This window comes from Corella eumyota, chromosome 4 (genome assembly GCF_963082875.1).
Source record: "Corella eumyota chromosome 4, kaCorEumy4.1, whole genome shotgun sequence".
NCBI classification, from domain to species: Eukaryota; Metazoa; Chordata; class Ascidiacea; order Phlebobranchia; family Corellidae; genus Corella; species Corella eumyota.
The window spans coordinates 15,515,225-15,653,909 of record NC_137493.1 but is presented as its reverse complement, the minus strand read 5'-3'; the positions used below and the strand labels follow the sequence as shown (position 1 = coordinate 15,653,909).

General features: G+C 31.6%; 21 protein-coding genes across 25 annotated transcripts in view; 16 read left to right on the top strand and 5 right to left on the bottom strand.

The window, feature by feature from the left end:
- LOC145749938 (syntaxin-7-like) overlaps positions 1-3,662 on the top strand; it is a 5,557-nt gene extending 1,895 nt beyond the window's left edge. Inside the window, exons 4-7 of one of the 2 annotated variants that reach the window (XM_082565829.1) lie at positions 990-1,077; positions 1,543-1,615; positions 2,674-2,756; positions 2,977-3,662. In XM_082565829.1, coding sequence (XP_082421955.1) covers positions 990-1,077; positions 1,543-1,615; positions 2,674-2,756; positions 2,977-3,081 — 349 coding nt within the window. In that variant the 3' untranslated portion in view covers positions 3,082-3,662. Of the gene's footprint in view, positions 1-989; positions 1,078-1,542; positions 1,616-1,962; positions 2,036-2,673; positions 2,757-2,976 lie in introns of both variants that reach the window. The other variant, XM_082565828.1, reaches the window with a different exon arrangement.
- Positions 3,663-4,137: 475 nt separating this feature from the next.
- Positions 4,138-7,012, bottom strand: LOC145750335 (uncharacterized). 2 transcript variants are annotated; one of them, XM_082566337.1, is made up of 7 exons: positions 6,772-7,012; positions 6,483-6,614; positions 6,317-6,410; positions 6,020-6,118; positions 5,756-5,934; positions 5,225-5,329; positions 4,138-4,754 (listed from the first exon to the last, which is right to left on the bottom strand). In XM_082566337.1, exons 1-7 carry the CDS (start codon positions 6,829-6,831, stop codon positions 4,569-4,571), a joined length of 855 nt encoding a protein of 284 aa, XP_082422463.1. In that variant the 5' UTR covers positions 6,832-7,012; the 3' UTR covers positions 4,138-4,568. The 2 variants fall into 2 exon arrangements, with proteins under 2 accessions (XP_082422463.1, XP_082422464.1); XM_082566338.1 differs by having other exon boundaries at positions 5,246-5,329; positions 6,772-7,006.
- Positions 7,013-7,612: 600 nt separating this feature from the next.
- Positions 7,613-9,946, bottom strand: LOC145749415 (GDP-L-fucose synthase-like). The gene is made up of 8 exons (XM_082565177.1): positions 9,647-9,946; positions 9,355-9,469; positions 9,024-9,152; positions 8,599-8,806; positions 8,378-8,442; positions 8,123-8,269; positions 7,867-7,966; positions 7,613-7,775 (listed from the first exon to the last, which is right to left on the bottom strand). Exons 1-8 carry the CDS (start codon positions 9,784-9,786, stop codon positions 7,720-7,722), a joined length of 960 nt encoding a protein of 319 aa, XP_082421303.1. The 5' UTR covers positions 9,787-9,946; the 3' UTR covers positions 7,613-7,719.
- Positions 9,947-18,301: 8,355 nt separating this feature from the next.
- On the top strand, positions 18,302-27,736 carry LOC145750209 (uncharacterized). The gene is made up of 7 exons (XM_082566188.1): positions 18,302-18,483; positions 21,672-21,856; positions 23,001-23,093; positions 23,537-23,598; positions 24,026-24,192; positions 24,584-24,755; positions 26,131-27,736. The coding sequence occupies exons 1-7, from the start codon at positions 18,343-18,345 to the stop codon at positions 26,457-26,459; spliced, it is 1,149 nt and encodes a 382-aa protein (XP_082422314.1). The 5' UTR covers positions 18,302-18,342; the 3' UTR covers positions 26,460-27,736.
- A 664-nt stretch (positions 27,737-28,400) lies between these two features.
- On the top strand, positions 28,401-34,074 carry LOC145749614 (organic cation transporter protein-like). Its single transcript, XM_082565434.1, has 11 exons — positions 28,401-28,620; positions 28,991-29,084; positions 29,254-29,351; positions 29,545-29,648; positions 30,003-30,157; positions 30,504-30,672; positions 31,048-31,281; positions 31,645-31,859; positions 32,172-32,354; positions 33,169-33,307; positions 33,507-34,074. Exons 1-11 carry the CDS (start codon positions 28,456-28,458, stop codon positions 33,583-33,585), a joined length of 1,635 nt encoding a protein of 544 aa, XP_082421560.1. The 5' UTR covers positions 28,401-28,455; the 3' UTR covers positions 33,586-34,074.
- Positions 34,072-37,578, bottom strand: LOC145749613 (uncharacterized). The gene is made up of 2 exons (XM_082565433.1): positions 37,501-37,578; positions 34,072-37,390 (listed from the first exon to the last, which is right to left on the bottom strand). The coding sequence occupies exon 2, from the start codon at positions 37,360-37,362 to the stop codon at positions 34,498-34,500; it is 2,865 nt and encodes a 954-aa protein (XP_082421559.1). The 5' UTR covers positions 37,363-37,390; positions 37,501-37,578; the 3' UTR covers positions 34,072-34,497.
- Positions 37,579-46,750: 9,172 nt separating this feature from the next.
- Positions 46,751-50,519, bottom strand: LOC145750359 (uncharacterized). The gene is made up of 2 exons (XM_082566376.1): positions 50,424-50,519; positions 46,751-50,313 (listed from the first exon to the last, which is right to left on the bottom strand). Exon 2 carries the CDS (start codon positions 50,283-50,285, stop codon positions 47,421-47,423), a length of 2,865 nt encoding a protein of 954 aa, XP_082422502.1. The 5' UTR covers positions 50,286-50,313; positions 50,424-50,519; the 3' UTR covers positions 46,751-47,420.
- Positions 50,520-57,189: 6,670 nt separating this feature from the next.
- LOC145750277 (ras-related protein Rab-34-like) lies at positions 57,190-58,452 on the top strand. The gene has a single exon (XM_082566268.1). It carries the CDS (start codon positions 57,219-57,221, stop codon positions 58,053-58,055), a length of 837 nt encoding a protein of 278 aa, XP_082422394.1. The 5' UTR covers positions 57,190-57,218; the 3' UTR covers positions 58,056-58,452.
- A 313-nt stretch (positions 58,453-58,765) lies between these two features.
- On the top strand, positions 58,766-64,938 carry LOC145750282 (NSFL1 cofactor p47-like). Its single transcript, XM_082566275.1, has 9 exons — positions 58,766-58,905; positions 59,902-59,956; positions 60,647-60,866; positions 61,358-61,454; positions 62,016-62,174; positions 62,549-62,658; positions 62,727-62,864; positions 63,167-63,322; positions 64,404-64,938. Exons 1-9 carry the CDS (start codon positions 58,804-58,806, stop codon positions 64,564-64,566), a joined length of 1,200 nt encoding a protein of 399 aa, XP_082422401.1. The 5' UTR covers positions 58,766-58,803; the 3' UTR covers positions 64,567-64,938.
- On the bottom strand, positions 64,567-66,862 carry LOC145750283 (peptidyl-prolyl cis-trans isomerase E-like). Its single transcript, XM_082566276.1, has 10 exons — positions 66,694-66,862; positions 66,482-66,607; positions 66,296-66,339; positions 66,118-66,205; positions 65,876-66,006; positions 65,714-65,798; positions 65,510-65,598; positions 65,341-65,437; positions 65,041-65,183; positions 64,567-64,944 (listed from the first exon to the last, which is right to left on the bottom strand). The coding sequence occupies exons 1-10, from the start codon at positions 66,722-66,724 to the stop codon at positions 64,876-64,878; spliced, it is 903 nt and encodes a 300-aa protein (XP_082422402.1). The 5' UTR covers positions 66,725-66,862; the 3' UTR covers positions 64,567-64,875.
- A 479-nt stretch (positions 66,863-67,341) lies between these two features.
- LOC145750340 (gamma-tubulin complex component 4-like) lies at positions 67,342-69,429 on the top strand. The gene has a single exon (XM_082566352.1). It carries the CDS (start codon positions 67,354-67,356, stop codon positions 69,349-69,351), a length of 1,998 nt encoding a protein of 665 aa, XP_082422478.1. The 5' UTR covers positions 67,342-67,353; the 3' UTR covers positions 69,352-69,429.
- A 39-nt stretch (positions 69,430-69,468) lies between these two features.
- LOC145751496 (pre-mRNA-splicing factor SYF1-like) lies at positions 69,469-79,141 on the top strand. Its single transcript, XM_082567668.1, has 21 exons — positions 69,469-69,553; positions 69,670-69,774; positions 70,356-70,523; positions 71,180-71,377; positions 71,686-71,799; positions 72,259-72,444; positions 72,782-72,932; positions 73,599-73,736; positions 73,867-74,000; positions 74,303-74,397; positions 74,858-75,026; positions 75,312-75,425; positions 75,875-76,037; positions 76,479-76,581; positions 76,703-76,778; positions 77,184-77,318; positions 77,704-77,820; positions 78,013-78,061; positions 78,338-78,452; positions 78,829-78,935; positions 79,009-79,141. The coding sequence occupies exons 1-21, from the start codon at positions 69,530-69,532 to the stop codon at positions 79,077-79,079; spliced, it is 2,532 nt and encodes an 843-aa protein (XP_082423794.1). The 5' UTR covers positions 69,469-69,529; the 3' UTR covers positions 79,080-79,141.
- A 389-nt stretch (positions 79,142-79,530) lies between these two features.
- Positions 79,531-80,093, top strand: LOC145749459 (small ribosomal subunit protein eS12-like). The gene has a single exon (XM_082565224.1). The coding sequence runs from the start codon at positions 79,610-79,612 to the stop codon at positions 80,024-80,026; it is 417 nt and encodes a 138-aa protein (XP_082421350.1). The 5' UTR covers positions 79,531-79,609; the 3' UTR covers positions 80,027-80,093.
- Positions 80,094-80,374: 281 nt separating this feature from the next.
- Positions 80,375-81,131, top strand: LOC145750170 (prefoldin subunit 6-like). Its single transcript, XM_082566131.1, has 2 exons — positions 80,375-80,566; positions 80,925-81,131. Exons 1-2 carry the CDS (start codon positions 80,405-80,407, stop codon positions 81,129-81,131), a joined length of 369 nt encoding a protein of 122 aa, XP_082422257.1. The 5' UTR covers positions 80,375-80,404.
- Positions 81,132-81,218: 87 nt separating this feature from the next.
- On the top strand, positions 81,219-83,502 carry LOC145750169 (CDAN1-interacting nuclease 1-like). Its single transcript, XM_082566130.1, has 6 exons — positions 81,219-81,392; positions 81,504-81,585; positions 81,995-82,150; positions 82,338-82,522; positions 82,673-82,845; positions 83,244-83,502. The coding sequence occupies exons 1-6, from the start codon at positions 81,219-81,221 to the stop codon at positions 83,413-83,415; spliced, it is 942 nt and encodes a 313-aa protein (XP_082422256.1). The 3' UTR covers positions 83,416-83,502.
- Positions 83,503-83,885: 383 nt separating this feature from the next.
- On the top strand, positions 83,886-85,434 carry LOC145749811 (uncharacterized). Its single transcript, XM_082565674.1, has one exon. The coding sequence runs from the start codon at positions 83,903-83,905 to the stop codon at positions 85,319-85,321; it is 1,419 nt and encodes a 472-aa protein (XP_082421800.1). The 5' UTR covers positions 83,886-83,902; the 3' UTR covers positions 85,322-85,434.
- LOC145749812 (aprataxin-like) lies at positions 85,395-90,767 on the top strand. 2 transcript variants are annotated; one of them, XR_014283653.1, is made up of 10 exons: positions 85,395-85,643; positions 86,008-86,165; positions 86,550-86,941; positions 87,413-87,508; positions 87,583-87,659; positions 88,124-88,227; positions 88,355-88,433; positions 88,977-89,076; positions 89,287-89,352; positions 90,672-90,767. XR_014283653.1 is itself a non-coding variant. In XM_082565675.1 (8 exons), exons 1-8 carry the CDS (start codon positions 85,477-85,479, stop codon positions 89,044-89,046), a joined length of 1,143 nt encoding a protein of 380 aa, XP_082421801.1. In that variant the 5' UTR covers positions 85,395-85,476; the 3' UTR covers positions 89,047-89,133. The 2 variants fall into 2 exon arrangements, 1 of the variants encoding a protein (XP_082421801.1); XM_082565675.1 differs by lacking the exons at positions 89,287-89,352; positions 90,672-90,767 and having other exon boundaries at positions 88,977-89,133.
- Positions 90,768-93,200: 2,433 nt separating this feature from the next.
- LOC145751465 (lipoxygenase homology domain-containing protein 1-like) lies at positions 93,201-127,598 on the top strand. 2 transcript variants are annotated; one of them, XM_082567627.1, is made up of 59 exons: positions 93,201-93,665; positions 94,030-94,101; positions 94,531-94,700; positions 95,201-95,341; positions 95,591-95,705; positions 96,124-96,235; positions 96,574-96,639; positions 96,708-96,871; positions 97,319-97,458; positions 97,714-97,793; positions 98,173-98,324; positions 98,573-98,686; positions 99,665-99,785; positions 99,990-100,036; positions 100,716-100,845; positions 101,228-101,331; positions 101,799-101,972; positions 102,415-102,666; positions 103,049-103,226; positions 103,844-104,020; positions 104,198-104,302; positions 104,978-105,117; positions 105,735-105,870; positions 106,342-106,571; positions 107,896-108,068; positions 108,501-108,604; positions 108,770-108,936; positions 109,369-109,588; positions 110,145-110,299; positions 110,736-110,814; positions 110,957-111,035; positions 111,777-111,832; positions 113,294-113,332; positions 113,678-113,871; positions 114,295-114,434; positions 114,842-114,921; positions 115,003-115,148; positions 115,612-115,699; positions 116,048-116,260; positions 116,440-116,638; positions 116,719-116,894; positions 117,433-117,556; positions 118,299-118,417; positions 118,568-118,860; positions 118,930-119,151; positions 119,241-119,396; positions 119,884-120,021; positions 120,084-120,250; positions 120,580-120,727; positions 120,813-121,031; positions 122,063-122,195; positions 122,304-122,440; positions 122,823-123,007; positions 123,086-123,359; positions 123,681-123,826; positions 126,227-126,338; positions 126,472-126,678; positions 126,745-126,854; positions 126,921-127,598. In XM_082567627.1, the coding sequence occupies exons 1-59, from the start codon at positions 93,327-93,329 to the stop codon at positions 126,988-126,990; spliced, it is 8,727 nt and encodes a 2,908-aa protein (XP_082423753.1). In that variant the 5' UTR covers positions 93,201-93,326; the 3' UTR covers positions 126,991-127,598. The 2 variants fall into 2 exon arrangements, with proteins under 2 accessions (XP_082423753.1, XP_082423752.1); XM_082567626.1 differs by having other exon boundaries at positions 96,124-96,238.
- On the top strand, positions 121,067-121,524 carry LOC145751468 (large ribosomal subunit protein P2-like). Its single transcript, XM_082567629.1, has one exon. It carries the CDS (start codon positions 121,135-121,137, stop codon positions 121,465-121,467), a length of 333 nt encoding a protein of 110 aa, XP_082423755.1. The 5' UTR covers positions 121,067-121,134; the 3' UTR covers positions 121,468-121,524.
- Positions 123,852-126,192, top strand: LOC145751467 (uncharacterized). Its single transcript, XM_082567628.1, has one exon. It carries the CDS (start codon positions 124,025-124,027, stop codon positions 125,693-125,695), a length of 1,671 nt encoding a protein of 556 aa, XP_082423754.1. The 5' UTR covers positions 123,852-124,024; the 3' UTR covers positions 125,696-126,192.
- A 1,248-nt stretch (positions 127,599-128,846) lies between the features above and the next one.
- Positions 128,847-131,015, top strand: LOC145750942 (hippocalcin-like protein 4). The gene is made up of 3 exons (XM_082567012.1): positions 128,847-129,055; positions 129,204-129,372; positions 130,803-131,015. Exons 1-3 carry the CDS (start codon positions 128,847-128,849, stop codon positions 131,013-131,015), a joined length of 591 nt encoding a protein of 196 aa, XP_082423138.1.
- The last annotated feature ends 7,670 nt before the right edge of the window (positions 131,016-138,685 follow it).

Genomic DNA, 138,685 nt, shown 5'->3' with positions numbered 1-138,685 from the left:
ATTAACTATAGTAAGGCACAAATTATGCTTACCAACACAGTATGCTAACCACTCAAAAATACTGGCAAATTCGGCAAAAACAGTGATACAATAACAGTAGTGAACACTAGAAGAATAAAAAACCTAACGTTAGTCTATATGCATTAATAAGAGGTTATTTGGCATAAAAGTAGATCCATTAACAAAATTTACAAGTATCAATAAAAACATACCAGTTATTATAGTCTGATAGTATTAATAATAATGGATACTAAAAAAGATGATTATGTCCAACAATACAGCAATATTAAAATACCTGATATCCAGTCAGTAAGATCTAACAGAAAAAACAGTGTCGACCAACAGTACTACCCAAGTGAACAATCACAGTTCTAAAAGTGCGTTATAAAACATTAAAAAACACTGTTAAGATACCCCAAGACTATGTATGTTATTGGCAAGTTTTGCACGTGGTTAAAGATTATGACATATTTTAAACATTTAAAAAACAGATTAGTAACATATTTACACTACAAAGAACAAAAAATAATTACCAGAAATTCCAATCAGTCAATGAAAGATCTGCCGTGATTAACGATGAACTATTATATCAGTAAAAACTAATTTACATAAAAATTCTTCCAAATTGTAACGATTTACTATGATAACAATCAGTTCTAATGACTGTTCTAAAAAGTTATTTTACGACATGTGGTGCAATACATTGCATGAGAATATTAACCGCAATACGATTCAAAATTGAGGATAAACATATTAGCGCGTATTTAACAATAATTATTGGGCAATTATAATCTATAATATCCCAAACTGCTAAAGGCAACTCGAGACTGGGTCGGGGTAACCAATGTCACTTTATGGTTGGGTTGTCTACCTTTCCACATCGAGGATAAATAAATTAAAAAAAAAATTTTTTCGTTCTTTTGTAGGAATTAAAACTCAAATTTTGATAAAACTCCTGGTATAAAATAAAATAATTTTCTTTTATTAAGAACTATGCAAGATCAGCAACAAGCTACAGTCACTGCAGAAGAACTTCAAGAAATAGAAGAACAAGAAACAGCAATTCGACAACTTGAGGTAAAGTTAAAAACTTATTTTCATTTTGTTGTAATATTTAAAGGGCTGTCATTTTTCTATAATACCAAGTAAAGGGCTGTCATTTTTCTATAATACTAAATTGTCCTTATACCTATTCCAATATAGAGTCCAATATAGAAGTGATAATTGAAAAATGTACATTTTAAAACAAACTTTGTATTCTATAGGGTAAACATAACTTTTTTTTTAACATTTATACAAAAAATAACTACTTTAAATTTTACATATGTCCATATACAAAATTTCATCTACAGTTTTGCATATATTTTGTTTATATAAAAGGATAAAAACATTGTACATACTTAATATGGTATATATATTTTATTAGGGAATCTATTGATAATTCAGTAACAAAATTGCCTGTTTTTTATGACCTTAACACATAGTCTATTTAACTCCTAATTTATTGTTGTTACCAATACCAATATTATTCTGGTATGATAGAGTGACATTATGAATGTCAACGAAATATTTAAAGATCTTGGGACAATGGTTGAAGAACAGGGTCATCTCATAGGTAAAGTAGATCATGTGTGTATTGTATGACAAACACCATAACCCGAATGGTGTAGCACGCACCAATTTTTTTCTCTCAGTTACCACAACCACATATAGGTTAATTTTTCGTGGATGTTATTTGAAAATGTCAAATCGCGCTAATGTTAATATGTTAATATGAAGACTAAAACAAAAGGGGCATTTTTGGGGGAAGGATCCAACAATAGGGGTTAAGGATGTATGTACCTCAAAATAGTTCAAATATGTGAAAAAAGTGTTAAAATTTGTGTGATTTGACATTTAAAGTATATACCACTTACTTTGCGCATTATGTACCTGATCTTTAATAATGTAATCATTATTCAGGCTGATATTATGGACGTTAACATGATCTTTAAAGATCTTGGAACAATGGTTCATGAACAGGGAGAAATGATAGGTAAGCCCAAATAAAGAAAAAATAGAGTTCTAGTCAAAATTAGTTCAAAAATGCAAGTTTTTTTTAATATATATGTGTTATATATTTCCCTATTCTGTTAAAGAGTTAGTACATAGCTAAATTTATATTTCTGTATTTAAAAGTTTAACTAAAGGCTGCTCAATGCAAAAGGCTTAAAAACTAAATTTTTGAGCTGGCACTTTTTTATTTAAAGTCGTAAGATATGTGGTTGTGGTACGCTTGCTTGAAAACTAACTTTGCCAGTTTTAATTTTGTTTTTTGTGCAATTGCTACTTACTTTTATTAATTGGTGCATTTTTAAAGTTAAGTAAAAGTAAGCACTTCACTAATTTTGCTACTTTCTGTAGTTTCGAAGTCAAACTAATGTCTAACTTTTAAGTTAGATTTTTGTCAAAACAATGTTACTTTTATTTAAGTAGTCCTAGTTTTTTTTATTTGGTGTGCATTTTTAATTTTCCATGTAATGTGTTAATTAATTTGGTTGTCACCATTAAAAATTATTTTCTTACATAATAAATAAAATCACTTGTTAATAATATTTATAATAAAAACAATAGAATATTGCTTATGTTTTTAATATTTCTGTATAACTACAATATTTCTTTTTCTGATTGCAGATAGTATAGAAGCGAATGTAGAGCATGCAGAAGCTGATGTAGTGCAAGGTAATGTTCAACTTGTACAAGCACGAAGTAGTCAGGTAAAATAAAAACCTACAAAAATAGTCTTTTAAAATTTTTTGATAAATCTAAAAATTTTTTAGATCTAAAATTTTTTTAAAAAAAAAAAAAATCTAAAATTAAAATCTAAAATTTTTAAAATTAAAATCTAAAAAAAAAGAAAAATCTAAAATTTTTTTATTTTTTTATTTTTGATAAAGTCATAATAAAGTTTAATAACTTGACATCTATATTTTGCAGGCAAGCGCAAGAAAAAAGAAATTTATTTGTGCAATTATAGTTGTTGTTCTTATAATAATCCTAGCTCTTATAATATACTTCAGCGTCCCAAAGAACAATAATTAATAAAAAAATTTGATTTTTTTTGCTTTGCGTTTTCAAATTGTTAATCTAGATATGATAAATTCTGAAGTGCAGTAATTATAACAAGTAATGAATATCTTCTATTGGCAATCGGGACTATAAAACATCGCAATTTTTAATATAACCTAGCTAATAGTAATTTATAACTGACTTCAAATTTGGATCCAATTTATCGGATAATTCTAATAGTGGTAAAATTGTTCTTGTTTTTTTAAGTGGATGATATATATATGTATATGTGATTCCTATTATAGATTGTTATTGATTGTATTTTGTATATATCATTTTAAATTTAAATTAAAACTAAAAAAGTAAGTATTTTATTCAAATTTATATTTTTTTTTGGATATGATTTATCATTATTGGGTAAAACTTTAGTTCATTTAGTTATCTTTTATTTCTAAATATATTTATATTTGTATATTTTCTTATTATTTTCACTCAAAACTAGGTAAAATCATTTAAAAATCCGAACAAAAGTTTAAAATTAACCATCTAATATTGTTATAAATGCCTGAATTGGATTGATATAATATTAGTAAGAACGGGTAATCTTTTTCATGCAATGTTTATGTTGTATATGTATTTTTGTTGTGCAAAATTATATATATTAAAAATAACAATACTATTATCTGTGTATTCCTAATTAAAGTTAGTTTATTATACTATTATATTATAGATGAATAATCCAATAAGGAAGAAGGTAAATTGTTGAATTTTGCAATTTATCCCAACCTAATATTGGTAAAGCATTTCAGCTATTAGTTAAACTTTATTATAGTTATATCAATGTAGTTATTTGGACAATATACAAATATGTGAATTTAGAAGTACCAAAAGTTTAGTATTTAAATATTTATAATTAAAGCTTATATATTAAATGGACTTAACTTTAATCTTATTTGTATATATTAGTAATCCTTATTTCTTTAGTTTGTTTTAGATAGTGTGTTTAAATTAAGTATGTCAAAATTTTTTCCTAAAAAAAAAACATATTTTTCTTTATACAAGTAAATTAGAATAAACACAATTTTTTTTATGTATAAATAATTTATAATGTTGAACACAAGCAGATGTACAAGCTGTTACTAATAAAATAATACTCTTAATTTACACAGTGTTGTTAATTCAACTAGGTTTTAAAAGGCAAATTCTCATGAAAAGGCAATAAACACTAAGGATGGAGGACAGTACAAAGGCATTGGTACGGTAAAAATGGAAGAACGTAATAAAAAAATTGCTTATGCCACATATATAACACGTTGTCACAACAACTAATGGACGAACAGCTATTTTTAAAAGGTATTATAGTTTTGATCTGGTAGAGTTAAAAAATGCAATTTTAAAAGGTTTATAAAATAAATTTTTGCGCGAAATTAAATACAAATATACAAATGGGGCAATAACGATTTTTGCACCTTGGGTCGGAGTTTATTTCGGCCCAAAATGCATTATTTTATGGCGTAACTTTAACTCAGTGTACGATCAAATTCATTTGGCGGTATATTTCTTTCAGAAAATGTTGTAATGTCGTCTTCGAGGCTGCTAAAACTTCCTTGGTCAAAAATTGTTTTCGTCATTTCGTTTACACCTTCACCCTGACCACGGTTGACTTGTTTTGGGGCAATTGGGGGCAAAGCGGCGGCATTAAATCTCTAGTAAGTAAATTTAAATTATAATTATTTATCAAGTTATAATAATTAACTTAACAGCCTGATAGTGAAGTAACAACTACAGTCTTATGCTGATTTTTGCGTTTTTTAAAATATAATTGACATGGGATATTAAAAGAAAACAAGAAATGTTATTTAACTAGTTAAATCAAATGGGATAAGAAATATCACACTTGTCTTTGAAAAAACATGTTTGCAATACCATTAAAAAAACATTATTACTTATTTCATGCATTTTAACATCAGAATTTTATGATGTCATAAATTACAATCAAATAGAGTCATAAAATGTCAAAGCAAAACAAAAGTTGATTGACACAAGTTATAAAACCATCCCCAACAAAGTAAATACAAAAAGGGTTAGTCTTATTCTAATATTAAAGAATTCTACTATTACAGCATAGAATTTATTTAATTTAGTGTTCACATACCTTTTCACTCTTTTTACATACCTTTTCACTCTCTTTACATACCTTTTCACTCTCTAAAGTTTTTGCTAGGGTTTGGTCCCTAGCCAATTGAAGGGCTAGTTTGCTTTTCTTAATCTCTATTGATTTCTGTAAAACAAGTTTGTTTTATAAGGGTTTTATAATCATAAACTAAGTTATATTTTTATTTTAAAAGTAAAAGTCATTTGTGAACTTGAAAATTAATTTTAATTATATTTTTAGGTTAGTTTGGTGTCTATTACCAGTTATAATTTACCTTTATTTATTTTTTTATTTATTTATTTTGGTTTTTCGTGCATTAATGTCGGTAAATAATAAGATATATAATAAATATTACGACAATGCGACGGGAAAAAATGACAAAATCAATTTAATGATTTAAAACATGCCACAAATATTATTATTAACATAAAGATTTTAAGTATGTTATGGCATGGTCACCAAACCCAGTACCTTATTTCATTATTTAAAAAAAAAAAGGTAATATAGAACATTTTATACAAAATAAATTTGTTTCAATTATTTTTTACTAACATTGCGTCTTTCTTCAGCACCATTGAGTTTGTCGTCTAATTCTTGCTTCGACCTAATACGCTTCTGACTGTTCATTCTTTCAAGCCTGGCAGGGGGTTTCTTTAGTGGGGTTAAGGGGGTAAGATGGTTGGGGGCGATGCTCACTTCGAAAGCTGCTCCACCTTTTTGCAGTTTTGAACCTTCAAAAAGAAAAAACAAGTTTATTTATACATTCTAAAAAAAGTGTTAATTATTTAATTTATTTTGATTTAAAAACTGGTTAACCTTGAATTAAACCTTCTGCTTCTAATTCTTGTAGAATAAGTTTTGATCTTAATCTTTCTTTTCCAGCTCCATGAAATTGCTTTCCAACAATGGCGAAGTCTAAAAAAACATCAAGAAGAAAAAAATTTAAGGCTTTATTCTGCCACAAATTGTGAAAACAATATTCAAATGCAGTTAAGAGTGACAAAATATCTTTTTTTTATTCATCAAGGACCAAAAGCTTCCTAGGGCGATAGGCCTACTTACTAATTCCATATTTGTTATCCAAACTTTAAAATAAAATAGTTTTTTTTCTACCTGGCGTGTCGGGTCTTCCTTGATTTTCAATTCCATTCACAAGATGAGGATCAGATTGCTCTGTTATAAAACCATCTATGCTAATTCCACCATCCTAGAAAAGATACATCAAATTAAAAAAAATATAAAGTTCGAGTTTTTAAGAAAACAAAAACTAAAAGTTTACCATTTCTTGAATTCCACTGTCCCTACTTTTCGCAGAAGTAGATTTGATAACGACGGCGTTTGAATCGTTTACGATACTTTCCTCTGAGGCCAGAACTTTAATTTTCTTCTGCTTTGAAGCGCTTTTATTTCTCTAAAAACAACATTTTAAGTTGTTTATTCGGTAAGTCAAATTAAAGGGCAAAAATAAAGAATAAATATTTAAGAAAATTAAATATTGTGGGAAGTCACTAATAATCTTATTACTCAAAAATAAGAACTGTTTGTTGAATTAAAGCCAATATTCTTACCACTTCTCCATTTTGTATTTCTATTGCCTGGACAGCATCTTTAGAAGAAGCACAACCCATTTTCAACTAGTTATTTCACTAAACTTTTACTGCAGAAATGCTGCCCGTTAAACTTAATTTCAGCTCTAATAATCGTTCCAAATTCAACTTATTTTTCTTGCCTGTTTAATCTTTAAAAAAAAATTATTAATACTCAAAATTATTATCATTAATTTTTGCCTAACTAATCGTAATTTTAACCGCACGCCTTTTTTGCTTTTATTTTAAAATTTTAACAACCATTACTGATATATACATAACACTATTATACGGTAAGTACATCCTAAAAACTTTAAAACCTAATTTGAAACAAGCACGTGCGTTCCACAATCAAGGCTAAAACGACTGAGCAAAGTAATTTAGTTTCTTATGAATAAATATTGATGGGAGTTGATTTTAAGCTTGTTTGTCGCTAGGCGCGTTGCTATATTGAGAATTACTCGAGCATATATTTTAAAGTGCGTAGATTTGAGGAATAGCGTTTTTGGTTTTCCTTTTTTTTAAGATATTGAAAAAATAAAGCATAGAATACATTTAAATAGTCTCAAGTTAAATATATTTTGTAAAATGGTCTCCTTATTAATTTGTGCTGTTGCTATGCGTAGATATTAGTTTGTGTTTTCTGTATTAGCTTATGGCATTTTATAGAAAACGTTTAACAGAAAATTATTGTAATTTATGTTTAAACAATCTTGGCTTTAAAATTAAGTTTTCCTAGCATGTTATTTTCGTTTTTTGATACTTTAAACTGACCTGAACTCTAAAATCTAAACAATATAGACATGACAACATGAAATTAAAACTCTAAATTACAATAATTTTATTTTAAAAGCTAATTACTATGATTGTTCCGTAAGGTAAATACACAATGATATATATATTATAATTATTTTCCTTTTTCTTTGTTGTTTAGATTCTTGCTTTTTCATAATTGGCAGTAAACCATTCGCAAGATTCTCTGATTGCTGTAAACATACAAAAGTGATTTTAAAAATTAGCAAGTTTTAAGTGAAGTACAGTTTCAGCTAAGTAGCCTTATTTAAAGTCTAATTTTACCTTGGTCAATTGGAGTGAATTTAAAGTCAGGAAGATATTTTCGTAATTTGTCGTTGCTAGCTGTTTTCTTATACTGGCCATCCGATCTTGTGGTATCATACTAAAATAATAAAAAGTTAAGTTCTGTTGCTTAAGAAAGACTAGTTAGATAGCTAGATTAAATTTAAAAAAAGCGTTTATATTTTTTCTATGTAGCTTTAAATTAATCCGTATTGAGAAATGTGACGTCATAATTAAACCACGTTTTTAAACTTACGACTAATTTCCCGCCAAAGTCGAAGCCTTTGCAAACTAGTTCAGCAGCTTCTTTAATAGATATTTCGTCTTCTTCACCAACTGACAAAATAATTGGCTCTGTTTCTTTGTATTCTCGTAATACCCACAAGAACAGGCGGCCCAAGTCCTATTTAAAAGTTAATTTCAAGTTAAAATTATGTTAAATTGTATAGTTTTTAGTCTGGAATATAGAATTTTAATTTTTGTTGTCTAAATTGTAATATTTTCTACTTACCAGTGAGTATATAAATTGCCTCCTTGCACTGCCAGTACCCCAAACTGTTAAATCGGTGTTGTTTTCTGTAAAATAAAGTCAACTTAGTTGATATAAAAGTATCTGCTACAAACAAAGTTCTACAACACCTATTTTACTATTTTTGACCAAGTTTTGTCAATTTCAAAGAGGCTACATAAAATAACTTTAATATATCTTCTAAATTTTATTTTTCCGCTTACTTTTGCACATGTACACTTTGTGTATTAACCCTGGCATCACGTGACCTTCTTCGAGGTTAAAATTATCGAATGGCCCAAACACATTGGTAGGTACAACAGCTGTAAAATTGGTGCCATGCTGTTGGTTAAAACCCTTGTTCATAACATCTATCATTCGTTTAGCGTAGGAGTAACCGTAGTTAGAATCATGTGGGGGGCCATTGTGAATCTAAATTGATTAAAACATGGGTTATGTTATGATATCTTATTACATTTCGATTTAATTAACAAGGCAGCGCTTGCTAAAAATACTCTGCGTTTATGCTTAATTGGATATTTTAAATACCTTTGGCCTTTTTAAAAATCGATTAATATTGTTAAAAGTGTGTTATACTGAAAGACACAGATTCTATATATAGCATTAAATGTAAATGTCCGAAAATTACCATTTTTTCGTCAATTGGATAAGTTGTCTTGTTAGGGAAAATGCAAGTTGACAAACAGGAGACAACCTTCTTCACCCCAGTCTCTTGTGCTACTGATAACACGTTCTCGTTGACCGCCATATTAATCCTCTACGTAATATAAAGATGATAATAACAGCTGTACTTATACACCTTTACTTGTACACCACTTCAACCTTATTAACTACGTTTTTAACATACTTAATACGAGCTTATGATTATTTTTTATTGGATCAAGGTACTTGGAAAAACCTATCCTTTGATGTTAAGGATTATTTTTGTTTATTTAGCGACAACTTGAAGAATTACTCACAAAAAATTCCAAATTTGCTCTCATATTTCCGTAAAGGCCTCCAACTTTGGCAGCTAGATGAATAACATGAGTAGGACGATGTTTTTCGAATACAGCTCTCGTGGCAGCACGGTCTCTACGAAATGCAAAGCAAAAAACATTAATATTTATATCTCTAAAAAGTCACTGATTTCACCAATTCTAGCTATACCATCTAAAGCAGCATTAAAAGCCAAACCAATACCAAACCTATACTAATAATAAGTAGGCCAAGCCAAATATATTTATGATATATTACAATTTCTAAACTTACGTCAAGTCGGCATCTTTCGACGACAGGAAAATAAATTCTTCATCAGGTCTTGGATCTCTTTCTGCAACAGCTCGAATTCCTTGTCCAACGAGACCGGAACCTCCAGTTACTAGAATACGTTTCTTACTTTCAGTTGCCATATTTTACTTGTAAATTGTCTGAATTTCTATAACTTCTATGTAGTTCTGTGAAATAGTAGTTTAGAACTTTTTGTACTAGTTCTGTTGCGCGACTTTGTCAAATGTTAAGCTGTTAATGAAATATGCAGTTGTTTGCGCTTGCTGTTTTTACTTTAGAAAATTGTAAACGTGTCAAAGCTTTCTAAATTCTAAGAAAAAATCGGTTTTGAACCGGTTTAGTTGTTAGAATATAGCTTCGGGCGATATTTTGAAGTTCCTAGACTGGGATTGGTTACTGAAATAACATACAACAAAAACTTGATTGTTTTTTATTGTCGACGCGTTTTTTTAATATATTTACTTTTAATTATCCTTCTAATTACTAAAATACTTCAAAATTTAATTGTTTTAACTCTAATGTTTGAAATTTTGTCTAGAAATAAAATTATTTTTTTTATGAAATTAATTTAGCCGTTTCGACACATAATTATAATTACTTTCGAACGCAAATAAATATTTAATTCCATTTTACGTCATTTTAAAAGAAATTACACACATTTGAATTATTTATCGTAGTTATCATTCATTTTTAGGCCACTTTGACTTTTTATAGATTGCTAAATCAAATCTAGTTTGAGAAAATTATTTTAATAAGATTAGGACTTCAATACTTTTGAAAGGCGCTCAAAAACATATTTAATATATAATTTTGTATTCTAAAAATAAGCATTGATTGGCAATTAGCAAAACGCCATCAAAATATAATTTTCTTTGCGATTGCATCTAAATATAAATATTTTTATCAATGCAGTTTTTATTGATTAATTGTCTTTTTTGTTATTGCGACAGGTGAAATAAACACCACAAGTGGAAAGATATATTAACACGTATAGCAATATACAGTAGCTATATTTATAGAACAAGTGCTGTATACAATTTTACTACTATTTACAATAACTGGCATTTGTAATATTGTTGCAGGACTTTATTGGTTAAAATATTGAAAAGTTTTGTAATGATGAATTACTGGAGAAAGCACCGACCTTCAATATTTCCTGATCAGGATTTAAATGGTTTATCTTTATCGTTTTCAAGAAGCAAGCTGATAAGAACTTCAAGTGAAAAAAGGTACATTGATATCAGTAATTAAATGTTTTGTAAAAATATACAGCTTTTTAACTTTATATAAATATTTTTAGAGTAACATTATGTTTAACAAAGAAAAAAATTTATATATCTGTTTAATTTATTAGATTAGTAAAAATATAATTTATAAAAACGGACGAGGCATATTTTTTTTTAATTTTTATAAATAAAGTGTGTTAAAATTGCTATATTAATAGATATTATTAACGTTATGCATATGAAGATTATTTTTGCGAAAACTGATTAAGTGTGTTCAAAATATTTTGACTTAAAATCAATTTTACGTAGACCTTATAGCTTCGGTTTCAAATTTGTGAATTAATTTACGCTAAAACCAGCTGTAGTGAAATTATTTAACATTTGATTATTTGTTAATAATTAATATATTGTCACGTTATCTTTAAAACAATCTACAGTTTAAACCCTAATAAAAAATCAAATTTTAAAAATTTATTATTTTTAATAAAATTTAAAATTATGAATTCTACGAGCGGGAATTTAACCTAAAGCATAAAACTTTATAAAAATTAAGATATACTAAGAAATAAGTAAACTAAAAACCTACAACTACAAAAAAATTAATATTAACAGTTAATTACAAGCTAGAATCAAACTTGAAACCTTGAATTTATAGAAAAACATTTATAAATTATAAAAACTTTCAAAAAAAATATGTTAAAAAAAGTATTTAAAAAAAATGTAAAAAAATTTATGTTAAAATAAAAAATATTAAAAAACATTATTTTTGACAACATATATTTTTTAGGGACTTGGATTCTCATAAAGATGAAAATCACAATATCGTTTACCGCGGTATTATGGAAGCTATGTTATGCGGAACCTCGTTGGCTGGATCGAAATCGGATGGAAACTTCACCCGAGTTAAATCCCAAACTTTATGTAGTTCTTACTTGAGGAGAACAAAGTCACAAGGAAAATCTAGGATCGTGAACTCAAATAGTCTGGTAGGCACTTTTATTTATCTTTTATTTATCCTCAGTGTAAAAAGGCGGCTTTGAAAGTTTTGAAAAAAGTGTTTTAAAAAAGTATTTTGTATATATTTTTTAAACACCAAGTTTAAAGAAGTTTAAAAAATAAACCTGCAAACTGTGTCTTGAACACAACTAGTTTGGGGCATAAATATTTCGTTTTTTTTTAATTTATTTTTCGGTAGGTTTTGCACTTTATTTAATTAAAAAATAAAGTTTATTTTTATTAAACTTTGAAACAGATTTTTTAAAACAAAAGTGGGATTTTTTTAATTACAAAATGTTTTAGTAATATTTTATGGTTCTTTATTTCGGCCTTAAGTTTGGCGCTAAAAACACCTACATCGATCCCTCTTACAAATTTAAATACTTCCAATTCCAAGAATAAAGTCTTACAATGCTTACCAACAATAGATCTAAAAATATCCTTGTGTTATTTAGGATTATATCACATATTACATGAGTATTATAAGGATAATACTCATAATCTAGTTTAAGTCGTCGGGTTTTAGTTTTTATAAAATATTTTTTTCCCTCTTCGCCAAGTTTCGGTCGACTGACTGCACCCATTGAACCGTGTGAAGGTGTATTGTGCGGTGACAATAGAAAATCGCCAGCGAGAGCGATAATGGATGTCTCCACTATAACTAAACAGCTAAAAGGGCCTGAAATATTGGCTTAACAAGTGCTGTAAACTACAACGCGTTTTCAGGAAATTTTATACGAATTTCCGTGTATAATTTGTGTAATTTTGTTTAAAAATGTGTAAATATTTATATAACGTGGTTAGAATGTATTTTATATTTCAGTTGAATAAGGTATAGTCTCAGAAAGTTTTTTATTATTTTTATAAGTTTGCGTAGTCAGATAATAAAGTTTATATAGTAGAGTTTAACAATCAGGATTTTATGATGTTTATACAACAGCAAATAAAAATATATTATTCTAAATATTATTAAATATATAATTATAGCCATTTAAACAATTAAAAAAATTATATTTTTGTGTTTTAAATATTTAAAATAAAGTTATATATATTTTTGTATATTATATATAATATAAACCATATTGTGTAATTTTTATATTATAATATAAACTAATACGTAATATAAAAGTGCGTTCAAGCCATAATATCCGGTACAATGAAGTCACATAGTTACAATTTCAAATCTCTAAGGGCTTAGTAGACACAGATATTTTGTGATTTTTACATGTGTTCTAATTAATATATTCGGCCAAAATAGAAATATCGATTCGTATCTATATTGGTGTACTAACTTAGGTTGCGTGCATAACTGTATAGCAATGACATTTCGATGTTTAACATTTTACATTTGAACCCGAACTGGCGCCCTAGGCTTATGTGAAATAGGTGATTCTTAAAATTGCCCGCAGAATTACCCTTGACTGTCTAGATTTTTCAAATAGCGCATTTATTGCTTCCTTATTACTTGCATATGCTTGAAAAAGATGTGCCTTAATCGGAAGGTTGAAAGAGAAAAGCGGTATCTTTTACACTATGTTTCGGTTGTTTAGTGTAGCTAAATTTAGACTAATTTATCGGAAGTACAGCGTATAGTAGATGTAAAACCAAATACCTTAGCAGATTGCAAAAACACGTAACGGTAAATGTTGTTGTAAACATAACCTTTAACCCAGGAGTAACTTAAAATAGATCAGCTAATAGCACGGGTCGTTGTAACGACGCAATATTGGATCGAGTGGTTTTTTGTTATTTTTAAAAGCTCGACCGCATCGCGGATGTTTAAAATATAATTGATTCGGAGATAAATCATCGTTGAAAACCTTACTTCGGAAGCGATTGCGGTATAACGACCGCTGAATGATTAAAACATAGTTGTTTGTTAGCTGGCGATGTTATATTATTATGCAATATTACATTAGTACGAGATATTAATGCAGCATCAAAATGCAGTAAAAATTATGAGATTCAAAGTTTTAGAAATCCATAAATTAAGATTAAACTTGTTTTTAAATTGTAACAGACGTTTAAACCAGTTTGCTATGTTTTTACCGGTGTATTATATTTGATTAAACATATCTTATTTATCGATTTTATTTTTTGCAAATATTAAAACGTGCGAACGACCAAAAACCAGAACGCCGCCAAAAAATTGTATATTAATAAATATACACGGCGTTCCAAAAACATAAAACAATGCATATTTATTTTAATAGTTTTTGCGCACCAGTAACTATTTAAATAACGGAATAATTTATAAAATAGGTGAACCAATTTTATGGTTTTGCACATTGTTTTTATATTGTTGCAAATGGTATTATTGGTATATTTTGACATGGTTTTTAAACCCAAACGTAGAGTTGTATTGCTTTTTGCAGTAGTTATTTCTTCATACAGTTTTAAGTGCAAAGAAAAATTTGCAATTTTCTTTGAATCGTTGTCGTTCAAAATTATTCAGTTTATTTTGATTCGCGCAATTATTTGAGATTTTTTTGTGCTTTTCTAACTCAGAATCGCACGAGATTGTTGTAGCTATAAACCCAATTAACCACTACAGCACGCAATTTGTCGAATTCTATCAAAAATTTTTGAGCAAACTTGAGATATTGTCAATTGAGTTTTTAAAAAAATAAAAACTACTGATGCTTAAGTTTAGTCTTTGCAGGTAAAATTTTGTGTTTGCAAACTTAACGAAAATAATTTTTAGTTTTCAAACAATTTTTTTAATTATTTTGGATTAGGTTAGTAACTTTCCTTAGTTTTTATATAGAAAAAGATAGTAAGCAAAAAATACATATATTTATGTTTAGGTAAATTAATTTAAATAATTAGTAAAAAGAAAAAGATTTGCGACAACATAAGTTTTAAATTGTGCTTAAAAAATGGTAAAATTTATGGTATAAGACCCTAGATGAGTTCATGTATTTAGTTACCGTTAGACTGTCTGCAGTGATTATTAAATCACAGTAATCTGTTTCTATGAATAATATTAACAATCATTTATATAACATAATTATCAGTTATAGCTAAAATTCAGGCGCCATATGTTTTAAAATACAGTCTGAATATAAAATTTAAGGCAATTTTTAAATTTAAGTGTATATGGTAATATAGAGATAGTACGGTTAAATGTAATTCTATTTTTAACTTTGCGCTATATGAGAAATATATATACCGTAAAATGTGGTTAGGCGTACGATTGTTAAATTTTACAGTCTGTACTTCCTCGCTAAGGTCTGGTTTTAAAAAGAAAATGAACGTAAAAAGCAATTAATTCGATTTTAGAGCCACATTGTTGTCATAACGCCTCTTTCTATTTTTGGAACGCAAGTGTTTGTTTAGTATAGAAATCAATATTGTGTGTGTTTTAGTGTTTGGTTTAAGAGTGCCACGATAAGAAATTGGATTTCAAAAAACCAAAACAATTTTGTTTTATATTTCCTAAAAAAATCAATTTTATTGAATTGCTTAAACCAAATACAACATTACGAAATACAATTTTAATATCTTATAAAAACACAACATTTGAACTCCTTATTTTGATAGCTGAATGTAGAAAAATGTTGCAAATAATAAAAAAAACTGCATTTTTTTATGGCTGCCTATGAACGTACGTAATTAATAATAACGCAATGCTATTTTAAGGTGCTGAATTTATATTTATATATTCAAGAAAATCTATTTCCTTGTTATGTTATGTCATGTATTTAACCGTTTTCCCAAAATTGTGGTTTTTGTTACGCCGACTGTCATTTAACATTTTGTTAAACCAGAAAGGTCATTGTCATGTAAAATCATAAAATAAGTCGTGCGCATATTGTGGTAAAGAGTGTCGTTGCTTCTTTACTTTACCGAGAATTTGGTGGGATGTGTTATATTGAAAAGCCTGCTTTACTACCCTAGGCGCTTTACAGTAAGGCTACATTAAAACCAGCAATTGAATATAGTTTTGGATTTCAAGTCCCCCGACACAAAGGCTTTTTATAGTTTGTAGTAAAATGGAATTATCAGTGACCTCATTTTAAAGTGCACATTGTTAGTGCTTATATTAGCTTTGTTTTTCTATGAGTAATACCAACAGAATGGAAAATTTAGGCTAAGGAAATACGACTTGCGCTTAATAGATTGTCAGCGTTTTGGGGGAAATACAGCATGATATAAGTCAGAAATTTGCAAGATTAAATATTTTATCAATGACTGTATAATAAAGAAATAAAAGATATCTATAAAGTGTCAAAAATACTACGACAAATGTTATAAAATTGAGTATATGTTAATTAAATATGTAAAGGCCAAATTAGGATATGTCAAATAGGAGAAAAATTGTGATATATGTTAATCGAATATATTAATATAAGTTATTTAAATTTTAAAGCAATTTTGAAAATAAAGTGTCGATTTTTTTTGAAAGGGAAGCAGTTAGTTGCCTTTAAACATTATGTAAAAAAGAGTTATGTATATTTCTTTTTTGTAAACACAATTATATGTTGTATATAATTAGAAATGACGAATACCTTTTTGGGTAGGTTGAGTTATTTAAAAATATCTGACATTTATAATTGAACATTTTGTTTACTTAATAAAACTATATATTGTCTGTACAAAAGTTAATTGGTGTGTCTATTATTAGTTGAAAAATTGTACTGTTATTGTAGTAGAAGCCTTATTAATACAACATTTTTGTGGTATGTTTTTAAGTAACGTTTACGCTATTAGTTCAATTAGGGAGAATAGAACAAAAAAATGAAGTTTAAAAACCCCTTTTTTGTGTTAATATCTAATAATTGTAATGCAAAAATAGATTTAGTTGAACTTTTTATTATATAAAAGTGACATAGCTGTTGTTGTTGTTTTTTTTTAATTTAAGAAAAACTTACAAATTCCAAGGAAATGTTTATCTTAAATTTTTGACTAGTTTTTATGTTATTGAAGTGAATGTGCATTAAAATAACATAATATAAAACTAATATTGGCAATGGGTACCTAATTTTAAGCCATGTACAGTCAGTAGTATTTATTTATTTACATAAAAATCGTATAAAACCGACAGTTACGAAACAATTTAAAATTGTTTTCCTACATGCTTAGGAATGACCTCAAAAAAATTTTAGGCTAGCAAAATTTTTAAAATGCGTTTTGTTATTAGTGCGTAAATAAAAGGAAATAACAAAAAATTTTTCCAATAGGAGCAGCTTATTATAAGACTAGAATATTGTAGTAACTATATCTTAACGTTAAGCAGTATTGTAATCAAGTTTTAAGCTAAATTAGAGTATAAATTATACTATCTCAGTAGCAGCGTGCCTGACTTACTTTGTCTAACTTTTAACAATATTTTAAGATTTATTATTTCATAGAATCAGCCTTCTAGTTATGCCCGTAAATTATACAACCCACAATGTTGTAATTAGTGTTCGAAATATTGAAATGACGACCGTTTTGGCCTAAGGATATCTTACACGAACTTTAATTGAAACTTTTACAGTCAGACAAAAAAGTTACATTTGGTTGTTTTTTCAGTAGCAAGCCAAGAAGACCTCTATTTCTTTGAGCCATGAGAGTAGTGTTATTTTAAGACTTGTGCACAATTGTTAAGAAAATAAATAGCAGAGATAAAAACTTCTAGGTTTGCTATTGTGAGGGTTAGAACTATTTTTAAAATATTCCAAGTTTAAAGTCAAGATAGTAGTTGTAATATTCAAGTGGTTAAGCTTAGAGTGTGTATATATGACTCACTAAATTAGCTATAAAAAGTGCATTATTTTGTAAATAATAGCCTTACATTGTACATAAGTTTACTGGATTTGTACTTACGTATAATACAAGCCAACAAACTTAACTTCTAAATTTATTACTTAGCAAAAAAGTTAATGTTAAATTCTAAATAAAAGTGCAATCTAAATTGATTTGCAAAAGCTGTTCTGGGTTCAATTTATAACTTGTCATGCCTATGTTAGATCTATTGTGTAGTTAACAACGAAATTCACAAAAAAAACAACTATTGCCATGATTATTTGTTAAAACTAACTGTCGACATAGCTTACCTTGACCATCACTGACGTCATACCCCTTTCTGTGACGTCACTATAGGTAGTCCGCTCGCGTGACGAAATGTTAACGCGTTGATGGATTGGCAACTTCCATGGCGAGCTAGTCATTTATTTTACCGTTTAACGTCAGGTTGATTTTACAAACACGTAAACGATTGTTTGTTCTGTCGCCCAATAAGTGATTATAACACTATATTCAGTTTAAATTAGTACAGATAGGTACCACAGTACATGTAGGTAAGGTATAAAGGGTTGGTAACGCTTTGAAATGATATAATTCAGGCGATAAAGAAACTTGTTGGTTTGATTAATAGCCTATTTTTGATTCAGGCTAACTAGTGTGCTTCCCAATATTCTTTCAGGTGCTGTGTAGTGTAAACCCTAGGTTGTTTAACGTAATATAAATCATATGAATCTCAAAAAACACTCGACTGGAACTGAAATCGAATTAGAAATCTGTGGTACGCCGCACGAGACGCCAAAAATGAAGGAAAAACGAAGACCTGTGCTCGATAAGCAGACGGAATGGGAACGGTTACTTCAGTCGAACGTAAGGCCAACTAATAACTATTTGAAGTTACTTTGCCCCAACTATCGTTAATTAAACCTTTATAAACATGGCTTAATCTATTGTTGCAATACCATGCTATTAATTATCGCACTAGAACCTTTCTAAGCGCTTTATATTAATTGATTTATGCTTCAGTTAAATGATTGTTACACTTTTTTTTGCGAACTACCTTATAGTTATAGGGTTTTACATTTTTATTCGGTAAGGGTGTGCTGTTAAGACGTTTTTGAGCTATCTCTAAACGCCGGGCTCAAGGGCAAAAAGTGTGGCGTTGGTGCGGCTCGAACCCGAAACCTTTCGGCTCGTAGTCCGCTGCCATGACCCTTACACATATAAATCTATTGCTATAGTACTAATACTATTCCTGGAATTAATGTGTGCCATCTCTTTTAAAAAATTATTTAGATTTTTTGCCATTAGTTGGCGTTAAGTGTTTAATAATTGAAAAATAAACGCCGAGGTTTTTGGCATTAATATTTGTTCAGCCAACTAAATTGGTTAAAAATATTAAACTTTAGCAAAAACATTATTTTTTATTTTTTAATTAAAATTTAAATGGCTCCAACAGGAAATTGATATCAATATACAATACTACAGCAATTTACATTATTAGATAGAGCAAATAAATATAACTTAACAGCGTATTTATATTACAACTAAACCAATTCCAAAATTCAAAATTTAAAGTAATATTTTTTTTATTCATTCAATCGATATGAACTGGCCTATTAAATTCAACCAACCTTTTAGATTCCATTTGCATATATAAATTATCAGGTTATTGTAATACATAGCTAATTAGACCCCGTATAAATAATTGATTTTGTAAAGGGCCTCTGATTGCATTTGGTTTGTAATTACACATCGCAAAAACATTTCGGTAATGTCATTAGCTCCACGTTATAGTTGTCTGTATGTTATTATATCGTAAACTATAGAACATCTGTTTTTTAAATGCTTGCAAAAAAGTATGAAAATTTAAAGAAGTTATAACAGGTGCGTGATATTAAAACGTTACCAAAATTTTTTTTATAATATTTTCATACTGTTTAATTATTTTTTTTTCTTACTGTTTAATTATTCATCTTGCAACAGGAATTTAATGTTATTTAATTGGAATTCAGTGTAGCAGTCAGTTTATATTAGAGCCAGCAAAAAAAATACGAGCTATTTATAGATGTCGACTAAATATAAAATAATTGAACCCCCATGGGAAAGTGTAACAAAAAATGGTTACGTAATTTTTGTTACCAATTCGAAGCTTTATAATTGCCTGTTTTTTTCTCATATATTTCACCTGGTTTTAAAACAACAACATTGGCTTTTTATTGATTGTTTTTTTTATGAAAATTCGATGTTAATTAAGACTGAAAATTTTAATTATTTTAGGGCAATTATTTTTAAAATTAATTTATTTTTTGCGTTGATCTAAAAAAAGGTTAATATATATATTGTGTTTAATATTTTTATTTTATTGCAAAAAATGGATTTTTTAATTTAATTTTGAAAGGGCGGTAATTATAATTCACCAATGCCTATTTAATTATTATGATCGTATTGTAATTCCACAATTCCACTTAAAAAGTAACAAAGTGGTTAACACTTTTAAAACCCACTTAAAATCGGACATTTTGTTTCAAATTTTTTAAAGTTCAGATTCCGAGTATTGAGAATATACCAGAAGTCCGTGGAATTCCGGGCTATATCCCTTAAACTAGTAACTCCTTTCCTAATATCTTGAATTAAATTTGGACGTACTGACACGAGAGATATCGACATATCCACCCTTGATTCAAATTCTCCTTTGCCGCTTGCGTGAATATCGATCGGCGGTTTTTACGTACGTCAAATGTTTATGTTTCCTTTGCGCACAGTATATGTGCCGAGCTTTTAAATCAGCGACCAGTACACCAAAGTTTCTGCACTTAGAGGTTCGGTTTAATATACTAAACCCACAATGAGCCTAACCGAATCAAAACCTAAATGGAATTCTTTTGGGAAGCTATTATGTCTGGAAACTTTAAACACAATTCCAGGATGCGTTTGTGGGGAGCAGGTATTTATATAATTAACCCTTAACACAAGTAACCTGTAGTTAATGGTCTACTAGATTACAATAAATTGATTAGTTAGCTTTTGTATAGAAAAATATAGATTATTCTAGCGTCGGCCGAGTCAGAAATTATTATCGAATTTAGACAGTCTTCGACGTTTGCTGTGTCTGCTAGAGGCAGCTCTCTACCAGGTTAGACATCGAGTTATTTCGTGCAACATATGTTAGCGAGAAAAAAGTAGTTGGTTTAGAATAGAGAGGTGGTACTTGCATTTTGAATCAGCTTTATTCGCTACCCGTACAGAAAGGATTTATATTTTATTGGAAAACTTAAGAATTTGAAGAAAAATGACAAGTGAACAAATAAACGGAGTAGGTTGTTTATTATAAATCCTATATATAGCTTGTTTTTATTTATATTGTTTATTAGAAATGCTGTAGATATTTATTTATCCAGTTATATTGATTTTAAAGGATTAGGTATATTTATTATACAGCTTGAGTTAACAGTTAGAACTGTATGGTACAATGTCAATTAAAATGATAAATAAAAAGTATTAAAGCTTTTTTTAAATATAAATATCAGTAAAACTAAAGCAAATTGTATAAAAATGGCGGTTTTTGTAATTTATTAATATTCGATAAAACTGCAAAAATCAAGCAATTCTATGTCAGTGCGTTTTAATATTTTTATATGGTCGCTTTAAATTATAGATAGCATTGAAATTTATAAGTCGGCTTTATTTAATCGTTGGAGCTTTTATGAATAATTTATGCGACCTTTTTACCGACCTCATCTCCCATGCATTGTATATGAGGAGAATTAAGGTGGTTTCTCACAACTAGTATTCGAATTTTCCATTAGAAAAAACGCTTTTACCTTAAGAAAATGTCAATTATTAGCCACGTACTTATATAACCTTGAAGAAATTACGTAATTTAGCCCCAAACAGCGGCTATAAATATTATTTATTTTTTTTTTGCGTATATCGAATTTTTCCGTATCCTGCCGGATGTGGAACCGCGTAATTCGTGTCTCTCTCTTGACTTTATGACGTCATAAAAAAAATCCGATTATCCGTTTGTGACGTGTAAAATGTTGTCTGTGTTGTAGGTGTATATGGGCGACCACATGACGCGAATATGGAACAAGGACGCGCGAGGCAACGCGGAGACTGGGGCTTTGGGTTCGATCCCCACTGAAGAGGGGGTATGCGAAAGATCGCCCCAAACTGCTGGTTCAAAACAGAGTTCATTTAAAAGAACCCTCCCTGATGCTGCTCCCTGTGCCGCCTTTGCGTAAGTTAACTTAATTAAATATTTTGATTCTTAATTTTTATCCCAGATTAAGTAACATATTAACAACCGACCCCCTCCCCACCCCCCGAGTCGGACCATTTTTGTTCAAATATCCCTAGGTTAAATACATTTCGGGCAAAATCTTTAGGTGTCTAACCCCAACCCTCTTTTAACCCCTTTTTATACCTGAATAGGTGGAATGGGGTGTATTTTAAAAGTCTTTGGTTGGGTTACATATTCTAAACTTGACATTTGGTGTTTAAAGTGTCATTTATTCGTATTAAAATTTGGTAATATATATAGTCACTGTATAAAATAAGTTAAAAACAGTTTAAATGAGTAATGGCCAAGCGTTATAATATTTATTTTAAGTAATTTTAATAGTTTGTATTTTTGGTTTAACTTTTGGCAATGAGTTTTTCTTATATATTACATTATTAGGTTTGTAAATTAATATTTAAGTCTATAGATGGTCTAACTATGCATAAAAATGGCTAATTTTTATGCTTAAAATCGATGTTTATTTAAGATTAATGACTTGAGGATATATTTGTATTTTTAATCACAACGTTAAATTAACATAACCGAACTTAGGTGCAATGAAATTTGAAAATAACATTAATAAAAGTGTTTTTAAAACTTAGGTCAATATTTTTTTAATTCTGGTCCTAGCCTAGCAATTAGAATGAGCTTACTTTTGTGCTTTCGTGCACGTTTTCAGTTTTATGTATTCCCCTGCGAAATTGTTCTTTAAAATTGATTTTTAAAATCGATTGGCAAAGTAATCGTGCACTGAAATAATATTGAAATAAGGAAGATTTGAAATTAAGCTTTTTGTTGTTTAACCGTTTGTGATATTTTTAAATTGGATTTGGTTATTATATTATATTTAACTATAAAACTATGTGTGAAAATATATAAAACCATGTGTAAAAATGTATAAAACCATGTGTAAAAATATATAAAAACCATGTGTAAAAACATATATAGCCATGTGTAAAAATATATAAAACTATGTGTAAAAATGTATAATATTTTTTGTATTTTACAATTGAAATTTTAGTTAAAAAAAATTTTTGCTATTATAAAACAAATGTTTAAGTTTGTATTTTACCAATTTCATGAAAATATTTTATATTTTTAGACCCAACAGGACGAAATCAGTTTCATTAAGAAATAAACAAGCAAATGGAAAACGAAAAATCAAATCTGCAAAAGAAATTTTAATTAACTACGAGTAAGTACAAACCGATTCGTAATAACCCAAAAATAAATTGTATTTTTTGCTAATTCACTTTTAACAAAACAGCCTTTTCAATTTTACAATATTTATTTAATCGATTAGTTAATTATAGAATGGAATTGTGCTATCAGTAACCTTGTATTTCAGTCTTATAATATTTATTATTACATTTTTGTCACGAATTATTATAGAGTATAGGCACAATAAAACTAAGCCAAAATCGATAGAATTTAGACCATTATCTAATATACCAATGACTTTAACCCTATGTTATATTGTAAGCAAATAAAATTGGTTTAATTTTTGTGAATGTTTAAAGAATAAATCGATTAAACCGTTTAGATGTAAAACCTATTGGCAAAAAAGCTAATAAACTAAAAAAATTGATATGCAAAAAATATAAAATAAATAAAAATTTAATTTTTTAATTTTTTTAGTATTACCAAAGTTGATTTGGATGAATGGCAGCATTCCTTTGATGCACTTCTAAAAAGTCCAGGTAATGTATTTGCTCTTCTACATCACTATACTAGTACAATGATAAGGAAATATAAGAATGTTATAAACAACATATTGCGACACATTTCAGCATCTTATTACTAAGATATTTATGGATGTTTTCATGTACTTTTACACATGTTATTTTCTGCGGTAAGATATGATATGAAAAGCACAAGTCAATCAAAATGGCCACCATTTTTTATACTCTTATAACATTTTATATATTCTTATATAACATAAAGGGCACAAATTTAAAAAATGGTTAATTAAAAATTTTAATTATATATGGTCAATATTAAAAGATTAATAATGGTTAAAAATAACAAAGGTAACTTAGGTTTGACTGGATAGCAAAAATAACCCTATGTTTAGACTGTTAAGCCGACTTTACCCATGAAAAATTAACAAATAAATTATTTCTTTAGCTGGTCGTTATGTTTTTCGTATGTTTTTGGAATCCGAGATCGCGGATGAAAACCTTAAGTTCTGGCTTGCTTGTGAGGATTTAAAGCGCTCAACTAAGAACAAGAGGATTGAAAAACGAATTCAATATATATACGACACTTATATTAACGTTTATTCACCACATGAGGTACATTAAATATTTTAACATTTTTAAAAAGATTTTTATGATTTTTTAGAAGAATTAGATAAGAAATCGGCAGCGTGGTGTAGTGGTAAGAAAACTTGCTACACCACACATAAGGTCGTGTGTTCAATCCCCACTGAGCTCATGCTGTAGCGCCCTTGAGTAAGGCGTTATAAACGGTATGAACTCCTGCTGAGCCAGCACTTAATCAGCAGCAAAATTATCGGGCAATTATAATTTTAAAAAAATAATATGTATATTTAAAATATATATTTTACACGTTTTTAGCCATTGATTTTTTCTTCTTTTTTTTTGACTATTTAAAATCATTTATTTTTGTTTACAACACCCAAGGATCAAAATATCGACAATTTACGTTCTAATTAAATCACAGGTCAACATTGATTATAAGATGAGGGAAAATATCGTGGATCAGCTTAAATACAAGATGGATGTATCCGTTTTTACTGAAGCACAACATCAGATTTACACCCTCATGCACAGAGATTCTTATCCTAGATTTTTATCGTCTGCTATCACGGCAGAAGTTACGCAAGAAGTTTTAGGTAAGATGGTTTAAATTAAACTTGATTTTTTAAAGACGCTTAAAATAGAAATCTCTATTTACTACTTATTGGGGGTATTTCCCTTTTGGGGAAACCTTCACCCATGGGACAAATGTAGCCCTTAAAATATCACACAACCCTTTATTACTAATACCCCACCGCTTTAGAAAATATTTTCTAGTATTATTTTTTTTTAGGACACTTAAACCCTTGGCTAATTCTACCAAAAATTATTAAACCTAAGGTTACTTATAGTTCAGGCTTACCATATTAGGTCATTTACCTTTTCATGGGACAACCCAGGGTTTGTTTCAGCGGTTCAACTGCCCCAAGTAACCTTGCCCCTTTTTCACATAACTACCCCTTCCTAGACCCAGGTTTATTTTAGGCTTCTAGCATTTTTAAATATAAACAATTTAATACAACAAAGGTTACCTAGTTCTTTAAACCCTTTTAATAATGGATCCCTTTTTCGATAGTTTCCGTTTACATAAAAAACACCTTAAAAATACATCCTTTTTTAATGGTGAAAAAAATGAGCTCTTAAAGTGTATTTTTTAGGTGTAAAATAACATGTTTACCAATGCTGGCTTGTTTTTTATACCAATATTATATCTTTAACGTTTATATAAGGTTTAAAACGACGAATATACAACTGCGTGCCTTTTTAATCATTAATATTTCATGTATTCTCTTTGCTGACTGTGCAATTCAATGCTAAGACGGCTAAGGGGCTATAAAGGTGTATAACATAAAACATAGTATATTGTTTTACCGTTAGAGAAATTTTAAAGATAAGTGAAAATTCACTTTCATTGTTAAGTGGTGTTTTTTATTTTTAACAAAGGCTATACTAAACTTAAATAAAAAAGGAAAGCTGTAACCACCCTGCCTCTGCGATGGCCAGTTGTGGTTTAAAATATATCAAAACAATCTTTTTTGTGCATATCAATTTGAACGATTCAATAAACAAATTATAATAAGCTGACTACATGAAATTGCCAAATTTTATGGTTTAAAACATGTTACATTTACCTAACTTTTCCACATTCATTCATTTTTTTACACTTGTTTATCCTCGATATGAGCAGGTCGACTTTACAACTTAAACGTAGAGTAACATCAGTTACCCCGACCCAGTCTCAAAATGCTTTTGGCAACTTGAAATATTATAGATTATAATTGCCTGATAATTAAGCTGCTGGCTCAGCAGGGATTAATACCGTTTATAGCCCTTACTTAAGTGCGTTACAGCATGAGAGCAGTGGGGATCGAATCCAGGACCTCATGTAGTAAAGCCAAGTGTTCTAACCACCACATCTTGTGCACAGTATATTGTGACATGACATTAAAATCTTTTTTTTAATTAATTTAGAACGCGAACGAAATAAAATCTCCAACAAAAAAGCCGACAGTCTAAGGTCAAGTGACTTTATCATCTGCTGCTGTCGACGGCAAAACAGTATCCGCGAAACGCTAGGTGTCGTCGAAGAGCAACCTACGATTTCGACCTCGGTTGGCCCTAACGTGTCGCTCGAAGCCATTCAAGCAAAACAGCGCGGTCGACGGAGTTTATCCTCATTTTCGTCTGAGTCGTCAGTAAACGCGGAGGTTTCCAACGATCCGAATCAGAATCCGGCGGTTGTAAAATCCGCCACGGATACCACACAAATGACTGTGACCAAAGCTACCGTCGAAACATGAATAAGAGGTAGTGAAAACAACACAACTACCAACAAAAAGAGGTTTAGGACAAGGCACATAAATATGAAGCTACTACTTCTGCCCCATGTTACTATGGCTGGCCTGTAGTCCTAGGCAACCAGAGAGTTGTACCTAACATCAGTGGTTCCTACAGTAGCCTATGAGCTGTAAAATACTCATCTCTTACCCTTCACGGCCTGGACACACACTGCCAGACAGTATTATCGTTATATTTTGTCACCTTTACTATTATATTGCTATACTAGACTTCTTTAAACTTGTGCTATATAATATATGTTTCGCATAGGTTATTTATTTCTTTTGCGTTGTGTACAACCTTTTGAATATCAGGAATTTTTTACGCAGCCCTTCTAAAAAGCAATACGTTCCAGCTCATTAAAATGGCTAAACGACCATTTTTAGATAACTTTAATATTTTGACAATAATTTTGCACGCATTTTCAAAGGTTTTTTTTATTCGCTTTATTTCTTAAATGAAAATGGACTTACAGCTTAAATTAAGGTAAATTTAAAACCCAACTAACCAAATCATTGCCAGCTGCTACACCATTCGATTCACACTGTGCTATGTTGCATGAATACATTTTTATTTTCCTTAAGGGTATTTGTGAATACCTCATTTTGAAATTTCTACAACAGAATTTAGGAAAATGAATCTTAGCTTTAAAGATGTTTTTTTTTAAATTTTTGGCACATTTTTTTTAAATAATATTTTTAAAATGATACAACAGTCAATTAGTTAATACAAACTTATGTATTATTTTTTTATTGTTTCAAGCTTAGACATTCCTTTTAAAATCTTAAATTTTTCCATTTTTTGAACGTTTTGAAATGCAGTAACAGTTTGTAAGCCTGTTTATGTTTTAAATGCAATTCCGACCCAATTTTTTTCTGGTATTCAAGTATTGATAATTAATCAATTTAATAATCATTACACTTACAAAAAATATCAAAATTTATCATCACATGTCAATTTTTCATTTATTTCGGCAAATATGGTCTATTAAAATTACTATTAATTTTACTTTGGAAATTTTGTCATTTAAAAATTTGTTTTTTTTCATTTACACACCATTATATCACTTCTTCATTTTAAAATTTTTAATTTTTTTTTGCGAAATTTCTGCGAATTTCAAAACTTGGTTCTAAAATTTTTTGTCGATTTCAGTCCATTATTTCTTACGTGCAAATGCTCTTTATTCTATGTTTTTGTTTTTGTATAAATTTTGTTCGATTCGTAAAAGTTACGAAATAAATAAAAAACTTTATAGTTAAAAACTTTAGGCTTTGTACAAAAAAAAAATTTACAAAAAAAACAAAATTTTTTTAGGCTTGAAAATAAGTTAAATGACCCGAAGCACAAAAGTGCAATCTAGTACGTTTCAAACGAACGGCGCTTCGTCAAAACAACTGTTTTACTGAGTTATTTAGTTAGTTAGCGGTAAGCACTTGCTGAAATGTATCAAATTTAAAAGCACACAACAAAAAATTAGCTAGTAGGTCAACGTACAGCACGTATTCAGTAGGTCAATGTAAGGTTTTTTTTGTAGGTTAGTTAGTGTACAGCTCTTTTATTTAAAGAATTAGAAGGAATACTATTTGGTAGGATAATGCAGTTAGGTTTAAAAACAAACGCTACCTTAGCTGTTTTATTAAAAATTCTTGGTAAGTTGTTAAATTTACAACGTTTTGTATAAGCTACCTCTTATATATTGGTGGTGTTAAGTTAAAAGTGTAGCTGGGTTTAAATGAACAGGTAAGTTTAAATGAATAGTTTAAATGAATTTTTGTGAATAAATAGATTTTAAATTTTACTTCAAATTAAAGTTGTTTTTAGTTTTCAAATGAGCGTAGTTGAAGATTTGGGTATTCTGTTAAGTACACAACCTATAACTTGTTTTATATAATCCAGGTGTATTTTCAGCCATAAATGTTAAAATAAATATTCTAAAACTTAAGTTTTAAATTCTGAATCATGGAATTAAAAAAGAAGTTTGAGACGTTTGGATTTTACCAGAAGCGATTAAGTTTTATGCTTTTTCTTGCCACGGTACCAAACGCATTTTCTGGATTACAATTCATAGTAACATTATATACACCACCTCATTATTGTGCTGACAACGTTACATCTTTATATAAGGTAACTTATTAAACACTTTACATGACATAATAGAAGTTGGCAAATTGCAATCAAATTGTCTTGATTTTGTATGTAGTAGCTTGTTAGTTTGAAACTTAAACTTCAGGCAACTAAAGAATGTGTCAAAAGTTTTAAATGAAAATTGAAGTAAACGCTTTTGTAAAGCTCACTGGAATGTGATATAGTAGCATGTAGCAGTTATGCTAAGTATTTTGCTAAAGAAAGAGCTTTAAAAAGTCAGTTTTTGGTTGTGGTGTGTAGTATTTCATGTATCATAAAAAGCAGTTAAACAACTCATAAAGCTGTTACTTACCTTGTTTAATGACCTTTTGAAATCATTAAGTTACCTTTAACAATGTTATTTACATAGGATAATCATACAGCTAACAATACCATCGCTGACAATGGAGTTGAGGGCAGTTTTTACTTCATGTGCCCATCAGACGTTTTTAAAAATCAACCAAGTAAGTATTTTGTTTTTTTAAAATGACCTTAAGTAACGACAAAAACTTAAATCCCTTATAGTTTTAAGAGGATCTTTAACAATAAACGGTAAATTATAAACTATTACAACTTTAACAAAACCTAAAAACTATAAAAATTGTAAAAGTAATTGCATTTTACTGTGTCAAGGTAGCGCCTTGTCAGTAAACAGTAATAGTAATTCTACTTCACTATTTCGCTGCAACAACATCAAGTTTGAAAGCAATTACAGTACAGCAGTAACTGAAGTAAGTATTTCAAATCAAACATTTACTAATTTGTTAAACTAATCAAAAATTAAGTGCGCCATTTTTGAGTTACTAAATAGACCTGACAAAATAAAAAAAAGATGATGCGACTTAACGAATTTCGCCCAAAGATTAGGCTCTAAAATTGGTCATTTTTGCAGTAAAACAGTACTTACTTACGTTCTTTGTTTAGTTTGGTCTAGTTTGCGACAGAGCATGGATAAAACCTTCACTAGTTTTGTCCTACATGATTGGAAAAATGACTGGCGGATTTATTTCTGGTCTGCTGTCGGACAGGTAACAAGGACAATTGTTTTGCATGGATGGGTATTGTGAACAAGCATAGTTTAAAGCTTGTAATAAAATGTAATAGGCTATAACTAAGGCTCGATTTGTATTAAAAAACTTTGTTTAAACAGTTGTATTAAGTCATTTTCGAAGTATTTTCTATTAGCTTAGTTGTTTTTTAAACTGGGTTTACTACATTAGGTCCTGGGTTAGATACCTACTGCTGCCACATGCTTAAAGCGCCCTTGTCAAGACTGGGTCTGTGTAACACATGTTACTCTATGCATTGAGTGTACGTGCGCCTACACACAATAATAATAAATAAATACTTAAAAATCGTGGTCAAAATATTTCCTATTTTAGATTTGGCCGAAAAAAGATCTTTATTCTGTCGACTACGTTGCAATATTGCTTTGATTTTGCGACTGGGTTTAGCTGGAATGAAATTTCGATGGCTGTTTTTATGTTCTTTTGTGGGACTACTGCAGTTTCAAACTTTATAACTGCTACATTGCTAGGTGGGTTTTATTATTAAAACTTTTTTATATATCTTTAACCTTGTTGTGGAAAGGTCGACTTCACGACTTAAACATAGAGTAACAACTGTTAACCGGACCCAACTCGACTTGCCTTTGGTAGTTTGGTGTATTATAGATTATATATGTCTTATAATTAAGCTGCTGATTAAAAGATGGCTAAGCAGGAGTTCATACCGTTTGTACCGTCTTACTTAAGGGCGCTACAGCATGAGAGCAGTGGGGATGTAGTGTGGCAAGTGTTCTGACTACTACACTACGCTGGGGGTTGAAAGCGTAAAATTCTATCTAAAAACAACTCGTACCTTAAAACTTCTTTCATTTTTAGGGTATGAGAGTGTGGAACCACAGCAAAGAAGTTTTACGTATTTTTCAGCAGAAATGGGCTTTGCTGTTGGTCATCTAATTTTACCCTTGCTGAGCTACTGTTTTTATAATTGGAGATGGTATTTGCGATTTACTTTGCTGATATTGACTTTGTTTGTGCCTTACATCTGGTAAGTTAAAACCTAATTTTAAAATTGTAGTCTACATAATTTTGGTCTTCCTTAGGTTTAGCTTTGTTAAATATGTAAACCGGCAGCGTAGTGTAGTGGTAAGAACACTTGGGTTCACTACATGAGGTCCTGGGTTTGATCCCCACTGTTCTCATGCTATAGCGCACTTATTTAATGCACTAAAACGTTATAAACTTCTGCTAAAACAACACCTGTTAGCAGCTTATTTGTCGGGCTATTAGAATTTCCTAAACTACCCAAAGGCAATGCGAAACTGGGTCGGGTAACTCACGTTACTCTATGTTTAGGTCGTAAAGATGACCTTCACTCACTGAGGATAAATAAATCCTTAAAAAAAAATGTTTTATTATAAAGGATATTGGACGATACACCGATCTGGTTATCAGCCACGGGAAGGACAAAAGAACTCTCCAAAGTCGTGGAAAAAATAGCCAAGTTAAACAAAATAAAACAGAGTGATGTTAAAGAAATGTTGCTAAAAGACGACAGCGACAAGTTGACTGAGAATCTTTCAATTTTCTCAACATTTAAAGAAATGAAGACAGAAAAAATTCTTATATTTAGATTCCTAATTGTCAACCTTTCATGGTATGTGAAAAATTAAGTAATTTTTTTAACAAACAACGCCTTTCATATATTTAGTTTTCCTTTACATTTATTTATCCTCGATATGGGAAAGTTGACATTACGACCTAAACATAAAGTAACATTGGTTACCCCAACCCAGTCTCGAGTTGCCATTGGTGGTTTGGAATATTATATATTATAATTACCCGATAATTAAGCTGCTAATTAAGTATTGGCTCAGCAGAAGTTTATACTGTTTATAGCGTCTTACTTAAAGACAATGGGAGCAGTTGGGATTAAACCCAGAACCTCATGTAGTAAAAACTAGTGTTCTGACCACTACACTATGCTGCCGGTTATATTTATGTATTTTCAATTTTTTAGGATTATGGTCGTTATGACTTGGTATGTTATAACACTGAGTGTAAACAATCTAGCCGGTAGCCGTTTTATTAACTTGTTGATTTCGGGTATTATGGAAACGCTGGCAACATTTATTTACTATTTCGGGGTGGAAGGGTATGGGCGAAGAACGACTTTTTCTTTTCTAATGATCTTAACTGGAATTGCGATGACAATTGGAGCAGTTTTACCATCAGGTAACAACAATGGTTTCGTTTTTATGCGACTTTTTTATATTTATACAGGCAGTGTGATGTAGTGGTAAGAACACTTGTTACACCACATGAGGTCGTGTGTTTAATCTCCGCCGCTTCTATGCTGTAGCGCCCTTAAGTTAGGCAATTTAAATAGTATGAACTCCTGCTGAGCCAGCACTTAACCAGCAACACAACTTAATCAATATGGGAGTCATGGGTTTAATCCCCACCGATCTCATGCTGTAGCAGTATAGCTTTACCAAAAAAAGCAAAGAAAACTTTATAACTTCTAATTTCTACTTGTGTTTTCAGGAAGCGTAACTGCAGTACTGATTCTAACAATGGTCGTAAAGTTATGCGTTTCAATCGCTTACAACACTGCTTATGTTTATACTGGTGAATTATTTCCTACAAGTATTCGACAAACAATTGTTTCTTCAGTCGACTCTTTCTCAAGGGTGGGATCCATGATTGCTCCTTTTATCATATTTGCGGGTAAGTGTTAACTTTGCACTTTTATTATTTTATCATTGAGTCTAGTTAAGGTAGCTTAAACACGTCCCATATTCACCCTTAAACCCAGTGTTTACAGATGACTTATACATGTCCCATCTTCACCCTTGAACCCAGTGTTTACAGATGACTTATACATGTCCCATCTTCACCCTTAAACCCAGTGTTTACAGATGACTTATACATGTCCCATCTTCACCCTTGAACCCAGTGTTTACAGATAGCTTATACATGTCCCATATTCACCCTTGAACCCAGTGTTTACAGATAGCTTATACATGTCCCATATTCACCCTTAAACCCAGTGTTTACAGATGACTTATACATGTCCCATCTTCACCCTTGAACCCAGTGTTTACAGATGACTTATACATGTCCCATCTTCACCCTTAAACCCAGTGTTTACAGATGACTTATACATGTCCCATCTTCACCCTTGAACCCAGTGTTTACAGATAGCTTATACATGTCCCATATTCACCCTTGAACCCAGTGTTTACAGATAGCTTATACATGTCCCATATTCACCCTTGAACCCAGTGTTAACAAATAGCTCACATTTTTTTCTAATTTTTTTTTTTTTTTTATATTACCTTAAGGTGATAAGTTTTGTATTTTTTATTGGGTAGGGGTGTGATATTGTAACGTGTTTTGAGCTATCCGTAAACGCCGGGCTCAAGGGAATAGTGTGGCAATAGTGCGACTCAAACCCGAAACCTTTCGGGTCGTAATCCGACGCCATGACCGGTATCTCACACTATAGCTACAAAATTTAATTTGTTTTTCAATTTTGCAGGAGAATCTGGTGATACCTTGCTGCCAACAATTACAATTGCTGTTCTAAATTGCACAGCTGCAGCGTTGTACGTATTCCTTCCTGAAACAACAAATAAAAGACTTCCACAAACAACGAAGGAAGCCGCAGAAATGAAAAGGTATTTTGTAATATTTTTAAATAAATTTTCATCATGTGAATTATTTATTTTTATATTAATTTCTTTTAACAAGTTGGGCATGATATACGCATATAGGGAAATTTGTAGTTAAGAAAAAATTGTTCAAACGGTAATTAGAATATTAGGAGTTTAATTATAACTGTAATGGTTATTTTAATTTTCAACAACTATTATTCAGTGGGTTTCGACTCCCGTGTTTAAGAAAAACAAAAAACAAACCGAATCATACAATAGCAGAAGATACAGATTTATTATAACAAAAATAACTACAAAAAACTGACTTTTACATGCTTTTGAAATACGTAGGCTAATAAGCGAATAATTTAGTTTTTTTTGTATATATCTTTATCCTCGATGTGGCAAAGTCGAATGCGCGACTTAAACATAGAGTAACATCAGTTACTCTGACCCAGTCTCGAGTTGCCTGTGGCAGTTTGGGATATTATAAATTATAATTGCCCGATAATTATGCTGCTGATTAAGTGCTGGCTCAGCGGGAGTTCATACCGTTTATAGCGCCTTACTCAAGAGCGCTACAGCATGAGGTCAGCGGGGATTGAACCCACGACCTCTTGTGTGGTGTAACAAGTGTTCTTACCACTACACCACGCTGCCGGTTAGTTGTTATTATTTTTAAATATTTTACTAACAAATGCATAAGATTAAAAGCTATTTTCCTGTCTAGCATGGCGAAATATTGTAATAATAACTGACTAAAAATTACAATAAAAAAGTACTGTATTTTATTTTTATTGAAGCGCAAAAACACTATATAATATTAGGTAAAAGTTGGCAAATATAATTACATAGTTAACAAAATTATATATATACGGCTTGGTTAGTGCAGTTATCAAAATATAGGTAAGTTAACGGTTATATATAAAAGTAAAGGATTAATAAAACACATTTGTTATATGACAAGGACATTATGTAAGCATCATGTTTATTAACTATATACATACAATAGGTAAGAAAAGGGAAGTATTACAATAATTAAAACAAAAATACTTTAAATAATAAATCATATACTTAACATCAATCTTCTATTTTTACCCTATACAATAAATTTAAAAATTAGCATTTATTTAGTGCGACTAAATTAGAGGGGACTTAAAAAGGTAAACTTTATTATATTGGGCAATAGAAACTGGATTTTAAGAACTCAAGCACTAATCCAAGTCCTCATCAACCAAATCGTATTCTCCGTCCTGTTCTGCTTCTATTACTGCCTTGTCACATTTCGTTTGCCAGCCAATATTCTTCTCCACAAAATCTGTTGTTGAATGATGATCATTTTTAAAAACTTTGAGATGGTATTCCAGTTGCTTTTCAAATGCTTGCTTTGCCTTTATATATTTGGTTTGGTTGAACAACGAAATCGCAATATCTTCCATAGCAGATTCAATGTCTCGGTGCTGGCTGTTTTCAGCACAAGGGTGGGATTGTCGTATTGTAAGCGCCTGAGTTGTTAAATCTTCTACCTCCCTATACATTTGAACTTTGTTAAAATGCTGAGCTTTTGCAATGTAGATATCGGCAACAGCTAGGTCGACGTCCTTTACAAAGACCTTGGCAAACTTAACCATCAGAAAAGACCAGTCGTCAATCATAAGCGTAACTCCGGTAACACTGTCTAAGTCATTTAGAGATAAAATTCGTTTTTCAATTGACGAAGACAAGAAATGTTTTCTAGCTTTATCTACACGCGGAGCCCACGCCTCTAAACCTGTAATAAGGTCGTCGAATGAGAACATACCGTCTCTTATTTGGCGTTTATTAACAAGAGAATCAAATGCAAATGACAAGATCCCGTTAAAAGACTGCTCTGAAAGTGCCACCATGACTGATTTCAGACTACCCAATACGTCTAAAAGTTGGTCTAATTCAAGCTGTAGTGCCTCATATTTTTCAGGGTCAGTTTGTTTTCTATTTTCAGATAGAATTTTTCTTAACAGTGTGGTGAATTGTGCATTACTGTAAATAAAGTAACCCATTTCAGGAAAAGCCTTCACGACGGTATTGTCTTGAAAATTCGGTGTGGCCACGTGTTTAAATGTTTCTAATAAACGAACTAAAGAGCGTATCTCCGACGTCATTTCGCTGGGCTGTAAATCACAGAACATGCGTTTTGCGATATCGTAGGTCGACATTGGATTGGAAGGTTGCTGATTTCGTTTAATAAGCGCCTTGTTGCAGCGATTGGCCTCCCTTATCACCGAGTCTTTAGCCAGGCGAAGATTTTCTAGCGGACTATCCGTTTGAAGTCGACTATTTCGTGCATTACCTACCTTTACCATGTTTTTGATGAACTTTAGCAGTACAACTGACACCAACTTTGCATACTTTGCGAAATCCAGTAAAACTGGTTGAAGATAAGGGTACTTGAACTTCTGGTTTAACTGTAAAGTTGGTCCATAATCTGAACGATTGTTATCTAACCCCAGCGAGGTTAAAAGAACCATGTCGATATAATTACTTTCCTCTCTTAAAGAATACCCCGAAAGCCTTTTATTACTTTCAATTCCTAGAAGGATAGGCAACAGAGCGTTCCACAAAGAGTTACAAATGCGAAATGTGTCGACGATGCTCGTTTCCCCGACTAGTTTTACCATACCCGAGATCACTTCACCATCTCTTTCGGTCACCTTTTCAACATCCGGTACTTGCTCCTTAGCCTGCTCAAATGCGCGAAGTCGAATTTCGCAGATAACTGCAAGCGCATACTTAAGATTGTGACAAGCTTGGGTATTTATAATTTTCCCTTTTACGAGCTCTTTTAGAATAGAAGTGGTTTTGTTGAAGTGTACGCCGTTGTAGCATCCAAAGAAGTTAATAAGCAGGGTATGGCGATAGAGAATCGTTTTGATATTTTCATGTTCTCCGCTGATTGTTATTTCATTTACAGTGTCAAACTGATACAAAGAGTTCCGCATTGTTTTTAGGTACTTCTTTTTCGCGCGTTTGTCATCTAGTATTCCTTGAACTGCGTTTTGGTATTGTTCAGCCAACTCTTCACATCCGAAAACAAAAATCGAATTGGCTAACGCTTCAGAGAGATGGTAGCTGTTTTTTACCAATGTTTTTTGTTTTTTTTGTATTTCACTGTCCAGTAAATTTGCCATTTCTCTTACTGTGCGTATTAACTCCCCGCTGATGTCACCTTGCGGTCGTTCTGGCCCCAACGGGAATACGCTAGAGGTCGGGGTGTTGCTGTCAAATTGGATACCACATTTTGTAAAGACATCGTAGTACTTGGGATTTTCGGTTTTATTGAGCGATTTGATGCTAAGTAAGCCAATAGGAGACTCGCAAATGCTGAGTAGGATAACTTGAAAAATAACTGACAACCAACGGCACTTTTCCGCGGCAAATTCTAACTCGCTTTTCGGAATTGAATTATCCAAAATAATAATATTCTCAAAATCCGAGTAATGAGTGCCTTCTGTACGTGACAAAGATCCAAGAGCAAGTATAGCAAACTTGTAAAACTTCTGATCGCGCAACAAAATCTTTGTGCAATTTTCAGCAATGTAACGCATGATTTCAACATAGCTATTATTGATTTTAGTCAATAGAGAAAACACTTGGTCTATTTTTTCACATTCTTTTACAGGAACGTTGTAATAGGCTTTAATTTGTTCGATAGTGTTAAGATCTTCACTTACTAAATCCCTCAATGATTTAACTTGGTCTATAACGCTAGAAGTGATGCTTGTTAAGGAAATATCATTATTTGTAGCCTTACTTTTGATCAAAAGTTGAGTCCAAACTTGATCGATATTGCTTTCCAGACCAGCAGATTGTTCGTCCCGGCTTTTGGCCGCGAAAAAAAGCCCGGCCGCTTTGATAAGGTTTCTTTTTTGCTCCCATTCTTCGCTTGGAATGTCAACTCTTTTCAAATATATTTTGCCCAATTCTTGCAAGCATCTTGCAGAATCTTGTTTATTATTTTCGGTTTCTATTAATTTTCCGTCCACATTTTCGCAATTCGAGAAAAATTCGTCAGCTATTTCTAATTCGCGTTCCACAGACATTACTTAACGCTCTGCTGCTTGTAAAGAACTAAAACATATGATTTGAATAGTTTATGCTTCTTTAAATAAGCTGTTTTTTAGTTACAGCCTGATGGCGCAAGTAAATAATACACCTATTTACTTTTTCTATCAAATTACCTTTTTTTTATCTTTGGGCTAAAGAAATTCTTTACATTATACACTATTTATAACAGTAAAATTTGATTTTATTATATGTCACGAAACTAAGGGAACTAGAGTCTATTGAACCATAAAACCAGCTTTTGTTAAACAGATTTTTGAACTGGAATTCACACATGGGTGAATTTCAACTCGGGAAATCACCTAAACCCCAATTGTTAAGCAATTTTGGGTAATAACATCAGGGTTTTCAATAAACTTTATATTCTAAGACAACACGTACAATTTTATATGTAACTAAAAGACTAAAATTTACATTTAAATTGATTTAGTTATAAAACTACCTTAGCGAAGAATGTATATACAAATAATCGAAAAACAATTCTATAGAAATGCAGTCATAGAAATGCAGTCATTCTATAGAAATGCAGACTTGAACATAGAGTAACATCAGTTACTCCGACCCAGTCTCGAGTTACCTGTGGCAGTTTAGAATATTATATTATAATTGCCCGATAATTATGCTGCTGATTAAGTCCTGGCTCAGCAGGAGTTCAAACCGTTTATAGCGCCTTACTCTAAGGCACTACAGCATGAGAGCAGCGGGGATTAAACCCACGACCTCTTTTGTGGTGTAACAAGTGTTCTTACCACTACACCACGCTGCCGGTTAGTTGTTATTATTTTTGAATATTTTACTAACAAATGCATAAGATTAAAAGCTATTTTCCTGTCTAGCATGGCGAAATATTGTAATAATAACTGACTAAAAATTACAATAAAAAAGTACTGTATTTTATTTTTATTGAAGCGCAAAAACACTATATAATATTAGGTAAAAGTTGGCAAATATAATTACATAGTTAACAAAATTATATATATACGGCTTGGTTAGTGCAGTTATCAAAATATAGGTAAGTTAACGGTTATATATAAAAGTAAAGGATTAATAAAACACATTTGTTATATGACAAGGACATTATGTAAGCATCATGTTTATTAACTATATACATACAATAGGTAAGAAAAGGGAAGTATTACAATAATTAAAACAAAAATACTTTAAATAATAAATCATATACTTAACATCAATCTTCTATTTTTACCCTATACAATAAATTTAAAAATTAGCATTTATTTAGTGCGACTAAATTAGAGGGGACTTAAAAAGGTAAACTTTATTATATTGGGCAATAGAAACTGGATTTTAAGAACTCAAGCACTAATCCAAGTCCTCATCAACCAAATCGTATTCTCCGTCCTGTTCTGCTTCTATTACTGCCTTGTCACATTTCGTTTGCCAGCCAATATTCTTCTCCACAAAATCTGTTGTTGAATGATGATCATTTTTTAAAACTTTGAGATGGTATTCCAGTTGCTTTTCAAATGCTTGCTTTGCCTTTATATATTTGGTTTGGTTGAACAACGAAATCGCAATACCTTCCATAGCAGATTCAATGTCTCGGTGGTGCTGGCTGTTTTCAGCACAAAGGTGGGATTGTCGTATTGTAAGCGCCTGAGTTGTTAAATCTTCTACCTCCCTATACATTTGAACTTTGTTAAAGTGCTGAGCTTTTGCAATGTAAATATCGGCAACAGCTAAGTCGACGTCTTTTACAAAGACCTTGGCAAACTTAACCATCAGAAAAGACCAGTCGTCGATCATGAGCGTAAGTCCGGTAACAGTGTCTAAGTCATTTAGATTTGAAATTCGTTTTTCAATTGACGAAGACAAGAAATGTTTTCTAGTAATATCTACACGCGAAATCCCCGCTTCTAAAAGTGTAATAATGCCGTCGAATGAGAACATACCGTCTTGTATCTGGCGTTTATTAACAAGAGAATCAAATGCAAGTGACAAGATTCCGTTAAAAGGCTGCTCTGAAAGTGCCACCATGACTGATTTCAGACTACCCAATACGTTTAAAAGTTGGTCTAATTCAAGCTGTAGTGCCTCACATTTTTCAGAGTCAGTTTGTTTTCTATTTTCAGATAGAATTTTTCTTAACAGTGTGGTGAATTGTGCATTACTGTAAATAAAGTAACACAATTCAGGAAGAGCCTGCACGACGGTATTGTCTTGAAAATTCGGTGTGACCACGTGTTTAAATGTTTCTAATAAACGAACTAAAGAGCGTATCTCTGACGTCATTTCGCTGGGCTGTAAATCACAGAACATGCGTTTTGCGATATCGTAGGTCGACATTGGATTGGAAGGCCGCTGATTTCGCTTAATAAGGGCGTCGTTGCAGCGTTTGGCCTCCCTTATCACCGAATTTTTAGCCAGGCGAAGATTTTCTAGCGGACTATCCGTTTGCAGTCGACTATTTCGTTTATTACCTACCTTTACCATGTTTTTGGCGAACTTCAGCAGTACAACTGACACCAACTTTGCATACTTTGCCAAATCCAGTAAAACTGGTTGAAGATAAGGGTACTTGAACTTTTGATCCAACTGTAAAGTTAGTCCATAATCTGAACGATTGTTATCTAACCCCAGCGTGGTTAAAAGAACCATGTCGATACCATTACTTTCCTCTCTTAAAGAATACCCCAAAAGGCTATCATTATTTTCAATTCCTAGTAGTATAGGCAACAGAGCGTTCCACAAAGAGTTGCAAATGCGAAATGTGTCGACGATGCTCGTTTCCCCGACTAGTTCTACCATACCCGAGATCACTTCACCATCTCTTTCGGTCACCTTTTTAACATCCGGTACTTGCTCCTTAGCCTGCTCAAATGCGCGAAGTCGAATTTCGCAGATTACTGCAAGCGCATACTTAAGATTGTGACAAGCCTGGGTATTTATAATTCCCCTTTTTACAAGCTCCTCTAGAATAGAAGTCGTTTTGTTAAAGTGTATGCCGTTGTAGCATCCAAAGAAGTTAATAAGCAGGGTATGGCGATAGAGAATCGTTTTGATATTTTCATGTTCTCCGCTGATTGTTATTTCATTTACAGTGTCAAACTGATACAAAGAGTTCCGCATTGTTTTTAGGTACTTCTTTTTTGCCCGTTTGTCACCTAGTATTCTATGAACTGCGTTTTGGTATTGTTCAGCCAACTCTTCACATCCGAAAACAAAAATCGAATTGGCTAACGCTTCAGAGAGATGGTAGCTGTTTTTAATCAATGTTTTTTGTTTTTTTTGTATTTCACTGTCCAGTAAATTTGCCATTTCTCTTACTGTGCGTATTAACTCCCCGCTGATGTCACCTTGCGATCGTTCTGGCCCCAACGGGAATACGCTAGAGGTCGGGGTGTTGCTGTCAAATTGGATACCACATTTTGTAAAGACATCGTAGTACTTGGGATTTCCGGTTTTATTGAGCGGTTTGATGCCAAGTAAGCCGATAGGAGACTCGCAAATGCTGAGTAGGATAACTTGAAAAATAACTGACAACCAACGGCACTTTTCCGCGGCAAATTCTAACTCGCTTTTCGGAATTGAATTATCCAAAAGAATAATATTCTCAAAATCCGAGTAATGGGTGCCTTCTGTACGGGACAAAGATCCAAGAGCAAGTATAGCAAACTTGTAAAACTTCTGATCGCCCAATAAAATCTTCGTGCAATTTTCAGCAATGAATCGCATGATTTCAACATAGCTATTATTGATTTTAGTCAATAGAGAAAACACTTGGTCTATTTTTTCACATTCTTTTACAGGAACGTTGTAATAGGCTTTAATTTGTTCGATAGTGTTAAGATCTTCACTTACCAAATCCCTCAATGATTTAACTTGGTCTATAACGCTAGAAGTGATGCTTGTTAAGGAAATATCATTATTTGTAGCCTTACTTTTGATCATAAGTTGAGTCCAAAGTTGACAAATATTGCTTTCCAGACCAGCAGATTGTTCGTCCCGGCTTTTGGCCGCGAAAAAAAGCCCGGCCGCTTTGATAAGGTTTCTTTTTTGCTCCCATTCTTCGCTTGGAATGTCAACTCTTTTCAAATATATCTTGCCCAATTCTTGCAAGCATCTTGCAGAATCTTGTTTCTTATTTTCAGCTTCTATTAATTTTCCGTCCACATTTTCGCAATTCGAGAAAAATTCGTCAGCTATTTCTAATTCGCGTTCCACAGACATTACTTAACGCTCTGCTGCTTGTAAAAAACTAAAACATATGATTTGAATAGTTTATGCTTCTTTAAATAAGCTTTTTTTTTAGTTACAGCCTTATGGCGCAAGTAAATAATAAACCTATTTACTTTTCCTATCAAATTACCTTTATCTATGGGCTAAAGAAATTCTTTACATTATACATTATTTATAACTGTAAAATTTGATTTTATTATATGTCACGAAACTAAGGTAACTAGAGTCTAGTGAAACATAAAATCGGCTTTTGTTAAACAGATTTTTGAACTGGAATTCACACATGGGTGAATTTCAACTCGGGAAATCACCTAAACCCCAATTGTTAAGCAATTTTGGGTAATAACATCAGAGTTTTCAATAAACTTTATATTCTAAGACAACACGTACAATTTTATATGTAACTAAAAGACTAAAATTTACATTTAAATTGATTTAGTTATAAAACTACCTTAGCGAAGAATGTATATACAAATAATCGAAAAACAATTCTATAGAAATGCAGTCATAGAAATGCAGTCATTCTATAGAAATGCAGACTTGAACATAGAGTAACATCAGTTACTCCGACCCAGTCTCGAGTTACCTGTGGCAGTTTAGAATATTATATTATAATTGCCCGATAATTATGCTGCTGATTAAGTCCTGGCTCAGCAGGAGTTCAAACCGTTTATAGCGCCTTACTCTAAGGCACTACAGCATGAGAGCAGCGGGGATTAAACCCACGACCTCTTGTGTGGTGTAACAAGTGTTCTTACCACTACACCACGCTGCCGGTTAGTTGTTATTATTTTTAAATATTTTACTAACAAATGCATAAGATTAAAAGCTATTTTCCTGTCTAGCATGGCGAAATATTGTAATAATAACTGACTAAAAATTACAATAAAAAAGTACTGTATTTTATTTTTATTGAAGCGCAAAAACACTATATAATATTAGGTAAAAGTTGGCAAATATAATTACATAGTTAACAAAATTATATATATACGGCTTGGTTAGTGCAGTTATCAAAATATAGGTAAGTTAACGGTTATATATAAAAGTAAAGGATTAATAAAACACATTTGTTATATGACAAGGACATTATGTAAGCATCATGTTTATTAACTATATACATACAATAGGTAAGAAAAGGGAAGTATTACAATAATTAAAACAAAAATACTTTAAATAATAAATCATATACTTAACATCAATCTTCTATTTTTACCCTATACAATAAATTTAAAAATTAGCATTTATTTAGTGCGACTAAATTAGAGGGGACTTAAAAAGGTAAACTTTATTATATTGGGCAATAGAAACTGTATTTTAAGAACTCAAGCACTAATCCAAGTCCTCATCCACCAAATCGTATTCTCCGTCCTGTTCTGCTTCTATTAGTGCCTTGTCACATTTCGTTTGCCAGCCAATATTCTTCTCCACAAAATCTGTTGTTGAATGATGATCATTTTTTAAAACTTTGAGATGGTATTCCAGTTGCTTTTCAAATGCTTGCTTTGCCTTTATATATTTGGTTTGGTTGAACAACGAAATCGCAATATCTTCCATAGCAGATTCAATGTCTCGGTGCTGGCTGTTTTTAGCACAAAGGTGGGATTGTCGTATTGTAAGCGCCTGAGTTGTTAAATCTTCTACCTCCCTATACATTTGAACTTTGTTAAAATGCTGAGCTTTTGCAATGTAGATATCGGCAACAGCTAAGTCGACGTCTTTTACAAAGACCTTGGCAAACTTAACCATCAGAAAAGACCAGTCGTCGATCATGAGCGTAAGTCCGGTAACATTGTCTAAGTCATTTAGATTTAAAATTCGTTTTTCAATTGACGAAGACAAGAAATGTTTTCTAGATTTATCTACACGCGGAGCCCACGCTTCTAAACCTGTAATAAGGTCGTCGAATGAGAACATACCGTCTCTTATTTGGCGTTTATTAACAAGAGAATCAAATGCAAATGACAAGATTCCGCTAGGAGGCTGCTTTGAAAGTGCCACCATGACTGATTTCAGACTACATAATACGTCTAAAAGTTGGTCTAATTCAAGCTGTAGTGCCTCACATTTTTCAGGGTCAGTTTGTTTTCTATTTTCAGATAGAATTTTTCTTAACAGTGTGGTGAAATGTGCATTACTGTAAATAAAGTAACCTATTTCAGGAAAAGCCTTCACGACGGTATTGTCTTGAAAATTCGGTGTGGCCACGTGTTTAAATGTTTCTAATAAACGAACTAAAGAACGTATCTCTGACGTCATTTCGCTGGGCTGTAAATCACAGAACATGCGTTTTGCGATATCGTAGGTCGACATTGGATTGGAAGGTTGCTGATTTCGTTTAATAAGCGCCTTGTTGCAGCGATTGGCCTCCCTTATCACCGAGTCTTTAGCCAGGCGAAGATTTTCTAGCGGACTATCCGTTTGCAGTCGACTATTTCGTGCATTACCTACCTTTACCATGTTTTTGATGAAGTTCAGCAGTACAACTGACACCAACTTTGCATACTTTGCAAAATCCAGTAAAACTGGTTGAAGATAAGGGTACTTGAACTTCTGGTTTAACTGTATAGTTGGCCCATAATCTGAACGATTGTTATCTAACCCCAGCGAGGTTAAAAGAACCATGTTGATATCATTACTTTCCTCTCTTAACGAACGCTTTGAAAGGCTTTCAATATTTTCAATTCCTAGAAGGATAGGCAACAGAGCGTTCAACAAAGAGTTACAGATATAAAATGTGTCGACGATGCTCGTTTCCCCGACTAGTTCTACCATACCCGAGATCACTTCACCATCTCTTTCGGTCACCTTTTTAACCTCCGGTACTTGCTCCTTAGCCTGCTCAAATGCGCGAAGTCGAATTTCGCAGATAACTGCAAGCGCATATTTAAGATTGTGACAAGCTTGGTCATTTATAATTCCCTTTTCTACAAGCTCCTCTAGAATAGAAGTCGTTTTGTTGTAATGTACGTCGTTGTAGCATCCAAAGAAGTTAATAAGCAGGGTATGGCGATAGAGAATCGTTTTGATATTTTCATGTTCTCCGCTAATTGTGATCTCGTTTACAGTGTCAAACTGATACAAAGAGTTCCACATTGTTTTTAGGTACTTCTTTTTCGCGCGTTTGTCACCTAGTATTCTATGAACTGCGTTTTGGTATTGTTCAGCCAACTCTTCACATCCGAAAACAAAAATCGAATTGGCTAACGCTTCAGAGAGATGGTAGCTGTTTTTAACCAATGTTTTTTGTTTTTTTTGTATTTCACTGTCCAGTAAATCCGCCATTTCTCTTACTGTGCGTATTAACTCCCCGCTGATGTTACCTTGTGGCCGTTCTGGCCCCAACGGGAATACGCTAGAGGTCGGGGTGTTGCTGTCAAATTGGATACCACATTTTGTAAAGACATCGTAGTACTTGGGATTTTCGGTTTTATTGAGTGATTTGATACCAAGTAAGCCGATAGGAGACTCGCAAATGCTGAGTAGAATAACTTGAAAGATAACTGACAACCAACGGCACTTTTCCGCGGCAAATTCTAACTCGCTTTTCGGAATTAAATTATCCAAAATAATAATATTCTCAAAATCCGAGTAATGAGTGCCTTCTGTACGTGACAAAGATCCAAGAGCAAGTATAGCAAACTTGTAAAACTTCTGATCGCCCAATAAAATCTTCGTGCAATTTTCAGCAATGTAACGCATGATTTCAACATAGCTATTATTGATTTTAGTCAATAGAGAAAACACTTGGTCTATTTTTTCACATTCTTTTACAGGAACGTTGTAATAGGCTTTAATTTGTTCGATAGCGTTAAGATCTTCACTTACCAAATCCCTCAATGATTTAACTTGGTCTATAACGCTAGAAGTGATGCTTGTTAAGGAAATATCATTATTTGTAGCCTTACTTTTGATCAAAAGTTGAGTCCAAAGTTGATCGATATTGCTTTCCAGACCTACAGTTTGTTCGTTCCGGCTTTTGGCCGCGAAAAAAAGCCCAGCCGCTTTGATAAGGTTTCTTTTTTGCTCCCATTCTTCGCTTGGAATGTCAACTCTTTTCAAATATATCTTGCCCAATTCTTGCAAGCATCTTGCAGAATCTTGTTTCTTATTTTCAGCTTCTATTAATTTTCCGTCTACATTATCGCAATTCGAGAAAAATTCGTCAGCTATTTCTAATTCGCGTTCCACAGACATTACTTAACGCTCTGCTGCTTGTAAAGAACTAAAACATATGATTTGAATAGTTTATGCTTTTTTAAATAAGCTGTTTTTTTAGTTACAGCCTGATGGCGCAAGTAAATAATAAACCTATTCCTTTTTCCTATCAAATTACCTTTATCTTTGGGCTAACGAAATTCTTTACATTATACATTATTTATGACTGTAAAATTTGATTTTATTATATGTCACGAAACTAAGGGAACTAGAGTCTAGTGAAACATAAAATCGGCTTTTGTTAAACAGATTTTTGAACTGGAATTCACACATGGGTGAATTTCAACTCGGGAAATCACCTAAACCTCAATTGTTAAGCAATTTTGGGTAATAACATCAGAGTTTTCAATAAACTTTATATTCTAAGACAACACGTACAATTTTATATGTAACTAAAAGACTAAAATTTACATTTAAATTGATTTAGTTATAAAACTACCTTAGCGAAGAATGTATTTATCAAATAATCGAAAAACAATTCTATAGAAATGCAGTCATAGAAATGCAGTCATTCTATAGAAATGCAGACTTAAACATAGAGTAACATCAGTTACTCCGACCCAGTCTCGAGTTGCCTGTGGCAGTTTGGGATATTATAGAGACTATAATTGCCTGGTAATTATGCTGCTGATTAAGTGCTGGCTCAGCAGGAGTTCAAACCGTTTATAGCGCCTTACTCTAAGGCACCACAGCATGAGAGCAGCGAGGATTAAAGACACGACCTCTTTTGTGGTGTAACAAGTGTTCTTACTACAACACCACGCTGCCGGTTAGTTGTTATTATTTTTAAATATTTTACTAACAAATGCATAAGATTAAAAGCTATTTTCCTGTCTAGCATGGCGAAATATTGTAATAATAACTGACTAAAAATTTAAATAAAAAAATACTGTATTTTTTATTTTTATTGAAGCGCAAAAACACTATATAATATTAGGTAAAAGTTGGCAAATATAATTACATAGTTAACAAAATTATATATATACGGCTTGGTTAGTGCAGTTATCAAAATATAGGTAAGTTAACGGTTATATGTAAAAGTAAAGGATTAATGAAACACATTTGTATATGACAAGGACATTATATAAGCATCATGTTTATTAACTATATACATACAATAGGTAAGAAAAGAAATAATATAATAAGTAAAACAAAAATACTTTACACTATTAAATCGTAATAACATTAATCTTCTATTTTTACCCTAAACAATAAATTTAAAAATTAGCAACTATTCAGTGCGACCAAGTTAGCGCGACTTAAAAAAAAGGTAAACTTTATTATATTGGGAAATAGAAACTGTATTTTAATAACTTAACCCGTAGCGTGGTGTAGTGGTAAGAACACTTGCTACACCACCATGAGGTTTTGGGTTCAATCCCCACTGATCTCATGCTGTAGCGTCCTTAAGTAAGGCGCTATAAACGGTATAAACTCCTGCTGAGCCAGCATTTAATCAGCAGCATAATTACTGGGCAATTATATTCTATAATATCCCAAACTGCCCCAGGCAACTCGAGACTGGGTCGGGGTAACTGATGTTACTCTATGTTTAGGTCGAGCATTTGACTTTCCCACATCGAGGATAAAAAGATATACAAAAAAAACAAAAAAAACTTAAGAACTAATCCAAGTCCTCATCCACCAATTCGTATTCACCATCTCGCTTTGCTTCTATTAGTGCCTTGTCACATTTCGTTTGCCAGCCAATATTCTTCTCCACAAAATCTGTTGTTGAATGATGATTTTTAAAAACTTTGAGACGGTATTTCAGTTGCTTTTCAAATGCTTGCTTTGCCTTTATGTATTTGGTTTGGTTGAACAACGAAATCGCAATACCTTCCATAGCAGATTCAATGTCTCGGTGGTGCTGGCTGTTTTTAGCACAAAGGTGGGATTGTCGTATTGTAAGCGCCTGAGTTGTTAAATCTTCTACCTCCCTATACATTTGAACTTTGTTAAAATGCTGAGCTTTTGCAATGTAGATATCGGCAACAGCTAGGTCGACGTCCTTTACAAAGACCTTGGCAAACTTAACCATCAGAAAAGACCAGTCGTCAATCATAAGCGTAACTCCGGTAACACTGTCTAAGTCATTTAGAGATAAAATTCGTTTTTCAATTGACGAAGACAAGAAATGTTTTCTAGATTTATCTACACGCGGAGCCCACGCTTCTAAATATGTAATAAGGCCGTCGAATGAGAACATACCGTCTCTTATTTGGCGTTTATTAACAAGAGAATCAAATGCAAGTGACAAGATTCCGTTAAAAGGCTGCTCTGAAAGTGCCACCATGACTGATTTCAGACTACCCAATACGTCTAAAAGTTGGTCTAATTCAAGCTGTAGTGCCTCACATTTTTCAGAGTCAGTTTGTTTTCTATTTTCAGTTAGAATTTTTCTTAACAGTGTGGTGAATTGTGCATTACTGTAAATAAAGTAACACATTTCAGGAAAAGCCTTCACGACGGTATTGTCTTGAAAATTCGGTGTGACCACGTGTTTAAATGTTTCTAATAAACGAACTAAAGAGCGTATCTCCGACGTCATTTCGCTGGGCTGTAAATCACAGAACATGCGTTTTGCGATATCGTAGGTCGACATTGGATTGGAAGGTTGCTGATTTCGTTTAATAAGCGCCTTGTTGCAGCGATTGGCCTCCCTTATCACCGAGTCTTTAGCCAGGCGAAGATTTTCTAGCGGACTATCCGTTTGCAGTCGACTATTTCGTTTATTACCTACCTTTACCATGTTTTTGGTGAACTTCAGCAGTACAACTGACACCAACTTTGCATACTTTGCCAAATCCAGTAAAACTGGTTGAAGATAAGGGTACTTGAACTTCTGGTTTAACTGTAAAGTTGGTCCATAATCTGAACGATTGTTATTTAACCCCAGCGAGGTTAAAAGAACCATGTCGATATAATTACTTTCCTCTCTTAAAGAATACCCCGAAAGCCTATTATTACTTTCAATTCCTAGTAGTATAGGCAACAGAGCGTTCCACAAAGAGTTGCAAATGCGAAATGTGTCGACGATGCTCGTTTCCCCGACTAGTTCTACCATACCCGAGATCACTTCACCATCTCTTTCGGTCACCTTTTTAACATCCGGTACTTGCTCCTTAGCCTGCTCAAATGCGCGAAGTCGAATTTCGCAGATAACTGCAAGCGCATACTTAAGATTGTGACAAGCCTGGGTATTTATAATTCCCCTTTTTACAAGCTCCTCTAGAATAGAAGTGGTTTTGTTAAAGTGTATGCCGTTGTAGCATCCAAAGAAGTTAATAAGCAGGGTATGGCGATAGAGAATCGTTTTGATATTTTCATGTTCTCCGCTGATTGTTATTTCATTTACAGTGTCAAACTGATACAAAGAGTTCCGCATTGTTTTTAGGTACTTCTTTTTCGCGCGTTTGTCACCTAGTCTTCTATGAACTGCGTTTTGGTATTGTGAGGCCAACTCTTCACATCCGAAAACAAAAATCGAATTGGCTAACGCTTCAGAGAGATGGTAGCTGTTTTTTACCAATGTTTTTTGTTTTTTTTGTATTTCACTGTCTAGTAAATCCGCCATTTCTCTTACTGTGCGTATTAACTCCCCGCTGATGTCACCTTGCGGTCGTTCTGGCCCCAACGGGAATACGCTAGAGGTCGGGGTGTTGCTGTCAAATTGGATACCACATTTTGTAAAGACATCGTAGTACTTGGGATTTTCGGTTTTATTGAGCGGTTTGATGCCAAGTAAGCCGATAGGAGACTCGCAAATGCTGAGTAGAATAACTTGAAAGATAACTGACAACCAGCGGCACTTTTCCGCGGCAAATTCTAACTCGCTTTTCGGAATTAAATTATCCAAAAGAATAATATTCTCAAAATCCGAGTAATGAGTGCCTTCTGTACGGGACAAAGATCCAAGAGCAAGTATAGCAAACTTGTAAAACTTCTGATCGCCCAATAAAATCTTCGTGCAATTTTCAGCAATGAATCGCATGATTTCAACATAGCTATTATTGATTTTAGTCAATAGAGAAAACACTTGGTCTATTTTTTCACATTCTTTTACAGGAACGTTGTAATAGGCTTTAATTTGTTCGATAGTGTTAAGATCTTCACTTACTAAATCCCTCAATGATTTAACTTGGTCTATAACGCTAGAAGTGATGCTTGTTAAGGAAATATCATTATTTGTAGCCTTACTTTTGATCAAAAGTTGAGTCCAAACTTGATCGATATTGCTTTCCAGACCAGCAGATTGTTCGTCCCGGCTTTTGGCCGCGAAAAAAAGCCCGGCCGCTTTGATAAGGTTTCTTTTTTGCTCCCATTCTTCGCTTGGAATGTCAACTCTTTTCAAATATATTTTGCCCAATTCTTGCAAGCATCTTGCAGAATCTTGTTTATTATTTTCGGTTTCTATTAATTTTCCGTCCACATTTTCGCAATTCGAGAAAAATTCGTCAGCTATTTCTAATTCGCGTTCCACAGACATTACTTAACGCTCTGCTGCTTGTAAAGAACTAAAACATATGATTTGAATAGTTTATGCTTCTTTAAATAAGCTGTTTTTTAGTTACAGCCTGATGGCGCAAGTAAATAATACACCTATTTACTTTTTCTATCAAATTACCTTTTTTTTATCTTTGGGCTAAAGAAATTCTTTACATTATACATTATTTATAACAGTAAAATTTGATTTTATTATATGTCACGAAACTAAGGGAACTAGAGTCTATTGAACCATAAAACCAGCTTTTGTTAAACAGATTTTTGAACTGGAATTCACACATGGGTGAATTTCAACTCGGGAAATCACCTAAACCCCAATTGTTAAGCAATTTTGGGTAATAACATCAGGGTTTTCAATAAACTTTATATTCTAAGACAACACGTACAATTTTATATGTAACTAAAAGACTAAAATTTACATTTAAATTGATTTAGTTATAAAATTACCTTAGCGAAGAATGTATATACAAATAATCGAAAAACAATTCTATAGAAATGCAGTCATAGAAATGCAGTCATTCTATAGAAATGCAGACTTGAACATAGAGTAACATCAGTTACTCCGACCCAGTCTCGAGTTACCTGTGGCAGTTTAGAATATTATATTATAATTGCCCGATAATTATGCTGCTGATTAAGTCCTGGCTCAGCAGGAGTTCAAACCGTTTATAGCGCCTTACTCTAAGGCACTACAGCATGAGAGCAGCGGGGATTAAACCCACGACCTCTTTTGTGGTGTAACAAGTGTTCTTACCACTACACCACGCTGCCGGTTAGTTGTTATTATTTTTAAATATTTTACTAACAAATGCATAAGATTAAAAGCTATTTTCCTGTCTAGTATGGCGAAATATTGTTATAATAACTGACTAAAATTTAAATAAAAAATACTATATTTTTTATTTTTATTGAAGCGCAAAAACACTATATAATATTAGGTAAAAGTTGGCAAATATAATTACATAGTTAACAAAATTATATATATACGGCTTGGTTAGTGCAGTTATCAAAATATAGGTAAGTTAACGGTTATATGTAAAAGTAAAGGATTAATGAAACACATTTGTATATGACAAGGACATTATATAAGCATCATGTTTATTAACTATATACATACAATAGGTAAGAAAAGGGAAGTATTACAATAATTAAAACAAAAATACTTTAAATAATAAATCATATACTTAATAAATCATATACTCAATCTTCTATTTTTACCCTATACAATAAATTTAAAAATTAGCATTTATTTAGTGCGACTAAATTAGAGGGGACTTAAAAAGGTAAACTTTATTATATTGGGCAATAGAAACTGTATTTTAAGAACTCAAGCACTAATCCAAGTCCTCATCCACCAAATCGTATTCTCCGTCCTGTTCTGCTTCTATTAGTGCCTTGTCACATTTCGTTTGCCAGCCAATATTCTTCTCCACAAAATCTGTTGTTGAATGATGATCATTTTTTAAAACTTTGAGATGGTATTCCAGTTGCTTTTCAAATGCTTGCTTTGCCTTTATGTATTTGGTTTGGTTGAACAACGAAATCGCAATATCTTCCATAGCAGATTCAATGTCTCGGTGCTGGCTGTTTTCAGCACAAAGGTGGGATTGTCGTATTGTAAGCGCCTGAGTTGTTAAATCTTCTACCTCCCTATACATTTGAACTTTGTTAAAATGCTGAGCTTTTGCAATGTAGATATCGGCAACAGCTAGGTCGACGTCCTTTACAAAGACCTTGGCAAACTTAACCATCAGAAAAGACCAGTCGTCAATCATAAGCGTAACTCCGGTAACACTGTCTAAGTCATTTAGAGATAAAATTCGTTTTTCAATTGACGAAGACAAGAAATGTTTTCTAGCTTTATCTACACGCGGAGCCCACGCCTCTAAACCTGTAATAAGGCCGTCGAATGAGAACATACCGTTTCTTATTTGGCGTTTATTAACAAGAGAATCAAATGCAAATGACAAGATCCCGTTAAAAGGCTGCTCTGAAAGTGCCACCATGACTGATTTCAGACTACCCAATACGTCTAAAAGTTGGTCTAATTCAAGCTGTAGTGCCTCATATTTTTCAGGGTCAGTTTGTTTTCTATTTTCAGATAGAATTTTTCTTAACAGTGTGGTGAATTGTGCATTACTGTAAATAAAGTAACCCATTTCAGGAAAAGCCTTCACGACGGTATTGTCTTGAAAATTCGGTGTGACCACGTGTTTAAATGTTTCTAATAAACGAACTAAAGAGCGTATCTCTGACGTCATTTCGCTGGGCTGTAAATCACAGAACATGCTTTTTGCGATATCGTAGGTCGACATTGGATTGGAAGGTTGCTGATTTCGTTTAATAAGGGCGTCGTTGCAGCGATTGGCCTCCCTTATCACCGAGTCTTTAGCCAGGCGAAGATTTTCTAGCGGACTATCCGTTTGAAGTCGACTATTTCGTGCATTACCTACCTTTACCATGTTTTTGATGAACTTTAGCAGTACAACTGACACCAACTTTGCATACTTTGCGAAATCCAGTAAAACTGGTTGAAGATAAGGGTACTTGAACTTCTGGTTTAACTGTAAAGTTGGTCCATAATCTGAACGATTGTTATCTAACCCCAGCGAGGTTAAAAGAACCATGTCGATATAATTACTTTCCTCTCTTAAAGAATACCCCAAAAGGCTATTATTATTTTCAATTCCTAGTAGTATAGGCAACAGAGCGTTCCACAAAGAGTTGCAAATGCGAAATGTGTCGACGATGCTCGTTTCCCCGACTAGTTCTACCATACCCGAGATCACTTCACCATCTCTTTCGGTCACCTTTTTAACATCCGGTACTTGCTCCTTAGCCTGCTCAAATGCGCGAAGTCGAATTTCGCAGATAACTGCAAGCGCATACTTAAGATTGTGACAAGCCTGGGTATTTATAATTCCCTTTTTTACAAGCTCGTCTAGAATAGAAGTCGTTTGGTTTAAGTGTACGCCGTTGTAGCATCCAAAGAAGTTAATAAGCAGGGTATGGCGATAGAGAATCGTTTTGATATTTTCATGTTCCCCGCTGATTGTTATTTCATTTACAGTGTCAAACTGATACAAAGAGTTCCGCATTGTTTTTAGGTACTTCTTTTTTGCCCGTTTGTCACCTAGTATTCTATGAACTGCTTTTTGGTATTGTTCAGCCAACTCTTCACATCCGAAAACAAAAATCGAATTGGCTAACGCTTCAGAGAGATGGTAGCTGTTCTTTACCAATGTTTTTTGTTTTTTTTGTATTTCACTGTCCAGTAAATTTGCCATTTCTCTTACTGTGCGTATTAACTCCCCGCTGATGTCACCTTGCGGTCGTTCTGGCCCCAACGGGAATACGCTAGAGGTCGGGGTGTTGCTGTCAAATTGGATACCACATTTTGTAAAGACATCGTAGTACTTGGGATTTTCGGTTTTATTGAGCGGTTTGATGCCAAGTAAGCCAATAGGAGACTCGCAAATGCTGAGTAGAATAACTTGAAAGATAACTGACAACCAACGGCACTTTTCCGCGGCAAATTCTAACTCGCTTTTCGGAATTGAATTATCCAAAAGAATAATATTCTCAAAATCCGAGTAATGAGTGCCTTCTGTACGTGACAAAGACCCAAGAGCAAGTATAGCAAACTTGTAAAACTTCTGATCGCCCAACAAAATCTTCGTGCAATTTTCAGCAATGAATCGCATGATTTCAACATAGCTATTATTGATTTTAGTCAATAGAGAAAACACTTGGTCTATTTTTTCACATTCTTTTACAGGAACGTTGTAATAGGCTTTAATTTGTTCGATAGCTTTAAGATCTTTACCTACCGAATCCCTCAATGATTTAACTTGGTCTATAACGCTAGAAGTGATGCTTGTTAAGGAAATATCATTATTTGTAGCCTTACTTTTGATCATTAGTTGAGTCCAAAGTTGATCGATATTGCTTTCCAGACCTACAGTTAGTTTGGTCCGGCTTTTGGCCGCGAAAAAAAGCCCGGCCGCTTTGATAAGGTTTCTTTTTTGCTCCCATTCTTCGCTTGGAATGTCAACTCTTTTCAAATATATCTTGCCCAATTCTTGCAAGCATCTTGCAGAATCTTGTTTCTTATTTTTAGCTTCTATTAATTTTCCGTCCACATTTTCGCAATTCGAGAAAAATTCGTCAGCTATTTCTAATTCGCGTTCCACAGACATTACTTAACGCTCTGCTGCTTGTAAAAAACTAAAACATATGATTTGAATAGTTTATGCTTCTTTAAATAAGCTTTTTTTTTAGTTACAGCCTGATGACGCAAGTAAATAATACACCTATTCACTTTTCCTATCAAATTACCTTTATCTATGGGCTAAAGAAATTCTTTACATTATACATTATTTATGACTGTAAAATTTGATTTTATTATATGTCACGAAACTAAGGGAACTAGAGTCTATTGAAACATAAAACCAGCTTTTGTTAAACAGATTTTTGAACTGGAATTCACACATGGGTGAATTTCAACTCGGGAAATCACCTAAACCCCAATTGTTAAGCTATTTTGAGTAATAATATCAGAGTTTCCAATAAACTTTATATTTCTATACAACACGTACAATTTTATATGTAACTAAAAGACTAAAAGTTACATTTAAATTAATTTAGTTATAAAACTACCTTAGTGAAGAATGTATTTACAAATAATCGAAAAACAATTCTATAGAAATGCAGTCATTCATGAACTAGTTCCGTAAGAAATTGTCTGTTTTCGCATGCTATTAAATTACAAGATATGTTACACAAAGCGTCTGTTTTTTACTCAAAAGAATTGTCTTTCTGTAGTACATACAAAACATAACATTTTTACATTTACAAATGTTAAAAAACTAAGCCTTTAGGCTACTCCTAATAACTCTTTAAATAAAACAGATATAAAGCTTAACTTGTTGTCTTTTTTGATACAGTTTATGCTATATTAGTATGATACAACAAAGTTATCCTGAACTTTGTGCTGTTTTCTTACATGCTCACCTATTTGTAACAAGTAATTTCTTATTTTTAAAACATGGTTAAGTTGCCGCAAAAAGCAGTTATATTAATAGCAAAATGTTTAATTTAAATAAATATAAAAGCCATATATAGTGTTTGATGGCCTTTTATATAATATAACTAAGGTTTAAGTTATTACATAAGGCATATTTGTTTATATAAAAAGGTAAACTTCAGTTAATTTTTTAAATAAAAAAGATGTATTTAAATTGTCTCTGAACTAAATTTTCTAAATGTTCGTTATAAGTTGGAAACTCTGATTTTGAATTTTTCTGTATCATAATATTTGGTTTCTTATCATTTGTGTCCATGATTACTTTTTAAAAATGTCCGCATTGACGTCCAAACTTAATGAAAAAATGTAGTTAGTTTCTCGTGGGAAAGATATTCGCTTTATAAAATTGAACACACAGTTAAGAATCGAGCTTTTAACTCCCAATTTTTTAAAGTCGAGCCATCCAAAAACCTTTCTGTGCGTCAATTTCTGATAAGGTAAAGTGTTAAAAACAGTTTATTGCCAATGATGTTTAGATATTAACAAGTTGGTATAGAAGTAAGTGGTTTACAGTCTTTTGTTTATTAAATACTTGTTGTTTGCGGTAAATTTATATAAATTGAAGACGTTATTAAAATTATAAAAATTAGTTTAGCATGTTTATCTATCTAATTTATTTTCATATTATTTTGGTTAAATCGTTTATAGCTTTTTTTTAATAATTTCAATTTATTAAAATACAGAGAAATGCAGTTTTCAAAGTTAACTAGTTTAACGCAGTCCTTCTTAACCGAAGCGACGTTGTTTTTAAATCTTCCATTCAAGTCTCACTATAAAAAACAAAAACTCGCACAAATTTATAAAAATAATTTAAAGCATCAATTAAGTTATTCTTCTGCTACTAAAATTACATCTGTTTATGTATCATCAGTTGACCAATCTTCTGGCATTTTTATAAATAAAATGTTAACTAATATAAGTAAAATGTTGGTAACTGATGCACAAATAACATTAGAAATACCGCCTTTATGCTTATTAAAATCAAGCCCTTTTTTATTAAAAAATATGGGTATTAACAGAATATGTATTACTCCATCTGATTTATGTTCTTCAAACAAAAAAGAGGTTTTTAATGCAATTAAATGTTTCGTTGATATTGGATTTCAAATGGCTGTTGATGTAACGTACAATTCACCCAATCTTACTAAAATCAAGTTAAAAAATCTGTTAGAAAACTGTATAAAAAGTGGCGTAAGCCATATCACTATAGAAGAATGTGATGATATATATTCAAATAATTACACCAAAAATCTTAGTAAAGAAGGTTATGGAACCTATAATTATGCTGCTGATATCCTTAAAAAGAACAATTTTAATTGTTATGGTTTGTGTAGCTTTGCTTTGAATGAAAATGCCAGAAGTAAAATGAACATTTTCAAGTGGAAGGGCAAGCAGTTTATTGGTATCGGACCCGGTGCTATAACCAGAATAATATCTAAACAAAATACAAACTTAACACAAAGAATTGGGTTTAAAGAAATAACTGACCATGAAAATTGGCTTAAAAATCCTATGAAACCTATAAAACATTTGTTATCCAATACACAATGGCAGGAAGAACTTATATTTCTGTCTCTTAACTCAACCCAAGGGCTTGATAATAACACTTGGTTGCTTGCAACAAATGGAAGAACTCTTCTAGAGGATTTTGGTGACAATTCTGAAGTAAAACAGCTGATTAAAAATGATGTTATATATTTAAATGAAGAGAGATTAGTAATAAAGGAAGACAAGTTACTGTTAGTTGACCATGTTATAGCTGTTTTATTTAATAGTCTCAGGTGTTTTTAGTTAATTTTATTTTATATTTTTTGCTTACAGATTATTGTTATGTTAATTGAAATTGATTTTAAAAATTTTCTTAAAATGAAATCTCATGAAAGAGTAATGCAAATACATAGCGACCGTGTCTTAACAACATTTCAACAAGCCCTACACAACGATGCTCAAATCGACGACAAATATGATTTTGATCCGAGAGTCCGTCAAGCATGTACCAGTGAGCGTACTCGCAACGTCGGGTTAAAAATCTGTAAAATGATAATCATTGGTGATATGGGGGTGGGAAAAACTTCATTGGTGAATCGTTTTTGCCGTAAATCCTTTGACAGAGACTACAAGGCAACAATCGGCGTCGATTTTGAAGTTGAACGGTTTGAAATTTTAAACAACCCCTTTACACTGCAAATGTGGGACACAGCAGGTCAGGAAAGGTTTCAGTGTATAGCAGCAGCTTATTACAGAGGTGCTAACATTGTTACCATTGTGTTTGATGTAACTAGTATAAACACCTTGGACAATGCTGAAGAATGGTTGAAAAAGGCGTACAAGGAAAACAGCAACCACGGCAATCTTCTGTTGTTTCTTGTCGGGACAAAAAAGGATCTTTTACCACCGGCAACATATCGTGAAGTAGAAAGAGAAGCGATCAAAGTTGCTAATAAATTGAATGCAGAATATTGGGGATTGTCTTCTAAAAGCGGCGAAAACGTAAAAGAGTTTTTTTCGCGAGTTGCTTCGTTGTCGTTCGAGCGTTTGATTATGAAAGACCTTGAAAACAGACATTCTATAGCTTCAAAGCAGATTGGAGATGGTAATATCGTAAGTTTAAACAAGCAGAACGGGACCGAAAAACGAGTTGAAAAAAGTTCTTGTTGCAAGGTTTAAAGAAGTTCAATTTCAAATAAAATGAGATTAAGTTTGGACTAATCAAAATTTTTAATGTTTCGTTGCTTACAAATCTTTGTTACTTGTTTATTGTAAATAATTTTCCGTAAATTAATTTTTATTATTACAATATATATTTTTAATATTGATGGCAAAAAGACTCGATTTTTTATTTAATTATTACTTTTTATTACTGTACATGCCCACTGTTAAATACAATTCTGTATTTTTTACGTAGCATTTGATCTACTTTTTTTTATTTACTGTTTAGTGTCATATAATAAGGTACTATGTTTTTATTTTAAGAATGTATTTTGTTATTTGAATATTTTGTCCATTTTTAATATAGCATATATATAGTTTTTGTTTTTTGCTGCTGTTTAATTGATCATTAGAACTTGCCATCTTCTTTAAAAATTATGTATTAAATGTATATAATTTAGGTTTATAATATTGCTAAAAAGTAGTAATCAAAATTAGAAAAATAAAAAAAGTGCAAAAAAGTTTTGTAAAATATTTGTTTATAGGTTTTATAAAAACAGTTAAGTTTGCAAATAAAAATTTCTTTAGCTAGTTTTCAAGTTATAACCTGTTATTTTTTTCATTTGCAAATCGGTATATTTTATTGTGATATTCATATTTTGTTGCTACATTTAATGTACTAATTATTCTTTCTACACATTGTTAACTTACACATTGTTTTAATTTTAGATAAAAAAAAACTAGGAAAAATTAATAATTGTAAAAAATGGATAATCAAGAAGAAATGATATCCCAGTTTCGAGGAATAGCTGATACAACTGAGGAAAGAGCGAGATTTTATCTTGAAAGTGCAAGATGGCAATTACCAGTAAGTTAATAATTGTCAAACTCAGTTTTTTAGACAGTGTGTTCTTGACATAAAATAAAGCTAAGTAGGCAATATATATATTCATTTTATAGGAATACAATTTAGATAAATTTATTATTTAGAATTAAGTTCATTTTATAGCAATTAAAATGTTGGTATGGGGGGCTAGTTTACATAATTTTTTCCTATTTTAAAGATTTCTATCATGTCTAAGCTAATTAAATTGGTGCTGGTATTAAAGCATTATTTGTATAAATAAATTATGGCCCAATTTAACTATAATATAATCAAGTATGCCTGGGTTTTGTATTAGACACTATTTATCATTTTTTTTCTATAGTTTTTGGCAATGGCACTATCCAAATATTTTTTCTTATAGGCTACACATTGTGTGGAAATTCCCTAGTAATAAACCATTGTAATTGTTGGTTGAAAGCAGGTTTTGTATATAGTTATTGTTACTAGGCAGTTTTACCGTTTACATTTTTGTGGTAACCTAACCACACAATTCTGTAAAATCTCTCGCATATGTATTTAACAATAGTTAAAGTAAGTGGGCTACTGCTTCTGTGGTTTTCCAAGCCTATAAAGTACAATGTAACAATCTACATTAATTTTAATATGTATATTTTTTTTTATGTATAAATCTTTATCCTTAAATCTTTATCCTTGATGTGTGAAGGTCGAATGCGCGACCTAAACATAGAGTAACATCAGCTACTCCGACCCAGTCTTGAGTTGCCTGTGGCATTTTGGGATATTATAGATTATAATTGCCCGGTAATTATGCTGCTGATTAGGTGCTGGTTTAGCAGGAGTTCATACCGTTTATAGCGCCTTACTCAAGGTCGCTACATCATGAGATCAGTGGGGATTGAAATCATGAACTCATGTGTGGTGTAGCAAGTGTTCTTACCACTACACCACGCTGCCGGTATATATTTATGTACTATATGTTTTTGTGCATTAATATTCAAGTTTTTTTATTTGTTTAAGGTGGCTTTAAGCAGTTTCTATGATACTGGAGGAGCTGCTATGCCAAACGAAGAAGGTAAATTCCTAATTTTTAAAATTTATTTTATTTCTTGACCTTTTTTATTATAACCTACCAAAATTTGGAAACTTTAAATCGCTTTTATTTATTTATTTATTTTTTCGTATATATCTTTATCCTCGATGTGGGAAAGTTGAATGCGCGACTTAAACATAGAGTAATATCGGTTACTCCGACCCAGTCTCGAGTTGCCTGTGGCAGTTTGGGATATTATAGATTATAATTGCCCAGTAATTATGCTGCTGATTTGGTGATAGCTCAGCGGGAGTTCGTACCGTTTATAGCGCCTTACCCAAGGGCGCTACAGCATAAGATCAGTGGGGATTGAACCCTCGACCTCATGTGTGGTGTAGCTAGTGTTCTTACCACCACACCACGCTGCCGGTTTAATTAAATTCGCATCTTAACAAGCAACACGACATGACTAATAAAGAATATTAATTTATTTTAGATCATGTTTATAACCTTATGCCATTTTAATATAACTTCCATTAACTTATGAGATAGCTTTAAAAGATTAATGTAATAACATTTATATATAGATGATTTAATATTAAAAATATTGCAAATTAATAAAAACTAAAATATTTAAAAAAAAAAATTATTCAAGTAATTTGCTTGGTTGTAATTTATATTAAAGAGTTTTTTGAATTAAATTAAAAAAAAATTTGGTAATTTTTTTTTCAGAAAATGAAGATGCTGATTTCGAACCAGGATACCATGACAGCGACCATGATGACGAATTCATGGAAACCAGTGAAAATAAACCATCCACTCGATCAAATAACAAACTTACACCATCTGGAAAACCAACCAGAAGCACGAGATCTTCTTCCAAGTTTGCCTCGATCCATGATTTTAAGGAAGAGGAAAGAGAGATAGCAAGTGATGAAGAAGAAGGGCAGGAGTAAGTCAAAATCTTTCTAAATTTTTTTACAATTTTTTTTTAGTTTCGGTAGTTTTTAAAATAAATTTTACAAAAGTTTAAGTACAGTAGCATTATTTACTTTAATTAAAATACTTCACAAGTTCTAAACTGATGTTGTTTTTAAGTGAAGATTATCCGAATTTTTTTTGATATTTTAAAATTTTTTGAAAGTTATTTAAACAAAAAAATTTATATAATTCTACAAAAAAAATTAAGTTTCTCATTTAAATTCCATTAAGTTTCGCTTAATAAGTTGCCTTTATTCCAAACTATGCCTAGAAGAAAACTAATTATTAATAAAATATTAATGCCTTACTTAAAAATAGAAATTTTTCATGTTTTTTTGTGGTACACTATTTTCTAATTATATATATACTAATAAATAATTTAAAAACACTTGTTTTCAATTCATTTTTATTGCTACATGAAATGTTGAATTTTTATATTTAATTGTTAATTAATTTTATTAGATTTTATGCTGGAGGTTCGGAGCAGAGTGGGGAATTAATTGTTGGTCCTCCAAGGAAGAAAACAAGTGCTGAGATTACTAAAAGTTTATTCAAGGAGGTAATGTTCTAATATTCTAAAAAAGTTACAAGCCAAAGTTTTTAAATAGGCCTATATAAAGTTTTTATATAATAACTGTGTAAAACTTTAACTTGAAGAAATTTTTTTTTTTTTTTAATTTTTTTTGAAATTTTTTATTTTTTTTTTCCAAGGTCTCAATAATATTACTAATTAAATTTTTTAACAGACAAATACTTTTTCTCTAAACATTTAAAATGAATTACAATATAAACTTGTGTGTAAAACTTCAAATTTAAATTAGGCTTCCAGAAGTTTACAATTTTTTCTTTTAGTCAATAGCTTACCCTATAGTCGGGTTTTTAATTGTTGTAATATGGTTGCAACTCTCAACTAATATTTGCCTGCAATAATTTACACATGCGCCACAGATGGCTGTTTTATTTATTTTTTAGAGCTTTAAGTTGGACATACCTGAATAATATATGGTCCACTAAACTCCATAAATATATAGATTATGTATTTTTTTGTTATTGTATCCTTAACGCCAATGACTCACGATTTTTATAAAAAAATATTTTAATTTTTTCAACATTTCTTTAGGCTAAAGAGCATGGTGCGGAGACAGTTGATGAGAGTACGAGGAGTAAAGAGAGAGCAAAACCGAGCAAATTCTTTTCTGGAGGAGGATACAAACTGGGGGCAACAGAGGATCGATCCGAGTTTGTTCCAGGAAAAGAAAACCCCGCCGACAAGGCCCCAGTAAGCAGTTTTTTATGTTTAAAAATGGGATACTTTCGGGGGTTCCCTATTAACCCCCTTTTTAATTTAGAAGAGAAAGTACAAGACCCATTTAGGTTTAAAGTAGGGTAATTTAAGAAAATTCAGAGGGGGTAATTTTAGAGGGGTAATTTAAGAGAATTTCCTAATAACCCTACTACAAATATAATTAAAGATATGTTTAAACAAAAGACCCATTTAGAAATAGTTTTGAAACAGATCTATTTTCGAAATATTAATAATTTATTAAAGAAAGGTAGTACTGCAACCACATTTTACCCTTGACTTTATTTTACAAAATATGACCCATATATTAAAAGTTTAGTAATTAAAAATTGTTATATATATTTTTCTAGGTTAACATAATTCTAAGACTTTGGAAAAATGGGTTTTCGGTTGATGGTGGCCCACTAAGAGATTTCCACGATCCCGCTAATGAAGAATTTTTGAACAGCATAAAAAGAGGGTAACAAAAATTTACTGGAAAATTTTTGAATTTCAAAAAAATGTTAAATTATTTTTTTTAATTTTTAGACAAATTCCACGAGAGTTGATCCAGTTAGCAAAGGGAGGGGAAGTCCATGTGGACATGGAGGACCACAAGGAAGAGGAGTTTAAAGCTCCGAAGAAGAAGCTCAAAGTTTTTTCTGGGGAAGGAAATGTATTAGGAAGGTAAGATCATCAAATCACTGACAAGAAATTACTAAATGAGGTACTGGGTTCGATGCCCACTGCTTCAACATTATTAAAGTCCTGCCAACTTTCCAGAATGGCACTTAAAAAGCATAGCTGTAAAAGGAACTTATTAAGCCAAACACAACCAAACATTAGGTTTTATCAAAATAGTTTATTATACAACATATATACATGGAAAACTTAAGAAAATTAACTGAATTTTAGAGTTTTTTTATCATATTTAAGTAAAATACCATTTTTGGAAGTATTTTTTGATCCAAGTCCCTTTTTTTTAACAGTCCGGCCCCTAGTTTTGAATCAAATTCAACAACAGCCACTGCATCAACTTCTGTCGATCCCCCAGTTATAGTAAACGACAACGAACCAACGACAACCATTCAGATTCGACTTGCAGATGGAAAGCGAATTAAACAAAAATTCAACCAATCCCATAGGTAAGTTATTTCTCTTAGTTTTTATACATTAAGTTTTGGTATGTAGTTATATGTATGTGCAGTATTTAGGTAGCCCTATTTAAAATAAGGCAGGAGAATTTTTAAATTAATTTTTTTTTGAGCTTAGTGGACAAAATATGTATTCTGACAATATTGACCAGCAGCGTGGTGTAGTGGTAAGAACACTTGCTACACCACACATGAGGTCGAGGGTTCGATCCCAACTGCTCCCATGCTGTAGTGTCCTTGAGTAAGGCGCTATAAACGGTATGAACTTTTGCTGAGCAAGCACTTGATCAGCAGCATAATCACTTGACAATTATAGTCTTTATAATATCCCAAACTGCCACAGGCAACTCAAGACTGGGTCGGAGTAACTGATGTTACTCTATGTTTAAGTCGCGCATTCGACCTTCCCACATCGAGGATAAAGATATATACAAAAAATATATATATATATATATATATAATTACTTGTATATTTAATTTATTGGCCCACAAATTAAATAAAATTTATGTTAGTGGTGTAGTTAATTATTGCAGGCAAATCTTGGTTAAGAAGTGCGACCAAATTATGACTAATAAAATGCTGGCTGTAAGACTGGCTTATCTACTAATTTATATATAACAGTGTTTGGTAGACAACTTTCTTACTAAAAGCTGTAAAAATAAAAAAAACTGTTATTTGCGATGTGCCTTTTAAGTTTTTTTTTTTTTGTATATCTTTATCCTTGATGTGGGAAAGTCGAATGTGCGACTTAAACATAGAGTAACATCAGTTACTCCAACCCAGTCTCAAGTTGCCTGTGGCAGTTTGGGATAAGATTATAATTGCCCAATAATGATGCTGCTGATTAAGTGCTCGCTCAGTAGGAGTTCGTACCGTTTATAGCGCCTTACTCAAGGGCGCTACAGCATGAAATCAGTGAGAATTGAACCCCTGACCTCATGTGTGGTGTAACAAGTGTTCTTACCACTACACCACGCTGCCGGTTATTGTTGCATATATACCTAATTGAGTGAAAATGCAACCTGTGGAGTAGACTCTTATAAAGCTTTAATTTTAAAAATTGATTTTTAGAATATCTGACATACGAAGTTTTATAATCAATAGTAATCCTGACCAAGCTACTAGACCGTTTAATTTAATGACAACTTTTCCTAACAAAGTTTTATCCGACGAAACTATTTCACTCGTGGATGCTAAACTGTTAAATGCACTAGTGGTACAAAAGTTTGTGTAAACAAAAAACTTTTATTTAAAAATTTATAGTTTTAAAGAAAAAACAAAGAACTTTTTAGTCGTGCAATTCATGTATTTGCAAACAAATTGGCGGCATTATTCAAAGTTCATTTTTGTTGTTGTTTTGCTTAAATTTCTAAAAACAATTTTATTTTGGATACTTTACATTATTTTAGAAATAATGCCATCGTTCTAGTTCAAAAAACATAAAAAAATTTAACTTTTTTTGTTTTTGTTCTAACATACATTAGTTCTTAAGTTTTAGAACTAAAAATTTCATTTAAATTTTGAAGTCCAGTATTTTTCCTATTCACGTTAGCTCTCCACAGTCAGAAATAACAACTTTTTGTCTCGGTTTACCGTCTTTAGATCCCACAGCCTGCAAAGAAATAAATAAGTACATATTATATTGGAAACAGAAAGTTAAATTCTCTTATTATACATGGGTACTCTTGATAAGACTTAATTTTCTTACCTCGATTTTTTTGACAACTTCAAATCCTTCTTTTACTTGCCCAAACACAACGTGTTTACCATCGAGCCAATCCGTCTTCTCTGTTGTAAGAAAAAACTGAGAACCATTCGTGTTTGGCCCAGAGTTAGCCATGGAAAGTGCACCTTATAAAAAATTCAAAAAAGATTATTTTTTTTTCAAATTGAGCTTTATCATATTTCCATTAGGCATAGTTTAAAATTAGAGTTGATTTTTCTGTGAAAGGGGGCATAAAAAGATCAAATTTTGTTTCAGGTAAAGTTTAAAGTTAGTTAAACCCACCTGGTCCAGTATGTTTTAAAACAAAATTTTCATCATCAAATTTTCTTCCGTAAATTGATTTGCCACCTGTACCGTTATGGTTTGTAAAATCACCACCCTATATATATAACAAAACTGATTACTACTATGTTCTCAAATGACTTATTAAGATCTGTAAAAATCTGCTGACCTGGCACATAAATTGCGGAATAATTCGATGGAAACTGCTCCCCTTGAAACCAAAACCTTTTTCATGTGTACACAGGCAGCGGAAATTTTCTAAAATATTCGGATCAGCATAAAAAATTGAGACATTTTGAATGAATGTTACAATAATATAGCGTGTTAGTTAGCCTTGAAATTTGGTTTAGGTAAGTATAGGGCTTTTGTATACCTGCTGTAAGGGGGACTACGTCTGCTCGCAATTCTATTAATATTCTCCCGGTATATTGGCTTCCTATTTTCATGTCCATAAATACCTTAAAAAGTTTAATATTATTTCAATTGCAAATTTGAAATTTAATGGTAATTGTAAAGGGTTATAGATGTTTATTACCTTTGGATTTTTTCTTGCTTTTGTTGTTTCATTCCCCGCATCTTTGTCGGCATCCTCCTTGGCTTTTAACTCTTCCTCTTCTTCATTTTCCTTCATCGCATATTTCTTCAACCACTCTTCATCGGCCCAAACTGTAAAAAAATATTTTTTTTTTAATATTGGGAAGATCATAGCAGTAGTGTTTATACACAAAAGCAGTGTGACTTGCTAGTAATATAGTAGTACATAAAAGAATAATATACCAGGCCTATGGTGTAATCCTTCTTTTTTAGTGTACATTGGCTTTGCTGTATTCACTCTTAATGTTCGTCCATATATTTCTGATTCATGCTACAATAAAAAAATAAGATTTACAAGTACATTATAAAGTATTTACACTAAACATAATATATATATAACAAATTTAAAACATTATTTTACCATGTTATCAATAGCAGCTTTTGCATCCTCAACAAGCTCAAATTCTAAAAAAAATTGATTAAAAATTCCTATTGAGCTAGATTCCTGTGTGTCTAATAATATTTTTGGTTTAGTAAGATACATAATTAACTTTGTTTATTATAAGGTTGGTTTTTATAACGTTGTATTATAAATATACTAACTGACCAACGAAAGCAAATCCTCTATGCTTTTCTGTTTCATAATCCAAAGGTAAATTAATGTCAACAATATCTCCAAATGGGATAAAAACGGAATGAATCAGTTTCTCTGTTACTTCTTCAGCCAAACCACCTAATAGATTTAAAACAAGGTAAGTTATATATGTTATATAGCTGTAAATAACGTATAAAATTACTTGGTTTAAAATAACGACTTACCAACGTAAATCATACGCTTATTTGCTGTCATATTTTTACTAATACGCTAAAATACAAGCACTGCACTTAAGGATAGATATTTTATTAAAACCTAGCAAGGTTATAAGATTAAATTAACATCAAAATATTCGAATTTTAAACGAATTTGTACAACATGTGTTATGTATTATTATCACGTAAGAAGTCAGACGTCGGCGAAGTGCACAATGTTTTTCTTTTGATTTTCTTTTTTCGAACACGACACGGTCGACTACCGACTACAACATGCTGCCGGTTAATTTAAAGTTAAAAAAGTTTTCTTACTTTAAGATAGTTGAATATGTTTACAGATATCAAAATTTTAATACAGCTTCTATTTTAGTTTAGACGCTAATTGCTAAACAAAGTTTTTACGGTTTTGTTACGTTCGAAAACTAGAAGGTCCCAGGTTCGATGCCCAATGAAGGCATAGCTAATAATGTTATTTACAGATTGAGAATTTATACATTCTGAAAATGTATACTTATAGCCAATAACTTTGTTAAAAACAGAATAGAAATATTAATGAGGAAAATTTATGTTAGTGTAAAGTAATGTCAATTGAGGACAAATTTTCTTCTTAAATTATATTTTAAATTTTGTTCAACATTTTTTCAGAGTCATAACTTTTTGTAATTTAAAATGTTGCATGATTTAATTTTTGCCCTCAGAGGATGTCCTGGGAGTATTTTCAAGGAGATGACATCGGGAAAAATCGAAGTTGTCTCCGGACTTTCATTTATCCACCCAAGTGAAGAAAGTGTCTTGAACAACATCTTACATCTAGGCACTCGATATATGTTCTTCAACAAATTTATACACGCTCACACGACGACTTTATATGCACCAGGTGAAACACAATTAACATTACCTGATGGACTTCAACATGGTTGTTACTTAAAGTCATTCTGCCTAGGTCTACAGAAAGTGCTTTCTGGATATTGTGATCATTTGCTTAACATTGAAAAAGAAATACTTGCAGATGAACATTTGTCTTTGGTTTATATTAAACAAGATCTTACCGAGTTCCATGTTCTTTTTGATGCTTTATACGACACAGTTAATATCATAAAGTCCCGACAAAGTCACGGATGTCAGATTTTGGATGTACTTTTCAAAGCATCACGCTCCGGTAATGACCTCATCAAAGAATCAATGTTGTTGATATTACACCATTGTCACACTGTGATGTACAAGCAGCTATCGTCATGGTTACTACATGGTATTCTTGTGGATCGCCATGATGAGTTTTTTATCGGACCTGTGGAGGAAAAAAAAGAAGATAGTAACAAAACCATTACGCTTGAAGAGCTGTCTCTGCTAAATGGAGTGCATGTCTCAAATAAAGAAAACTTTGAAGTGAAATTATCCTATCTTCCAATGTATATACCGTCTAGAATTGCAACTGTTATTCATTTTATCGGATCGTCTTTACATTTATTTGAATTTGAAAACAACAACAAATCGACAAAAAACATTTTTCCAATGACGAAAACAATTTCTTCAGTTGAGCATTTTCATCCAGAAGGAATTCTTAAAGAAAAAGAAGAAGAATTTATCGCAAATTTAAGAAATCTACAGCAAGCAAAAGAGTTTTTCGTAGAGGACTTTGAGATGTGTATTGACATCATACGTTCAGCAGTAGCCAAAGAGTTATGGAATCTATGTGTAGAAAAAGCACAACTAGTGTCACATTTAGTTATTCTTAAGGACTTCTTTTTACTTGGACGTGGAGAATTATTTCTGACATTCCTAGATGAAGCTGACCCTCTTTTAAAAGGTCCTCCTTCTAGAGTAACTGAACATGATGTACAACAAGCTTTTATTCGGTCTGCGCTCAAAGTTCAAATTGAAGACGAAATACCGTTTGAATTGGTCCGACTTACAATATCACAGAAACCAAATACCAATAATACACTGGTTGATAATGGCTGGTCACGTTTAGGTATGTCTTTTGATATAAAATGGCCACTACATACTATATTCAAACCTGCTGTTTTGGATAAATACAATCAGCTTTTTCAGTTTTTGATTCACGTACGTCGAACGCAAGCTGCTTTGCAAGGCATTTGGAGTTTGCAGATGCGGAAAAAACAGGATGCGTCGTATTTAAATGCTGAGGCACTGGAGTTAAAAGGTTTAGGTCAACTCGAGTGGCGATGTCAAAGTCAAATGCAGTTTTTTGTCGATAACTTACAATACTACTTACAAGCTGATGTTTTAGAATCTCATTTTAGCAATCTTTTAAACAAAATTCGAACGACAGACGCAGACCAGCGCGATTTTGAATCAGTTATCGTCGCTCACGAGCGGTTTATTCATTCCTTGATGGCACAATGTTTTATTTTATCCAACACTGTCTGCTCAATCTTAATGGAGATTCTTAACATTTGTCAGCAGTTTAGTAAACTCATGTCTACACCAGTTATACTAGTCTCAAAGGAAGACACATTTCGGCAACTTACCGAGATTTCAGAATTATTTAACAAGAAAACCGGAGTCTTTTTTCAAGTTTTAACAGGGTTATCTACAAACCATTGCAACCCACACATTGCACAATTGACTTTAAGATTGGATTATAATCGATATTTTTCGGCCTCGCTTAAAAAACAAAATGAAATACATTTGAATATTTTGTAACAATTGTAAGCTTCTTTTTACAGTAGCCTGGTTGTTTAAATAAATTAGTTTTGTATGTAGTTAAAACAATTGGCTGTTCACGTTTATTTTGATTCATTTTATATTGTTTACTTTTGTAGATTTTAGGGAAAATTTAATTTTAAGGTTTTTTGTTTTTGGATGAAAATCAACCAAAAAAATGCAAGAAAAAGTTTTAAAATTTGTAAGTTTTTTTATTATCACTATATATACTTATATTAAAACTAACTAACATTTTTGTCTATGTTAGGTCTAATAGAAGATAATGTTTTTATAAAACTCAAACATTGTTTTATTTAGGAAGAAGATGATCTTCCTTATGAAGAAGAAATTTTACGGAACCCATTCTCGGTAAAATGTTGGTTAAGGTATATTGAACATAAAGAGAATTCACCAGCAAAGCAGGTAACTACATCTTGAAAAAAAACTTTGTAAATTTAAATTAAAGTAGAATTGTTCGGTTATGTATATGTAAATAAGAAAAGGTTGACTTCATGACCCAAACATAGAGTAACATCAGTTACCCCAACCCAGTCTCGAGTTGCCAGTATCGAGTTGTTGCTACAGCATGAAAGTGGTAGGGATCGAACCCAGGCCCTCATTTCGTAAAACTATGTGTTTTGACTACTACATCATGTTGCTGGTTTAGTCAGTTTTTAATACATAGGATCAGTCTCAGTTTGTCTTGTCAGGATTTTTTTGACTTAGTATTTTTTGTGACTATTAAAAACATGCTTAATCTATACTTTAAAATGCTAGTATTTTTATTTTTTTTTATTTTGGTTTTTCGCACATTGATAAATTTTTTTACATTAGTTCGCACATCGATATACAATTAATATTACAACAATGCGACGGGAAAAAATGACAAAATCAATTTAATGATTTAAAACATGCCAAAAGTATTAATAAAGATTTTATGTATGTTATGGCATGGTCACCAAACCCAAGTATATCAGGAAAGTAGATCAAACTTTATTGTTTAGGTTAATATTATATATGAACGTGCACTTAAAGAACTACCGGGAAGTTATAAGTTATGGTATAACTACTTGAGACTTAGACGAAAACAACTTAAAGGATTGTGTATCAATAATCCTATGTATGAAGATGTTAATAATGCTCATGAAAGGGCACTGGTGTTTATGCATAAGGTTAGTAGAATTTGTTTAAGTAAATGTATGCTGTAGTGAATATTATATTATTTTTTTATTTATTTTTGTATATACTTTTTAATTTTGACTTAATAACTAATGTATGAATACTTTCTTGTTGGCTTGGTAAAGTGAAGTGAAAATACTTTTGGCTTTGCTACCTGTGGTCCTAGGTTCAATACCCACTGGTGTTATACTGTAGGGCCATTAAGTAGAGTGCTATAAATGGTTTAAATTCTTGCCCTGCCAAAACCTAAAGGTTTTTTCAAATATTGGGCATTTATAATTTATAGTCTTGCCAAAATCAATTGGTTTTTTAAATATTGGGCTTTTATAATTTAGAACCGGCAGTGTGGTGTAAACCGGCAGTGTGGTGTAAATCGGCAGCGTGGTGTAGTGTTAAGAACACTTGCTATACCACACATGAGGTCTTGGGTTCAATCCCCACTGATCTCAGGCTGTAGTGCCCTTGAGTAAGATGCTATCAACAGTATGAACTCCTGCTGAGCAAACACTTAATCAGCAGCAATTGATGTTACTCTATGTTTAAGTCTCGCATTCGACTTTTCCACATCGAAGATAAAAATATATAAAAAAAAATAGCCTGAATTGCTATGAATAAAACATTGTTTTAACTTTTGAAAATTATTTTTTAGATGCCAAGAATATGGATTGATTATTGTAAGCTGCTGGTTGAACAAAAACGAATTTCCAGGATTCGAAGAACTTTCGATCGAGCTTTAAGAGCTTTACCTATTACTCAACACTATCGAATCTGGCCCCTTTATATCGACTTTGTAAAGAAGTATCCTGTTCATGAAACAGCAGTGAGGGTGTTCAGAAGAATGTTAAAGGTAAATATACAACCCTTGGTTTGGCTCAGTGGTTATAGAGACTTGATACCAGTACATGAGGTCCTGTGTTTGATTCTCACAGCTTCTATTAGGTAGCATCCTTGAGTAAGATGCTATAAATGGTGAAAATATAAATTATTTATAATTTTAATCGCTGTTGCATATTTTTTGCATTATTAAAAAATTAAAAACCTTTAAATTTTGTTAACTTTTAAAAGTTAAACCTTATGCTTTAATACTTGGCTTGACTTGTTTTTAATTTTTTATAAAAGATGATTTTTCCTAATTTTTTTTGTTTAATTTTCTAGCTCCAACCAGAAGATGCTGAGGACTACATCGAATATTTGATCTCCATCGATCGCTTGGATGAAGCTTGTAAGAAATTAGCGGATGTCGTTAACGACGAAGAGTTTACTTCAAAGGTTTTAATTATTTCTAAAACAAACTTTTTAATCCACTATTTAATAGTAACAGATTGAAATTTTTTGAAATTTTTTTGAAATTTTTTAGAGTAACAGATTGAAATTTTTTTAAATTTTTATTTATCCTCAATGTGGGAAGGTCGATTTTACAACCTAAACATAGAGTAACATCAGTTACTCCGACCCAGTCTCAAGTTGCCTTTAGCAATTTGGGATGTAATAGAATATAATTGCCCGATAATTAAGCTGCTGATTAAGTATTGGCTCAGTAGGAGTGCCTAACTTAAGGACACTACATCATGAGAGCAGTGGGGATCAAACCCAGGACCTCATGTAGTGAAGCCAAGTGTTCTAATCACTGCACCACGCTGTTGTATTTTGCACACTATTTATTTATAAATTTTCTTATTTTTTGTCAAATCATTAAATACCAATTTTTTTTTTTTTTAATCTTTACAGAAAAACAAGACCAAGCATGAGTTATGGCATCAACTTTGCAACTTAATTTCACGAAATCCCCACAAAGTTCATTCTTTAAACGTTGAAGCAATCATCAGAGGTGGTTTGAAAAGATTCTCAGATCAGCTAGGACAACTGTGGTGCTCACTGGCTGATTATTATACCAGAAGTGGATTGTTTGAAAGAGTAAATTTAACAAGTCTTTTGTTAATTTAGTATATAATTTGCTGTAACAAAAATCAGTAATTTTTTTTGTTTATTCTTGATATAGAAAGGCTGACTTTACAGCCTAAGCATAGAGTTACATTTGTTATCCTGGCTCAGTATCAAGTTGACTTTGCTATTTTTGGAATGTTGTCTTCTTAACTTACCATTTAATTTATGATTTCTTACTTTGGACATTTAAAACTGGCAACAGTGGGAATCAAACCCAGGACTTTGTATAATGCCCAGTATTTAACCTGTGCAGTATTTTAAGCAGTCTTCATTTCTATATATTTTAAAATTCTGACTAAATCTGCAGGCTAGAGATATTTACGAAGAGGCCATAGCAACTGTTACCACAGTTCGAGATTTCACTCAAATATTCGACGCTTACGCTCAGTTTGAAGAATCGGTGATCTCAAGTAAAATGGAGCAAATGCAGGATGAAAACGTGAAACATTCTGATGAAAGTAAGACTAAAAACACCAGTGATTAAATAAACATTTCGTATTTCTGATACATTATTGTGTTTAAGTTTAACTTGTTAATAGCCCGCCCCACAGTTGAGATTTAATTGTCATAATATGGTCGCAACTCTCAACTAATATTTGCCCTCGATATTTACCCATGCACCACAAATGGCAGTTTTTTTTGTATTTTAAGACTTTAGATTAGACATACATATATATATAGTCCAATAGGTTTCACTTACCGGCAGCATGGTGTAGTGGTAAGAACACTTGCTACACCACACAAAAGGTCGTGGGTTCAATCCCTACTGTTCTCATGCTGTAGCGCCCTTGAGTAAGGCGCTATAAACGGTATGAACTCGTGCTGAGCCAGCGCTAATTAGCAGTATAAGCATAGGCCAATTATAATTTATAATATCCCAAACTGCCACAGGCAACTCGAGACTGGGTCGGAGTAACTGATGTTACTCTATGTTCAAGTTGCGCATTCGACTTTCCCACATCGAGGATAAAGATATATACAACGACAAAAAAAAAAAATGTAAAAATTTTGTTTGACTTAAAATTTAATTGATGCATAAAGTTATTGTCCCCTATGTACAATTCATAAATGTATTTAAAATTTTTGTGTATAAATGCTGCTAAAAAACTTGTTATTTTTTTCAGCTGATATTGATATAGAGTTGAGGTTAGCTAGGTTTGAATATGTGATGGACCGACGTCCTCTTCTGTTAAACAGTGTTCTCTTGAGACAGAATCCACATAATGTACACGAGTGGTTGAAACGTGTGGAGTTATATAAAGGTTAGTAGCAAAAATCTATAATTTTATGCAAATTTAAACGTATTAAGCTTAAATATATTATATATGTCTTGACCCACCTTTTTATTTTGCTAGTAATACATGTGTTACTTTTTTTATTTTTTATGTAAAGGTCAAGCTGGTGAAATTATTAACACTTACACTGAAGCAATACAAACAATCGACACTAAAGAATCAGTTGGAAAACTGAGCACATTGTGGGTCTCGTTTGCAAAGTTCTATGAAGAAAATGAACAGATTGAAGATGTAAGTGTTCAAGTTTAAAACTTATTTTTTATCCGGTTAAAAAAAATTTAAAAATACTGCTTAAATAACATTAAAGAAATTTAAAGAAATACTTAAATAAGTGCTTAAATAAGTACGCTACTCAAATAAATACTCACATATAAATAAAGTTATAAATATTTAGTTAAAAATATAAAATAAAAACCTCTGTTAAAAATACCAAAAAACATAAAATTTACTTATAATTAAATACCAAAATTAAAAGTAAATTACTTAAAAATTTAAATTTTCAAACTGTATTTTTTTTTTGATATTTCTTACAGGCTCGTACAATTTTCAACAAAGCGACCTTGGTTAACTATAAGGGAGTTGACGATCTTGCCACTGTTTGGTGTGAATGGGCTGAAATGGAAATAAGGTAAACAAAAATAATATTTTTTTAACAAAAAAGGTCTTGGCACTTGGCTAACTAATGCCATACTAAACTTAATGTTTACAGATAACTTAAACTCTTGAACTTAATGTTTACAGATAACTTAAACTTGTAAAATTTTTCTTTAAAAATTTTTTTTTACTTAACGACCTAAACATAGAGTAACATTAGTTACTCCTGTTCAATCTCGAGTTGCCTGTGGCAGTTTGGAATATTATACAGATTATAATTGCCCGATAATTAATCTGCTGATTAAGTGCTGGCTCAGCAGGATTTTATACTGTTTATAGCGCCTTACTCAGGGGCGCTACAGCATGAGATCCGTGGGGATCAAACCCAAGACCTCATGTAGTAAAGCCAAGTGTTCTGACCACTACACCACGCCGTCGGTTTTTAAATATGTATTGATCCTTTCTCTAAACTTAGTATTTGGTTTTATTTACAGACATGAAAACTACAATGCTGCCTTGAACTTATTGAAACGTGGAACAGCGTTGCCAGCTAAAAGATCCGGATATTTTGACAACACTGAACCAGTTCAAAATCGAGTTTATCGATCGTTAAAGTTGTGGTCGATGTACGCTGATCTTGAAGAAAGTTTTGGAACATTTAAGGTAAATACTTTTTTAAGTAAAGACTTTTGAAAGTAAATGCTTCTTTAAAGTAAATACTTTTTTAAGTAAATACTTTTTTTTAAGTAAATACTTTTTTAAAGTAACTACTTTTTTTAAGTAACCACTTTTTTAAAGTAACTACTTTTTTAAAGTATTTTTTGGAATAACAAAGTTTTTCTACGGTTTAAATGTAAAGCCAGCTTTATTAGATTTTTATAATTGTTTAGACTAAAATACCATTAAATAAAATTTTACATGTATATTTGCAACCTCTTTTTTTTCTAGACTTGCAAAGCAGTTTATGATCGAATTCTTGATCTTAGGATTTCAACTCCACAAATTATTATTAATTATGGGATGTTTTTAGAGGAGAATCATTATTTTGAGGAAGCATTCAAGGTATTTTAAACGATTAAAAATTTGACCAGCTAATTTCAACTGCAAATAAATAACTAGGCAATATAATGTGGTGTACCGGCAGCGTGGTCTAGTGAAAGAACACTTGCTAGACCACCATGAGGTCATGGGTTCAAACCCCACTGCTTTCATGCTGTAGCGCCGTTGAGTAAGGCGTTATAACGATACAAACTCCTGCTGAGCCAGCACTTAATCAGCAGAATGATTACCGGGCAATTATAGTCTCTATAATATTCAAAACTGTCAAAGGCAACTTGAGACTGGGTTGGAGTAACTAATGTTACTCTATGTTTAAGTCGCGCATTCGACTTTCCCACATCGAGGATAAAGATATATACAAAAAAAATGTCAATTAACTGGCACAAGCAACCCTAGTCTGGTTTTATTCTAAATTTAGGGAAAATCTAACTTTAAAATTTGGATTTTTTTAGGCCTATGAAAGAGGAGTTGCAATGTTTAAATGGCCGAATGTTTTCGATATTTGGAATACTTATTTGACCAAGTTTATAACCCGATATGGAGGAAAGAAGTTGGAGAGAACGAGAGATTTATTTGAACAAGCGTTGGATGAGTGCCCACCAAAGTTTGCTAAAAGTAAATGTCCATTTTTTTCAATATTTTTAGTTGTAAATTTTTTTTTATGAATTAACTTTTACTGTTAGTACACAATATTGTTAAGTAAATAAGCTTATCAATATGGGTGCTACAGCATGAGAGCACCTGAGTTCTATTCTCTCTGCTCTTATGCTGTAGCGCACTTCAGTAAAACGCAGTTAGTGGTACGAACTCCTGCTGAGCCAGCACTTAATCAGCAGCATATTTATCAGGCAATTAAAAATTATATTATTTTAACCTGCCAAAGTCAACTTAAGACCAGCTAGAGGTAACTAATGTTACCCTGTGTTGAAGTCAAAAAGGCGACCTACCCACATCGAGGTTAAATTATTGTGAAAAATAGCGAAAAACAAAAAAAGGGCAATGGAAATTTTAATATAAATTTTACCTATAACTTTATCTTTTTTTGTTTATGATTAGACCTGTATTTACTGTATGCTAAGTTGGAGGAAGACCACGGCTTATCAAGGCATGCAATGTCAGTTTATGATCGGGCTACAAAAGCTGTTTTACCAGAACAACAGTATGTCAAAAGTTATGGTTTATATTTATTAAAAAATGGTATTACGTTGAAGTAAATTGATATATTTTTTCCTTTTTTAAATTTTTTTTTGCAATTGTTTAAAATATTTTGTTTTTTCTAGACATGAATTGTTTAATATTTACTTGAGAAGAGCAGCTGAATTATATGGGATTACACATACCAGACCAATATATGAGGTAAACAATACTGACCTTACACTATTTATGATAAGTTGTTAACATTTAAAACTACATTTTTAAGGTTTTTATTTTTATAACAAAACTGGCAAGGTGGTGTAGTGGTCAGAACACTTGGCTTAACTATGTGAGGTCCTGGGTTCGATCCCCATTGCTCTTATGTTGTAGTGCCCTTAACCTAAGCACCTAAAATGGTATAAACTCCTGCTGAGCCAGCACTTAATCAGCAGTTTAATTATTTGGCAATTATAATCTATAATATCCCAAACTACCAAAGGCAACTTGAGACTGAGTCAGGGTAACAAATGTTACTTTATGTTTAAGTCCTAAAGTCGACCTTTCCACATTGAGCAAAAATATATTGTGTGGAAAAAAAGTTTTTAAATATAAATTTTTTTTTTTTAGAAAGCGATTGAGGTTTTGTCAAACGAGCATGCAAGAGATTTTTGTGTAAGGTTTGCTCAGTTGGAATGTAAACTCGGAGAAATTGATCGTTCCAGAGCAATCTACGCTCACTGCTCACAAATGTGCGATCCAAGGGTAAATATATATTTAATTTCACAAAGATTTAGGTCGGTTTGTGTAAATTTTTGTTAAGGTTTGATTCTTATGGACTATATATTGCGGCATCTGGAAAGATAGGTGAATGTTAATTACTTCGGGGAAGCACGAAACCAATCTGTAGCATAATAATTGGGTAAATAAAACAATGTTATCTCAAAACTGCCAAAGTCAACTCAAGACTGGGTCAAGGTAACAAATGTTACTCTATGTTTAAACTGTGAAGTCGACTTTCTTACATTATGACTGCCAAAGCGTACCCAAGATCTGGGTCAGGGTAACAAATGTTACTCTTTGTTAAGGCTCTAAAGACGGCCGTTCCGCATCAAGGATAAATAAATAAAAATTAACTTTTTATTTACAGACAACAGCTACGTTCTGGGAGGCATGGAAGGAGTTTGAAGTAAAACATGGAAATGAGGACACAGTCCGTGAGATGCTCAGAATCAAGAGAAGTGTGCAAGCCACTTACAATACCCAGGTTATTTAATAAATTTCCCACATACTACATTTTAGTTGCAACAAATATTTACCCACAATCCATAACCAGTATTTTTAATTTTAAAGGCCAATAATTTGACATATATGTAATATTGTATGTAGCACATTTTTCATTGACTTTTTTTTTGCATATTATTTTATAAACTTTTAACTTTAAATTGGTTGTTTTTAGGTGAATTATATGTCAGCACAAATGTTGTCGTCATCAAGCAGCATCACAGGTAAAGTTTACTATTTGTTAATCAAAACAATCATTTAAAAACACGTTAAAAACAAAATTTTTAAAACTTTAATGTATTGAAAATGAAGACACTGGCATTGTAGTGGTTAAAACACTTGGCTTTATTGAATCCTAAGGTTCTCAGTTTGGTTCCTACCCATTTTATGCCAAAGTACTTTTAAGTACGACACTATTAAATAGTGTAAACTTTTTTTGGAGCAAAAACTGATTAAATATTAGGCAATAATAAATGAAATATTTTAAATTTAATTTTCAGGAACTGCTTCTGATCTTGCTCCTGGTGAAAATGATGGAATGAAATTACTCGAACAGAAAGCTGCTGCTGCACGAGCTCAAGAACAACAACCCAAACAAAATATTATGTTTATAAGGTAAGTTGGTATAACACATAGCATAACATTAACAAAAGGTCCTGGGTTCGATTCCCACTACTTTTATGCTGTAGCGCCCTTATGTAAGGTGCTATAAACGGTCGAACTCCTGCTGAGCCAGTACTTAATCAGCAGCATAATTATCGGGCAATTATAATCTTTAATATCCCAAACTTCCACAGGCAACTTTAGATTGGGTTGGGGGTAGCGAATGTTACTCTATGTTGAGGTCATGAAGTCGATCTTCCCACATTAAGGATAAAAACATGTATTAAAAAATAAAAATTTTTTTAATATGTGCAAAAATATTTAGGTTTTTATCTTAAAATTTAAAAAAAGAAAAAAAAAGATTTATTTCTAAAATGTATTTATTTAGGAGTGAAAAGAAGATGGAAGACATTGCTGATGTTAGGGAGGTTGAGAATCCGGATGAGATTAACATTGAGGAGGAGAGTGATAGCGGAGAGGAGGAGACAGCAGGAGGTAAATATTTTTTGGAAGATTTTTGTGCAAAATTTGAAAGCTGATTTTTTTCTAAAATGTTTATTTTCTAAAGGTGAAGTTATACAGAAAAGGTCAATTCCTGATGAAGTATTTGGTGGCATGAAACGACCTGACGACGAGTAATTTGTCATTTAATAATCCCACGTTAAATTAACTGCCAAAAAATAAAATTATGTGAATTTGTACTACTTGTTATTATTAATAAGAGTTAGAAAAAAATAAATAAAATTATATTACAAACCTTAAGCTTGGTGTAGAAGTAAGAACACTTGGCTTCACTACATGAGGGTTTTTGTTCGATCCCCACTGCTCTAATGTTGTACCACCTTTGAATAATGCGCTATAAACAGTATAAACACCTACAAAACCAGCACTACATCAGCAACTTATATGTCGGAAAATTTGTAATATTGCAAATCGTCAAAGGCAACTTGATTCTGGTTGGAGTAACTGATGTTACTCTATGTTTAGTGTAAAGTCGACCCTTTAATATCGAGGATAAAAAATAATAAAAATAAAATAAATATACCCGGTTACCACTAAAAATCCAACATGACGATGTCGGTTTTCTTCAAACTTTCTTTCCATTCTATTAACTACTAAAATCGGGACCCATCGAGGACTTCTAAACGTCTAACTGATAAAAAATCAAAATGTCTGACGGCGAAGGAGATGTTGCTCCCGTTGCAATTGAGCCAACCGGTCCAATGGACCTGAACACCGCACTTCAGGAAGTTCTTAAAACCTCTGTTATCTGTGACGGGCTTGCTCGCGGTTTGAACGAAGCCGCGCGTGCTTTAGACAAACGCCAAGCTCATCTTTGCGTTCTCGCCAACAACTGCGACGAACCAAGCTACGTCAAGTTGATCGAGGCCCTTTGCAACGAGCACCAGATTAATTTAATCAAAGTTGATGACAACAAAAAGCTCGGCGAATGGGCCGGTCTTTGTAAAATTGACCAGGAAGGAAAACCACGTAAAGTTGTCGGTTGCAGCTGCGTAGTTGTCCGGGATTATGGTAAAGAGGGCCAAGCGCATGAGATCCTCAACGAGCATTTGAAAAAGTTGTAAATCGTGTTTATTTTGGTTGTGGTTTCAGGTGGAGAGTGTTTTAAAAATAAACTTGATTTGCGGTAAATTCTGTTGTGTTTTTTGTTTGAATGTCTGACCATAGAGTTCAGTAAGTTGTAAGGATTTGTTTAAAATAAGAAGTTAGAACAACTAAAACTCTTAGATAAGAATTAGCTTTAGCTGTTTAGTTAAAGTGATATTTTTAAAATGTATTTTTTAGGATATTTAATTTCTGTTATATTTTATAACACATTAATTATGAAATAGATTTTTATGTAACAATTTTTATTTACTTAATTTTAACACAAAAATTAACCTAAAATGTTAAAAATTTTTTTATTTAGATTTGATTTAAATTTAATACATGTGTTTAAAAAAATGGCTGCTGTTGATAAGCAAATGAGAATTGAATTTCAAAAGCAAGTTGAAGAATTACAAAACAACCAGAAAGAAATCAAGAAGTGCGTCGAACTTCGGCAGAAATTAGAAGCCCAATTAATCGAAAATAAAGTCGTGAAACAGGAACTTGAAATTTTAGAGGTAACGACATAAATTTTTTAGGATTTTTTATCAAATGTAGTTAACTTTAATGTATTATAAGGCTGTTTAAGAAACTGTTATTAACTATACACAACAACTTAAATTTTTTTACTTTTAAGATAGTAAAATTTTCTAAACAAATTTATTCTTATGCAGTAAAAACTTCTATATATATATATATACTAATTTATGCCAATTTAAACATTTTAATTGGTCAAAACTTTTCAATTTCAGTTAAATTTACCCCATATTACACCAATTTTGGGGTAATTTACAACAGATATCTAGCAAAACCCACAAGAACTGCAGTTAAATTTATCATTTGACAGATATACAATTTATTATATTTTGTTTTCAGAGTGGTTCTAATATTTACAAACTAACAGGACCAGTGTTGGTGAAACAAGATTTAGACGAAGCCCGGAGTACCGTGACGAAAAGAATCGATTATATCGTCACCGAAGTTAAACGACAAGAAAAATCAATCAAAGAGTTTGAAGCGAAACAGGAAAAGCACCGTGACAGCCTAACCAAATTGCAAAGCCGGCTTCCGGCTCCTAAATAACTTCATTTTTTAGAAAAACTTTATTTTATCATTATTGTGTAGTTTTTTATTATTTTTTGAAATTTTTGTTGGACTATTTATTGAAAAATGAAACGAAAAGAATATGAAGAAATTATTCAGTTTATTTCGGGCCTACCACTTTGCTTGCTTGAAAAAATTATCCATGAAGTTCAAACTAAATTCGGTTCTTTACATTCTTCTAATACACTTATGAGCATTTGCCTGACTCATAACCAACAGTTTTTAAAGAAACTTATGTCTGTAAGTATGTTGATAATAAAACAATAAATTTAATATATGTGGGTCTTAATAATAGTAAGTTTAATAAGACTTAATATTTTATGAAATTTAAATTTTATTTTTTTATTTAAGGGCGTAAATCTTGACGATCGTGCTGATGAATTTTTTCTTGAATACCAAACCAAATTATTATCCTTATCAGATGATCAAACTGGTGAGTTTAATTTAACTTAAAAATGTCACAAATTTTATGTTTAAATTATTTATTTTATGTATATATGTATTATTATTGTTTTTTTTGTATAGGTTATTCTCGATGTGGGAAAGTTAAATGTACGACTTAAACATAGAGTAACATTAGTTACTCCGACCCAGTCTTGAGTTGTCTTTGGTAGTTTGGGATATTATAGATTATAATTGCCTGGTAATTATGCTGCTGGTTAAGTGCTGGCTCAGCAGGAGTTTATACAGTTTATAACACCTTACTCAAGGGCGCTACAGCATGAGATCAGTAGGGATTGAACCCACGACCTTATGTTTGGTGTAGCAAGTGTTCTTGCCACCACACCACGCTGCCGGTTCAATTAAAAAACCTAAATTTTTTTGTCCATTTTCCTTACTAGAAACCAACAGAAGAAAGAGCGTTATACTGGAGATGGCAGAAAGTTACGGTTTTCTTCCGGTTACCTTAGCTCAAGTTATTTTAAAGAAATATCTCTTAGACCAAAACTCTCAACTAAAAGAAGATTCTGAAGCTAAACCAATACACATCAAATCAAGTATTTTTTGTTTCTTAATCCAGCTGTAAAGCTAGTACTGTATATATTATATACTTATATTCGAATTGCATCTAAAGTTTAGCTATGAAAATGGCAATTTAAAATTTGGACTGAAATTTTTATTAATTTTTTGTTTGGTTATTTTTATAATTAGTATTTTCTAACCAGTTTTAATTTATATTATTAGGTGTAAAAGAATTACTGAAAAATCCTTACCTTATCGAAGACCAGCAGTTATGCTATGAAGTAAGGCAGTGTGTTATTCATGATTTTGGAAGAGGGGTTATAACTGATTCTATAAGGTCAATGGTTGGATTGGAATACGAGACAAAACTTACAAATTGTGTCACGGCTTTAAATATACCATACCAAGTAAGTAATAGGAAAGTTTATAATGGAATTTATGGATATTTTTTTCAAGAAAAAGGTGATTTTTAACGGTAATTTTAATGGGTGATGCTTCTGAAATTTTTAAAGGGTAATTTTAATGGGTTTTAAAATATAAATTATCAATTTTTTAAGGACGAAAATGAATTACGAAAACTGGGTTATGATAAAACCCCTGATGTTAAATTGTTGATTCCTTTCGCTCTTGATGGTCAAGTTATTAGCTGGATAGAAAGCAAAGCATCTTTTGGTACCCCTGTAACACACAAACATTATCTGGATGATCAATATTACAGTTATTTGAATAGGTAAACTCAGTTATTAATATATATATTATTTGTTTATTCTTGATGTGAAAAGGTCGACTTAAACAACCTAACCATAGGATAACAATTTTTTTTTTTATAAATCTTTATCCTCGATGTGGAAAAGTTGAATGCCGACTTAAACATAGAATAACATCAGTTACTCCGACCAAGTCTCAAGTTGCCTGTGGCAGTTTGGAACATTATGGATTATAATTGCCTTGTAATTAGGCTGCTAATCATGTCGACTCTGCAGGAGTTTATACCATATATAGTGCCTTACTTGAGAGCGTTACAGCATAAGAGCAGTGAGGATTGAACCCAGAACTTCATGTTGTGAAGCCAAGTGTTTTGACCACTACACAATGCTGTTGGTTTATTAAAAATTTAACTGTGTTTAGATTTGGACCTGGTTTGGTGATTTATTGGTTTGGTTTTGTAGATGAGTTAGCAATCGACATAAAAAAACAAGGAATTTTGTTGATGGATCATTTTCCTGATAAAGAGCAAATAACTTGGTTCGATCCTACTTCTATTACTCCTCAAAAATTGCTATCAGGAGAAAATAAATAATTTGTTTTTGTGTAGTTTTTTGCAAATAAATATTGTATCCATGTTGTATACTTTTTATATTACATCTAGTTTTTTTAAACTTAAATTTGGAAGAATAAAATTTATTTTTATTAAAAATTAAGTTTTTTAAACCGGCAGCATGGTGTAGTTTTCAAAACGGTTAGTTTGACTACATGAGATATTGGGTTCGATCCCCGTTAACACTTGTTTAGCTTTATTGGTCAAATAAAATCTATAACATCCCAAACTGCCAATGGCATCTTGAGATTGGGTCGGTGTAACAGTTGTTACTCTATGTTTAGGTCGTTAAGTCGACTTTCCACATCGAGAATAATGATATATATGAAAGAAATAACATTTTTTATTAAGGATAAAGTTTAAAAAAAAATAATTTGGAAACTCCATTTTTGTCACGTGGGTACACATGCGTTGTTGTTATTCCATTATTTACAACTTGTCTGATCGTAAGCCAAAATTTTATTTAAATATGCTAAAACTTAGTATAAAAAACCGGCATATTGTTAATTCAGTTTTAAATTTAACTAAAAGAAGTAAAAGTTTAGAACACAATGAATTCAATAAACCTAAATCGAAAGAAAATGGCGAGAATTCTGAAATAAAAAACGAAGAAAATTATCGAAGCTTACTTGACGCAGCACAAAAAAACCTACATGTCGACGAGTTAAAACTAGCCAGACAATTTACTAAACTGGCTTTGAAATTTTATTCATCGAAATCAATAAAAACAGACGATGTTAATTCAGTTATAGACACTCATAATAAACCTGTTGGGTTAGCTGAATTGTTTTTAAAGGAAAAAAGGAAAGATGTTTTAAAAATTCCGGCAAATTGTAAAGTTAATGAACAGGAGTATAATAAACATCTTCTCTTTCAATATTGTCTGACTGCAGAGAATCCAGGAAAAATGAAAATGCCAGGCAATGGGTTTTATGAAGAATTTTGTCAATCACAATTATTTTCCCTACTATTCGAAAAGGATATGACTAGCAAGTCTTATGTGGCTTTACAATTTGCTATGCTTAAAACAAACCAAAAGCTTATACAAAAAAAGAAAAAGGATTTTAAAAAAAAAGAACCAGAGCCTGGATATTTTAAAAAGATCTGTTTAGGTCCAATTTACAAACAATATAGACTTCAAATTTTCGATCAAAAAGACGTAACAGCATCCCGATTCAACCAGCCCGTTATTGTCGATTTGCGATATAAAATTGATGTCAAACATTTGGCTTCTTTAGAAAAACAGCTGAGTGGAATTATTCAGTTAAATAGGTGCATGCCTAGTCCATTTCATTTGATTATGTCAAATTGTAATCCTGACTTGTTTAATCATTTGCAAGAAAATCGGAATATTCTTCCTGACACACAAACGATATCTGATCAGCCTTTTTTAGGGATGGAAGGGATTGATAAAGAAGACTTGATCTATCTTTCTCCTGATGCAAGCGAAGAGATGACGACTTTTGATCACAACAAAGTTTATATCATTGGAGGAATTATAGACCATGCCCCGATTAAATACATGTCGAAAACTGTTGCTATGAACGAGAATATCAGTATGCAGCGTTTTCCGCTTCAAAAATATCTAAAATGGGGGTCTACGGCGTCTAAACTCGAATTAACTCTGAATAAATCGTTTGAAATACTTCAAATTCTTAAAGAGACCGACAGCGACTGGTTAAAAGCTTTGGCTAGTCTTCCTATACGATCACACAGGGGTCTTTCCCTTCAGGGTAAAGTGTTGGCCAATTATGATCCAGAGATTGTGGCGAAATTTGATATCAGTCACGACGTTTACGCAAGAAAAAAACAAACTTTTCGAAATGCATTAAAAACCACCTCTTCTCCAGTTATAACTGCAAGAAAATTTTTCGGACATTCTCAATAAAATTAACATTTTAAAAACAAAATAACTAAAATATATAAATCTATAAAATGGTTTTAATTATAGTAAATATTAGTTGTTTTGTTACATAACACACAACGTTCTTTAATTTTTAGCTCTATTATAGTCTTGTTATCTTAAAATTCAGTCTAGTTACCATGTCAAAAAATCTAAAATGTTATTTACGATGTGTCTCATCAAACCATAGCCCCATATTTTTGCCCAATGGATGTCCAGTGATGTTAGGAAGAATGCCTGAGCTTAAAATCACTGATAAAGAATGCTCTAGAAATCAACTCGAACTAACTGCGAACTATTCTAAAAGGTAAACTTTAATTATTTAATTTTAAACACTTGGCCTTACTATATGTGATCCTGGGTTTGATTCCCATTGTTTGCTTTATGTACCGCCCTTGAGTAAGGTACTATAACTGGTATAAACTCTTGTGAAGCCAAAATTAAATTGACAGGTTAATTATTAAGTGACGTCGTTCTATGTTATTCCAAATTTGCCAAGAAAACTTAAGAATGGGTTGGGGTAATTGATGTTACTCTATGTTTAGGATGTGAAGGCCCCTTCTAACATTAAGGATAAATTTATATTATATATATATATTATATAAAAAAATACAAAAAATGAATATTATTTATATATAGTTTTTTGATAACTTTGAGATCTGTATTTACAGATATGTTTTAGTAAAACGCCTTGGTGCAAACTCTTCCCAAATTGATGGAATTGAAATAATAAGAAACAAAAGCATGCAACTTTTGCAAAACCAATCTCTGTACATAGTTAACATGAAGTATTCTCATTTTGTGACATTTGATGGTGAAGATAGTGGAGGTAAAAACATATTTTATAAGATAAAAAACAAATCTATATGTCCCCTTATGGTGATTTGCATATAAACTCCTGCTGAGTCAGCACTAATTAGCAGCTCAAGTATCAAGTATCAGGCAATTATAATCAATATAATATCCTGAACTACCAAAGGCAACTTGAAACTGGGTCGGAGTAACTGATATTACTTTATGTTTAAGTCGTGAAGTCAACCTTCCCACATCGAGGATAAATAAATATGATAAAAAAACTTGTGTTATCTTACCTAGCATCACAAACGCAATTTTTTTTATTTTGAATACATTTAAATTGTATGTACATTGCTTACGAAGCCCTATTATAAAGATTATAATTTACACGAAACCAAAAACCTGATAATATTTTTAGATACAGCTTCATCTACAAAAGATCAGCTCAACCCAACAACAACTAACAGCAATAAAACTGTAAAAGAAATCCCTAAAACTAAAGAAAAAACAAAAATGAATTCTAACAAAAAATTGAAATTGCTTAGCAGCAGTAGCCCAACTAACAATGGAAATAAAATAGAAGATGAATATAGTTTTAAAGATTCACCAATGCAAATTCGCAAAACAAAATTAACTACTAAAAAACCTGGTACTTCAACTAGCAATTTATCACAGAACCTTGGTGTTAATAAAGTTAGAAATTTATCAAAAACTCACTGGAGTCTGGGTTTAAAAAGTGCAACGGAAGATCCAGATTTGATTGTTTTTAAAGATGACCGAATTGTAATTATAAAGGATAAATATCCTAAGGTGAATATTGCTGTTTAGAAATTTTTTAAAAATTTTTTTTTTACCTTTCCTCGATATGGAAACGCCCATTTTTTGACTAAACATGGGGTGAAACTTTTTTTTTGTATATATCTTTATCCTCGATGTGGAAAACTCGAATGCGCAACTTAAACATAGAGTAAAATCAGTTACTCCGACCCAGTCTCGAGTTGCCTGTGGCAGTTTGGGATATTATAGATTATAATTGCCCAGTAGTTATGCTGCTGATTAAGTGTTGGCTCAGCAGGAGTTTATACCATTTATACCGCTTTACTCAAGGGCACTACAGCATGAGATCAGTGGGGATTGAACCCACGACCTCATGTGTGGTGTAGCAAGTGTTCTTACCACTACACCACATTGCCGGTTACTACACCATGCTACCAAAAATTAAAATTATTTTGTTTTTTTTGTATAAAAGTTAAACTTAAATACCGATATATTTATGTACAGGCAAAATACCATTGGTTGGTTCTTCCATTGAAAGCCATATTTAACACCTCAAAACTTAATGAACAACATCTTACATTACTTAAGCATATGCTCGAGGTAGGGTAGTATATTAAATTAAAAAAGTCTTTGTAAAACTAAAAAAACAATTATTTTTAAAATTTTAATTTTAGGAAGGAAAAAAGTTAGCCCTGTCTACAGATTCATCAGCAAGTTTTAGATATGGATACCATGCAGTTGCTAGCATGAGGTAATAGTTGTTGTAATTTGTTATTCTTCATGTGGGTTGGCCGACTTTATGTCTTTAAGCATAGAGTGACATAATCATAACCTGGTCTTAAGTCACCGGCAGCATGGTGTAATGGTCAGAACACTCAGCTTTATTACATAAGGTCTTTGGTTTGATCCCCACCGCTCTTATGCTGTAGTCCTGTTAGGCACAGCGTCATTTACTTAATGAACTCCTGCTAAGCCAGCACTTAATAGTCAGCATATAATTATAAGGCAAATGTAATTTATAATATCCCAAACTGCCAAAAACAACTTAAAACTGGGTTGGGGTAACTAATGTTACTCTGAGTTTGGGTCATGAAATCGACCTTTCCACATCGAGGATAAGTAACCACAAAAAAAACTAGGCTACAGTTCTTGTTAGTTATAAATAGATTAAAAAAACGTCATTGTATAAATTATAATATAAGATATTTGTTACAGTCAATTGCATATGCATGTGATTAGCCAGGATTTCAATTCAACATTTTTGAAAACCAAAAAACACTGGAACTCATTTACAACAGAATATTTTGTCGATGCAACAGGTAAGCTATTTTAATTTGTAAACATCTTTTTTAAGGCATTTGGGCCTTTGATTCAATTCCCACTGCTGGCATGTCGTTATTTTGTTTATTAAACAGTTAATTGTACAGATTTTAAAATAATTTTAAGATATTATACAAGAAATTGAAGAGGACTCGAAGGTTAAGGACAGAAAATCGTTCACCAAGTTTTTAAATGAACCTTTAAGGTAAGCATCATGTCATGCTTAAAGCAAGTAAACATAATTTTTTTTATATATATATTTATCCTCAATGTGGGAAAGTCGAATGCGCGACCTAAACATAGAGTAACATTAGTTACTCCAACCCAGTCTTAAGTTGCCTGTGGCAGTTTGGGATATTATAGATAATAATTGTCTCGTAATTATGCTGCTGATTAAGTGCTGGCTCAGCAGGAGGTTGTACTGTTTATAGCGCCTTAGTAAAGGGCGCTACAGCATGTGCTCAGTGGTGATTGTGGTGTAGCAAGTGTTCTTCGCTGCCGGTTTTTGTAATAGTTTTGGTCAAAAGCCAATCTCACTACCTTGACATAGCATAAAATTTGTTACCCCTACTCAGTCTTAAACAGCTCCGCCAGTTAAAAATATAAAAAACAAGAATTGCTTAATATTTAAACTAAATTTTTTTTTTTGGCCGAGCAGAAGTTCACACATTTGTAGCACTTTACTTATGGGCACTATAGCTTAAAAGCAGTACAATAGTTTAAATAATTAAATATTTTATATTTATAGATGCCATATATGTAATATACTACAGAAGAATATGCCAGCATTGAAGAAACATATTGAAAATTGTTCATAAAAGTATTTTCAAACCATTCCTTATTATAAGGTCATTTTAAATAAATTTTTATTAAAACAAATTTACTTTCAGATAATAAAAACATTTTTTGCTATCTACAATCCTAGCATTTTGTCTTAGTAACATTTTTCTGCCCAAATTACTGTTAAATACAAATACTGTGTTTCGTTACAAAAACGTTTATTTTTTGCTACCGTTACATGGCACTAGAGAGTTGTAACCGTTTTTGCTTTAATTTAGGTCCCAATTCTAATGATTCTCAGTCAGAACAAGTTTGTTTAGGAAGCATATAGGAACAACTTTAAGGTTAGACATTAAATTCGATTTTTATTGTAAAACATATATATTAGTAATCCATTTTGACAGTAAAATTTTTATACTTAAATTTGGTTTTTAAAAATAGGCAGAAGATCAAAGTTAGTTAGACAGATTGTATGTATAATAATAGAAAAGAATAACAGGTCAAATAAAATTCCAAACTGCCAAAGGTAACTTAAGACTGGGTCAGGGTAATAATAGGTATTTTTAGATATATTAGGTCTACCTTCCTACATATAGTAAAAACAAAGAGTAAACAGACAAGGCATATATTTAGTACCCTTTTACATATTATACTATGTCATATTATACTAAATGTTAATAGCCTTATTCAATGACCGGCAGCGTGGTGTAGTGGTAAGAACACTTGCTACACCACCATGAGGTCGTGGGTTCAATCCCCACTGCATGCTGTAGCGAGTTAATATCCCAAACTGCCACATGCAACTCGAGACTTAAACTCTATGTTTAAGTTGCGCATTCGACTTTTCCACATCGAGGATAAAGATATATACTAAAAAAAATAATAATAATAATCGAGTTATAAAAAAAATGTTCGTAAAATTTTGTGAATTGGCGTTGCTACTAGCTACTCGAGTATGTGGTTTGACACGTGCAAACAGTAAGTGGTTAGGAAAGTGGATTTTGAAAGTATTTGTGATAGTTTCGAGTGTCTGACTGGTTTCGAATTGTTTTACAATAGCAAAACAAAATAATGAGTGGCAAAAACAATTGTGTTTAAAGCGCTTAAAACTGTCTAATTTATAACTTAAAAAAAACGAATTTTTAATTGATTTGGTGTAGAAAAAGGTCTAAATATAAGGTTTGCTCATTTTTAATTTGTACAAGTTTAAAAATCTGCCATCGTGGAATTGTCATTATTATTTTTAAAATTAATTTTTGATTCTAAATTTTATTTTAGCGCATTAATTTATAGACATTACAATGTGCTAGCAGTGGGAATCGAACTAGGTACTGTTAGATTATTAACAAATCTCAATACCTAATGCCTCAATAACTCAACCAAATTTTTTTTTTAAATTATGGTTTTTCGCACATTGATAAAAGTAAATAATAAATACGATATACAATTAATATTACAACAATGCGACGGGAAAAAATGACAAAATCAATTTAATGATTTAAAACATGCCAAAAGTAATAATGTTTATACAAAGATTTTATAGTACATTATGGCATGGTCACCAAACCCAGTAAAAATCGAATTACAGTCACTTCGAATTACAGACACCAAAAAATACAATTTTTTTCATTAACAATGGATTGATAACTGTAATTTAATACAGCAAATTCTTATTCCGATATAAAGCTCTATGTTGTTGTTCCTATTGACCCACAGTACAAAACTCTTTACATTTACAAGTTACAATTGTTTCAATCGCTTTTGTGTTGGATTCAAACCGTCATCGATCAAACGAGTTTAAAAACTACATTTTGTTTAATATCGTGTGTTAAATGTTGTTGTTATTGTGCTGTAGTATTGGATAGTAAAGGTCAATTTATATAAAGGCTTATATAGAAAAAGTAGCGTAAATTTAGTTAAAAAAATATTTAAAAAATGCATTTTTTTGTTTGAGTTATAATTTTATTTTTAGCTTAGCAATTTTTAAAGGATTAATTTTTAAATTTAAGGTATCGATTTTGCTAAATTTTAATAGTTTTTTTTTTGGGAAATTTTAAATTTTTTTACTTTTAATTTATTGCTGAGATTTATGTACAGTATGTCCGTATAATAAGGCTTTAAATTATGATTTTTTGTCATTTTTATTACTCTAAATCGTATTCTATGTTTGATTTAAAATGTGATAATCCATTGCTTGATCTTATTATTATTTTAACAAACCCAATGTTAGCTTAGTAAATAAAACATTCGATTCACAACCAAGTCTTCTACAATGTTCATTTTTTGTTTAACAGAACACAAAGATTTTTGACAATACAATATTTTTTCGCCGCCTTTACAGCTTAAAAAAGTTATTTTTATTTCGGTTTTGTAATATTCCAATCCTTTTTCATTCCTTGTTTTTTTGTTGTTGTTTTTTAACGTTGCGAAGTGAGATTACAATGGTTTTTGATTTTATTGTAAAGTTGTAATCTATACCCTATTCTTAAGGTTCCTAAAAGAAAGCAACACGTAAGACTGTAATACAATAAAATAGGCGGGCCTTCGTTTTTGTTAAAGTGTTATTAAGATATGTTGCTATCCAAAAATATTTACTTTTTAGGCTTCTAAAATTTGTATTTTAATAATAGGTTAATTAAATCAGAAATATTTAAATATTAATTTTAGATTTTTAGGTATTGTTAGATCGTTTTTATTTAATTAAAAATTCAGTGTTCCATTTTTAGTGCTGAATCGTTTATTTTACTACTGTTTACCTGTTTTATATTGTTGAATCAGTTAACCTAGCAACGATAGAAAGTTAGTAGGCGTTTTACAGCGTAGGTAAATAAATGGTTTGGAAAGCGCATGTAGGAATTTCAGGGTTTTGTAAGTAGTAATTTTAATACAAAAAGTCTGACAATTTTGCGCCTAAAACAGATTATTTAGAGGAAATAACATAGTGTCAATTGTTTATTATTTATTAGATTTTTATATTATGATATTTCTTTAGGTTAATTAGCGCGCCAAATGTAATTAAACAAGTAACAATGTGATAACAAAGGCCGCTGTTTTTTTGGCAAGAAACTTGATATTTACTTTTCTTACGTCGGTGAATTATATATACGCCCATTGTACTGATTCAAACCTATATACCAAAGCCTAAAAGTACATTTATATAAATAATATAGCAACAAAAAAGCGCTAGTATTAATTTAGATGTAATTTTTTGGCAAGCGATGTTTTTATATTAGTTATTTATATAGCTTAGACAATTTTTGTAGCCTTTTAAGTCAAGCGCAGCTTTAAATAGATACTTAAAGAACGGTTAAACTGGTGTATCTAAACTTTAAATAAAATCCTTTATATATCTAGTATTATAAAAGTCGTTTTTTTATCCAAACGCGCTAAATTAGTATTAACCGAAATTTTTTTAGATCGCTTTTGTGATGACTTAATTTTAACTTAACAATTGAAATAGTTATTATTTATTCAGCGGTTTTCATTGAAAGCGTTTAAACGGGGATTTTACCTTTATATACTTGTTTATTTATGGGTATATGTAACTAATAACAACTAAAAATAACAACAATATTATAAATGGATTTTTTTTTGGTTAAAAACCTACATAGTCTTAAATATTTTTTAATGATTTTGGCCAGATTTGGCTTTACTATTTTGAGATTTTTTGACATGTTTATTAAATTATGATGCTGTATATAAACCTATGATTGAATGATTAGGAATTGAAATCTAAACCAGTTATTTTTATACAACTGAGTAATTTTACTTAGTGTAAATTTTGTAGATGTATTTTAAATGGTTTTGTTAAATTTAATTTTAAAAAGAATATGTATTCGAACTATCATTTAAAAATTTTTAAAAACCTTAATTTTAAATGATGCCATAGGTTCGATCCCCACTGCTCTCATCTTGTAGTGTACTTGAGTAAGATGCTATAAACAGTATGTACTCCTACTAAGCCAGCACTTAATCAGCAGCATAACTTTCGGGCAAATATAATCTATAATATCTCAAACTGCCACAGGCAACTCGAGACTGGGTCAGGGTAACAGTTGTAACTCTTATGTTTAGGTCGCAATGTCGACCCTCCCACATCAAGGATAAATGTATATATATATATAAACAGAAAAAAACATTATATATTTATATATAATTGTTTAATTTTTTTTTTAATTTTAGATTTCACAAATTAAAATAAAAAGGGAATTAAATTAATTTTGTTAAAATGAAAAAATCGACTTTAACAACTTCTTAAATTCAACATCACCAATTTCACGAAACTCACGACTCACGATACTCCTCATGAGTTTTCATCATGATCGTGAACAAACCAATGACATATGATTACACCATGCCACGACGCCATGAGTACGCATCATCAAACAATGCCTCAAAGTTAGGCAACACAAACTCAAAGTTAGGATACCACTCAAACTTAGGAAACCACTCAAATTTAGGGGGCCAGCCTTCGGCATCAACAATGAATTATTACTCAAATCTTCTACAGCCTATGACTCGCATGAGTGGGATTGCGGGGAGTAGTAATGGTAGCTCAAATAGAACTCCGTCCACTCGTCATAGTGTCAAGTATTCTGCCTCTTACGCCGCAGCAAAGAATGTCTCGTTTTATAGAAGCGGGGATGCTCAAATGCAGGTAAGGTTTTTTTTGTGTTTATTTATCCTCGATGTGGGAAGATAAACTTTACAACCTAAACATAGAGTAACACCAGTTACCTCGACTCAATCTCAAGTTGACTTTAAAAATTTTGGGATTTTAGTGAATGTAATTGTCTGAAAATTAAAATGCTGGTTGTTTTTTAGCTTAGCAGGAGTTTATATCATTTATAGCGCTTTATCTTAGGGTGCTGCAGCTTGTAAGCAGTGGGGATCAAACTAAAGACCTCATGTAGTAAAGCCAAGTGTTCTAACCACTACACCCCCACGTACAGTCTAATATATACTGGGATGCTTTTGTATGTTCAACTACTATTAATATAAATTATTTGATTTTTATTTAGTCTTATAAAGTTGCTTTAACCAGAAGAAATTTTCGAACATTTGATTCTCTACTAGAAGCCCTATCAGATCGTGTAAGTACATGGTATATATATATATATATATATACCTTTTATAACTGACAAATATAGGCATAAAAAATATAAATTTTGGATAATTTTTTTCTTAGGTAATCTTTAAATATTTGAATAGGTATTAAAAGTAAATCTTTAATGACATTAAGACTTATCGTTATGTAATTGTGGTTTTTTAAACGGTTTTATTATTTAATAATGGAAAAGGTGTGGCTTTTTATTAAATCTACAAACACATATTTTATGCATATTTCAAAAATAGAAAAATTATTCTAATCTTTGGTAAATTTTCAAATTGGATTACATATATACCTATTAAAATACCTATATTTATTTTTATTTTTTGGCACCGGTAGTAATTGAACCTAAGATCCTTGGTTTAGGGACTTAATTCTTAAATTTTATTTAATTTTTTCTTTTTTATTTTAGATTCCTTTACCATTTGGTGTTCGTACCATCAGCACCCCTAGTGGTACACACGGAATTAATCGATTGGATGAATTTGAAGATGGAAAATCGTACGTTTGTTCTGATAAGAAAACAGTTAAACCGATTAATCTTAATGCAGTACACAACAACCGTCCCCCATGGTTTATTAGGTAAGTGAAGTGTTTAAAATTTATTTATAGGAAGGTTGACTTCTTATCCTAAACATAGAGTTACATTTGTTACCCTGACCCAGTCTTAAGTTGACTTTGTTAGTTTAGGATATTTTTGATTATAATTGCCTGATAATTTTGCTGCTGATTAAGTGCTGGCTTAGCAGGAGGTACATACCATTTTTAGCACCTTACTCAAGTGCGCCACAGCATGAGATCAGTGGGGATTGAACCCACGACCTCATTAGTGGTGTAGCAAGTGTTCTTACCACTACACCACACTGCCGGTAATTATAATTGCCTGATAATTTTGCCAATTTCTGCATTTGTTTTAGAGATTGGAAGTTATGGGTAAGCAGTGGGAATTAAACCCAAGACCTCAGACAGTTTTACTAAATGTATTTAGCCACTGTGGAATACTGGCTGACATTCTACAATTTATGCCTCACAAAAACAAAATTAAATTAATGAAATTTAAAAAAATTTTCTTTAATTTTTAGCAAACCGAAAACTCGAACTCGTGCAGTGGCTCAATTAGTTCGACGAAGTGATGAAGAAAACTTACGAGTTCCACTTAGACTTACTCAAGTTAAAACTCCAAAGAAAATAATTATTGTGCGAAATGGAGATCCAACATTTAGGTAACTAGATCTAAAACTTTTACTCAATGTTTCTTGCACAAAGTTCTTAAATTTGATTTTGGTTTTTTACATTTTGTAGTTTATTTTAATACAAATAATGCTTAGGGTTTGATTCCTACTGCTGGCATTTTTATTAAACTTATTTTGATTGTAAAAAATTTAAATTTTAAATATTAAAATTTTGGTTTGCTTTTGGCATCGCATTAATTTTAATTGTATTATTGTAATTCACTTTTTTATATTTTTCAGACACAGTATTCTATTAAGCCGCCGGACGCCACAAAGTTTTGAAAGTATTATGGAGGATATTGGAGAAATATTCCGGATGAGAGTACAAAAGTTATTTACACCTGATGGAAGAAAAGTGAACGAATTTAAGCTTAAAAATTAATAAATTTAAGTAGTCTAAAAATAAATAAATTGAAAAAGTTTGTGTTCATTTTGGAATCAGTTAAAAATAATATTTAAAATACCGGCAGCGTGGTGTAGTTGCCAGAACTCTTGGCTTTACTACATGAGGTCTCGGGTTTGATTTCTACTGCTCTCATGGTGTAGCACCCTTAGGTAAGGCGTTATAAATGGTATAAACTCCTGCTGAGCCAGCACTTTATCAGCAGCTTAATTATCGGGCAATTATAATCTATAATATCCCAATCTGTCAATGGCAACTTCAGACTGGGTCGGTGTAACGGATGTTAATCTATATTTAAACTATAAAGTCAATCTTCCCATATTAAGATTAATAAAAAAAGTAAATAAATAAAAAAAATATTTTTTTGTAGGTTGAAAGTCTGCAAGGTATATATCTCGGTCCTACCATGTTCATTGCTGCTGGTCGTGAAGTGTTTCAACCAATGGAATATAAGTTAAAACGACCGGTTATTATTGAAGAAGGTAGTAAGTAAACATCGTTATTTTAATGTTATTACAATTTGAAGTCCTGGGTTCGATTCCCATTGCTTCCTTAAGTTCCTTTTCAATTCTCTAGTAATATGTTAACAGTATCACTTTTGTAATGCAAAAAATTAGAAAGTGGGTTAAATATAAGGCTATATGATCATATAATTTAGACTGCCAAAGCTAACATGAGACTGGGTTGAAGTAACAACAAAGGGTCGATGTTTTGGCTGTATACTTGGCTTCGGGACATCGAGGATAATTAATCTTAAAATTAGATGTATTTAAAAATTGATTTATTTTTATCCTTTTAAATTAATCTTTGTTTTAATTAGTTGCTGAGAACGGCGAGATTGTCGTGGAACCCAAAGAAAGAACGCCAAAGGAATTAAAAAAGACTAGTAAGAATAAACCATTTCAAAATTGTTTTTAAACAGAAAAAAATTAAATATTAAAATTAATTATGTAGAAGGAAAATGGCAAGTTACTGTTATAACAAGTGAGTTGCCAGCTGCTGGAACAGACTCAAAGATTAACATAACTGTTTATGGAGCCAAGGGACATAGTGGTCCAATATTATTAAACGATGAAAACAAAACCAATTTCAGAAGTGGAAATGAAGATCAATTTGTGGTAAGAAAATCGTTTTTTTACATTAACTCTTGACTTAAAAACTTAAAGATTTTAATTATTTTTTTGGACCCATTCATTTATCTTTGATATGGAAAGGTCAACTTCACAGCCTAAACTTAGAGTAGCATTAGTTACCTGAACCCAGTCTCGAGTTGCCTGTGGCAGTTTGGGATATTATAGATTATAATTGCCTGATAATTATGCTGCTGATTAAGTGCTGGCTCAGCAGGAGTTCATACCGTTTATATCGCCTTACTCAAGGGCGCTACAGCATGAGAGCAGTGGGGATTAAACCCATGACCTCATGGTGGTGTATTAATTTTTCTGACCACCACACTGGGCAGCTGGTTTTAAAATAATGAAATAATAAAAAAAAAATAATAAATTAAATTTGTCCTGTTATTGTTTTTATTTTAATTTATGATATGATTTGTTATATGTTTACAGATTAGTGTCGGCTCAATCGGTGAGATTCGCAAAGTGAGAATAGCTCACGATAACTCAGGCACCTCTCCCGGCTGGTTGTGTGACTCTCTTATATTAAGTGATGTTACTACCGGAGAAACTTTAACTTTTCCATGTAACAGGTACTTCAATATAACTTACTCTAACTGACATAACTTTTACTTATATAAGTAAGTTGTTTTTAAAATCTGCATTTTTGTTGTCGTATAATGGTTACAATTCTTAACTTATTTTTGCTGGCAACATTTTGTAGGGCTATAAATTAGACATACATATTTATTGTACACTAATGTCTTTTATATATAAAATAACTATTATTTTGGTGTTTGCTTATAGGTGGTTTTATAAGAAAATATTTTTTTTAAATAAATTTTTAGGTGGTTATCTCGAAATGAAGATGATGGAGAAATTTGTAGAGAAATTGCATCAACATTGGCAGATAAACCTGTTCTACCAGGTAACTTTAAATATTTAAAGTTTCTATGTTTAAAATATTAGATTTCTATGACTACTATGAAAGAGCTTTGTAAGCGATTGTATACACTTGAACATCCAATTCATAGATCTTTGAATAAATAAAACTTCTGTTTGTGGTGTGTGTGTGCAAATTATCGTTGGCAAATATTAGTTGCGAATTGTGACCATATTATCACAATTAAAATTCTGACTATAGGGCAGACTATTGACCAGTAGTAATAAAGTTTTGTATAGATATATCAAAAATATTGGCAATATCTGTTTGTAGATATATTATTACATTGTTAATTATATTAATTAATTTTCTCCGACTTTAGCTATAACTTTTAAAATTCACTTAAATTAATTTTTTTTAATAGAAATCACTTATATTGTGTCCCTGACAACTGGAAATTTATGGAACGCCGGCACAAAGGCCCCAATTACGATTACCTTATTCGGAGATATGGGTGACAGTGGACCTCGTATGATACAACAGGGGGGTAAACACTTACCCCAAATTAAAGGAACAGTAAGTAGAAAATTTTCTTTAAAAAAAATTATTTAAAAAAAATTATTAAAAAAAAGCGAAAAATTACAAATAATTTATAATTTAAAACATGCCAAATTTATTAAGTTTTAAACATTATTTTACAGTATAAGATGGCACGGTCACTTCTGTAGTTTTATATTATTTAAACTTTACTTTGAAGTCTAGGTAAATCATTATTATATTGAATTTCAATACAGACTGTCTTTAAATAACTTTTATATTTTTAGACTTGTGTGTTTCGGTTGAAAGCGATCAACTTAGGAATGTTGCATCGGGTCGTTGTAGGTCATGAAGACACAAATGTTGGGGCGGGATGGTATCTTGAACAAATTACTGTTAAGGTTAGTTTAAAATAATTAAAATTACTTGGTTTATTTTAAGTGACTTTACAGCTTAACAGAAAACTTTTAACTTTACCGGTAGCATGGTGAAGTGGTCAGAGCACTTGACTTCACCACATGAGGTCTTTGGTTTGATTCCTACTGTTTTTATGCTGTAGTGCCCTTAAGTAAGGCATTAAAAACGATATAAACTCCTGCTGAGCAAACACTTAATCAGCAGTATAATTACCGGGCAATTATGGTCTTTATAATATCCTAAACTGCCAAAGTCAACTCAAGACTGGGTCGGAGTAACTGATGTTACTCTATGTTTAGGTCCTAAAGTCGACCTTTCCACATCAAAAATAAAGTAATATAAAAAAAAATTTTGAATTGCCTTTTTTAGTTTTGTATAAATAAAAAAATTAAACCAAATATATCCGTTTATATCTTGTATAGTTTACTAAGACTGTTGTTTAAATGGTAAACAACTTATTTCCTTACACTTGACTTGACCTGACAGTATATTTAAGTGGGTACAAGTACAACTAGTACTTAAGTGTATATTGTCTTTACTTTTAACCTTTAAACCACAAGTATGTAATATTTAAATGGATGATTAATTGTACAAGATATATACAAGTGTTTTTAAGTGAAGGTATTATTCATTTTTTTGGGGATTTTTTAATTGTTTTTTAATAAAATTAAAAGCGAAAAAATGGTAAAATGGGTTATTTTATAAAATGTTTTTGCAATATTTAAGCTTGAAAATTGCTTTTTCTTAATTAATTTTCGAGTTATTTTGTTTAAATAAAAGAGGATAGTGTATTGTTAAAAATGTAATAACTTTTACATCATTTTGGCTATAAGGTTATTTTTTAGTCATAATTTATTTATTTTTAGAGCCTAATTTTAAAAAAATATATTTTTATTTAATGTTTTTTTATTAATTTTTGTGATAATTTTGTTAAAATATTTTGATTAAATTTTTTTATATAGGAGGATAGAGTAGGTTCAGATGAATGGAAGTTCACATGTAATAAATGGTTGGATCAGGGGGAAGATGACAACAAAATTATTCGAGAACTCTACACAGATATTGATGTAAAAACCAACCAAAGTAAGTAGTGTTAATTAGAAGGAATTTTTTTAAATTTTTTTCTAATCAAAAAATTCCCCAAAAAATGAATTTCTAAAATATGAAATTTGATTTTATTGACATGTTTATAAACTGTTTGTATACTTAAAATAGGCATTGCAATTTTTTGATGAGTTTTTTGATTTTGATTGTGTTATAAATTTAAATTTAATTTTAAATTTTTAGATGTAAGAAGTCGTGGACTTACTGATAAAAACAAGGAAGACCAACTTGTAAGTTTTACCTTAAATTGAGAAACCTTTAAACCTATATTACTATGAAAATATTCAGCCAAACTAACAATTTTAGCTAATATTTATTACTTACTTACAACAATTAAAATGCATTAGGCAGACAATCAACTAATGTCTTCTGTTAACATCTTAAGACTGGGTTTTAAACACAGGTTGGCACAGTTAACTAAGAAAGTAACTTCGTTAAGTGGTAATTTGTTACACAAGACATTAACCCCATTATCGTTTTTTAGTTTAATAGAGTTGACTGTAACGGAAGTTAACAATAACCGTTAAAACCGTTAAAATTCAAATAAAACAAACAAAAAACGACCCTTTTTTAAAAAAAACAATAATTTTTAACTTAGTTGACATTTTAACTAAACGAACTTAAGTATAGAAGATGTTTTCTAAACTGAAATAATGCCCCAATAACAGCGGCCAGATGATTTACTTGTAAAAATATTAAATTAACGGAAGCACAATTTAACGAAAGTTAACTGGTCCGTTAACGATTTTTAAAGTTAACTTAAAAGTTAAATTTTAACTTAAAATTTTCATTAACGATTAACGATTCGGTGCCCACCTTAGGTCTTATACAAAAACACCTTAAAGTTTAGTTTATAAAGTTGTTTTTTTATTTAAATTTACTTAATGTTCAATAATTATTATGTTTTAGTGGGAGTTAGAAAAATGGAAATTTAACCGAGGAAATCAATTAGTTTTTGTGAATCATGCGACTGAGAAAGCTCTCCGTGTTCGTAGTGATGCAGGGATCGATGGATTAGGTGATCCCTCCCATCCACAATGTGAGTTTTATTTATACAAAAAAATAATTGTTTGATTTATTGAATGTTTGAAAAAAATTTGATGTTTTGGAGATGTAAAAAAAAATTACAATGTATTTTTTTTTTGTATATATCTTTATCCTCGATGTGGGAAAGTCGAATGCGCGACTTAAACATAAAGTAACATCAGTTACTCCGACCCTGTCTCTAATTGCCTGTGGCAGTTTGGGATATTATAGATTATAATTGCCCGATAATTATACTACTGATTAAGTATTGGCTCAGCAGAAGTTCATACTGGCGTATATAGCACATTACTCAAGGGTGCTACAGCATGAGATCAGTGGGGATTGAACCCACGACCACATTTTTTAAAGTTGTAAAATTTAAATTTTTTGTTTAGGTTCATTTGAGGTAGCTAGAAGAAGGAATAATGTTCGTGTGTTCTCAAATGTTGCACAAACTTCTTTCCATCTTGCCCTTGATCAAAACAGAATTTTAGGACAAGTAAGAAATATATTAAACACAAAAAAACTTATAATTTAAATGTTAAAAATATTATTTTAATGTGTTGATTGTATTGCTAAACTTTCAGTAAGATGCATTGGTTAAAAACAATAGGTATAACTGCATGAGATCCAGGGTTTGATTCTTACTGCCTCCAAGTTGTAAAGTCACATGTAATATCACGCTATTAAACGCTATTTATTAAACGGCAAAGGCAACTTAACTCTGGGTTTAGGGTATAAAAATGCTACCCTGCAGTGTATGATATATGTAGGCTGTATATTTATAAAAGTATGTCCAATTCATAGGCTTACAAATTAAATAAAGTGCAATTTGTCGTGTGGGTAAATTATCGCTGGCAAATATAAATTGAGAGTTGCAACCATATTAGGGCAATTAAAATGTCGACTGTGGGCCATGCTTTTTTATTTAGTTAATATAAAAATAACACAACTAAAATTTTGCAGGGCAAGGGTGGGACGTTCTGTGAGTTTCTGATCAAAGTTCAGCCCGATCGAAGTATTTTGTTGGAGTCGTGTAGATACCACAACCAACATGCCACGGTTGACCCGAGCGGCAAGGCAGCTGACACTAGAGGTCATGCTAACCAACCTGGACGACTTTTTACTGTTTATGTAAAGGTAATTTTTTTTCTTTTTTTTACGCTGTACACTAATGGTAAACTGTTGACGGTATTGTGTAACAATAGTTGTATAATTTTATTCTATGGCATTGGGTACATCTTATGGTCATGGGTTTAAATCTTAGCAAACCCAACAATTTAAATTCAAGCTTAAAATTTTTTTCACCTTTTTATGAAAAATTTTTTTTGTGCTATTAATTCTATAAGTTTAGGTTATGGTATTGATTTTGACGTATGATATTGCAAGTTTAAATCCAACAAAACCTATTTTATATACATTTCTGAAAAATCAAAAAATCTTTTTTTTTTAAATGTTTTTTTGATTTTAGTTTTATAGTTTTAGTTAAAGGAAATAGGTTTAGTTCAAGGCCTCAGGTTTAAATATTTGCAAACCCCAACAATTTAGGTTTAATCTTTTTTTTAACATTTTTATTTTTTAGGGTTGTTTTCGACACGAATCCATAATTCTTTTCAACACAAGTCCTACCCAAGCTCTAGCTGTGACGTCAACTGGTGATGTCATCGGAACGGGCCATCGCACAGACAATGATGATGATGTCATGAAGGGGACCTCCCCAAAGCAGTTTTCGTATTATCGGGTGATCAAGATAGCAGAAGGAGTTCGGATGTTTCAGTGTGTTCGGGATACGAGAAAGTTTTTGAGAATAAAAGATGGGCAGTGTGATGGTTTGGTAAGTTTCGAATTTTTGTTTTTTATTTCTTTATCCTCGATGTGGGAAGGTCGAATGCACGACCTAAACATAGAGTAACAACAGTTACTCCGACCCAGTCTCGAGTATGCCTTTGATAGTTTGGAATATTATAGATTATAATTGCCTGGCAATTATACTGCTGATTAAGTGCTGGCTTAGCAGGAGTTCATACCGTTTATACAACTTACTCAATGCTCTACAGAAGTGTTAAATGTTACATTCTTGTAATATTTTGAGCTTTAAGTGTAACATTTACTGCTGCAGTTGGCTTAAGTAAGATTGTATAGTGGGTAAGGGACTGTTTGATTGCTACACAAGGCCTTGGGTTTAATTCCCAAATAATTTAAATTTTTATTTTTAGGGTTCTGGTGATGTATATTGTCACTTTAAAATCCAGAAATACAAACTGGGAGGTTATGTGACTTTACAATCAATGAAGCACAGGGGAGTGTTTATTGGACTTAATACGAACGGGAAAGCTCGACCTACTGTAGATACTGGCGACGCCAACACCCAGTTTTATGTAGAAGTTATTATGTGTAAGTTGGTAGTCAATATTATTATATTTTTTTTAAATACTTTTTGAATCTTGGTGTGGAAAGGCAGACTTAACAGCCAAAACATATAGTAACGTTTGCCTTGGCCAAGTCTATAGTTGCCTTTGCCAGTTTTTTATATTTTCACTTTTTTTTAACAAATTTAAGTTATCTTACTTTTAGTGATGTAAATGCTTTTAATACAAAAAGACATATATGGAAATTTAACCAGTAATAGAGTTGAGTATTATATTAAATAGTGTAGTGGTAAGAACACTTGCTACACCACACATGAGGTCGTGGGTTTAATCTCCACTGACCTCGTGCTGTAGCGCCCTTGAGTAATGCGCTATAAACAGTATAAACTCCTGTTGAGCCAGCACTTAATCAGCAGTATAATTACCGGGCAATTATAAACTATAATATCCCAAACTGTCACAGGCAACTCGAGACTGGGTCGGTGTAATTGATGTTACTATTTGTTTAAGTCTCGCATTCGACTTTCCCACATCAAGGATAAAGATATACAAAAAATAAATAAACAAAATAAAATCAAAAATTTATTTTTATTTACCCAGATTTTTTCTGTAAATCAAAATTTTTTAAATATTTTTTTCCAGTTGGTCAAAAACGTAAAGAACACGCTGAACAATGGCTTACACCAGAACCTTCTTTTATCATTTCACCTCCAGTTAACCAAGTAATTAAAAGCAGGGATGATACCCCAATTAAACCCAAGTCTACTTCAACTACTGTAACACTGAAGGACAGAGAAATTAGTGACACTGGACCTAATGGTAAAAATTTTCAATTTTTGTTGAATTTTTAAAAAACGGAATTAACAGGAATTAAACCCAGGACCTCATGTAGTTTAACTCAGTGCCTGCGGTAGATTGATTTGTAATGAATAAACCCTGGTCTGGCAAAGTTAAAAAAAAGTAATTTGCGAAAAAAATAAAGTTTGATATTTATAGATGGAGATTATAGGATTTATGTAACAACTGGGAATTCTGGTAGTTTGGAAACAATTACTTTACATGTTTATGGAGATAAAGGAAAATCAGGCCCAATAACATTAGGTAAGAAAATATAAAAATACAGATTATCAAAATTCAATATTGAATCTTTCAAAATCCTAGCTTAAACATGCTAGATTTAACCATAGTTTTCATGCTGTAGTGCCCTTAAGTAAGGTGCTATAAACGGTATAAACTCCTACTGAGCCAATACTTAATCAGCAGTGTAATTATCGGGCGATTATTATTTATATTATCCCCAAACTGTCAAAGGCAACTTGAGACTGGGTCAGGGTACCTGTTGTTACTCTATATTTAGATTGTAAAGTTGCCCTTTCCACATCAAAAATAAAGATATATATAAAAAAAATCAATTTGTGTAATTTTTGTTAATTTTTTGTCATATTTAATTAAAATGTCCAATTAAAAAAAAATAAAGTTAATTTTTAGACATTTTTATATAATTTAATTTTAGATTATTACTTTTATGTCTAAATATTTCTTGTCACGTGTTTACACCTAGAGTCCCGTCTTTACGCCTTATCTTTATCACGCGTTCTGTGTCACGTGACTTGTTGCTATAACTTTTTAATTGTATTATATTATGATTCGTGATACGAGCTGGTGGATAGTTGCACGTAAATCTTACGCAAAAAAATACTATAATTTATAATACGTTTTTTATACAAAAGATTAACAGGAAAATTTACATTACAATATTTTAAATAATTTGTTTAGGTAAAGGTGGAGCAGGTGGTGTATTTCAATGTGGACAAACTGACGAGTTTCAAGCCAACTTATTAGCTGTAGGAAACATTCAGAAAATTCGGATTGGATGCGAGGAAGCGACATTGGCTTGCAACTGGAGACTTAAACAAGTAAAAAATTTGCTTAATTTTTAAATGAATTGTACTATTTTTGATTTTTGGTATTTTTTTTTGTAAATATTTATTTTGTATATATTAGGTTTGACTTTACGACTTAAACATAAAGTAACATCAGTTACCTCGACCCAGTCTCGAGTTGCCTGTGGCAGTTTGGGATATTATAGATTATATTTGTTCATTAGTTAAGCTGCTGATTGGTTTTTGGTCTAGCAAGAGTTTATACTGTTAATAGAAGTCTTACTCAAGAGCGCTACAGCATAAAAGTTACTAGTAATCAAACCAAGGACCTCATATAGTGAAGCCAAGTGTTCTTTGGCCTGATACCTATTGTATATTTACAGTAGGTATCAGAGTGGCAGTTTGGGATATTATAGATAGTAATTGCCCAGTAATTATGCTGCTGATTAAGTGCTGGCTCAACAGGAGTTTATACAGTTTATAGTGCCTTACTTAAGTGCGCTACAGCATGGGATCAGCGGGGATTGAACCCACGACCTTATGTGTGGTGTAGCAAATGTTCTTACCACTACACCACGCTGCCGGTTTAAGTTCTTCGTTAATCATCGAGGATAACTAATCCAAGTCATTAAATTTATTTTTACACCTAGGTTAAGATGAAGGAGATGACAACAAACGAGATAATTAGATTTAAGTTTGGAAGATGGATATCGAGAACACAAGATGATGGAGCCACTGTGAGGGAGTTAGCGCCGATTGCACAAGATGGAAATCCTGTTTTACCAGGTAATTTAAACTATATTTATTTGATGCATATTTTAATTAAAATAACAAACTGTAACATCAATTTCTCTAAATTAGAAATTTAATAGAATCAGTTTTGTGTAATTAATTGTATGGCAAAGATAAATTGCAGAAAGTAGTTGAATATTCCACAAAAAATTAATTTTTTTATATTTGTTTATCCTTGATGTGAGAAGGTTGACTTTACGACCTAAACATAGAGTAACATCAGTTACCCCGACCAAGTCTCGAGTTGACTGTGGCAGTTTAAGATATTATATATTATAATTGCCCAATAATTATACTGCTGATTAAGTGCTGGCTAAGTAGGAGTTCATACCGTTTCTAATGCCTAATTTAACGGCACTACAGGATCAGAGCAGTGGGGATCGAACCCAGAACCTTACGTAGCGAAGCCAGTGTTCTAACTACTATACAACAGTGCTTATTATTAACTGACATTGTATCCTTTAGTTTTAAGATATCTGGTTTCAATACGAACAAGCAAGCGGGTTGTATCGCCCCGTAAAACGACATCACGCAACAAATCCGCCCAAAACGAGTTTAAACCGGTTGAGATTTACTTGTGTTTGATTGGTGAGAACGGTGACACTGGACGAAGGTTGTTACTACAGAAACCGAGCAAGGAGTTGTCTGATGACAGCGAAAATCAACCTCCTAAACCCTTATTCTTGCCTGGCCAGGTAAGATTATATTTTTTAAGGATTTATTATAGATGTAGAAAGGACAATTTTACCGTCTAATTGCAAAGCATAGGCTACAGGAAACGAAAACTCCACACATGAGGTCGTAGGTTCAATCCCCACCGATCTCATGCTGTAGCGCCCTTGAGTAAAGCGCTATAAACAGTATAAACTCCTGCTGAGCCAGCACTTAATCAGCAGTATAATTATCGGGCAATCATAATCTATAATATCCCAAACTGCCACAGGCAACTCGAGACTGGGTCGGAGTAACTGATGTTACTCTATGTTTAAGTCGCGCATTCGAGTTTCCCACATCGAGGATAAATATATACAAAAAAAATAAAAAACACTCGTGTTTATTTGTGTATTTTTACAATCTATTTTTAACCGGTTTCACACTAATTTAATTACATTAACATAGTCCTAAGTAAATGTAGATTACTATAGGGCATTTGATAACAATTACTTTCCATGTTTTGGCAATGCGTTAACTTTACCCCAGGGTTCGTTTAGTTGTTGCGCAATTTTTTAAATACATAACAGGGAACGAAATAACGGGTCGCTATTCGCTAAAAGCGAATCGTTTTTTAAAATTAGCGAATCGTTTTTTTCAAATATATTAGAAATAGCGAATCAACCAAAAAAGGTAAAGGCAATAATAAAACTTTGTGTGTATTTGTGTATTTTTACGATCTATTTTAAACCGGTTTAGACTAATTTAATTACATCAACATAATCCTGCGTAAATATAGGTTACTATAGGGCATTTAATAACAATAACTTTCCATATTTTGGCAATGCGTTAATTTCGCTCTCGAGTTCGTTTAGTTGTTGCGCAATTTTTTAAATATATAACACAGCTTTAAAGTAATCAAAAATGTCCCGTTTTTTGTGCGAAAAATTCTTAACAATTGTTTAACAATACGTTACATTTTAAAAATGCCACGCAACGCGTCAAGTGTTACAAAAAAACGAAGATTATGACTTGGACCTAATTATTGCTCTAAAAATGCAACCTTATTTTTAGCGAATCGTTTTTTAAACGTTAATTCGTATCCTGTATTATGTTAACTCAGTCTCGAGTTGACTTTTCCAATTTAGGATATAACTTTTTGAATAATTTTGCATAATTATAAGCTTGTTAATTTTTGGGCATGGCAGACTAATACCTTTGGCACTATTCCTAATAAAGCTACAACATGGAAGCAGTGGGAATTAAACCCAGGACCTTATGCATAAGAAGTTACTTTTACAAAATTTTTAATTTTTTTAAATGTTTTGGATATTTCATAACTTGAAGTTTAATTTAATTTTTTTCAAGTTGGATAAATTTGAGATTGAAGCTGTCAGTTTGGGTGAGCTCACCAAATGTATTTTATCTTGTCCCACCACCCATTCTAACACCCCTACAACATCAGATGGGTGGCAATGTGATGAAGTTATTGTTAGAGAAAGTGAGGGAGCAAAAACAGAATTTGTGTTTACTTGCAAACGGTAAATTTATTTTTGTTTTTGGTTTATTATTAATGTAAGTCAACTTACCAGCCTAAATATTAAAACCAACAAGCAGCGTGGTGTAGTGGTAAGAATACTTGCTACACCATATGAGGTCATGGGTTCACACCCCACTGATCTCATGCTGTAGCGCCCTTGAGTAAGACGTTATAAACGGTACAAACCCCTGCTGAGCCAGCACTTAATCAGCAGCATAATTATCGAGCAATAATAATCTATAATATCCCAAACTGCCACAGGTAACTCGAGACTGGGTTGGAGTAACTGATGTTACTCTATGTTTAGGTCGCGCATTTGACTTTCCCACATCGAGGCTAAAGATATATACAAAAAAAGTAACTTTTTTACTCTGACTAAGCATTTTTTTTTATAATTTTTTTTTTTTTTTTCAATTTTTTGTTTTTGTTGTAGGTTATTAGGTGGTAACAAGCCTGGAGCGAAACAGAAACTTTCACTGAAATTAACCGAAAAAAGAGAAGTCAAAAGAAAATTAAGCGACCTTGGAGAATTTAAAGGTCAAATTATGAAAAAAAATTAAATCAAAATTTTTATGTTTTAATTTTAGTTATATTGCTATTACTAAAAATAAAAAATAAATATTTAAAAAAAACTTTTAAAAAGATGGTTCTAAATCTGAAATAAAAGCCTGTTTTTTAATTCCATTCACTGTACTTATTAAGATGGTGATTGGAAAGTGTCATTTACAACTGGAAGATCGGAAACTTCAGCCACGACAGCAAATGTGATGTTTCATGCATTCGGTAGCGATGGTTCAAGTTCTGGTCCCATCTTACTCGCTAAAGGAACGAAGGAATTATTCACAGCTGGTACTACTGAGCGTTTCAAGGTAAAAAAAATAAATTTCAATCTTTTTATTTAAAATATTTTACGCTAAATTTTTGTTTGTTTTTACATTTGTTCATCCCTAATGTGGGCAGGTTAAATTTACAAGCTGAAAAATAGAGTAACAACTGTTGTCCCGACCCAGTCTTGAGTTGACTTTAGCAGTTTGGGATATTATAAATTATAATTACCCGATAATTAAGCTGCTGACTAAGTGCTGGCTCAGCAGGAGTTTATACTGTTTATAGTGCCTTACTCAAGGGCGCTACAGCATAAAAGCAGTGGGGATTGAACCCAGGGCATCATGTAGTGTAGCAAGTGTTCTGACCACTACACCAAGCTGCCGGTACTATACCCAATGATCATTAAAAAAATCTAACATTATGCATATTCAAATTTACATTTCTACTAAAATAATTTTACAAAATTTTTCTAGGTCAACCTATCTGGCGTAAATGACCTTCAAAAAGTCAGATTAAGTCACGATAATTCTGGTGCCAATCCATCCTGGTTCGTTGAACGAATTAAACTCAAAAGAGCTGACAGTGAGGAGATGTACTCACTAGATGTTAATCAGTGGTTGTCGTTAGTAGATGAACCTCATGACCTTTCGATTGAAATTCCAATACCTAAACCAGGACAAGAGCTGTTACCAGGTTGGTATATGTTTAGTGTACACAGTATAACCAGCATGGTGTTGTACTTAAGGTTCTGGGTTTAATTCCTACTGCTTTAATGTTCAGTGTATTAAATAAAGGCCCTATAAACCGGCAGTGTGGTGTAGTGGTAAGAACACTTGGTACACCACACATGAGGTCGTGGGTTCAATCCCCACTGCTCTCATGCTGTAGCGCCCTTAAGTAAGGCACTATAAACAATATAAACTCCTGCTGAGCCAGCACTTAATCAGCAGCATAATTATGGGGTAATAACAATCTATAATATCCAAAACTGCTAATGGCAACTTGAGACTGGGTCGGAGTAACTAATGTTACTCTATGTTTAAGTCTCGCATTCGACTTAATTTTCACTGCTTTTATGCTTTAGTTTCTTTAAGTAAGGCCACTAGGTTAAAATAATAAACAATGACAGAGCAAATTCTGGCTTTAATTTCAACCGAAGAGTGTTTTGCTTTTTTTTGGGTTATTTGTTTCTTAAATTTTCTATATAAAGTTACTCAATTATATAAGTAACTTTTTTTCTGTTTTGCAGTGTACAGATATCAGGTGTTGGTATACTCTGGTAGTATATTAGGAAGTGATACAGATGCAAATGTATTTATTTGTATATATGGAGATAAGGGGAACACTGGGAGAAGGGTTTTATACAAATCAAGAACCCATGATGTTAAATTTCAGGAATCTCAGGTAATTCAGATCCAATTTTTTTAAATATATTAATATATTAATTATATAAAACTAAATTTTTTAATTTTTTTTTTTATAGATTGGCTGGTGTAATTTAAATTAATAAAAAATATATATTATTTTTTTATTACATATATGTATTCTTGATGTGGGAAGGTCAAATGCGCGACCTAAACATAGAGTAACATCAGTTACTCCGACCCAGTCTCGAGTTGCCTGTGGCAGTTTGGGATATTATAAATTATAATTGCCCGATTATTAGGCTGCTGATTAAGTGTTGGCTCAGCAGGAGTTCATACCGTTAATAGCCTCTTACTTAAGGACGCTACAGCATGAGAGCAGTGGGGATTAAACTCAGGACCTCATGTAGTAAAGTCAAGTGTTCTGACCACTACACCATGCTGCCAGTTTTTTACTAGTTGTTTTTATGTAATAGGTTGATGTATTTGAAGTAGCAGCTGTTGATTTAGGAGAATTAAAGAAAATTGATGTTGGCCACGATGGTATAGGACATGGTAACTTATACATTTATTATTATTCTATAAATAACTACATTTGCCAGAAGTGGAAATCGAACTATAAACATTGTGTGTTTATAAATAAAACTGTTGCTATTAGTTGCTTTTATTATGAAATTAAATTTGTTTTTGGGTTAAGGAAATGGTTGGTTTTTGCACAAAATCTTAATCAAAGAAACAGAGATATCATCAAGAGATTATATTTTCTTCTGCAACCGGTTAGTAATTACACAAATTTATTTATTAAAGAAAAAAATACCTCAAAAAAAACAAACCATAATAATTTTTATTAAAAAAATTAATTTTAATATTTTAACTAGTTATTAGCCCACCCTACGATCGAGATTTTAATTGTTGTAATATGGTTGCAACTCTCTACTAATATTTCCTCGCAATAATTTACCCATGCACCGCAAATGGCAGTTTTATTTGTTTTGTGAGCCTATAAATTAAACATACATATATATATATATATATATTGTCCACTAAGTCCCATTATACAAAATGTGACAATTTTTTTTTCCGGTAGTGTGATTAAGCGGTTATGGCATCGGACTACGAGCCGAAAGGTTTCGGGTTCGAGCCACACTATTCGCCCTTGAGCCCGGCGTTCACGGATAGCTCAAACACGTCCCAAACCGCACACCCTTACCCGATAAAATCTATCAAAACCTATTACCTTAAGGTGATAAGAAATAAAAAAAATTAATAAAAATAAAATGTGCCAATTTTTTTCCGGTAGTGTAATTACGTGGTCATGGCATCGGACTACGAGCCGAAAGGTTTCGGGTTCGAGCCACACTATTCGCCCTTGAGCCCGGCGTTCACGGATAGCTCAAACACGTCCCAAACCGCACACCCTTACCCGATAAAATCTATCAAAACCTATTACCTTAAGGTGATAAGAAATAAAAAAAATTAATAAAAATAAAATGTGACAATTTTTTTTTATGTTTTAGATGGCTAGATGACGGACAAGATGATGGAAAGATCGAACGAACGATCGACGTTGAACGTAAGTTTTTAGAAAACGATTTTTTGAAATCACAAAATTTACAACTAATTTGTTGTAGTGTTTATATGTAAACTGTTTCTTATACTTTAATACCAACTACCCCCTAAAAAGTACCCCGAAAACATAATTTTTTTTGGGGTGAATATTAAGGTTTTTTTTTTTTTAAAAAGTATCTGGGGCTTAAAAAAAAACCTTAAACTTAATTATTTGGGAATAAAGGTTTTGGGGGTATTTTTTGGGTAATATTGGGGGCTATAATTCACTCACTAGACCCCAGTCCAAATATATTTTGTGTTATTTTATGTTTGTTGTTTTTTTTTAATTAGGGGGTAGCTGTTTTGGTGGGGTAAATAAGGGGGTTAGGTTTTTTTCACCTTTTAAAGATAATATCTAAACAAGTTTTAAATAATTTGCAAAATAATTTCAGATAATTTTTAATTAGATATCTGTCGGAAAAAATTGAAAAATATTTTCGGACAATTTTAATTTATTTCAATTCTTCTAAAAAAATGGTAATTTAGAACAAGCTATTTATATAACATCCTGGCTCACCACTCCCTCAAACTCTACTTCACTCACTCCTCATTATCTCGAGTTTAACTCAAATTACATTTTACTCTCCTCACCCTCTTCCTCTGCTCAAGCCTCGTTGAGTTTTACTCCGCCTAGCACTCAGCTAAGTAGTCATAGCAACGTGACGTCATTTCTTACGTCACCGGATGTGGTTAGCAACCATTTTCATCTGACGAAACCAGCGTCACCTCTTCGCGATCTTCTCTGGAAGAATTTAGCTCCTCCGGATCTTCCGGATGCTTACTCTTCTGAGCGTCGATCCGCCACAGTCCGCACTCTCCGCGGTGATGCTCTCCGGAGGATCAACTCCAAAGTTGTCCTCCATTCCGAGATGACCTCACAGGCTTGTAAGAAAATCCGAAATTAACAGAGCCGAGAAAAAAATTCTAAAAGTCATAACCAAGCAATCATATTAAGTAGAGAGATGCTGCTATTACCTTATTTACACGACGATTCATGCATTGCTATGGTGATTTACTAACGTCATAGAAGTGCTGTGGTGCATCTGCATGAAAATATTTAGTTCAAAAAATTAAGATTTCTGAAAATCAGAAAAAAATTAGAGTAAAAAAAAATTGCGAAAAAAATTCGTAGCATGCATGTTTAGATACAGGTTTAGAAAATTAAATAAATATTATTATTTGGATTTAATATTTAGAACAGTTTAGTATTTGAATATAGAATATATCTGATTTAGAATTTAAAGTATAATCTTATTTTTGTATATTCAATGTTTAGATTTAAATTCTAGTTTAAAATTAACATTTTTGTAGCCCTTAAAATATGTAAAAAGTAGAAACAAAATGTATATGAAAATATAATATTCTTTCATATTTGTAGAAAATATAATATAAGATTTACATTTTAATATTTTTTGTTTATTTTTAGCAATTGATGATCAAGAAATAACAAACGTAGATGTCTCAGGTAACTTGAACTTTTAAATAATTTTTACTTAAACAATATTAATACGGATTTTCAATTATCCGACAGCGTGGTGTAGTGGTAAGCGGTCGTAGGTTCAAACCCCACTGCTTTTATGCTGTAGCGCCCTTGAGTAAGGCGCTATAAATGGTATGAACTCCTGCTGAGCCAGCACTTAATCAGCAGCATAATTATCAGGCAATTATAATTTATATTATCCCAAACTGCAAAATGCAACTCGAGACTGGGTCGGGATAACTGATGTTACTCTATGTTAAAATCGTGAAGTCGACCTTTCCACGTCGAGGATAAATAAAAATAAAAGAAAATAACATTTTTTTCTCGAAGGTCAATATTTAGTCACTGTCACAACAGCTGACACATCGAGCAATGACCCCTGTCCACCTGATGCAAGAGTTAACATGGTAGTTTATGGAGAAGAAGGGAAATCTGGTCAGATCCTGTTACAACCTGATTTAAGGGCGAGTAACGACAACGATAATGCTCTGTGTTTTAAGCCAGGACAAACCGATGAATTTAAGGTAAAAAAACTTAATTTTTTAAATTCTTCTAAATGGAATTAGTATTTTTAAAACATTATCAAAAGGCGCTGCAAATAAAAGCAACCTCAGACCCTATAAAACAATATTGTGGCGCTATGAAAGCAGTGGGAATCGAACCCCAGACTTAATGTTACATTATTGTGGCGCTATGAAAGCAGTAGGAATCAAACCCAAGACCCTCTGTAAAAATATTGTGCTGCTGTTAAAGCAGTGGGAATCAAACTTCAGACCCCATAAAACATGATTGTGGTGCTTTGAAAGCAGTAGGAACCAAACCCAAGACCCTATGTATCGTTATTGTGGGGGAATTGAACGAAGGCTTTATACACTAATGGTGGATTTAACTACAAAATATTTTATTACATCAAATTTGGATTTTTGTTAAGTTAAATTAATTTTTAGATAAATGTTCCAGACATTGGTAATATTTACAAAATTCGAGTTTCATTTAATAAGAAAACTCAGTGGAAGGGATGGTTGTTAAGAAAAATTGTCATGGAAAATATTTCGACCAAAAATCAACTCATTTTCTACTGCAACAGGTTTTTTAATTTAATATTTCTATTCTATAACTTCTTAGTTATGCAAAGGGTTAGTATAACCAGCAGCATGGTGTAGTCGTCAGAATACTTGGCTTTATTACACGAAGTCGTGGGTTCGATCTTCACTGCTTCCATACTGTAGCGCTTTTGAGTAAGGCGCTATAAATGGTATGAACTCCTGCTAAGCCAACACTTAATCAGCAGAATAATTATTGGTCAATTGAAATCAATAATATCCCAAAATTCCCAAGACAACTCGAGACTGGGTCAGGGTACCTGATGTTACTCTATGTTTAGGTGTTGAAGTCGACCTTCCCACATCTTAGAGTTACTGTTAATTTATGTAACTCGTTTTTGAAGTGAAAATAAAAATCTTAAATTAGTAATTTGTGAAATTAATTTTTTAGGTGGTTGTCTGCGTTTGAAGACGATCGAGAGACAGTTCGTGAAATCGCTGTAGCGAGAGACGGCGAAGATCCCTTTCCAGGTACAAAATAAAAAATATTTTTTTAATTTAACCTCAACTTTAAATTTTTAAAATTTTTAAACCACGTGTTTTTGATCTTAGTTCTACATTATCACGTGTCAGTAACAACCGGCGATCGACCTGGTGCTTCAACTGATGCAAATGTGAGTTTAACATTGAGAGGGGAACGCGGAGACTCGGGAAAACGGAAACTTTCTTTCCCTCAAGATAACAACGCAGTGTTCAAGGTAAAAGTTAAACAAATTTTGATACACTTTTTTTTTTTACCGACCTTCAAAAAATTAAGGGCTGCAAAAGAAACGAGATGGGATAACTGTAAATTTAGCATAAATATTATATATTTTTACATTTATTTATCCTCGATGTGGGAAGGTCGACTTAACGACTTAAACATAACATTAGTAACCCCGAGTAACATTAGTAACCCCGACCCAGTCTCGAGTTGCCTTTTGCAGTTTGGGATATATTGTAGATTATAATTGCCCAATAATTGAGCTACTGATTCCGTGTTGGCTCAGCAAGAATTTCATACCGTTTATAGCGCCTTAGTTAGGGTCGATACAGCATGAGAGCAGTGGAGATCAAACCCAGAACCTCATGTAGTGAATTAGAGTTTTCTGACAACTATCCACGCTACCAGTTGTACTTTTTACATTGTTTAATCAATTTATTATATTGTTGAATATATAGAGAGGAAATACAAATACTTTTATAGTGGAGGCAGTTGATCTTGGAAAATTAACTGAAATTATGATCGAACATGATGGGAAGGGTTACGGTAAGTTAAAAAGTGTTTTTACACCTACATTATCCAGAGGTCCTAGGTTCGATGCCCACTGAATCCAATTATTTTTTTTAATTTTTAATAATAATGTTTAAAAATAATTTACATATAAAAATAGCTTAGGGCTGGTTTAATGTATTAAAAAGATTTTAAAAGAGTTTTAAAAGGTTTAGGGTTTGATTCCCGCCACATACAACTTTTTAAAATTAAATTAAAACAAAATACCGTTTTAATAAGTCATGGTAAAAAATGTTTATCATATACATATAACTTAGGTCAATGTATTATAGCACCCTAATTTTAGGGAATTTCTACAAAAAATTCAATTAAAATTTTTTTTAGGGGCCGGTTGGTTCCTCGAAAAAGTGACCGTTCGTGAGAGCGAGTTCGCTTCGCTTGAGTGGATATTTCCCGGTCACGCGTGGTTGGACGATCACGTGGGCGATCGAAAGACCGAGCGAAGGTTGAAAGTGTTGGGAAATTGTGAGACAACTTATGAAGAGGCGGAGTTGGTAAAATTGGCGACCCAATCGAGCGAAGAATCTCTAGAAAAAGGCAAGAATAAAAATTCATTTCTTGCTACTTTACAAACTTAAAAAAACAAAAAAGCAGTTAAAAAAGAATACAAAAAAATAGAGGCAGTAGGGAATCGAACTCGGGACCTTACGGAAAAAATACCTAAAAAATTTAAAATAAATTAAATTAAAAATTTCTAAATTTTTTTTTTCTTTTAGCAAACAAGATCTATGATGTCACAGTGCTTGTGGGTGAGGTGATGACGCAGGGTAACGACACCATCACCCTCTGGGGTTACATCCAGGGTGAACACGGGTTTAGTGACCCGGTAAACCTGGGTGAATGGGTACCTGGGGGTCCCAAGGAATTCAACGGAAAAGTAGATTTGCAAGGAATTGGTGACGTCATCAAGTTAAGGTAAAAGTGACGTGACAAAACGATGACGTATATTTTTACGATTTTGGGGATTTCTGTTTCTTAAAATTTGATTTTTTTAGGGTTGAGATGGAAGACTCGGATCGAGAACTTAATCTTCTGCTTCTTAATGTTTATCTTAAAAATATCACAACAGGAGAAGTCCTGAGTTTTTATTTCCATCGCCGATTTTTAACGGAGCTCGGCTCCACCACTAAAGAATTACCGGCGCTACGGAGCAACAAACCGCACAAAAAACGTAAGCAAGGTCTTTTGTTCGATTCCCAGCAAAGCCAAATTTTTAAATTTAGCGTTTACTGGAATTTTAGATATTGTAACGTATTGAGTTTCAGGTTCAATCTTTAAAATAAAACAGGTTACCATATTTTTGTGTGACGTAGAAAGTACTAAGTAGCGTAGTGAATGTATACAAGCTAGTATTTTTTTTTTTTAAAGTTAAAATCATTTTTGTGTTCAGTGACACCAACTTTATTAATTTTTTAGAATAAAAATATCACTAATATATGACTTTAAGCTTATTCAAATAGAATCAAAATAAATACACTAAATATTAAAATATACATTCTACACTAAAAAAAAACTAGTCCAAAAAAGCTTACATACAAAAACACGACTCGCTTACAATAAAGATAACGGTAGGCTTAAACACGTGACTAGAAGAAATAAAAGGTGTAAGCACGTGACTAAGAAGGAATAAAAGGTGTAAGCACGTGACTAACGTAGATAACGACAGTCCAATATTGTTACAATATTTTAATTATAAATTTTTTTTTCAGTTATCAAGTATATTATAAAACTTAACATGGCCCCCAATAATAAGGAAAATGGATGTGAAGGGAAGTTAAGTTTAAAATTGTGTGGTAGTATGGGAGATTCGGGTTATAGAACTTTATTCAGAGGGTAAGTGAACTTTTTTTTGTATATATTTTTATTCTCGATGTGGGAAAGTCAAATGCGCGACCTAAACATAGAGTAACGTCAGTTACTCCGACCCAGTCTTAAGTTGTCTTTGGCAGTTTGGGATATTATTGATTATAATTGCCCGGTAATTATGCTGCTGATTAAGTGCTGGCTCGGCAGGAGTTCGTACCGTTTATAGCACTTTACTTAAGGGCGCTACAGCATAACAGCAGTGGGGATTGAACCTTATGGTGGTGTAGCAAGTGTTTTTAGCACTACACCACGCTGCCGACTTATATATATATCAGTATGACATTGTATTTATTGTGTAACTTTACAGCCTAATTCTTGAGCACTATTACGCCATTTAAAACTATTAATGGTAGTTTAATATTGTTGATAGCCTGCTCTACGGTAGGCATTTTAATTGTCATAATATGGTCGCAACCCTTAACTAATATTTGCTTACAATAATTTACCAGAGCACCACAAACGGCAGTTTTATTAAATTTTTTGGTCTATAAATTGACATACCATTAAGCTTTATTATATGTAGATAGTTGACTTGGTAGTAATGCCTTGCTTTTAACTTTTAAATCAAGTATCGGCTCTTTCTTAAAAATAGTACAACATGGATACTGTAGGAATTGAACCCTAGACCCTATGTAATACTACTGCCTAGCATCAATGTTTATAAGCTTGTGGTTTATTTTTTAATTAATTATATATTTTTTCGGTTAAGCATGAACGGTTTTAAAGCAACGAAGACAGACGAAGGTTACCAGTTCCAACTTGAAGCTGTCGATCTTGGAGAATTGAATAAAATAAGTTTAATTTACTTATCAGCTATGGGAGTTGAAAGTAAGAGAAAAATTTGTTAAATTTTATTAAAAAATTTACTCTAAATTAATAAAAGGTTTTGTTTATTCTAATTTATATTTAGTTTTTTTAATTTTATTATGTATAAAAAATTTAATATTTCAAGTGATGATTTTTATTTATTTTTTTAAGATGATGATGGGTGGTCGATTAAGGGGGCCTGTGTTCGAATCCCGCTGTCTCCTAACTCGTATGCAGGCGAAACACCCAGTGAAACAACTTACAAAGTCGAATTTGATCAAATCTTCCAAACAACTGAAAATATTCGACAACTAGAAATGGAATACGATTTAAGTGAAACCAATTCGCGAAATGATATTTTCCGTTTGAACTCGGCCGCCGGTGGGCGTAACGGAGCAAGGCCGCTTACTAAGCAATCAGAGGGAAAATGGGAACTCGTTGTAACGACTTCGGATTACAACAAGGTAAACAAAAAGGCGGAATTTTTATATTTCTGCCATTTTTAAAATTTATTTAAAATTTTTTTTTTTTAGGATTCGATTTTTAACCAAATTAACGCAAAAATCTTTGGCAACCGCGGTGCTTCTGACGTCATCGACTTTTCTTCAGATGACGTCATAACCCGAAACGAGGAAAATCGGAAGGGTGACGTAGTCCGAACTCTAACCTGTGAGGTCAATTTTGGGGGACCAATCGGAGACCTCTCGATTTTGAGATTTATCCTCAACAAGGAAAACACTGTGAAAATTTACAAGGTGATTTATTGATTTAAGGACCCGAGTTCGAATCCCACTAAAGGCCAAATTTTTTTATTTTTTTTTTTATTAAAATTATTCATTTTTAGGCTAAATTAAAAGATCTCACAACGAATCAAGAATACTTGGTCCATCTTACCGCAGCTGAGCGCATGAAACCGAGTGAAGATAAGGAAGGAAGAATTATTTTTAATCTATCTTTACTTAAACCTGATCAAGCGGATATAAAATATCATAAATACCAGGTACAAATATAAAAAGTGCTAATTTGGTAATTAATAGGTAGGGGCGTATAGGTTAAGGCACTGATTAGCACAATATGAGGTCCTTGGTTTGATCCCCACTGCTTTCAATTTGTAGCTTAAGGTTCTTAGTCTAATCCAATTTGGTAATTATTGTAACAAATCCGCCATCTTGTTGTTTACGTTAAAGGTGTTATCAATTTCTAGTCACGTGTTTACACCTATTGCCGATCTGTTACCCCTTATCTCTATCACGTGATCACGTGACGTATTGGTTTAACTGTTTCGAATGTATTGATAAGGGAGTATTAGTGATGCGAGTTTGTGAACGGTTGTATGTGAATCTTTCTGCAATAATAAACTATAATTAAATGCCTAAAAGTCGTAAGAAACTGTAGATCTGGGTAACAAAAGTGGCCCCTATAGTTAGGCAGTCTTCTTGCCAACAGTATTTATTATTATAAAAGAATTTAATTTATATTTAATTCAGGTGAAAGTGAAAACGGGAGATCGGGATTGTGCTGGCACCGACGCGGACATTCAGTTAAATATTTTCGGTACGAAAGGTTCGACTGGAGCCCGATCTCTAGCTTCGTTTTCTGACGACCCCGAGTCTTTATTTTTACTAGTAAGTCCAATTTTTCAAGTTAAATTTATGGACAGAGGACAACTTTAAATTTTAATTTTTAGGGAAACACTGACACTTTTAATCTGGAAACCCTGGACATCGGCGAACCTCGAAAAATCGTCATTGGACATTCGAAACCTGGTCGCGGTGCTGGATGGTTTCTGGATGACGTCACAATCACCGAATCACGTGACGGAAAAGTGACGTCACATTGGTTTCCATGCAACAAGTACATATATTAAAAATTATTTTTTATTGTTTTAAAATTTTGTAATTTTAAACTTTTTTTGTTTTAACTTTTGAACTAGGGCTAAAACGTTGGGTATTTTTATTACTTGAGGTTTTAAGTTAGATTCCAGGTAACAGTCGAAATTTTTTTTTGTTTAACTTACTAGATTGGGGTTAAAACACAATGGATTTTTATACTAAAGGTTTGAAGTTAGATTCTAAATCCCGGCACGTTGTTGGATCTTTAAGTTAGGCGTAAACCACTCGTGTTGTGTGTTGCTAAAATAAATTATCAAACTAATAACACTGAATTTAATTTAATTTTTTCAGATGGTTTGACGATTCAGTTGACGATAAACTAACAGAGCGTGACATCTACGTCACAGCCACAAAAATCCACCAAGATACAATCGATCATTTGAAGAGTGTGGGAAGATGGAAATGTGGGGTTTATACAAAACCAAACATTCTAGAAAAAGTCAATTTAATTTTTTAATTTAAAATATTCTAATTTTTCATAAAAAAAAAATTTAATTAAATTTTTTTTTTTTGATTTTTTTAAGGGTCCAATTGACGTTAAATTCTCGTTCTGCATGAACGACAACCACGTGACAACGTCGTCGCAACGCATCACTGAACCCATTCAGGAGGTCGTCATGGAGATCGAAAATGACGTCACTACGCACCCGAGCACAGGAGAGGTGATGACGTCTTGGAAAAAAATGAGAACTGAATTGGAAAAGTCGAACGAAGCAGACGCAAAGGATTGGCCGCTAGAGGAGGTATTTAATTTTTTTTTTTACTCTTTACTTATTTTTTACTTATTATCCTTTCTCGATAACTTTGTTGTAGTTTCATAGTTTCGTGTCTAACTAGACTTAAAAAATGCGTTACGTGGCTGCATATTTATTGGCGACCCTCGGCGGAAATAGTGCCCCAAAAGAAAATGACATCAAAGAAATTCTCAGCAGTGTCGGCATTGATGTAGATGATGATAAATTATCGACCGTCATGAAGAATTTAAAAGGAAAATCCATCGAAGAAGTTTTGGCAGCCGGCAACGAAAAGTTGGCAAGTGTGCCATCCGGTGGTGGTGGAGGTGCACCAGCTGCCGGAGGAGCTGCTCCTGCTGCTGAAGAAGAGAAAAAGGAGGAGGCAAAGAAGGAAGAATCTGAAGAGGAATCTGATGATGACATGGGCTTCGGTCTCTTTGATTAAATATTGTGATTGTTCGCAATAAAAATATTAAAACTTCTAAAAAAAAAAAAAAAAAAAAAAAAAATATGTTTTTTACTTATTAATGCATTGTGTAATATACCGGTAATCGCTTTAGACTGCGAGCGATAAGGTTTCGGTTTTAAACCGCACCAATGCCACACTTAATGTCTTTGCGCCCAGTGTTTACGGATAGCTCAAACACTTTATAACAGCACACCCTTCCCCAATAAAAAAAATATATATATAAAAAAATATACCTACCTTAAGGTCTTATAAAAAAAAATCCGGTAGTGTGGTATACTGGTCATATCATTGAACTACTCACCAAAAGGTTCGGGGTTCAAGGCTCACCAATATCATACTATTCGTCATAGAGCCCAGCGTTTAGAGATAGCATAAATATGTAAATATATGCTTCAAAAGAATAAAAAAATTTATCACTTTAAGGTGATACGAAAACGGTTTACGTTTTTTACGCTATGGAAACAGTTGGGATCAAACTTAATTCTAACTTCTTTAGAAATTTGTTGGCATATTTCAATTTTACATTAAATTTTAGTTTAACAAAAAATAAACGATTTTTTGTTTTTTTTAGGTGGTAATGACTGACCAAGACACTGGTGAACAAATCAGATTTGTGTACGATAACGCCCCCGTGTGGAAGGGAAGCGGGCGGGATAAGGTTAGGGAGTTACCCGTAGTTAGACCCAACTACTGCCCAGCCCCAGGTGGGTTAAATCTACATATTTGTTTTAAAAATTTTTTTTAATAATTTTTTTCAAATATGTCTTTAATTTTTTTTAAATTTTTTAAAAATTTTTTTAATTTCTTTTTAGTTGTTGAGTATTATGTTATTTTTTACACCGCCCGGGATTCGACCAAAACTTTTACTCCATCTTCTATCAAACTGAAGTTAAATGGGAAAGATAATGACTCTGGTTGGAGGAATATTTATAACTCAGAAAGAGACGGGGTAGGAAAAAAAATTGTTTTGATAAAGTAAAAAAAAATTTATTTAATTATAATAAAAAATAAAATGTTTTTAAAATTTTTGCCTTATTTTGAAAAAGCTAATGACTGCGAGGCAATGGTAAGGTCTTAGGTTCGATCCCAAGTGATCTTATGCTGCCCTTGAGTAAGGCAGCGCCCTTGAGTAAGGCACTATAAACAGTATTAACTCCTGCTGAGCCAATACTTGATTAGCAGTATAATTATCGGGCAATTACAATCTATAATATCTCAAACTGCTAAAGGCAACTCAAGACTGGGTCGGGGTAAGTGATGTTACTTTATGTTTAGGCTGTAAAGTCGACCTTCCAACATCGAGGATAAATTTTTTTTAAATATTTTTTTAGGCCGAGGGCAAATTCCAACCTGGTCGAATCGAGGTATTCACGATCGAATCTGTGACGTTTGGTGACGTCATAGACTCCTTAAACTTCGAGGTCACGGGGTCAAGCAAGTCAGCATGGAAACTGGATAGGGTAAAGGTCAAGAAAGGTTACTACGATGACGTAGAACAAATTTTTGAATACAACAAGTTAGTAAAATTTTTTAATTTTTTTTGAAATTTTATAAAAAAAAAATAAATTTCTGAATTTTTTAATTTATTTTAAAGGGATGTTCCTTTAAACGAAGCAATCGAAATTTCTACATCTGAAACCGTTTCCATATTTTCACCAAAAATTCCAATTTCAAAATCGCCTAAAGTTACCTACCTGCTAAAAGCCACGTGGTCGGGCTCTCTGCCCCCATCTGACGGCGACACGAAAACAGAATATCCTGAAATGTCGTTACAGCTTATAGGAAGTAATGGTGAAAGCGAATTGACGAAAATCGAGCTCGAAAATGCGGAAAAAATCGCGACATCGAAATATGAAACTCAGTTAACGGTAAAAAAAATGTTTTTTATATTTATTTATCCTCGATGTGGGAAAGTCGAATGCGCGACCTAAACATAAGGTAACATTAGTTACCCTGACCCAGTTTCGAGTTGCCTATGTCAGTTAGGGATATTATTGTTTATAATTGCCCGATAATTATGCTGCTGACTAAGTATTGGCTCAGCAGGAGTTTATATCATTTATAGCACCTTACTTAAGGGTGCTACAGCATGGGAGCAGTGGGGTTCGAACCCAGGACCTCATGTAGTTTATCAACACTAGCCGCTTGTTAAATATAAATTCAAAATATAATATAATTTTTTTTATTAGATCGAATTGCGTCCTGCTGATATTGGAACCTTATTAAAACTAGGATTGGGATATCTGGATCCAGCAATACCAGCACTACTTCGTTCAAATAACATCAAACTTTTAAAACTTACAATATGGGTTGAAGACACCAAAGATTATTACTGGTAAGATTTTTGATACTACTAACAGAAAACAATTTTATTTATTAGTTTTTGGTATTTTTTTACTTTAAATTTTGCCCTCAAAAATAATATTTGATTTTTTAATTTTATTTTTTTTGGCATTAACTTAAATATTATGACATCATAACCAAAAATATTTAAACATATTTTTAAATTTTTGTGTTTAATGAAAATTTTAATATGAGGTTGGGTCAATTTGTCGTTGTTATACGGTTACTACTAGGCCCTCATTTAACTAACGTTAACGGGAGTTTGGGTAACAATTTAACCCAACTAACAGTTGAAAATGTAAACTGTGATTTTACTGATTCAACATGCAACTGGACTTTAGATAGAACCGTTAAAAAGGACCCCGAAAACGACCAATTTTCAGAAGTGGTTGATATTAAAACCGGGTCGTTTTATATCACTAATATATGGTTGCATTATAAATTGAAAGGAAAATTGAAAAGTAAAGGTCAGTTGTTGAATTTTCTACATTTCGTAAGAAGACCGCGCGTCGAATTTACTGAAAATGAAAGAAAATTTGAAAACGATGAAACTACCCAAGAAAATGTAGCGGCAGAAATTGAAAATACAACTTATTTTTATGAGACCAGTAGTAACAATATTTACAAAACAGAGGAATCTATGACAACGCCTTTCTCTAAAAAAGAAGAATATAAAAACGACGAAAAAAATATAAATTCAGTAATAAAAATAAAACTACGAAATATACAATCCTCTGAATTCTACCTACCTTCTGAAGGCTGTTTAAGATTTACCCTTAAATCATCTGCAAGACTCGGCGACTCGGACTCTATAACCCTATGGGCTAAATCCAGTAATAATTCTAACCCAATGACACAGCTTTGGAGCTATTATGGCCCGTTACGCCAAAAGAAACGAGTATCCGTTGGCTTAAAGTCTGGTACATACCGTCTACTGTTCAAAGGTGCTATGTACCTTACACTGAAAAACCTTAGACCTTGGCTTTACCATTATTCTATAGAAGATATCGTTGCTAAATCTACGTCTTGTGATATCAATAATGGTTATGGCGTGACTAGAGGTTATTACCCGGTCGGTGATTCCCCTTATTCAACCACGAAATGTAAATGGACAGCTTTAAGTTTTTCTAACACCCCGACGCTTGAAATAAAATTAACTATCAACCAATTCTCGACAACTGAGTTTGTTGTCATGACAACTCACGTGACTAGAGACGGGTTTCACGCATGCGTAGTAAATCAAAACACTGACAATAAAGGCTGGGTTAATGTTGATCTTATGGTAGAATGGAATGCCTATATTAATACACCAATACCTACTACTATAAGAAACAATTACAAATCAAGCGAAGTTACAAATACAGAAGACTTTGATATTGACTATGAGGATTTAGAGAATGTTGTGGCAGTTTCAAAGCCAGCAGGTCGACGCATTAACAAAAATACCAGCAATCGTAGAGTAACTACCAACCCCTACCCTGCCTCATGTGAGGATAAATATAAATGTATGTTCACGCGCGACTGCGTGCCGATGTTTAAAATTTGCGATGGATATTATGATTGTGCTATGGGTGACGACGAAGCGCAAGGCTGCGGCGAGGCTAAGACTTTTATATTCGCCGTGACGTCATCGGTCCTAGCTTGTTTATTTTCTGTCTTGTTTATTTACCTGTACTACTTGAGGCTTAAGATGATAGATAGTGATATGTATGGGGGGGATTTTGATGACGAAACGAAAAGATATTTAAACTTGGTTGAAAAAGTTATCAAAGAAACGAAAGAATTGGATTCAGCTGAGGATAGTTTGTTGCTTATCATAGTTTGTTGCTTATCACAAAATTTTGACGAAAATGAAGTTTAAGGAATTTTTGTTTTGTTTGGTGTTTTTTAAAATGTGCAATAAAGTGTAGTTGTCCTGGATTCGTAATTTTTTGATGTTTATTCCATGCTTAACTACCGGCAGCGTGGTGTAGTGGTAAGAACACTTGCTACACCACACATGAGGTCGTGGGTTCAATCCCCACTGAGCTCATGCTGTAGCGCTATAAACGGTACGAACTGCTGCTGAGCCAGCACTTAATCAGCAGCATAATTATCGGGCAATTATAATCTATAATATCCCAAACTGCAACAGGCAACTCGAGACTGGGTCGGAGAAACGGATGTTACCCTATGTTTAAGTCGCGCATTCGACTTTCCCACATCGAGGATAAAGATATATATATACAAAAAAAAAGTTTTTCACAGTAATTTATTTTTTTTAATTACCAATTTATTCGTTTAAAACATATTTTAAATTTTTTAACAGGTTGTCTTTCCTTTAAGATACGTAATTTAAAACTTCAGTAAAATATAAGTTTAACAAATTAAAATTAAATTGTTTTATTTTCAGTTTTCGACCGAACCATCAATTTATTGGAAGTTCTGAATCGAACGAAACCGGTTTAAACTGGTTTGAACTTGTTACTTCACGACCTAAACAAGATCCTGCAACAATACTAAAGGTATTCAAGCTATAAAACACAATATATTATTAAATTATCTGAATTTTTTAAACATGCATGCAGTAAGAATCAAACCCACGACGTCGGTTGTTAAAAAAATTGTTTTTTGATATTTTTCTGATTTTTTTTTTAGATTTGTCGTTACGTCATTACGTTACGCACCAGTGATCAAGAAGATGCGGGAACCACCGCAAACACCTACGTCACTCTGTTCGGCGACAAACTAAACAGCGGGAAACGATGGCTTATGACGTCACAGAACGGCGATGACGTCACATATCGCCCTGGCGGCGAAGTTAAATTCGAAATTTCTGGAACTTTCCTCGGAGATTTAACTAAGGTTAGAAATTTTAAAAAAATTAAATTTTTAGATTTTTTTTTAAATTAATTTTTATTTTTTTAAAAGGTTGTTATTGGTCACGATGGCCGTGACGTAACATCCGGTTGGCATCTGGAAAACGTCAGCGTGACGTCATCACTTCACCCGGGTCGAAATTTTGTGTTCGTGTGCAAAAAGTAAGCAAATAAAATTTGGTTAAAATGAATTCAGAATTTAAATAAAATTTTAATATTTCTTTAAAGATGGCTTGCCAACCTAGAAGAAGACACTTTCATCGAACGAACTCTGACCCTAGATCACGTGGAATTTTAATTATGACGTCATATTTGGATAATCAATTCAAGCAGCAGACAGATAAGTGTGTCAAGTTTGTAACCACTTTGTACTTCTTGTCACGTGATTTGGATTTTTTGCGTGTCACGTGATTTGTTATTTTTTGCGTGTCACGTGATATGTTATTTTTTGTGTGTCACGTGATTTTTTATTTTTTAAAGTTTTCCATAGATTTTTATTTTCACCAATTTAAGTTTTGTTTTATAGAAAACACCCGATAAGTGCTCACTAAATTGTTGAAAAAAATATTTTTATTTCACTTTTAAATTCACGTTTTTGTATTTATTTTCCACTTTTTAGCCTAAATTAATTTAAAAAAAAAACTTTTTATAAAATATCAAATACCCAAACAATGTTACACAGATATGTAATAGTTTTTTAAGATAGGATCTTAGATTCTATATTTTCATGCAAGTTAAAAACGTGTTAAAATATTTTTGTAAATCGCAATATCATACCTCGCCTTTTTTAACATGTAAAGTATTTTGTAAAGTTATAATCTATACTGTGATATGTTATAATACATAATTATATAATTAAATGTGTATTAGGTTTGATTTGAAAAAATAATCGTAAGATTGTAAGTAAGGCGCTATAAACAGTATGACTACTGCTGAGCCAGCACTTAATCAGCAGCATAATTATCGGGCAATTATATTTTATATAATATCCCAAACTGCCACAGGTAACTCGAGACTGGGTTGGAGTAACTGATGTTACTCTATGTTTAGGTCGCGCATTCGACTTTCCCACATCGAGGATAAAGATATACACAAAAATAAAACGTAAGTTTCAGGTCTTAAAAATTTAAATATTACGTCCGGTTGAATTGCACAATTTTTTGAAGCCCTTATAAATAGAACAGTCCATTGAAATTGTATTAAATTCCAATTTCTTATAAAGAGTAAATAATAACAAACACATTAAGGGAGGCGGTTGGGTTAAACAAATTAGGCAATCTCAGATAAAATTAGTGCAAGAACTTTCAGTAGTTAAACAGCTATTATTGTAACGTATTTTTCTGCCATACAAGTCAGTTTCACGATATATTTACAGGTTTAATAACTTAATTGTCTTGTTCAAATAGAATCAAAGTTAAACATACATAAATATATACAATAAAATAAAGCCAGTACAAAATGTTAAGACTTAGTCTCCAATGAACCAAAAACATTATATTGAAATATATAATTCAAAGTAGCATACACTAAAAGTACAAAGTATACATTAGATCAGAAAAGTTGCAAATAGTTAAGTAAAGTAAGTTTAGCGCCCTAAGTAAATGTTTAGGCACTAACTACGCACAAAATTTGTTTCATCATTTTATAGTAAAATTTCAGTTTTTGCAAGTTGGAAAAATTATTTTTGAAATCACCTTAATATTAAAAAAAAGTCTTGGGATTGCCTTTTTGCAAATCAACATATTTTTGTTGTTAATCGAATTGCGGGTAGTTAGATCTAACGTAATGCGTTTTAATTAAATTAAGCCTGTTTTCAGTTCAAAAACATGCGTGTTTTTGTTATTGAAAATTCTTCCCTTTTTAATGTGTAATCGATTCGTTTTTAAATCTCGATTAAGAATTAATTTTGATAAATTGCACCATTCAATATATTGACAATGTGTGTAATGGGCATAAATAATCCTTAGTTCTCAGGGCGGTGTTGCTTTTAATCTAAAGAAATTTAATACGCTTTGCTGTGATTGTAGTGCTATAGAAAAAAAACTGCATTAGCTATAAGTCATATAGACAACCAATGCCACAATCAGTTAAAACAAATAGTAGTTAGTTGTAGAAAGTACATTGCAAGTTAAATTTTGTATATTTATTTTCAATATGGGCCAAGCAAAAGCGAAGTTCACCCCCCACCAAATGGAAGAGTTAGTGAAACAGACTAAATACTCGGAAGCCGAGATTGAGATTTGGTATCACATGTTTCACCGAGATTTTCCGTCCGGGAGACTCTCACTGAAAAAGTTTCAGAAATTGTATGCTGAAATGTTCAAAGAAGGCGACCCATCTAAATACTCAGAAAAAGTTTTCAGGTCTAAAAGCTTCACATGAACTTAAGTGTTACCATTAGTTTTGTATTTTATGTTAGTAGATTATGCTTAATCATATGTGGATATCCATGTACAACTTTTGCTTAGCTTGCAAACAATTTTTTATAATTTAAAATTTGCTCTTTTTTAGAATGTTTGATCAAGATCACAACGGTACCATTGATTTCTTTGAAATGGTGATCGGAATATCGCGGAGTTCCAACAGAACATTAGCTGACCGACTGAAATGGGCTTTTGATATGTACGACTCAAACGGTGACGGGTTCTTAACACTGCAAGAGATGGAGTCTATGCTAGAGGTAATGTGCATATTGTAACAATAGTTTTTTTTATGCAATAGGTACACTGTTATTGAGCTTTTGCGTAATTACAAAAGCTGCGCAAATGTATTTTTGTAAATTTTCACCCAAACTTTTGTTACAAAGCCAGACCGTCATTCCTGGAACAAAACATCGCGATTCTCCATTTCCATCCCCCTTTCTTTTATTGCAGTCCACACTTTTTATTATATTTGATCGCATCGGTTTTTCTTATATTTGATTTTTTTTCACTTTTTATTATATTTAATCGCAACCCCCTTATGGCCTTCATGCGCCTTCTTTAAAATCCCTGCCTGCAGCGATGCTGGAACAACCATTTGTAAGTGGAATTTCGTTGATTTTTGTAGAAGAAAGTGGTTTTGTTGAACTGGGAATGGGATCAAACGCACACGGTAAATTAGAATGGCTTGATCTTGAAATGTAGTCTTTAGTGCTGTTACACGATATTGGGTTAGGGCTTAAATCCACTCGATACAGCTGTTTGCAAAGTTGTCCAGTTTCCAGGGCAATTTCAATAGTAGATGGTAAATGGTGATAAATTGCGGAGTGCAATTCTTTATCGTGTTTTATGGCATTCATGAAACAATTCTTCTGTAATTTTTTTAGTTCTTTTATGCTTGAATTGGTATAAATCAGACATTGCCGAAACATATTAGCAATGTCGGTTGAAAGTGAATCTAAGGATTCGTTCACCCTTCTTTTTCAGCTATGTCGCTCGTTCAATAGATTTAACTTCGGGGAAGAAAAACGTTTACGCAGTTTTTCTTTTAAAACTGCTACTGGTGTACGGCCACTTCCAGATAAGTTAGTGGCGATTAAGCTCGCGTTCAACTACGCGCATAATTTCTATAGATATTGATGTTGTTAAAAATTGGTCCATTGTGAATGAATATTTTATGTTTATATTCGACAAGTGTGAAACACACGATTGTAATTTCTTGCAGCAATACTTCTATAAAATTCTTCACAACTTCAAAACACCAGGATCTCGGCAGGACCTCCACAATGTAACAATCGAGTCTTATTGTCTTTCGTATGAAAAACCGTATTACAATTTATAGTTTATTATTGCGAAAAGATACACATACAACCGTTCACTAGCTTGTACCACGAATACTAATTACAAATACCGCAGAAACAGTTAAACTAAAACATCACGTGACTAAGAACACGTGATAGAGATAAGGGGTAACATATCGGCAATAGGTGTAAACACGTGATCTGAGGAATAGATAAGACTTTGGCATAAACAACAAGATGGCGGATTCGTTACATTATTTACTTTGAAATTATGGAAACGATACCTGCTTTATGTTATACGCTATTGAAATTTAATTTGCTGTTTACAAAAACCTTGACTAATTAAATTGTCACAATAAAACTATAATAACTTTAATTGTTGTACACAGGCTATTTACAATCTAGTCGGTGAAAAGAAGGTCCGAGAAACAATGCCTGAACAGTTGACAGCGAAGCAGTGGGCAATTAAGGTGTTTGAACAAATGGACGACGACAAAGACAACCAAATTACGTTTGAAGAATTCACACAAGCTGCAAAACAAAACCCAAGTCTTGTTATATTATATCAGCTGGACGCTAATTCCAGCAGTCTTTGTTCATAAATTAAATTTGCGATTTATTATTTAAAATGTTTTTTATTGCATGGTTGAACTTCTTTTACTTTATAAATAAAACGAGATGTATATAACTACATAGACGTACCTTAAAAACTCTTCAGGAAAAAACACAAGTTAGGGTCATATCATTAGAACATTGCTTGTTTAAAAATCGTATTGCCAATATGAAATAAAACAACTATTTTGAAAAGTTATGAATAATTTACTAAAAATGTGCAGAAGGTTTTAGAGGTAGCATAAAAAAACAAAATTCCTAAAATGATGTTTTGCGCAAATACCCAACTCAATATAGACAACATAACGTTATATTATATTATATATATATATATATAACAAAATACATACACCACACGAGATTTATTCAGTAAAACAAAAGTTACAGCGTTTTTTCATATTGCAGAAACCCATATAAATAACCTTATCTATTTTAGTATTACAGTCAAAGACAATCAATAACGCGTAAAAAGTTACGAAAGAAAATCTGCAATTATGTATTTGGAAAAGTACATTTTTTGTTTGTGCATAAGTTGTTGGAAACAAAATAAAATTAAATACATATTACTCAATATTTTTTTTGCTTATTAAAGTGTAACTCGCACGTCATATACTCGAATAACGTATTTTTATCTTGATGGCCTAATGGTAGAGTGATAAGACATCAGTTTGCCACTCTGTTAATTAGGTCAACCACATCGAATAAAATATTTAAATTTAAGTTTTGAAAATTTGTAAAATATTAATAAATTTGTCATAACTTTATCAATTATTAATATTTTTTGCTAATTTTTTTAAAATACGTTGTTTAGACTAATTGGGTTGTAATGGTATTACTTAAATTCGATTTAAAATTTTCAACTTTTTTGCAAATTTTTTTTCATAATACCAAATAGAGGTTAAGTGAGGGCGCTAGAGGCAATATAAAAAATACCTCTAATTTTTGTTTTATTGAATATTTTTGTGAAATGTTTTATCTTGAATGTTAGTTAGGTCAAGGCACATCTAATAAAATATTTAAATTTGAGTTTTGAAAATTTGTAAAATATTAATAAATTTGTCATAACTTTATCAATTATTAATATTTTTTGCTATTTTTTTTAAAATACGTTGTTTAGACTAATTGGGTTGTAATGGTATTACTTAAATTCGATTTAAAATTTTCAACTTTTTTGCAAAATTTTTTTCATAATACCAAAATGAGGTTAAGTGGGGGCGCTAGAGGCAATATAAAAAATATCTTTAATTTTTGTTTTATTGAATATTTTCGTGAAATGTTTTATCTTGAATGTTAGTTAGGTCAAGGCACATCTAATAAAATATTTAAATTTGAGTTTTGAAAATTTGTAAAATATTAATAAATTTGTCATAACTTTATCAATTATTAATATTTTTTGCTAATTTTTTGAAAATACGTTGTTTAGACTAATTGGGTTGCAATGGTATTACTTAAATTCGATTTAAAATTTTCAACTTTTTTGCAAATTTTTTTTCATAATACCAAATAGAGGTTAAGTGGGGGCGCTAGAGGCAATATAAAAAATACCTCTAATTTTTGTTTTATTGAATATTTTTGTGAAATGTTTTATCTTGAATGTTAGTTAGGTCAAGGCACATCTAATAAAATATTTAAATTTGAGTTTTGAAAATTTGTAAAATATTAATAAATTTGTCATAACTTTATCAATTATTAATATTTTTTGCTAATTTTTTTAAAATACGTTGTTTAGACTAATTGGGTTGTAATGGTATTACTTAAATTCGATTTAAAATTTTCAACTTTTTCGCATAATTTTTTTCATAATACCAAAATGAGGTTAAGTAGGGGCGCTAGAGGCAATATAAAAAATACCTCTAATTTTTGTTTTATTGAATATTTTCGTGAAATGTTTTATCTTGAATGTTAGTTAGGTCAAGGCACATCTAATAAAATATTTAAATTTGAGTTTTGAAAAATTGCTAAATATTAATAAATTTGTCATAACTTTATCAATTATTAATATTTTTTGCTATTTTTTTTAAAATACGTTGTTTAGACTAATTGGGTTGTAATGGTATTACTTAAATTCGATTTAAAATTTTCAACTTTTTTGCAAAATTTTTTTCATAATACCAAAATGAGGTTAAGTGGGGGCGCTAGAGGCAATATAAAAAATATCTTTAATTTTTGTTTTATTGAATATTTTCGTGAAATGTTTTATCTTGAATGTTAGTTAGGTCAAGGCACATCTAATAAAATATTTAAATTTGAGTTTTGAAAATTTGTAAAATATTAATAAATTTGTCATAACTTTATCAATTATTAATATTTTTTGCTAATTTTTTGAAAATACGTTGTTTAGACTAATTGGGTTGCAATGGTATTACTTAAATTCGATTTAAAATTTTCAACTTTTTTGCAAATTTTTTTTCATAATACCAAATAGAGGTTAAGTGGGGGCGCTAGAGGCAATATAAAAAATACCTCTAATTTTTGTTTTATTGAATATTTTTGTGAAATGTTTTATCTTGAATGTTAGTTAGGTCAAGGCACATCTAATAAAATATTTAAATTTGAGTTTTGAAAATTTGTAAAATATTAATAAATTTGTCATAACTTTATCAATTATTAATATTTTTTGCTAATTTTTTTAAAATACGTTGTTTAGACTAATTGGGTTGTAATGGTATTACTTAAATTCGATTTAAAATTTTCAACTTTTTCGCATAATTTTTTTCATAATACCAAAATGAGGTTAAGTAGGGGCGCTAGAGGCAATATAAAAAATACCTCTAATTTTTGTTTTATTGAATATTTTCGTGAAATGTTTTATCTTGAATGTTAGTTAGGTCAAGGCACATCTAATAAAATATTTAAATTTGAGTTTTGAAAAATTGCTAAATATTAATAAATTTGTCATAACTTTATCAATTATTAATATTTTTTGCTAATTTTTTTAAAATACGTTGTTTAGACTAATTGGGTTGTAATAGTATTACTTAAATTCGATTTAAAATTTTCAACTTTTTCGCATAATTTTTTTCATAATACCAAAATGAGGTTAAATGGGGGCGCTAGAGGCAATATAAAAAATACCTCTAATTTTTGTTTTATTGAATATTTTCGTGAAATGTTTTATCTTGAATGTTAGTTAGGTCAAGGCACATCTAATAAAATATTTAAATTTGAGTTTTGAAAAATTGTTAAATATTAATAAATTTGTCATAACTTTATCAATTATTAATATTTTTTGCTAATTTTTTTAAAATACGTTGTTTAGACTAATTGGGTTGTAATGGTATTACTTAAATTCGATTTAAAATTTTCAACTTTTTCGCATAATTTTTTTCATAATACCAAAATGAGGTTAAGTAGGGGCGCTAGAGGCAATATAAAAAATACCTCTAATTTTTGTTTTATTGAATATTTTCGTGAAATGTTTTATCTTGAATGTTAGTTAGGTCAAGGCACATCTAATAAAATATTTAAATTTGAGTTTTGAAAAATTGTTAAATATTAATAAATTTGTCATAACTTTATCAATTATTAATATTTTTTGCTAATTTTTTTAAAATACGTTGTTTAGACTAATTTTGTTGTAATGGTATTACTTAAATTCGATTTAAAATTTTTAACTTTTTCGCAAAAATTTTTCATAATACCAAAATGAGGTTAAGTGGGGGCGCTAGAGGCAATATAAAAAATATCTCTAATTTTTGTTTTATTGAATATTTTCGTGAAATGTTTTATCTTGAATGTTAGTTAGGTCAAGGCACATCTAATAAAATATTTAAATTTGAGTTTTGAAAAATTGTTAAATATTAATAAATTTGTCATAACTTTATCAATTATTAATATTTTTTGCTAATTTTTTTAAAATACGTTGTTTAGACTAATTGGGTTGTAATGGTATTACTTAAATTCGATTTAAAATTTTCAATTTTTTTGCAAAATTTTTTTCATAATACCAAAATGAGGTTAAGTGGGGGCGCTAGAGGCAATATAAAAAATACCTCTAATTTTTGTTTTATTGAATATTTTTGTGAAATGTTTTATCTTGAATGTTAGTTAGGTCAAGGCACATCTAATAAAATATTTAAATTTGAGTTTTGAAAATTTGTAAAATATTAATAAATTTGTCATAACTTTATCAATTATTAATATTTTTTGCTAATTTTTTTAAAATACGTTGTTTAGACTAATTGGGTTGTAATGGTATTACTTAAATTCGATTTAAAATTTTCAACTTTTTCGCATAATTTTTTTCATAATACCAAAATGAGGTTAAGTAGGGGCGCTAGAGGCAATATAAAAAATACCTCTAATTTTTGTTTTATTGAATATTTTCGTGAAATGTTTTATCTTGAATGTTAGTTAGGTCAAGGCACATCTAATAAAATATTTAAATTTGAGTTTTGAAAAATTGCTAAATATTAATAAATTTGTCATAACTTTATCAATTATTAATATTTTTTGCTAATTTTTTTAAAATACGTTGTTTAGACTAATTGGGTTGTAATAGTATTACTTAAATTCGATTTAAAATTTTCAACTTTTTCGCATAATTTTTTTCATAATACCAAAATGAGGTTAAATGGGGGCGCTAGAGGCAATATAAAAAATACCTCTAATTTTTGTTTTATTGAATATTTTCGTGAAATGTTTTATCTTGAATGTTAGTTAGGTCAAGGCACATCTAATAAAATATTTAAATTTGAGTTTTGAAAAATTGTTAAATATTAATAAATTTGTCATAACTTTATCAATTATTAATATTTTTTGCTAATTTTTTTAAAATACGTTGTTTAGACTAATTGGGTTGTAATGGTATTACTTAAATTCGATTTAAAATTTTCAACTTTTTCGCATAATTTTTTTCATAATACCAAAATGAGGTTAAGTAGGGGCGCTAGAGGCAATATAAAAAATACCTCTAATTTTTGTTTTATTGAATATTTTCGTGAAATGTTTTATCTTGAATGTTAGTTAGGTCAAGGCACATCTAATAAAATATTTAAATTTGAGTTTTGAAAAATTGTTAAATATTAATAAATTTGTCATAACTTTATCAATTATTAATATTTTTTGCTAATTTTTTTAAAATACGTTGTTTAGACTAATTTTGTTGTAATGGTATTACTTAAATTCGATTTAAAATTTTTAACTTTTTCGCAAAAATTTTTCATAATACCAAAATGAGGTTAAGTGGGGGCGCTAGAGGCAATATAAAAAATATCTCTAATTTTTGTTTTATTGAATATTTTCGTGAAATGTTTTATCTTGAATGTTAGTTAGGTCAAGGCACATCTAATAAAATATTTAAATTTGAGTTTTGAAAAATTGTTAAATATTAATAAATTTGTCATAACTTTATCAATTATTAATATTTTTTGCTAATTTTTTTAAAATACGTTGTTTAGACTAATTGGGTTGTAATGGTATTACTTAAATTCGATTTAAAATTTTCAATTTTTTTGCAAAATTTTTTTCATAATACCAAAATGAGGTTAAGTGGGGGCGCTAGAGGCAATATAAAAAATACCTCTAATTTTTGTTTTATTGAATATTTTTGTGAAATGTTTTATCTTGAATGTTAGTTAGGTCAAGGCACAACTAATAAAATATTTAAATTTAAGTTTTGAAAAATTGTTAAATATTAATAAATTTGTCATAACTTTATCAATTATTAATATTTTTTGCTAATTTTTTTTAAAATACGTTGTTTAGACTAATTGGGTTGTAATGGTATTACTTAAATTCGATTTAAAATTTTCAACTTTTTTGCAAATTTTTTTTCATAATACCAAAATGAGGTTAAGTGGGGGCGCTAGAGGCAATATAAAAAATACCTCTAATTTTTGTTTTATTGAATAATTTCGTGAAATGTTTTATCTTGAATGTTAGTTAGGTCAAGGCACATCTAATAAAATATTTAAATTTGAGTTTTGAAAAATTGTTAAATATTAATAAATTTGTCATAACTTTATCAATTATTAATATTTTTTGCTAATTTTTTTAAAATACGTTGTTTAGACTAATTGGGTTGTAATGGTATTACTTAAATTCGATTTAAATTTTCAACTTTTTCGAAAAATTTTTTTCATAATACCAAAATGAGGTTAAGTGGGGGCGCTAGAGGCAATATAAAAAATATCTCTAATTTTTGTTTTATTGAATATTTTCGTGAAATGTTTTATCTTGAATGTTAAATAGGTCAAGGCACATTTAATAAAATATTTAAATTTGAGTTTTGAAAAATTGTTAAATATTAATAAATTTGTCATAACTTTATCAATTATTAATATTTTTTGCTAATTTTTTTAAAATACGTTGTTTAGACTAATTTTGTTGTAATGGTATTACTTAAATTCGATTTAAAATTTTTAACTTTTTCGCAAAATTTTTTTCATAATACCAAAATGAGGTTAAGTGGGGGCGCTAGAGGCAGTATAAAAAATATCTCTAATTTTTGTTTTATTGAATATTTTCGTGAAATGTTTTATTTTGAATGTTAGTTAGGTCAAGGCACATTTAATAAAATATTTAAATTTGAGTTTTGAAAAATTGTTAAATATTAATAAATTTGTCATAACTTTATCAATTATTAATATTTTTTGCTAATTTTTTTAAAATAAGTTGTTTAGGCTAATTGGGTTGTAATGGTATTACTTAAATTTGATTTAAAATTTTCAACTTTTTTGCAAATTTTTTTTCATAATACCAAAATGAGGTTAAGTGGGCGCTAGAGGCAATATAAAAAATATCTCTAATTTTTGTTTTATTGAATATTTTTGTGAAATGTTTTATCTTGAATGTTAGTTAGGTCAAGGCACATCTAATAAAATATTTAAATTTGAGTTTTGAAAAATTGTTAAATATTAATAAATTTGTCATAACTTTATTAATTATTAATATTTTTTGCTAATTTTTTTAAAATACGTTGTTTAGACTAATTGCGTTGTAATGGTATTACTTAAATTCGATTTAAAATTTTCAACTTTTTTGCAAAATTTTTTCATAATACCAAAATGAGGTTAAGTGGGGGCGCTAGAGGCAATATAAAAAATACCTGTCATTTTTGTTTTATTGAATATTTTCGTGAAATGTTTTATCTTGAATGTTAGTTAGGTCAAGGCACATTTAATAAAATATTTAAATTTGAGTTTTGAAAATTTGTAAAATATTAATAAATTTGTCATAACTTTATCAATTATTAATATTTTTTGCTAATTTTTTTAAAATAAGTTGTTTAGGCTAATTGGGTTGTAATGGTATTACTTAAATTTAATTTAAAATTTTCAACTTTTTCGCAAAATTTTTTTCATAATACCAAAATGAGGTTAAGTGGGCGCTAGAGGCAATATAAAAAATATCTCTAATTTTTGTTTTATTGAATATTTTTGTGAAATGTTTTATCTTGAATGTTAGTTAGGTCAAGGCACATCTAATAAAATATTTAAATTTGAGTTTTGAAAAATTGTTAAATATTAATAAATTTGTCATAACTTTATTAATTATTAATATTTTTTGCTAATTTTTTTAAAATACGTTGTTTAGACTAATTGCGTTGTAATGGTATTACTTAAATTCGATTTAAAATTTTCAACTTTTTTGCAAAATTTTTTTATAATACCAAAATGAGGTTAAGTGGGGGCGCTAGAGGCAATATAAAAAATACCTG

What these genes read in the sequence shown, in the direction of transcription:
- LOC145750170 (XM_082566131.1), top strand. Translation starts at nt 80,405, where the DNA reads ATGGCTGCTGTTGATAAGCAAATGAGAATTGAATTTCAAAAGCAAGTT. An exon ending in AGGAACTTGAAATTTTAGAG is followed by an intron (nt 80,567 to 80,924) that starts GTAACGACATAA and finishes TTTTGTTTTCAG; the next exon opens with AGTGGTTCTAATATTTACAA.
- LOC145751468 (XM_082567629.1), top strand. Translation starts at nt 121,135, where the DNA reads ATGCGTTACGTGGCTGCATATTTATTGGCGACCCTCGGCGGAAATAGT.
- LOC145750283 (XM_082566276.1), bottom strand. Translation starts at nt 66,724, where the DNA reads ATGACAGCAAATAAGCGTATGATTTACGTTG. An exon ending in TAGAGGATTTGCTTTCGTTG is followed by an intron (nt 66,340 to 66,481) that starts GTCAGTTAGTAT and finishes AATTTTTTTTAG; the next exon opens with AATTTGAGCTTGTTGAGGAT. An exon ending in AAGCTGCTATTGATAACATG is followed by an intron (nt 66,206 to 66,295) that starts GTAAAATAATGT and finishes TTTTTATTGTAG; the next exon opens with CATGAATCAGAAATATATGG.
- LOC145749811 (XM_082565674.1), top strand. Translation starts at nt 83,903, where the DNA reads ATGCTAAAACTTAGTATAAAAAACCGGCATATTGTTAATTCAGTTTTA.
- LOC145749613 (XM_082565433.1), bottom strand. Translation starts at nt 37,362, where the DNA reads ATGTCTGTGGAACGCGAATTAGAAATAGCTGACGAATTTTTCTCGAAT.
- LOC145751467 (XM_082567628.1), top strand. Translation starts at nt 124,025, where the DNA reads ATGAGGTTGGGTCAATTTGTCGTTGTTATACGGTTACTACTAGGCCCT.
- LOC145750282 (XM_082566275.1), top strand. Translation starts at nt 58,804, where the DNA reads ATGGATAATCAAGAAGAAATGATATCCCAGTTTCGAGGAATAGCTGAT. An exon ending in TTGAACAGCATAAAAAGAGG is followed by an intron (nt 62,659 to 62,726) that starts GTAACAAAAATT and finishes TTTAATTTTTAG; the next exon opens with ACAAATTCCACGAGAGTTGA. An exon ending in GAAGGAAATGTATTAGGAAG is followed by an intron (nt 62,865 to 63,166) that starts GTAAGATCATCA and finishes TTTTTTTAACAG; the next exon opens with TCCGGCCCCTAGTTTTGAAT.
- LOC145750335 (XM_082566337.1), bottom strand. Translation starts at nt 6,831, where the DNA reads ATGGGTTGTGCTTCTTCTAAAGATGCTGTCCAGGCAATAGAAATACAA. An exon ending in AGGAAGACCCGACACGCCAG is followed by an intron (nt 6,119 to 6,316) that starts GTAGAAAAAAAA and finishes ATGTTTTTTTAG; the next exon opens with ACTTCGCCATTGTTGGAAAG. An exon ending in AGCAGAAGGTTTAATTCAAG is followed by an intron (nt 5,935 to 6,019) that starts GTTAACCAGTTT and finishes TTCTTTTTGAAG; the next exon opens with GTTCAAAACTGCAAAAAGGT.
- LOC145750277 (XM_082566268.1), top strand. Translation starts at nt 57,219, where the DNA reads ATGTTAATTGAAATTGATTTTAAAAATTTTCTTAAAATGAAATCTCAT.
- LOC145751496 (XM_082567668.1), top strand. Translation starts at nt 69,530, where the DNA reads ATGCAAGAAAAAGTTTTAAAATTT. An exon ending in AAGAAAAAGTTTTAAAATTT is followed by an intron (nt 69,554 to 69,669) that starts GTAAGTTTTTTT and finishes TGTTTTATTTAG; the next exon opens with GAAGAAGATGATCTTCCTTA. An exon ending in CACAAATGTGCGATCCAAGG is followed by an intron (nt 77,319 to 77,703) that starts GTAAATATATAT and finishes TTTTATTTACAG; the next exon opens with ACAACAGCTACGTTCTGGGA.
- LOC145750340 (XM_082566352.1), top strand. Translation starts at nt 67,354, where the DNA reads ATGTTGCATGATTTAATTTTTGCCCTCAGAGGATGTCCTGGGAGTATT.
- LOC145749614 (XM_082565434.1), top strand. Translation starts at nt 28,456, where the DNA reads ATGGAATTAAAAAAGAAGTTTGAGACGTTTGGATTTTACCAGAAGCGA. An exon ending in ACGTTACATCTTTATATAAG is followed by an intron (nt 28,621 to 28,990) that starts GTAACTTATTAA and finishes TTATTTACATAG; the next exon opens with GATAATCATACAGCTAACAA. An exon ending in CGTTTTTAAAAATCAACCAA is followed by an intron (nt 29,085 to 29,253) that starts GTAAGTATTTTG and finishes TACTGTGTCAAG; the next exon opens with GTAGCGCCTTGTCAGTAAAC.
- LOC145750169 (XM_082566130.1), top strand. Translation starts at nt 81,219, where the DNA reads ATGAAACGAAAAGAATATGAAGAAATTATTCAGTTTATTTCGGGCCTA. An exon ending in CTTATCAGATGATCAAACTG is followed by an intron (nt 81,586 to 81,994) that starts GTGAGTTTAATT and finishes TTTCCTTACTAG; the next exon opens with AAACCAACAGAAGAAAGAGC. An exon ending in ACCAATACACATCAAATCAA is followed by an intron (nt 82,151 to 82,337) that starts GTATTTTTTGTT and finishes TTATATTATTAG; the next exon opens with GTGTAAAAGAATTACTGAAA.
- LOC145750942 (XM_082567012.1), top strand. Translation starts at nt 128,847, where the DNA reads ATGGGCCAAGCAAAAGCGAAGTTCACCCCCCACCAAATGGAAGAGTTA. An exon ending in TACTCAGAAAAAGTTTTCAG is followed by an intron (nt 129,056 to 129,203) that starts GTCTAAAAGCTT and finishes GCTCTTTTTTAG; the next exon opens with AATGTTTGATCAAGATCACA. An exon ending in AGATGGAGTCTATGCTAGAG is followed by an intron (nt 129,373 to 130,802) that starts GTAATGTGCATA and finishes TGTTGTACACAG; the next exon opens with GCTATTTACAATCTAGTCGG.
- LOC145749812 (XM_082565675.1), top strand. Translation starts at nt 85,477, where the DNA reads ATGTCAAAAAATCTAAAATGTTATTTACGATGTGTCTCATCAAACCAT. An exon ending in TGATGGTGAAGATAGTGGAG is followed by an intron (nt 86,166 to 86,549) that starts GTAAAAACATAT and finishes TAATATTTTTAG; the next exon opens with ATACAGCTTCATCTACAAAA. An exon ending in TAAAGGATAAATATCCTAAG is followed by an intron (nt 86,942 to 87,412) that starts GTGAATATTGCT and finishes ATTTATGTACAG; the next exon opens with GCAAAATACCATTGGTTGGT.
- LOC145749459 (XM_082565224.1), top strand. Translation starts at nt 79,610, where the DNA reads ATGTCTGACGGCGAAGGAGATGTTGCTCCCGTTGCAATTGAGCCAACC.
- LOC145750209 (XM_082566188.1), top strand. Translation starts at nt 18,343, where the DNA reads ATGAATCTCAAAAAACACTCGACTGGAACTGAAATCGAATTAGAAATC. An exon ending in GCTCCCTGTGCCGCCTTTGC is followed by an intron (nt 21,857 to 23,000) that starts GTAAGTTAACTT and finishes TTATATTTTTAG; the next exon opens with ACCCAACAGGACGAAATCAG. An exon ending in GAAATTTTAATTAACTACGA is followed by an intron (nt 23,094 to 23,536) that starts GTAAGTACAAAC and finishes TAATTTTTTTAG; the next exon opens with TATTACCAAAGTTGATTTGG.
- LOC145750359 (XM_082566376.1), bottom strand. Translation starts at nt 50,285, where the DNA reads ATGTCTGTGGAACGCGAATTAGAAATAGCTGACGAATTTTTCTCGAAT.
- LOC145749415 (XM_082565177.1), bottom strand. Translation starts at nt 9,786, where the DNA reads ATGGCAACTGAAAGTAAGAAACGTATTCTAGTAACTGGAGGTTCCGGT. An exon ending in GAGCAAATTTGGAATTTTTT is followed by an intron (nt 9,153 to 9,354) that starts GTGAGTAATTCT and finishes TATATTACGTAG; the next exon opens with AGGATTAATATGGCGGTCAA. An exon ending in ATCCAATTGACGAAAAAATG is followed by an intron (nt 8,807 to 9,023) that starts GTAATTTTCGGA and finishes TAATCAATTTAG; the next exon opens with ATTCACAATGGCCCCCCACA.
- LOC145751465 (XM_082567626.1), top strand. Translation starts at nt 93,327, where the DNA reads ATGATCGTGAACAAACCAATGACATATGATTACACCATGCCACGACGC. An exon ending in AATGGAGATCCAACATTTAG is followed by an intron (nt 95,342 to 95,590) that starts GTAACTAGATCT and finishes TATATTTTTCAG; the next exon opens with ACACAGTATTCTATTAAGCC. An exon ending in ACACTGTGAAAATTTACAAG is followed by an intron (nt 119,152 to 119,240) that starts GTGATTTATTGA and finishes ATTCATTTTTAG; the next exon opens with GCTAAATTAAAAGATCTCAC.